The 144,179-nt window shown below is 39.7% G+C and overlaps 3 protein-coding genes across 3 annotated transcripts in view; all 3 read right to left on the bottom strand.

The window, feature by feature from the left end:
• Nucleotides 1-29,909: 29,909 nt before the first annotated feature.
• LOC145655893 (homeodomain-interacting protein kinase 1-like) lies at nt 29,910-37,106 on the bottom strand. Its single transcript, XM_081709356.1, has 10 exons — nt 36,989-37,106; nt 33,598-34,070; nt 32,894-33,267; nt 32,112-32,235; nt 31,559-31,678; nt 31,353-31,439; nt 30,915-31,096; nt 30,519-30,749; nt 30,136-30,262; nt 29,910-30,008 (listed from the first exon to the last, which is right to left on the bottom strand). Exons 1-10 carry the CDS (start codon nt 37,104-37,106, stop codon nt 29,910-29,912), a joined length of 1,935 nt encoding a protein of 644 aa, XP_081565482.1.
• A 24,824-nt stretch (nt 37,107-61,930) lies between these two features.
• On the bottom strand, nt 61,931-140,838 carry LOC145655892 (homeodomain-interacting protein kinase 1-like). The gene is made up of 10 exons (XM_081709355.1): nt 140,798-140,838; nt 68,318-68,669; nt 67,384-67,751; nt 66,707-66,830; nt 66,307-66,411; nt 66,104-66,190; nt 65,621-65,802; nt 65,322-65,401; nt 62,611-62,739; nt 61,931-61,965 (listed from the first exon to the last, which is right to left on the bottom strand). The coding sequence occupies exons 1-10, from the start codon at nt 140,836-140,838 to the stop codon at nt 61,931-61,933; spliced, it is 1,503 nt and encodes a 500-aa protein (XP_081565481.1).
• A 903-nt stretch (nt 140,839-141,741) lies between these two features.
• LOC145655910 (protein NDRG1-like) overlaps nt 141,742-144,179 on the bottom strand; it is a 4,059-nt gene continuing 1,621 nt past the window's right edge. Inside the window, exons 6-11 of the mRNA XM_081709373.1 lie at nt 143,791-143,877; nt 142,832-142,867; nt 142,659-142,706; nt 142,447-142,482; nt 142,307-142,358; nt 141,742-142,019 (exon numbers count right to left, since the gene is read on the bottom strand). Of these exons, the coding sequence (XP_081565499.1) occupies nt 141,862-142,019; nt 142,307-142,358; nt 142,447-142,482; nt 142,659-142,706; nt 142,832-142,867; nt 143,791-143,877 (417 nt within the window). The 3' untranslated portion in view covers nt 141,742-141,861. The remainder of the gene's footprint in view (nt 142,020-142,306; nt 142,359-142,446; nt 142,483-142,658; nt 142,707-142,831; nt 142,868-143,790; nt 143,878-144,179) is intronic.

The raw sequence follows: 144,179 nt of genomic DNA, 5'->3' as shown, positions 1-144,179 counted from the left end.
CACACATTATCACACATTTATTCAGCAAATAGCACTACGATGTCTTCATGTGGATCACCGGCACCGCCCATCTTGGGGAGCGGAATGTCTTCACAGAGCTGGGGTTGGTCATTGGCATGACTGCTGAGCGCTGGCATGGTGAACACACTAGAAAGACGTCTGACACGCAATGACAAAAAAGGAGGTAAACACAGAAGAAGAAGAAGAATGGGTAGCAGAATGGGCAACGCTACAGCTGCTAGGTTCGCTGCCCAACTGCCCAACCAGGCCGTCAGCCAGTCCCAGAATCCACCTGGAACTGTAGGCTGCGGAGTGAAGGCAGATAACACATGATTCATATAATCAGCAATATTAGCGCTGAGATCTGGAATGTAAAAACAGCAGGAAGTGTTAATCATTTTGCACACTCCTCCTTCCTTCATGGTTAGGAGATCTAATACCAATCTATGTTGAAGCACTGCTGCCCTTATCACTTGTTGTTCTATCTTTAAGGCACCTATTGCTGCTAAGGTGTCATTAACTACTTGCAGTAACTGATAAGCTAAGCCATTGATCTTTTGCAGGGCTGCTACTGTGCCACCGCCCAGGAAAAGGGACCAACCAATGGTTTCACCCGGAGTGGTCCATGGGTCCCTCAGAATTCTACCACAATAGTCTGTGCTGGTTATGTCTCTCCTCACCCTGTGCTGCTTGGCATGGGGAAGTGTATACACCTGTGTCCTTGGGCGCACTACAGCTGGATAACAACAACCAATCCGGTTCTGTGGCAATTCACCATAGGCCACCGAACCACAGACCCACATTACATTCCAATACCCCTGCAGGGTTGTCATGGAACAATTCCAGAGGGAACTGCTATTGGAGTCACTGCAAGTGCCGTTGCTGTGCACCTGCACATAGTCGACGCATCTGGACCAGGCTTCCGGCACCTGCTGCTTCATCTGCTATACAAATATCTCACCCTTACTAGCTGCCACATGCAGCATCATTTTCGGTGGTGCAGGGTTAGTGGGACTGGGACAGTTTGAGGTCTGGTTAATAACCTGGCACATAGAGATTGTCATATTCACTTCTCCTACGTCTGCGTTTTTCAGAGGGATTACAGTCCATGGAACACTGGTATGCTGGCACACCAGGCACTCTTGCTCGATATGTTGGGCATGCACAATGACTGACATACACGCTGTATTTTGCTGGCATTTAGCTGCTAATCGTTCTGCCTCAGTGGCGTTGGGACCCTGAAATGGTAACAAGTCTTCTGATAAGTGGTGGGATTCTTCATCCATGTTAATATGCAGTCTATGTTCTGACTGTGTTAGCTGTGTCTGATTTTCTCTATGTGTCAGTGCTACATGTGTCAGTGGCACACAAATGTCAGCCCCCACCCTTTCTATACAGCACAGATAGCTACCATTGGGATTGTTCCAGTTTCCTCGTAACTTTACCTGAATGGCATTTCCATCCCCGGGCGCACTGGCAATAGTAAGATTGACTGTTTAACTTCACTATCAGTTCTGATGTCCCATACATATTTTCTGTTTGCAGAATAATCATAAGAACCAGACGGAACCCTAATGATTTGACTCTGCTTTGTGGTGTTTTCTCTTAGGTGACCTGTAATTGTCTGCTGCACTGGCTTATTGAAGGCTTGATACCATGGGATTTGTTCCTTGTTAGAGGTGCTAAAATAGCCGTTGTTTAACCTGGTCCAATAAGCGGAGGAGGAGGTATCCCAGGTTATACGTTCGGATGTACTCAAGTGGACACTATGCCAGACCCCAAGTATCACAAGCACCAACACACCCATCTTATGGGTTTCTTGACGGTTCCGAGTGTCGAAAGGGTAGGCCTTGCCTTTAACACCCTACTCAACACAGTTCCAACTCAACCAGTACTTTAATATGCTGTCCACGATTCCCCCTTTGCTCACATGGCTACGCCCATGAGCAATTCTGATTAGGCCCTGCACGTATGATTTGGGTAGGCAAGGTTTGCCCGTAGGTGTGTGTGTCCAAGCACCATTGTACACTGTGCAGTCTAGTTATCTCCACCTGGTGCGCTCGGTGGCGGTAGCCCCTGACTGAATCTCCCGTAATGTGGCCTGCGGGGTAGCAGCGGTTTCCTGTATTGCTTGCACAGCGGTTTTAGTTGCAGCTGCCTTTGCTACTCTATCTGCAAAATTATTCCCCTTGCTGATTTGGTCTTCTGTAGTCTTGTGAGCTGCACACTTAACAACTGCAATTGTCTTTGGCAGCAAAATGGCTTCTAGCAAGATGGCGATGTCTAATATATTTACCCGAGCTTGTCAGGAATTGCCTATGTTTCCATATGGCTCCAAAATCATTAACAGTTTTGTCTGCAGCTAGTTTGCATGCTTCCGTCAGTGCTATTAGTTCAGCAGCCTGCGCTGAATAGGAGGATGGTAATACTTCTGTTTTAAGTATTTCATGATCTGTTACTACCGCGTATGCTTCCCTATTGACCCCTGTGTCGTCCCTGCTGGCTGACCCATCCACATAGAGGCATAGGTCTGGGTTACTTATGGCTTCTTCAAAGAGATCAACCCGCGGTATATATACTTCAGCTAAGATTGCTGTGCAGTCTTGTGGATCTCCATCCTCCTCCGTAGGAAGGAGTGTAGCTGGGTTCAGTGTTATACACCTTTTGACAGTTATATTAGGCATATCTAAGAGGGTGGTGTGGTATCTCAGCTACCACTGGGCTGAGAAGTGTGACAATCTTTGGTCCTGCAGTATTCGGTGTACTGCGTGTGGGACTAAAACCTAATGGTTTAGGTAGCGAAATTATGGCTTGTGGTCGGTTTTGAGACAGCTTGTGTGTATTTCCCTTAATGATATGCCCCAAGAACGTCACTTCCTCCTTAAAATTCTGTAATTTTGCTCTACTAGGTCAGTTACATGTATGTTACATCTGAAATATTTCCATGAGCTTTTACGCAACATACTAAACAAAGGTTAGGAACAGGCTAAATCAAATCAGGCTAACTCTCAGCAGGTCAAAAGTACTTCAGACTGCAAACTATGATCTTGTATTTTATCAAATTTTATCATAATTGTAACGCAGGGAGGATTGGCAGGATACAAAAGAGGAGCCATGATGCATACAACGATGTTTATTTAGAGACATGGAAGACAACGTAGCAATAAGGCTATCGTGGGATCAAACACTGACAACGTTAACGTTTACACAAAGGACTTATATACGCAAACAATAACAACATAACGAAGGGCAGGCGTGAAACACAAGGGAGCGTGGCCACACGGATGAACACACACACACACACACACAAGCAAACGCACACGGGGAGACTTTTGGGGGGAGGGGCCGTACCGTGACAAGAATATGTTCACACATGCTCTCTCTCTCTCTCTCTCTCTCTCTCTCTCTCTCTCTCTCTCTCTCTCTCTCTCTCTCTCTCTCTCTCTCTCTCTCTCTCTCTCTCTCTCTCTCTCTCTCTCTCTCTCTCTCTCTCTCTCTCTCTCCCCATCCTTTCAGCCTTTGGGTTTCAATAATACCCCCAGGGCAGACAGAGCCACTATTCAAGCAATGTAATATTCTGCTCTGGCTCCTCCTACCTCTGCAATGACATCCTCAGCTTTTATTTCAGTGGGTGTTGCATAGCCACTCATAAATATAAGTATGCCCCTGCCTGAGCTCCTGAAATTACTACAGCCTATTAAAAAAAAAACCTAATGAGTAAGCTTTTACGTAACATACTAAACAAAGGTTAAGAACAAGCTAAATCAAATCAGGCTAACTCTCAGCAGGTCAGAAGTGCTTCAGACTGCAAACCATGACCTAGTATTTTGTCAAACATGTTTGTTATTACATTATCAGTGACTTAGCCTTGTTAAAGTAGATGAGGGCTTGTGGTCGTGAGAGAGTGACAATAAGCAGCAGCATAACCTTGTAGAGCAGCACCTGCTCCGAGTTACGCATACGCACCAACGGGTCCGTGCATCTCTGACTACAGGTGAACAAACCGGTACAGTGCGCTGGCGTAAGTGCCATTAACCACTCTAAACTGGAGTTTTCAGTGTATATACGTGGAGGAAGGACAAGTAGTTAAAGAGCATTTCGTCTCCACATGTGTTGTGGTTGCTGGCGGTACTGGTCAGCGCAGGGCGCGTGTGTCAAAGCTGGACATACTCCTGTCCATTGATCTGGCAATGCAAAACAGAGAGACTGAGCTGCAACAGAGTTCCAGAGTTTTAACAAGAATTTTGACTTATTGACAACTCGCATATAAGAACAAAGTGAAAGATTTAAGATCATGCTTTTATGCTTTCAGAAGATTAACTCACCTGCCTTTCAGAGACGTGCAGAGCGGAACTTTCAAAAAGCTTATCAACGTGACGAGAATGCGAGGTTTAGGTTCATCTATAGTGTTACAGTAACAATGTGAAATATGGATATTGAGGTCAGCATCACTTAAGAGTGTATGTGTGAAACATCCTTGTCACCATAAATGTTGTGTTGTTACAAAATTAAGCAGTCCATCCAGTTTCATTTACCTGATTTATTAGCAGCCTGTGCCCACGGTCTGACTCAAGTATTTTTATTTTAATTTCCTCCATGTTGTTTATAATAGGCCTACAGTAAGAAATCCTTTTAAAGGTGATCGCCATTTCTCCCATTGTATACTGTTGAAGCATACGAGTTTTTATTCACTGAGAGATATGTCATTTATGGGGATTAGGTACAGCGCGTTTTATTCAGGACATTCACGACGATATATGGGCTAAATGGGATTGTAAAATAACTAGCTAGCTAGCCATGTATTTAAACAGAACCTGAATTGTGTTACATGGGGATTTTTATCCCATGTTTTTAAGGCTGCGTTATGTACAGCCTAGCATAAATAAATATGCAAGAATGCAGAGCACAAATAGTCCATAGTTTATTTTCCCTTCTATATAAGCCCGCAGGTTCATAGGTGACTAGCTTTTATAATTTCATTTGTAATTTGAGCATAATGGTGGAAACTTCAAAGAACAATATGGAAAAAAAGGAGGGTTGTTTACATAATTGCCCTTGAAAAAGTTTATAAGAATTAAACTCTTGTGTACCCCTCCGACATTCTCCGGAGGGTCCCTCAAAAGCATGTTTATATTTAAGTTGCAATAAAGGACGGGACCAGAAATTCTCTTCAACTAATTCTGATATCAAGTGGAAACAAGTTGTCAGGTTCTGGTCCGCACCGAACCAGGAACGCAGACACAGACACGTACACACATATCCGCACAAATCACCCACGACGACCACTGCTCGGTTCACAATCACACACTTATCAACCATCACGATCACCTGCTTCTAATTAACTCTCTCCCTATTTAAACCCCTCATGTACCATCCTCCAGTGTTTCCCATTTAGCATACTGTGGACTAAAGCTGAGCCTGTCTTCATGAGCTTCCACACATCTGTTTTTAAAACTTTTTGGCAGTGCTTTGTGTGACTAATATCCTGCCTTTTTATCCCTCACTCATGTCTTGCTCAGGTGTCAATATGTCACATAACTAAATTAGTGTTCTATTATTTTCTTAGTTTGTACAAGAAGTACAAATATGTAGCTATCTAACATTTATAATGTGTATTGTTTCTTATTTTGTTAACATTAAAATGTAAAACCAAGTGAAAACATTTAAATGTAAAAACAGGTTTGACACTGCTTTGGATCTAGTGAAAATACTAGAAGCTGTCAACACCATGACCTGAGCAGTCTGCATTTAACACAGAGAGAGCCAGAGACGATGTACGACAACAACCAAAGGTATTCAGATCTTAAGGGAATCCTTTTACTTAGTCTTCAATTATGCACTCCATAGATGTCATGAGGGACAGCCTCACAAGAAAGGAGGCCTGGTGCATGGCATGCAGTGGTGCCTATCATGCGAACACAGAGAGAGACAGAGACAAGGTAGCAGACAACAACCAATGGTGTTCAACTGCTGTCAGGTCTTTCTCAGTAAACTTCAGAGAATGAAGTACAGGGCAAGCACTTGAACATGCACATGTTCTTCCCTGGATACAGACACTTTGCCTCAAAGACAGTTGCCTCACAGGTTTGTTCCAAAATGACTTCCCTTGTCACTTATTCCCTTATGCAACAGGAATCGAAAAGAAAGGTGTGAGCAAGTACACCCTCCACTGACAAGCTCCTGTTGTTTAAGTGTAAATGGATTTTGTGACTTGAACAAGTCTGCTCCTTCTCTCATCCAATATAGAAATTGCTCACCGAACTACAATGAGTGAACAAGGTCTAATGAACTTGCTGTGAGAATGATCTCAGTAATTAACTCAAAAAGGATAGGCTCAGAAGTGATGACTTTTTTTTAAAGTAGGAAGGATTTTGATATTTCAAGCTTGCCAGCAGAACTAGCTAGCCTAACCTGGGATGACAGCCAATGCACAGCATCACAGCTGGGGGAAACGGATGTGAAATGTCAGTTTAATCGGCAAGGCTCAAGGCAACAGGGTCCTGTCCCTTGACTTAGGTTGATCTAGAGGTATTTCAAGAAACTTCTCAAGCGCACTTTAGTGGCAAAGAACAATATTTTCACTTGAACAGGGACCACAGATTAAAAGTCTGATGCTGTACTGACTGAGCTATTCAGGAGAGAAGCAATATCAGAAACATTACAAGTGCAATGTACATGTATGCAAAGAAAATTGAGTTCATGTGTATCGCATTAAGATGTCAATCTGCCTATGGAACATAACACCTCTTACGAGGCTCGATTTTTGCTCTCAAGCTGCTATGGTTTTGTCATGTTGTCTAAGAGAAGAGGCTTTGGTTGGTGGAGTGAGTCTTTGATAACTAAGATTGTAACTAAGATTGAAACTGCTCACCGCACTACATCGAGTACACAAGGTGTAATGAACTTGCTATGAGAATGATCTCAGTAAATAACTCCAAAAGGATAGGCTCATCATGATGCATTAGCTAACAGTCGGCACTCATACACAAGTGTGAATGTTCAACATTCATTCAAGCATCTCGAGGTCACAGTCTGTAGTGTGTACAAAAGGAATCTAAAGAAAAGGCTCATATTATTTTGCCCCCACTTACGCAGAACTTGATTGTTGGAAGAATAGAACAGGGGAACTTTCAGTTGTACTTCACATGACTGACACTGTGTAGACTTTAACTAATGTACAGTTGTGTAGCTTTAGAGTTGTGTACAATTAGAGCAAGTGACCTAAGCAACATGTATTGCATACACAGTTTGCCTTAACAAATCTATCACTTCATCATGGTCAGAATATTTGTTATAGATACATGTAATGCTTCAGCATTGCTACTAGTTCTAATACACTCAAACTAGTGCACCAGAGTGGGTGATGGTAATGGTACTGTTAGAAGCAAACCTATATGACTGCGGTTGGGCTTCCACACACTGTCCCTTTCTCCCAATTCACAGAGCGGAAACGACTCGTTTTCAGCCTGTCATTTTTTTTTTTTACAGAACCAATTTCCAACCTCTGTATATATATATCGCTTGGAATTCAACAGGCACCTGTTGCTACTGCACCTTTAAGACGGATGTAAGATAAATGAGCTCCTTTATGATTGGCTGCCCTGTATTGTGCTTCATTCAAAAGGTACTCAGAGCTGAAATGCCTGAGAAAGGCAATTTAAGTGGGTGTGCTAAACCTCTATAGGCTGAATAGGCAGAGATAGGTAAATAAAGTGTTCTTGTGAAATTAGAAATACAAATTTCAAAAGGGGCATTTTTGGCAGCTTAACTGACATAGTTAAGAATTTTAACATTTAAAATATATATATTAAAAGGAGAATGTTACTTATTTCACTCTGACTGTAAAACAGTGCATATTGTGTTAAATGGGATTTCCATCCCATGTTTTTAAGGCTGCCTTATGTATAAATAAATATGCAAGAATGCAGAGCATGAATAGGTCGGTCTTCCATTCTGTATCACATACCTACCCTTGATAACACCGTGGTAACTGGAAAAAAAACCAACCCTTTTTACTCAGTTGTCACTACTTCCAATAGACTTCACGCTAATCTCATAGAAGTCCACCCCTTTCCGTGTCCTCCGGAAACAGCACTTCCGTTGTGTTGTGACAGGATTTGTTCCTGAAGTTGTATGCGTTTTCTAAATTTGCACCGCATTTCTAAAGTGTGTTACCACTTTGATGAATATGCTTTGTGTATTTGCAGCACGATGGGTTTTCCAGGACACCGTAATTTATGCATGTTTAATTCCATCTTTTATTCACGTACTAAGCCCAACTCTATAGGCTAATATTTATAAAACCGAGATAACCATAGAAACGTCTTCATCTGTGCTTGATACTTTCACGGAAAAACGGAACTGCTGCTTGTCAAGCTTGTTTCATCAGGTTTTATATCATCGTCATGACGTGTTTGAATTGATCCCAGGCATATGCAGTCCTCATCAAAATCCATTCAAGTCCTAGGCTGTGAGTAAGGTAGCTAGCTATGTTCTCTCTCTGGTCACAGTTGGCAAATAAATTGTGCATATAGATTGTGGGGAAAACACTTTAGCACGTGTTCTCCAAAGAAGTGTCTTAATATGAGCTATCTAGGTAGTTCCAATGTCAACTGTAATCATAACACTGGGTTTCTCTCTGTGCTCAGGTGTCTTATTCGCAGTAACATGTTAGCGATATTGCAGTAGTGTGAATTTATATGTTGCCCGTGATGAAAGGTGACAGCGAATAAATATCCAAACATTTTTTTTGTTCAGGTCTTTTTAACGGTCATAACCGACACATATTTATCTAACAAAAAAATCAGGTTCCTCTAAATGTGTGGAAGAACTACTGTGTATATTTTTGTTTCCAGTGGCCTGAGTACCTAAAATATGTCACCATTTTAGGAAGCAGGAAAGCAGGGCTGCTTACAAACATGACATTAGTAAATTATTTTTGGGATATTTTCATTTATGATTTTCCCCTTTTTGTTGTTTGTTTGCTTTTTTACTTTCATTTTTTGTAGGGACTGTGATATATATTTTGTTATTTGAATGCATAATATAGCTTTGGGGCTCCCACAGACACTTGTGTATATAAACATATTAGGGGAGATTTTTTCATTGATTTGTATATGTTTGTGAAGGAATGCACATAGTTCTCATGTTTGACCCACTTTAAAGATATTTTTTGACTTGTATCAGAAAGGAATACAAGCATTTATTCATATCAACATTTTCCTTGCAGAGTCATTTCAAAGATGATGCAACAGAATAGTTTTGCTTATCTATTCTGTACTTTGTTTATTGACAGGTAATTCCACCCTCAACTTTTTAGGGTGCCTCCCTATAATTGCTCAGCTCTTCTGTGTAATAAAAGCAGGATTGGTTTGTATATCACATTGGTGTAGGTTGTTTTCACCTGTTATATAAAGAACATTCTAATGGCTTTGGGCGAGACGAACCAAATGAGTCCTTTATAATTGTAATTATATATTACTTTGCTTCATTAGAAGTTTGTGATTATTCCTGTTATTCATCAAGTTAGGTACCGTGATTTACTGGGGTAGGTCAAATTAAAAGATAATTGCCTGCTTATATTAGGTAAGCAAAGTTTTTTATGTCATAGTTTTCACTTACTATGATTGGCACAATACATATTTTACATGAGGATGGATTTTATCAAAGCTTATATGGATCTGTATGCCATGCATAGGACGCTTATGCTTTATTTAGTTCACTAAATACAAGCAGTTCATTTTTGTTTTAAATGTTGATGTTCCACTTGCTCCATCAGACCCTCTGCTTTGACACTATGTCCACCTGGTGTACATCAGTAAGCACAGCCTATAACAAGGTATGTCTTAGCCACTTGTAATCTTCTAAGCATTAACTTTCACAACATTTTTATGACAATGTTAGTCTTTATAGTTTCCATAACTAGGTGCTTAACTGAAATCAGCTCCAGTGTTTCATGTTGATGTCTTTCATTTTTCATACATATTTATGTATATATTTGTGACATGCTACATTTGTTACTGTTTTCACTTGAACAAGGAAAATCATACTCAAAACAGATATATAAGTGGACAGTCAGGGTGAAATAAGTAACATTCTCCTTTTAATGTTACATTTTAAAAAAATATTAAAGGTCTTAAGTATGTCAGTGTTTTAGTTAGTCTTTTGGCCAATGTTTTTTTTTAAAAGAGATAAGGAGATACCAGAACAAAATAGAAAAGCAAATAATAGAGGAAGATGGAGGGATGGAGGGATGATAAAAGACAGGGGTAGTAACAGATAATTTATTCTATTCTCTCAGCTATTCTCTTTAACTAATTCTGAAGTCTGTATCTTTATTTTCTATTTGAATGTTAACTTTACGACTAGCTGATTGGGGATTTAGGAACGACACTAGCGTTGATTTTGATTCTAGCCACAGTTCTAGTAATAAGCAGTGTTACAACTCTACATGCAAAGTCACTGAACAGTTGACTGTTAATTCTGTAGTAAGCATAATGCAAAAAATACAACAACATATTTTGTTGTGATTGAAAAAATTACGTCCTAAATACATGCGTTGTAAATACATTGACATTAGTATTTTTAATTAATTTCTAACATTCAGAGACATTCAGAGGTGTTTCTATTAGGCCCAGAGTCAGCTAGGTCTCCACTCTCTAATTACTCAATGAACCTCAATGGTTTCCCAATCACATCTTCTCTAACAGTTAAAGATCTTGGAGTTATGGATCCCAGTCTCTCGTTCGAAGCTCATGTAAATAAATAATGTTTCTAGGACCCCCTTTCTCCACCTTAGAAACGTTTCAAAGATTAGGAACATGCTCTCCACACATAATGCAGAAAAGGTAGTCCATGCATTTATTACTTCAATATTGGACTACTGTAATCCCTTACTATCTAGCTGTGCTATTAAGTGCCTAAAGTGCCTAGCGAGTTCAAAATGCAGCAGCCATAGTTCTTAATAGAGCTAGAAAATTTGATCACATCAATCATATCTTAGCTACTTTACTTTGGCTCCCAGTAAAATTTCGTATTGATTATAAACTACTTTTAATAATTCCAAATGTGCATTAGACTTTACAGTAACCTAAGACAACCCTTTTGCATGAAGGGAACTGGTAACTATGCTCACACTCCATAATGTGCAAAAGATATTTAAAGTGTAGGACAGTCGAAGCATTATGTGTGCGTGATGTTATTAACGTGACAGTAAAAGCTTACCATTTTTAAATGGGGGCTGATCGACTTTCCACTTATACAAGACTTATGTCAAGAGTACATGTCAAAAATTAGAGACGAAATGAGGTGCTAAATGCCGCAATTAGGCATACAGCAGTCAAAGGCAATTTGGAAACACACTTAGAAAACAAAGATCATGATCTTTGATCATGATCAAACTTTCAAAAAGCTTCTCAACGTGACGAGAATGTGAGGTTTAGGTTCATCTATAGTGTTACAGTATCAATGTGAAATATGGATATCGAGGTCAGCATCACGTAAGAATGTATATGTCTGAAACATCTTCGTCGCCATAAATGTTGTGTTGTTACATAATTAAGCAGTCCATCCAGTTTCATTTACTTGATTTATTAGCAACCTGTGTCCACTGTCTAACTCAAGTATTTTTATTTTTATTTCCTCCATGTTGTTTATAATAGGCCTACTGTTTTCACTTGAACAAGGAAAATCATACTCAAAACAGATATATAAGTGGACAGTCAGGGTGAAATAAGTAACATTCTCCTTTTAATGTTATATTTAAAAAAAATATTAAAGGTCTTAAGTATGTCAGTGTTTTAGTTAGTCTTTTGGCCAATGTTTTTTTTTAAAAAGAGATAAGCAGATACCAGAACAAAATAGAAAAGCAAATAATAGAGGGAGATGGCATGGGATGGAGGGATGATAAAAGACAGGGGTAGTAACGGATAATTTATTCTATTCTCTCAGCTATTCTCTTTAACTAATTCTGAAGTCTGCATCTTTATTTTCTATTTGAATGTTAACTTTACGACTAGCTGATTGGGGTTTAGGAACGACACTAGCGTTGATTTTGATTCTCGCCACAGTTCTAGTAATAAGCAGTGTTACAACTCTACATGCAAAGTCACTGAACAGTTGACTGTTAATTCTGTAGTAAGCATAATGCAAAAAATACAACAACATATTTTGTTGTGATTGAAAAAATTACGTCCTAAATACATGCGTTGTAAATACATTGACATTAGTATTTTTAATTAATTTCTAACATTCAGAGACATTCAGAGGTGTTTCTATTAGGCCCAGAGTCAGCTAGGTCTCCACTCTCTAATTACTCAATGAACCTCAATGGTTTCCCAATCACATCTTCTCTAACAGTTAAAGATCTTGGAGTTATGGATCCCAGTCTCTCGTTCGAAGCTCACGTAAATAAATAATGTTTCTAGGACCCCCTTTCTCCACCTTAGAAACATTTCAAAGATTAGGAACATGCTCTCCACACATAATGCAGAAAAGGTAGTCCATGCATTTATTACTTCAATATTGGACTACTGTAATCCCTTACTATCTAGCTGTGCTATTAAGTGCCTAAAGTGCCTAGCGAGTTCAAAATGCAGCAGCCATAGTTCTTAATAGAGCTAGAAAATTTGATCACATCAATCATATCTTAGCTACTTTACTTTGGCTCCCAGTAAAATTTCGTATTGATTATAAACTACTTTTAATAATTCCAAATGTGCATTAGACTTTACAGTAACCTAAGACAACCCTTTTGCATGAAGGGAACTGGTAACTATGCTCACACTCCATAATGTGCAAAAGATATTTAAAGTGTAGGACAGTCGAAGCATTATGTGTGCGTGATGTTATTAACGTGACAGTAAAAGCTTACCATTTTTAAATGGGGGCTGATCGACTTTCCACTTATACAAGACTTATGTCAAGAGTACATGTCAAAAATTAGAGACGAAATGAGGTGCTAAATGCCGCAATTAGGCATACAGCAGTCAAAGGCAATTTGGAAACACACTTAGAAAACAAAGATCATGATCTTTGATCATGATCAAACTTTCAAAAAGCTTCTCAACGTGACGAGAATGTGAGGTTTAGGTTCATCTATAGTGTTACAGTATCAATGTGAAATATGGATATCGAGGTCAGCATCACGTAAGAATGTATATGTCTGAAACATCTTCGTCGCCATAAATGTTGTGTTGTTACATAATTAAGCAGTCCATCCAGTTTCATTTACTTGATTTATTAGCAACCTGTGTCCACTGTCTAACTCAAGTATTTTTATTTTTATTTCCTCCATGTTGTTTATAATAGGCCTACTGTTTTCACTTGAACAAGGAAAATCATACTCAAAACAAATATATAAGTGGACAGTCAGGGTGAAATAAGTAACATTCTCCTTTTAATGTTATATTTAAAAAAAATATTAAAGGTCTTAAGTATGTCAGTGTTTTAGTTAGTCTTTTGGCCAATGTTTTTTTTAAAAAGAGATAAGGAGATACCAGAACAAAATAGAAAAGCAAATAATAGAGGGAGATGGCATGGGATGGAGGGATGATAAAAGACAGGGGTAGTAACGGATAATTTATTCTATTCTCTCAGCTATTCTCTTTAACTAATTCTGAAGTCTGCATCTTTATTTTCTATTTGAATGTTAACTTTACGACTAGCTGATTGGGGTTTAGGAACGACACTAGCGTTGATTTTGATTCTCGCCACAGTTCTAGTAATAAGCAGTGTTACAACTCTACATGCAAAGTCACTGAACAGTTGACTGTTAATTCTGTAGTAAGCATAATGCAAAAAATACAACAACATATTTTGTTGTGATTGAAAAAATTACGTCCTAAATACATGCGTTGTAAATACATTGACATTAGTATTTTTAATTAATTTCTAACATTCAGAGACATTCAGAGGTGTTTCTATTAGGCCCAGAGTCAGCTAGGTCTCCACTCTCTAATTACTCAATGAACCTCAATGGTTTCCCAATCACATCTTCTCTAACAGTTAAAGATCTTGGAGTTATGGATCCCAGTCTCTCGTTCGAAGCTCACGTAAATAAATAATGTTTCTAGGACCCCCTTTCTCCACCTTAGAAACATTTCAAAGATTAGGAACATGCTCTCCACACATAATGCAGAAAAGGTAGTCCATGCATTTATTACTTCAATATTGGACTACTGTAATCCCTTACTATCTAGCTGTGCTATTAAGTGCCTAAAGTGCCTAGCGAGTTCAAAATGCAGCAGCCATAGTTCTTAATAGAGCTAGAAAATTTGATCACATCAATCATATCTTAGCTACTTTACTTTGGCTCCCAGTAAAATTTCGTATTGATTATAAACTACTTTTAATAATTCCAAATGTGCATTAGACTTTACAGTAACCTAAGACAACCCTTTTGCATGAAGGGAACTGGTAACTATGCTCACACTCCATAATGTGCAAAAGATATTTAAAGTGTAGGACAGTCGAAGCATTATGTGTGCGTGTGCGTGATGTTATTAACGTGACAGTAAAAGCTTACCATTTTTAAATGGGGGCTGATCGACTTTCCACTTATGCAAGACTTATGTCAAGAGTACATGTCAAAAATTAGAGACGAAATGAGGTGCTAAATGCCGCAATTAGGCATACAGCAGTCAAAGGCAATTTGGAAACACACTTAGAAAACAAAGATCATGATCTTTGATCATGATCAAACTTTCAAAAAGCTTCTCAACGTGACGAGAATGTGAGGTTTAGGTTCATCTATAGTGTTACAGTATCAATGTGAAATATGGATATCGAGGTCAGCATCACGTAAGAATGTATATGTCTGAAACATCTTCGTCGCCATAAATGTTGTGTTGTTACATAATTAAGCAGTCCATCCAGTTTCATTTACTTGATTTATTAGCAACCTGTGTCCACTGTCTAACTCAAGTATTTTTATTTTTATTTCCTCCATGTTGTTTATAATAGGCCTACTGTTTTCACTTGAACAAGGAAAATCATACTCAAAACAGATATATAAGTGGACAGTCAGGGTGAAATAAGTAACATTCTCCTTTTAATGTTATATTTAAAAAAAATATTAAAGGTCTTAAGTATGTCAGTGTTTTAGTTAGTCTTTTGGCCAATGTTTTTTTTTAAAAAGAGATAAGCAGATACCAGAACAAAATAGAAAAGCAAATAATAGAGGGAGATGGCATGGGATGGAGGGATGATAAAAGACAGGGGTAGTAACGGATAATTTATTCTATTCTCTCAGCTATTCTCTTTAACTAATTCTGAAGTCTGCATCTTTATTTTCTATTTGAATGTTAACTTTACGACTAGCTGATTGGGGTTTAGGAACGACACTAGCGTTGATTTTGATTCTCGCCACAGTTCTAGTAATAAGCAGTGTTACAACTCTACATGCAAAGTCACTGAACAGTTGACTGTTAATTCTGTAGTAAGCATAATGCAAAAAATACAACAACATATTTTGTTGTGATTGAAAAAATTACGTCCTAAATACATGCGTTGTAAATACATTGACATTAGTATTTTTAATTAATTTCTAACATTCAGAGACATTCAGAGGTGTTTCTATTAGGCCCAGAGTCAGCTAGGTCTCCACTCTCTAATTACTCAATGAACCTCAATGGTTTCCCAATCACATCTTCTCTAACAGTTAAAGATCTTGGAGTTATGGATCCCAGTCTCTCGTTCGAAGCTCACGTAAATAAATAATGTTTCTAGGACCCCCTTTCTCCACCTTAGAAACATTTCAAAGATTAGGAACATGCTCTCCACACATAATGCAGAAAAGGTAGTCCATGCATTTATTACTTCAATATTGGACTACTGTAATCCCTTACTATCTAGCTGTGCTATTAAGTGCCTAAAGTGCCTAGCGAGTTCAAAATGCAGCAGCCATAGTTCTTAATAGAGCTAGAAAATTTGATCACATCAATCATATCTTAGCTACTTTACTTTGGCTCCCAGTAAAATTTCGTATTGATTATAAACTACTTTTAATAATTCCAAATGTGCATTAGACTTTACAGTAACCTAAGACAACCCTTTTGCATGAAGGGAACTGGTAACTATGCTCACACTCCATAATGTGCAAAAGATATTTAAAGTGTAGGACAGTCGAAGCATTATGTGTGCGTGTGCGTGATGTTATTAACGTGACAGTAAAAGCTTACCATTTTTAAATGGGGGCTGATCGACTTTCCACTTATGCAAGACTTATGTCAAGAGTACATGTCAAAAATTAGAGACGAAATGAGGTGCTAAATGCCGCAATTAGGCATACAGCAGTCAAAGGCAATTTGGAAACACACTTAGAAAACAAAGATCATGATCTTTGATCATGATCAAACTTTCAAAAAGCTTCTCAACGTGACGAGAATGTGAGGTTTAGGTTCATCTATAGTGTTACAGTATCAATGTGAAATATGGATATCGAGGTCAGCATCACGTAAGAATGTATATGTCTGAAACATCTTCGTCGCCATAAATGTTGTGTTGTTACATAATTAAGCAGTCCATCCAGTTTCATTTACTTGATTTATTAGCAACCTGTGTCCACTGTCTAACTCAAGTATTTTTATTTTTATTTCCTCCATGTTGTTTATAATAGGCCTACTGTTTTCACTTGAACAAGGAAAATCATACTCAAAACAGATATATAAGTGGACAGTCAGGGTGAAATAAGTAACATTCTCCTTTTAATGTTATATTTAAAAAAAATATTAAAGGTCTTAAGTATGTCAGTGTTTTAGTTAGTCTTTTGGCCAATGTTTTTTTTTAAAAAGAGATAAGCAGATACCAGAACAAAATAGAAAAGCAAATAATAGAGGGAGATGGCATGGGATGGAGGGATGATAAAAGACAGGGGTAGTAACGGATAATTTATTCTATTCTCTCAGCTATTCTCTTTAACTAATTCTGAAGTCTGCATCTTTATTTTCTATTTGAATGTTAACTTTACGACTAGCTGATTGGGGTTTAGGAACGACACTAGCGTTGATTTTGATTCTCGCCACAGTTCTAGTAATAAGCAGTGTTACAACTCTACATGCAAAGTCACTGAACAGTTGACTGTTAATTCTGTAGTAAGCATAATGCAAAAAATACAACAACATATTTTGTTGTGATTGAAAAAATTACGTCCTAAATACATGCGTTGTAAATACATTGACATTAGTATTTTTAATTAATTTCTAACATTCAGAGACATTCAGAGGTGTTTCTATTAGGCCCAGAGTCAGCTAGGTCTCCACTCTCTAATTACTCAATGAACCTCAATGGTTTCCCAATCACATCTTCTCTAACAGTTAAAGATCTTGGAGTTATGGATCCCAGTCTCTCGTTCGAAGCTCACGTAAATAAATAATGTTTCTAGGACCCCCTTTCTCCACCTTAGAAACATTTCAAAGATTAGGAACATGCTCTCCACACATAATGCAGAAAAGGTAGTCCATGCATTTATTACTTCAATATTGGACTACTGTAATCCCTTACTATCTAGCTGTGCTATTAAGTGCCTAAAGTGCCTAGCGAGTTCAAAATGCAGCAGCCATAGTTCTTAATAGAGCTAGAAAATTTGATCACATCAATCATATCTTAGCTACTTTACTTTGGCTCCCAGTAAAATTTCGTATTGATTATAAACTACTTTTAATAATTCCAAATGTGCATTAGACTTTACAGTAACCTAAGACAACCCTTTTGCATGAAGGGAACTGGTAACTATGCTCACACTCCATAATGTGCAAAAGATATTTAAAGTGTAGGACAGTCGAAGCATTATGTGTGCGTGTGCGTGATGTTATTAACGTGACAGTAAAAGCTTACCATTTTTAAATGGGGGCTGATCGACTTTCCACTTATGCAAGACTTATGTCAAGAGTACATGTCAAAAATTAGAGACGAAATGAGGTGCTAAATGCCGCAATTAGGCATACAGCAGTCAAAGGCAATTTGGAAACACACTTAGAAAACAAAGATCATGATCTTTGATCATGATCAAACTTTCAAAAAGCTTATCAACGTGACGAGAATGTGAGGTTTAGGTTCATCTATAGTGTTACAGTATCAATGTGAAATATGGATATCGAGGTCAGCATCACGTAAGAATGTATATGTCTGAAACATCTTCGTCGCCATAAATGTTGTGTTGTTACATAATTAAGCAGTCCATCCAGTTTCATTTACTTGATTTATTAGCAACCTGTGTCCACTGTCTAACTCAAGTATTTTTATTTTTATTTCCTCCATGTTGTTTATAATAGGCCTACTGTTTTCACTTGAACAAGGAAAATCATACTCAAAACAGATATATAAGTGGACAGTCAGGGTGAAATAAGTAACATTCTCCTTTTAATGTTATATTTAAAAAAAATATTAAAGGTCTTAAGTATGTCAGTGTTTTAGTTAGTCTTTTGGCCAATGTTTTTTTTAAAAAGAGATAAGAAGATACCAGAACAAAATAGAAAAGCAAATAATAGAGGGAGATGGCATGGGATAGAGGGATGGAGGGATGATAAAAGACAGGGGTAGTAACGGATAATTTATTCTATTCTCTCAGCTATTCTCTTTAACTAATTCTGAAGTCTGCATCTTTATTTTCTATTTGAATGTTAACTTTACGACTAGCTGATTGGGGTTTAGGAACGACACTAGCGTTGATTTTGATTCTCGCCACAGTTCTAGTAATAAGCAGTGTTACAACTCTACATGCAAAGTCACTGAACAGTTGACTGTTAATTCTGTAGTAAGCATAATGCAAAAAATACCTAGCATAAATAAATACGCAAGAATGCAGAGCACGAATAGTCGTTGCTTACAATCACTAGACAATCACTAGCAACTACATTTGCTAATCATTTTCTCTTTAAGGTTGGTATAAATTGAAAACTATTGCAGAGGTGACGTGTGATGTCATAATGCAGCCGCATCAATTATGCAATTATGATGTAGTCAAAGAACAGATTTTTCAAATGAACAATTTCTGTGAACCATTTTTAGTCTACAGATCACAGATAACGGTTACACTTGGATTTTCAAAACTAAATTTATTATGGGTCAGTCCGGTAGTTACGACTGCAATCCAAGACGCAAGGAACCTGTTCTTTCTGACAAGTATGAAAAGGAAAAGCACGGGATATTTGGTAAATATAGGAAAAAGAAGAACGAAAAGACACGAGCCCAGATCCCTGCCAGAATATTCACGCAGCTTGTGCTATTGTTCACTTGCTGTTGTCGGAAGGGTGTTAAGAGAAGGAACACTACCTCAGTGGATGACTTCTTTAAGGGTAAGTTCTGACCACAGCCACCACTTGGATGAACTGTGTGTGTGTGTGTGTGTGTGTGTCTGAGAGAGAGAGATCTACGTAGAAGTGTTCTAAGTATCTATACAACGCTAATAAGACATTTTCTGTTACTTTTTAAACAGATACTAGACCAAAGTATTTATTGAAGAATGACTTGCCTACTGAGAGAACTGAATCAGCCATGGTAAGTAAAGTAGAACCAAGACAAATGATTTAAAGCCATACTGAGGCAAGGGATAAAAGCCACAAAAAATGGAAAAATAGCTATGGTGAAGAAGTGATGCTAATTTAATGCTTGTACTTAAGTACACTGAAATGTATTTGAATATAAATTACAAATGCATTTCAACAAATGTTGGAGAAATTAATTAAAAACACTAATGTCAATTTATTTAGATGATATTTAGGACACATACATTTAGCATATGCAATCTTTGTCAATTACAGGAAAAAAAAAATTGTTGGTGGGTTTTTTGTTTGTTTGTTTTACATTCTCCTTAATATAGAATTAACAGTCGACTGTTCGGTGACTTTGCATGCTGAGTTGTAACACTGATTATTAGTATAATTGTCGCTAGAATCAAAATCAACACTAGCTAAAATGACTGAATGCATTGGAATTTATTATTCCAATAGCACAATTTGAATGGGTCTACGGTACCTTAGTGTGTCAGGTCCTGTTATTTCTGTTGAACATTTGATATTTGGGGGCACATTTTTACATCATTAGGCCTGCAGGCTATGTGATAACGGCTATGCGATAAAAATTGTATTTGTTTCCTTTCCAGTCCAATACAAACTATAAATTCCAAATGCATCAAAATGTAATTAAAGTCATATTTCAATTCAATGTATTTAAATACTGTTCAACAATATTTCTACTTATATCTACAGGTGGAACTGAAGTCTTTCAAAAAGATAGAACCTCCAGATATGAATTTCAAGATGATGCTTCCTGAAAAGACTCCTTTGAATCAGATTTACGATCACAATGACTGGGATGAATGTATTGAGGACCCGGAAGCCATGTTTGCTAGAGTGAGAAAGTCTGCAGTGGAGCAGAGCAATCCTAACACTTGTTTTCCATAAATTCTCACAATGCTATGAACTATACATTTCAAGTAGATGTAATTAAATATTGCTTAACACTGTTTCTCTTCATAGCTGGAACTGAAACTGAATTCTTTCATAAAGATGCAATATGATTTCTGTGAACATGATATGGACCAACTGATTGAGGAGATGGAATCCACAGTTGTTAGAGTGAGAAAGTTTGCAATGCAGCAGAGCAATCCTAACACTTGTTTTCCATGAATACTAACAATGCAATTAAATATGCATTTCAAGTAGATGTAATTAAATATTGCTCAACACGGTTTTTGTGTCTGCAGGTATTAGACGCCGTACTTGCTAGGGAGGATATGGCTGCATAACCTCTGACGACAGCAATAAACAGCATTAAAAATACTCTGACATTTTTCAGTCTAATCTCTGCCTATGTTGTCTGCAACACAGTCAATTAAACCATGGATAGTAATTATATCTTTTTTTTTTTTGTCTCACAAACATTCTGAATGTAACATTTCCTAGAGCTTTTAAGATACAATCACCATACTTGGCACCCACACTATTTTTTCCCTTGATGTCCACTTACATCTATGTGGCTTAATAATCACAATTCATTTTTACACAACCAATTTCCAACCTCTATAGATATCGCTGGGAATTCAACAGACACCTGTTGCTACTGCACCTTTAAGACGGATGTAAGATAAATGAGCTCCTTTATGATTGGCTGCCCTGTATTGTGCTTCATTCAAAAGGTACTCAGAGCTGAAATGCCTGAGAAAGGCAATTTAAGTGGGTGTGCTAAACCTCTATAGGCTGACTAGGCAGAGATAGGTCAATAAAGTGTTCTTGTGACATTAGAAATACAAATTTCAATATGGGGGCATTTTTGCAGCTAACTAAAACACTGACCTAGTTAAGAATTTTAACATTTAAAATAAATAAATATATAATATATATTAAAAGGTGAATGTTACTTATTTCACTCTGAATGTAAAACAGTCCATATTGTGTTAAATGGGATTTCCATCCCATGTTTTTAAGGCTGCCTTATGTATAAATAAATAAGCAAGAATGCAGAGCATGAATAGGTCAGTCTTCCATTCTGTATCACATACCTACCTTTGATAACACCGTGGTAACTGGAAAAAAAACAACCCTTTTTACTCAGTTGTCACTACTTCCAATAGACTTCACGCTAATCTCATAGAAGTCCACCCCTTTCCGTGTCCTCCGGAAACAGCAATTCCGTTGTGTTGTGACAGGATTTGTTCCTGAAGTTGTATGCGTTTTCTAAATTTGCACCGCATTTCTAAAGTGTGTTACCACTTTGATGAATATGCTTTGTGTATTTGCAGCACGATGGGTTTTCCAGGACACCGTAATTTATGCATGTTTAATTCCATCTTTTATTCACGTACTAAGCCCAACTCTATAGGCTAATATTTATAAAACCGAGATAACCATAGAAACGTCTTCATCTGTGCTTGATACTTTCACGGAAAAACGGAACTGCTGCTTGTCAAGCTTGTTTCATCAGGTTTTATATCATCGTCATGACGTGTTTGAATTGATCCCAGACATATGCAGTCCTCATCAAAATCCATTCATGTCCTAGGCTGTGAGTAAGCTATGTTCTCTCTCTGGTCACAGTTGGCAAATAAATTGTGCATATAGATTGTGGGGAAAACACTTTAGCACGTGTTCTCCAAAGAAGTGTCTTAATATGAGCTATCTAGCTAGTTCCAATGTCAACTGTAATCATAACACTGGGTTTCTCTCTGTGCTCAGGTGTCTTATTCGCATGCCAGTAACATGTTAGCGATATTGCAGTAGTGTGAATTTTTATGTTGCCCGTGATGAAAGGTGACAGCGAATAAAAATCCAAACATTTTTTTTGTTCAGGTCTTTTTAACGGTCATAACCCACACATATTTATCTAACAAAAAAATCAGGTTCCCTAAACTATCCCACATGTCATACTGAAGAAAAAAAAAATCACTTGTTGCTAAGAGATAGTAGAAGCACAGTAATCCGCTACCTGTAAAAATAATTGAACGTTACAACTCTGGCTTTGAATACATTCTTATGGATTCTATTTACAGTGTGGTTATACAATAAAATAAGTTGTACATTAAAATAATTGTAATTATTTACAGGTGCACACGTTTGCCAGAGCGCAAGACTAATTGCGTTTTAAAGTAACAATGCTTATAGATGTATGTCTAGAGAAATTAGGGCGCAAATGTAACTTTGTAGCCAGTTATCTATGATAAAACGTAACCTGTCATATTTGGAACATTTCTCCTTACCACAGGGCGAGACAGTGAGGATTTTAGGAAAAACATTACGCTACCTGAATTTACCAAACTATACTGCGGAAGTTAAAGAATCTTAACGTTTGAAACGCATACACACACACACACACACACACACACACACACGTAAATAATATTTATTTTCAAGAGGGTGACAACGTATGAGAACTGAGAACTTGCATCAGTAATGACGAAATAATACATATTCAGAACATCTAAGAGTCAAAACTCCGTTTTAAAACAAAACAATGAGGTGCGCTGTATCGCGAATATCAGTTAAAGGACCTGTAAAAACCATATTTGATATTTTACTTAATTCTCTAATCGAGTAGATCACAGATTCGAACAGGATGGGCTGTGTTTGCTCGTGTATGAAGGTATGTATGTTTTTTCCTACACTTTGGGAACGATTTTAAATACGATAATCTGAAAAGGATTAAGATTTATTGTGCATGTCACGGAACGCTTCCACTGGTCACGTGGTATGGCCCGCCGCGTGCACTGGGAGTTCTTCGTTGACTGTCTCGTGCGTAACCTTGCCTATGTTGTTCAGCACACACCTGCATCGGTTTACTCTTGTCATGTTTGTATGTATTTAAACCCTTGTTAGTGTGTGCCTTATTGTCAGTCGTTGATCATGTTCACGGTCACAGTTTGTGTTATACGTGAGTGCCGGTGTCTGTATCGTATGTTAATAATCGTTAATAAACGTCTCCGTGGAGCGAGTCTGTACGTCCTGTTCCTTGAGCAGCGGCACTCGGGCCGTTACAGTGCGTAACTAATTAGCATTTTCCTGTAAAAAAAATAGCGCAAATGCAGATGATTAAAAAGTTTTGTTTTGTTTTTTTTTAAATCAAAATGAGATTCTTGTAAGAATACCGAGATATCGCTAAGTCGCGATAATACTGCATATACAAATCAATACGTTTCTACAATGCTTTTCTACAGAAAAAGAAGAAGGAGAAAACGAATAGAAGTTGGTGGAGACCCATAATCTCATCCTCCAAAGTGTCTGACTCCTGCGTGGCATTAGACGGTCACGCCGCGAATGTGACCACCTCCACTTCTTGCCCCTCTTCCTCTGAGGGGTCCCTGATCTTCAGTACTGCTTCTTCCTTTTCACCTGTGGACATATCCCACAATGCCTCTTCTACCCAGTCGTGCCTTCCTGGTCAAGCCTCCTCCTCCTCCTCATATGAGTCGCTCAGGACTACAGCAGTGATTGTTCCTGGTTAGAGCTCAGCAGATTTGATCATGTTGTTCAAATGCATAGTCTGTTTTTGGTTAAGGACATTTACTCCAAGTTTCTGTTCTCTATACAGAGGCTGCAGATAAAGATGTGGACTCCGTGCGCATTGAGAGGTGGGTACATTATCAAAATTCATCTTCGTGGCAGAGAAAAGTGTGGCATGGTGGTTACCCAATGGCACTGCCATTGTAACTTCCTTGGGGCATAAAACGAGAAAAAACATCATTGTCTTTTTCATTCTTCACACCTTTATCTGTCTAAGGGTTGTTATGTGAACATTTTGTGCATAACTGGCCACTGTGTATTCATCTCTCCCTTCTTTTCTGTCTCTCAGGTTTCCGGCTGTTCTGATGCAAGCAGACACTCGTGTTCAGCCGCAGAATTTATTGCGACAGCTGCTGCACGTCCTCAGGAGTAAAAGGAGGCGTCAGATTGGTCAGGGTGAGGGCCAAGGCCACACCCCCATCCATTCCGCTGTCGAACACCTCAACATTCGGCAGCTCGGGTAAAGACGAGAATACACACCGCGTTTTACTACACAGCCTATTAAGAGTAGATGATTTTACAGTTTACACAGGTGAAGCTCAGTCTTTTTCTCCTATACAAATACAAACATATTGTAATTAAATGAGCAGTAAGTCATTTAGCAGTTCTTCTTCACATTATGAAACAGCCATTATACTGACATGTAGTGGCCTGGATGTTTCAGAGCTTGTGCACTAAATCTATTTTTAACATGGATGACCTGTTAGGTTTCCCAACATTGGGAACAGCTGCTATATGAACGCCACTCTGCAGTGCCTACTGAGTATCTCCTGCTTCTGGAGACCCATCAGAGCTCAGTCATCCTGCTTGATGGATCTTTCTAGTTGCCAGATGCTCAGGTACCCGTTCAGAACCAGAGGCTTCACTTGGGTCTAAATGAACTGTTTAATCATGAGTGCTTAAGGAGGTGCTGTGATGCTCAGAGATATAAACCACTTGGTCTCCCTGTTGCTGTGTGTAGATGTTTTTCAGATCTGCAGCAGGCCCGGCTCACCACTCGCAGCACAAAGCAGAAGGTGCAGCTCCTGGGAGCCCTGCTTGAGTGTGTTTCAGCCCACTGCCCTGCATTCGAAGAGGACTATGAACAGGTCCAGCTAAATGGCCCCCTCAGCCATTCAGAACACATCAGAACCTCACGCAGTACCCTGCAGGAACTGCACACGGCCACCTTTGTTTTCTCACCGTGCTGCTGTTGAAGTCCAGGAGCAAATCCTCCTCTGATGTTCTCCTGTGCTGTCCTCCACAGGATGCTCATGAGTTCCTGATGCTCTGCTTACTGCAGCTGAAAGAGGAGGGAGAGAGACTCAGGGCCTCTTTCTTCTCTTACATCTGCCCTGTGGCAAACTTTGAGTTTCATATCAAGTCTGTGCTCACATGTACCAGGTAATTAGGTATCACTGTTGCATATCTCCTTTGTGTTAATGGACTGGTCTTAACCAGTCTTAACGTGTTTGTTTAAAGTACATTTTCTCACCGAGAGTAGGCGCTTTCTCCGGACATCTCTGTTTAAAGTATTCATGAAAGTTTCATAACATACATAACTTAAATATGAACATGTAAAATGCTCACAAGTTCAGCTTGTATTCATCACATAGCTTTCAAATCTCAGAGAGTGTGTGAGTTTGGGAAAACATAACAGACATGGACTGAGCATTCTAAATGTTTTCTGCTCTGATGCTTCACATTAGATAAGATGTTATCTACTTGTAAAACTGAGCAAATTAGCATGTGATAACTCACACACTGTATAAGGGATGCAGGAGATTATTTCTGTGCAAATGTTGTAACATTTCTGTTCTCCATTTTGTGAAAGCTGTGGAAAGCAGAGCTGCAGAGTGGATGTCTACAACCACCTCTCTGTAAATCTGAGCCCTGCTACGACCGACAGCCTACACACTTACTTTAAGGTTGGTCACCTCACACACCCTCTTTGGATAAGGCTTCATTACTGTGTTGTAAAGGAGAGAATACAGATATGACATGCTACCATTTTGATTTTATCACTCTCAATGAAAGGGTCTCTTTCTTTTTTCAGCCAACACTACTGGAGCGTTTTTGTGAGTGTGAAGCAGGCTGCGAGGCAACTGAAGAGGTGGAGTTTTTCACACTGCCACGGTGAGTCTCGTCTGACGTAGATGACCTTAAAGAATGAGTTTTAAACCAGTCCAACACACACACCCTCCTCCACTCACACACACTTCCAGTCCTTAAGTCACTTTTCCTCTTGGAACAGTATTTTCGTCCTCCACCTTAAGCGGTTTGACATGCTGGGCCAAAAGCTCTCAGACGTGATGGACGTCCCGTCCGAGCTGGATCTCTCTGCCCTTCCTGGGGTGGCTTCTCTCAGGCAGCAGTCGAGGTGAGCTCGTACCATCAACCCGTGCCCACATACTTCTCTGTCCACCCATTCCCATTTAGCTACAAAATGCCGACTGAATGGCTTTGTGGTTTGTCCTCAGTGGAGCAGCGGGAACCCAGGACAAACCGCAAGAAATGCAAAATGATAAACTGGGGGAAAACTCCAGTCCCCAGCCAGGTAGAGTTGTGCCATTTTCTTACAGTGGAGTGATAATACGGCTGTGTATAAGTATCTGCCATAATGACTAAGTTCTTTTAACCCATCAGTAGTAAATGAGAGAGGAGAAGGACAGGGAGCTAGAGGACAGCAAGTAAGCCTACCGGTGAGGAGAGAGAGAGACCAAAAAGAAGAGAGATACAGGCTGAGAGAGACACAGAGACAGAATGAGAGAGAATGAAAGAGGCCTGTTAATACAGAGATGGCGTTCGATCCGTGATGCGTTTTCAGTTAATCGTATGAAAAAAAAGATGTATTTGTTTGTTGCAGGAATGTGCACCCACTGGCACCTACAGACTCCAGGCGGTGGTTTCTCATTTAGGTGACAGCATGGACCATGGTGAGTAATCTGACATTATTTATACACGTGCAGTAGAAACTATTAAATGACTAAGGACCACCGACTACTCCGACAGGCCACTATATCAGTGACACAGCTGAGGGAGAAGGACAGAGCTGGTTGTCATTCAGTGACTTAAAAGTATCAAGAAGCACTGAGCCAGCCATCCTGAAGAGCAGGACAAAAACAGCCTACCTGATTTTCTACGTGCACAGGTAGAATCTCACCTTTCAGACTTGGGAATGTAGGTACCTCAGTCTAGGAGCACTCTAACAGAAACAAGTTTTACAAGCTTATATATGTAGGGAGTAAATTAGCCTTTACTGTGCCCTGGGACTGCAGGTCTCTTGTGCATGACAGGTGAGTGAGGCCTACTCCCAGCACCGGTTGGCAGGTGCTAACCTTCTTTCTCAGTCCTTTCACCCTTCCCTCTCTGCAAAAGAATTTAAAAAATTTTAACACATTAAAATGAGCCATTTTTTATTCTCCACAAAATAGTAAATGCCCCCTCTGGCGTTCTTGTTAAAACACTTTTTCCATATTTTTAACCCATAGATGTATAACATGAATAATACTATACTTGTCAAGTCAACATATTTAGATGAGGTGTCCTAGTGTCAGTTATTGTCTTCTAATCGCTATTGGAGATGTACAAGTCCCCTTTCTTTATCCCCAACATTGTTCATACTAAAAGATTAATTTCTTTTCCAAGTAGCACATGGCAGGGATTAAACACCTATTTACATGGACGTCACTTCCATCGCCACATATGAGAACACTACCAGGGTGCTTCACTGACGGAGGAAGAGCTTCAGTCCTTTTTGAGGAATAACCAACTTGTATTTTAATTTGCAGATGTTAGGAGTGAACCAGCATCTGTCTATAGTTCTTTTAATTGTGAGCACACATATTTAAACCCTTGTTTTGTTGTTGTTTGTCAGTGTTTGACCCCATGTATGCTGCTTTGTTGTGTTTTAAGACTGCCTGTTATGTTCTAAGTAGTGTTAATGCTTAATGTTCTTCGTGTTTGGTTTTGTCTTGTTCTGTATGATAATAAACGTCTGTGGCATCTGAACCGCAGCTCATCTTTGCATCCGGCTTCACGTCACAGGAACACCGACCGTTGAAGGTTGCCTCGAGCCAAGGGAAAGAAGAAAAAGGGGAAGAAGCAGTGTAGCTGCTTCTACCCAACCCATGCAGGAGAATCCTCCATACTTGTGGGAACACTCCCTGTCATCACATCGGGGGAGAGTATCTCTGGAGGATTTTGGGGGGGCCCTGGTGGTGGTCCAGGATCAGATGCTGCAGAGTCCTGCCTACCTTCACTGGATTACCGGGACCCGTACGATTACGACTACCAATATCCAGGGTCAGACTCTGCAGGGTCCTACTATCCCCCCACGGACTACCAGGAGGATTACAGCAGGAGTGAGGAGTATGTTGACGTCGGCCTCAGGTCAGACACCGAATCCGACCGCTCTGAGGATCCATCAGTGGAGGTGGAGGAGGCCCGCCATGAGGATCCTTCCTGTGGTTTATAGACCGGGTCAGAGGACTCTGAAAGCGACAAGCCTCCGATGTTAGTGCTTAATGTTCTTCGTGTTTGGTTTCATTTTGTTTTGTGTGTTAATAAACATCTGTCTCATGTGAACCACGGCTCGTCTTTGCATCCTGCCTTGTCTCCCACGTCACAGAACAGCAATTCATCTACACTTCTCACAGATAAAACTATCGCTAACGGCGAAGAATAAACATGTTGCAAAAAAGCAGTAAGAGCTAGTATGCAGAAACAGTGGTGTTAGCGCGAAACAGTTTCAAAAACAGGAGTCTCCTTATGAAGGAAGGAGGTCCTTATGAACCTCTGTATTTTGACAGCAAGTATTGACCATGTGCCATTAAAACCATGCCAGGTATGGTATTAATCCACAAAATAGCACATCAAATCTAATTATTTGGCTAGTACAGGGTTATGCAATATTCCCTCAACTCAGCAAAATGCAACAGCTTGAATTACTTAACTGATTAATAATAATAAAAAATCTTTCCGGACTATAAAAACATAGCTGACCCATTCGAAAGCTTAAACATCCAGTGAGTGTGTATCCTGGCATGTTAATGTAAAAGGCATCTCCGACTGGAATACATTTAAGCGGTTTCGGGCGCCATCTGGTGGCGACTTGGAGTCCTTATCACGCTCTCATTTCTTTTGTATGGCGGGACAAATGTTTTGTTATCCTACCTATCGAGCAGTCCTACCTAGATTTAATGCACTTATGTACATTAGCATTAGTCCAGGCTTCTGGTGTTTATTTTGGATGCATATATTATAATTAGGCTACTGTGGACATTTGTATTTTGTATAGCTACAGCACCTGTACTTCACACACGTGTAGTAATCGGATCTAGAAAGTTGCCAGCCCTATTAAAATATTAGGTTTATAGTATAATAGTTTCATTAAACAGACAAAGCATTAATCACAATAATTTGCATGATGATTAATCTTGAACCAAAAATCTCGCCGGGAGCTGTAGTTCTCTTTCCAGACACACACCCAATAAAACTGTGCTTGATCATTTCTTATTGATAGCCACTGACTATAGGATCAATAGAATAGTACAACCAAATAACCTTTAATGTTTTGCTTTACTGTAATACAATTTAGAATTGCGATGTTACCCTTTTAAGAAGAACTGAACACATTATGACAAGAGCAACTGGATGAAGCTTTATTGACATGCTGGTCAAGGACTCACATCCAATATGTTTAAAATACATTAATTGAGGCCAAGTGCAGCATAAAAAAATATTTTAACTTCACACAGAACCAAAACCATCAACATCAAAATATAAAAGTATAAAAATATGGGTATTGTTAAAAAAAATGTTAAAAATGGGGCCTCCCACAGAAAGGCATGGCACAGTCAGCGACTTCAATTCAAAGTTTTTTATTCAAAGTAAAAAACAAAAAAAAACAAAAAAACACTTGGGCAGGTTGGTGGCGCTCTACACGAACTTGGGCAGACACTTGGGGCTGAGCGGGATGTATGTGGACATGTCGGAGTGCTGCGCCGTCACGCAGCTCATGACGTTCGCCCGCCGCAGCTGGGAGTTGGGGCCAAGGAAGGGAAGGAAGGGTTAAACAACAAGATGAGTGACAGCAAGGAAAGTGTTAGGAAGGATTTCATAATGGCTTTAAAAAGACGAGGCGAGGGCACCTGGTGGGCTGGACTTTGGTGTCATCTTCGTCCTCCGAGTCGCTGGAGATGATGATGACGCTCATAGCTGGGCTGGGCGTGTCAGAGATGATAATGGGCTCCGTTGCGTCGCCCATGCCATGCACGGGGGAGGACACAGGTCTGGCACAGGGTCAGAGGAGCACGTCAACACTCTCAACACACACTGCACACTCGAGTGAACACACACAACCTATCACCAAAGTGTGATGGCACAGAGCCATCCAGCACTTGTTACAACAGTTGTACCCACTATGCAGACCCACACACTAGACCAGTAGGTCTCGAGTCCTGTTCTAGGGTTCCCTTGCACTGAATTAGTGTGGAGTTTTAGCGCTAATGCCAACCATTAAAAAGTGCAATAAGAAGCAGGGAGTACCTAGCCCGGCTCTCTGCTTGGCGATCTTTTGACCTCTTGAACCCGCCCTGCTGTGCCGGTTGTCCCACCTGGCTGTGCTGGGCGAGCCAGCTGCTGAAGGTGTCATTGAGGTTGGCAGCTGTGCTGGCCCCGCCCCCCGCCCCACCCCCACTGCCAAACAGGCTCTTGCTGCCATCACACCCTGTGCACTGCCGATTGCAGATCTCCATTTTCTGGAAGCAAGATTTCACACTGCAGCGAGAGAGAGAGAGAGAGAGAGAGAGAGAGAGAGAGAGAGAGAGACACGGGCGGGGGGCAAGTTACAGTACTACCATTTGGATTTGTAAATTAAGATGGTGTTCCTTAATTTTTTTTAAAAACTGTGACATGTAGATTGGAAGGCCTGGAACAACTCACTGGGCACTTTGAGGGAACTGGAGGAGGTGGCTCATGGTGACAAACGGGTGCTTCAGGGCCTTCATCGGCGTGATCCGTTTGTCAGCGTCCAGCGTGAGCATCTTGTTCAGCAGGTCGATGAACTCCCGCCGGTCTGCCTTCTCCGCCGAGACGTCTGCGCCTTCCAGACTGGTCGTATTGACCTGCGCGAGAGACCCAGGGGTGAGTCATATTAAACACCAGCAGAGGGCACCGATCCCCCTAAGACGCAGCAAGTTCTGCAGCAAGTTACTATGCATTGCTCTGCCTTTCATAGACGCCGTTCTCCAGAGCGATTCATGTGCGTTCCTCATTATAACGGCACGAACGCTCGACCTTTGAGCTAGCACCTTGCTCAACCTGCTCTACAACGTGAGCCGTGGAAGCTGTTTCTCACGTTCTCACAAAAGCCAAAATAACCTGCATCATGTCGTCAAGACAGGTGAAAATGTACTTCCGTGTCTCTTTGGACTTGATGCCATGCTCTGCCTCATGCTCTGAAGGCGTCTAGAAAAAGGAAAGAAAAAAATCAACCATTCAGCTCCACCATAAAGTTACATGACATCATTAAGTTACATCCCTTATGAAACAAACACATGGTATTTGGCATTTAAAGACTGGCAAACCTTGAGTCTCCACAGGGGGCTGCTGGAGTCAGGGCTCCTGTGGAAATAATAGTTGCTCTTGGTCCCTGCGCTCAGCAGGTACTCTGCTGGTAGGCCCTGCGTCTGGGAGATGTAACGGATCTGCAGAGACACCACACAGCAAGAGGATTACGACTTTATTTTGTGTTCATCCTTCCATTTTCAAAATGCATGTATGAAAAAAAGAAAAAGAAAAGAAAAACAGGCCATAGAAACTCTTATTATTTATATTATTCCTAAAAATAAGCTAGCCAAAGCAGTAGCTAAAAGCTCAAACCATACATTCACTCTCTTCCTTGCTAGCCATTATGGACTCCCTAACAAACTGCATAGTTAGAAGAACGGCCATTTCCATTAGCAACACTACGCCACTCTTTTCACAAACAAGATTTACGTCTTCATCACACAGTGAGAAAAGTGTGAAAAGAAAGTGAAAGAACCGACCCCAAATCAGCGAAATTCTACAGAGCTCCGTGAATCCAAGCCCAAGATGCGTGAAAAAGACTAGGCACAGCTCAAAGGCCCGTGTGCTTACCTGATCATATTCAGAGGCTCCCGGATACAGGGGGGAGCCCAGAAACAGCTCGGCGATGACACAGCCCAGCGACCACATATCCACGGCCTCGCAGAAAGGGAGACCCAGGATGATCTCAGGTGACCTAGACCAAAAACACAGATATCGCCATCATGAAATCAGTCTCGGCTGATTCCGTAGTTTGTGGTGATTCGGCGGCAATTGCTTTAACACAAACGGTGCTGAATTCATTCATGAAAATGTAAAAGGTTTAAATAGTATTTTGTTGATGAGTCCAGGTTTTTTTTCCCCCCTACACACCACTTTACATTACACACCCACTATTCTAACATGGAACTATATGCAAAAATGCACTGACACTACAATGATGTTCTGTTTTCCATTAAGTAAATACAGAGTATCAGTGCAGTTAAACACTGTTACTCAGTAAACAACACGGTTAATTAACGGTATAGCTACAATGCAACAGCAGTTTTGTACAGACACGACCAATACTAATATTACCAAAGCCTGCAACTCGGAGCATCCTAACTAATCTCAGACATTGAAGAGGGTTCATCAGGTATTTTGCTAAATAACAGCACTCACATGAATCACTAAAATTAAACCACTTATAAATCAAATATGAATCAGTCGTGCTCCAGTTAACTGTAATGCTTATCACGATTTTAATGTGTAGCAGGGTCATCGCAACTGCCAAAATGTGCAGCTCTACTCTAAAGCACACTCGAGTGCAACAAGTGCACACTTATTTCTAACACGCCTCAGCACGTGTCCCTCACCGGTAGTATCTGGTCTGCAGGTAGCTGGAGCACACGGCCTCGGAGACGTGGCTAGCCGAGCCGAAGTCGATGACTTTGACCCTGTACGGCTGCCTGACGGGGTCCACCAGCATGATGTTTTCGGGCTTGAGGTCGGTGTGGATCAGGCCCAGGCTCTTCAGCTTCATGAGCGCCGTGGCGACCTGCTGCAGCACGGGCCGGACGCACTTCAACAGAAGCGGGCTGAACATGCTGCCCTTCAGGAAGTCGTAGAGGCTCTGCCCCAGCATCTCGAACACCAGGCACATGTGCTTCTTGTGCTGGAAGCACTCATACGCACGCACGAAGTTGAACTCGTCTGCGTTCTCCCTGCTCAGCCGTCTCAGGATGCTCACCTGAGGAGGAGCAAATGAGGAAAGACAGATTTTATTTTTCTGCACTTTTTTTTTTAATACACATCCAAACAGGTATGGCTTATGCAATTGTAGCTAAGCCTTCTTTTTATAGTAAGCTTCAAGCTGTCCATGTGTTATCTGAACTAGTTCCTACTGATGCTTTGAAAATTAGAACTAGTGTGCTGATACCAAACACAAGTGTTTTTGTGCTACCCTGGCTGTATACAGATTCCACAGTGTGAGTTAGCACATCTGATACCAACAAACAGAATCGGGGCTACAGCTGATTCCATATCAAAAGCTCCAAAAAAGCAGGCAAAACTTTCCCACCTCGATCTGACCCTGTCGAACAAAGAATGGATGGTTTTTCAGTATCTTGATGGCAACCATTTCATTGGTGTCCTTCTTGGAGCATTTGGCCACCTGGCCAAAACTTCCACAACCAAGGTAGTGCAGAACCTCGTAGCTGTTGGAGGCAGAGCAGAGGATTTCATTCTGCACCAGCTGGTATTCGCAATCACTTATCGATTTGCTGCTATCTGCGGTACAACCGGAGTACGCAATGGACTGGGTGGAAGAGGTGGTTGTTCCGCTCCTGGCCACGCGCTTGGACAACGAAGGGGTGTAGAGATCCTCCAGGATCTGTACGCTGTCGCTGCTGTGTTCCCCTTCTCTCTTCCTCTTCAGGCTGCACCGCTTCTGACAGGCGTCTTCTCCCCGCTGGCTGGACGACGACGCAGCCTTGTCTGAGGCTCCAGAGGGGGAAAAGACAAGGGCAGGTAAGCCATCGGTTGAACTGAACCCTGGATCCGAGGGCCAGGGCGTCCCCGGCCGAATCCGAGGACCAGGACTCCGCAGGTAGTAATTGCTCTCGAATTTTACTTTCTTGGCGATCCCACTGGAGGAATCTGAAGGGGAAGAGAATATACCTTTAGGGAAAGATGAAAACAGGGCCACTAACCAAAGGAATGCTATGCAGATCAAGTTAGGGGCTATATTCAAAATTAAAACTAAAACAGCAGATTAAAAAACAACAGCAATAACAAAACCACGATCTATGATTTAGCTAACGCTAGCTAGCTAACGCTAACCGCTAGTTAACTTCATAACTTACCCTCAGTGTTGATTATTTTCCCACCTTTAACCTTACGGAAAGAAGGCTCAAGAAAACCGAACGGATATAATTCATGATCATCCATGTTGTTCTGTGGTTCTTAATTTAAAGAATTGAAATTATTAGCATGCTATATCGACCGGAGTGAGAAGATTTCCACCAAATATCAATTCGCTACTCTACGGACTCTTCGTTCCATGGCAACAAGGTGACATGGACAGGTGTAACGTCATAAAATGGAATTTCAAGTGCACTATTGAACCTCGCCAGTAGACAAGATAAAAGCTCACATTTATTTTACTCTTTGTCCAGACATAATCAAAACTAGTGTCTGCTTGTCTGCCTGCTGCACCTACAGGCCCAAACTGGCAGACTCATATAAATCACTTGATAGCATCGAATATTAAATACTACATTTATCAACATAACATTTCTTAGGACTAATACATGTACCTGCTTACCGATTTCAGCCGTCTACATGCATCCGTTCTCCAGAATCCCACGCTAAATATTTTGTGCTTTTCTGGTAAATTTCCACAACAATCGTGCCTGTCATTTTAAATGGCATTTTAAAACATGCTTCCAGTATAAGATAACTTCAGATTTTGTCAAAGAAAATTCAATTACATAAAAAGTGGGGTGGGTGACTATTATTTACTTCATATGTTTCCTGGGCAAGTGGCGTGATTGGCAGGTGTTTCAACAAATGGAGGAGGTTTAGATGAAAACGTAGACCCTTCACTTGTCTTATTTAGTTCTCCTTTTAACCGTTTAAAGGTCCGCGTGCTGTCAATCAGCTTCCCATTTATTTGACGCTGTTTGGCGAAACTCATGCAGCCATAAGAATGATTTGAACGCCAATACTTTTGGACATCATGGAAAGGAAGAGGCTTATTTGAGCTGAAGTTTATGTGGAGTTGTTTGGGAGCTTCTAGCATGGACTAGCTACAATGTATAAAGTATACTATTTCTTTACAGTATTATGGTATAGATTCTGTGGATTCCATATATACATTAAATGTAAAATGTTGCCCAGTTATGTCAAAAATAGCAAACAAAAACCACAGGCTCCAAGTTACTGAAAGAGAAGTATTAAATGAGGTCCTGGTAGAGCATACGTGCAGGTTTGTCAGACATGTTCATGAGGAGTTTAACTGAAGCAAAATCCTCATCACACACCCAAGGAGTCAAAGCCTGCAAAATCCCCAAATAGCAAGACTGCATCCAGGTAGCACTTGCTGATGGAAAGCAAAAAATAGTGCTGTATCCTGCTCTGTGCCTCATCCACTGTACCAGTCTCTTAGTATTGGACTTAGTGTGGTTAATCAATCTTTGACTGTGCTGATTACATTTATGTCATTTAGCTGACACTTTTATTCAAAGCGACAATTATGACTGAGTACGATTTGAGCAATTGAGGGTTAAGGGTTTTGCGCGGGGGCCCAACAGTGGCAACGTGGCAGTGAACCAGCAATCTTCCGAGAACAAGTCAAGTACCTTAACCGTTGAACTACCACTGCCTGTGTTTATATATTGTACTATTTAAAGATTTTGCAGTTACTTGGATTTTGTCAATATAGCAACATGCCCTCAGTCCAGCAGAACAGGAAATCTGAAACCTGATAAATTACCTGTTTCAATTTTTGTTTTCTATTTTAAACACACACAATCCCAAAAAGATTTCTCTGTAGTAATACAGTTCACTACTATAGTTATAGAATTAGCTCCAATTACCCCACAATATCCCTTTAAATTAAGCCAAAATTCAAAGTCTGAGGTGAAGATCCTATAAAGGTTACATAAGAGCTTGATGTTACATGTGTTTTGAACAAATACTGCCACTAAGTGCCAAAGAACTATTTTTTATAGTTACACCTCCCATGGAATTCAAAATACAACAATCAACTTGTTAAACACATTAATCACACATTGCATTTGAGATACATTTAATACAGTTTGTTAGTCTGTTTGTAAAAAACACTATTTTTTTTAAAAAATGAAGGCATTAAAACAAACAATAAGCCCAGAAACTACAATAATCAAGTTCAATAATCGAGCTGATGTTCAATGTCCGAATCCCTCATGTCTCTCCGTGTTCCTCTTCCTCTCACAGGTAAGGATACAGGCTTTCCTCTGGCCGAGCGAGTAGGCCACGGGCCAATGGTAGGGCTGGTCAGGGAGCTGGTGACGAAGGGAGCTGCTTCCTGATCTATCGTGGGATGACATCACAGACTGCTGGACCTGTAGGAGGAGCCAAAAAAAAAAAAGGGCACCAAGATATCGATAGGTATGTCAATATTCCCAGGCCCCAGCTAAACTACTGCCCAACATTGGAAACCTATTATAGCGTGTAATTATTATGAACCTATTATAGCGTCTAGATTCCACTATTACTGCCTCGTAGTAGCAGGGCTCTGCTGTACTATAAATGTGTTTCTGTCTTCTACTAAAAGTCTCTTTTGGCAGTGTAATTTATTTTGGTCAAATGGCTGCATGACCGTTTTCAAAACAAATTTATAGAGGTGTTGGTGAGGTGATCCTTCCTGAGTTCCCCGGCCAGCAGAGCATGAATGACCTGAGTGGGCGAGCAGCTCTGCACCATGGCACCGAGCGCAAGGTCCTTGTCCTCCCTGATGAAGAGGTTGCTTTCGCCCGCCTTGTGCGGCAGCATGCAGGCAACCAACTCCGCCTTGGCGTCCATGGCCCTCCACAGGTCGGTGGACATGTGCGCCAGTGTTGTCATGGAAGCACGCGACACCATGGAGCTCAGATTCTTCAACTGAGACAGTGGACATGGGGCTCAGGTGTTCAGGCACTCCATGGGGATGTGCCTGTTTAAACACGCCGATCGGACTCATCCGATATGTGGCAGATTTACTTGGTGTGTCAGAGAAGGAAAAGCATCAGTTTGTACTACCTACCATGTTTAAGGACAAGATATTCCTCGCTAGAACATTCCAAATTGACTCTTCATCAGGTTAGAACCATTTTGGTCACAAAACAGAGCAATTCCAGCTCGGACAGCAAAATGCGAAGATCCTTTTTGGGCCATTGTTTATATGATTTGATTAGAGAATCTTTTGTCCCTGAGAGGGCCCCTCTGGACCACAGTCAGGCACACATCGTGGAGCTTGGGAAGCAGGATGTCGGTGTGGTTCTGGGCCAGAGACTGCACCAGAGTCAAGCTCCCCTTCTTCTTCTCCCTAAAACAGCGTTAGAACACGGTGTACATACCTGGTGTTATGATATCGGTAATGCTAAACAGGTTTCATTAATAAAATCAACTTTTAAAAACACAGAAACAAATGTATTCGCTGTCAGGGTGACCCTCACTAATTTTTATATTTATTTTTCCAAAGCATGCCATTTGTGTATTTTTAGGTATGCTCTGTAATTATAGCTCTTTGCCACCTGCCTGAAGTGGGGCCGCTCTTCTCTGACAGCAGCCTGTGGGCCGCGGATCCTTCACTCTCTCTGGGGCTCATCCAGTGGTGGGAAATGGCTCACAGAGGAAGCATCTGCCTCAGAGTGGGAGCTACTCTGGCTTTTCCTCAGGGGATCAAATCAAAAATCAAAATCAAAAGTTATTTATATAGCGCTTTTTAGAACAGATGTCACAAAGCACCTTTACAAATGTCCAAGTCCAAGCCACCAGTGAGCAAGCCAAGGCTGACATTGGCAAGAAAAAACCCCACTAGAGCATGAGGAAGAAACCTTGAGAGGAACTAAAACTAAACGGTGGGCCCATCCTCCTCTGGCCGACAACAGTCACCACAATAATAACAATTACCGAGAAAAATATAATTCTAAAATGAAAAAACAAGTAAAGTGTCTTGGTACAGGTAAAGAACCTGCACCTTTCGATCTAAGCAGACATGGTGGTTTATAATGAACTAAGAGTTCTCTAAGGAACTGTGGGGCAAGACCATTCAATGCTTTGTAGGTAATTAGAAGTATTTTATAATCAATATGAAATTTTATTGGGAGCCAATGTAAAGTATCTTAGATAGCCGTGATGGATTCAGATTTTGTCGTTCTAGTGAGCACTCTGCCTGCTGCATTTTGAACTAGCTGGAGCTTGTTTAACCACTTAGTAGTACAGCCTAATAGTAGGGCATTACAATAGTCCAATCTTGAAGTAATAAATGCATGGACTATCTTTTCTGCATCATGTGAGGAGAGCATGTTTCTAATCTTAGAAATGTTCCTAAGGTGGAGAAAGGCCTTCCTAGAAATATTATTTACATGAGCTTCGAACGAGAGACTAGGATCCATGATACCTCCAAGATCTTTATCTGTTAGGGAAGATGTGACTGTGATTTCACTGAGGTTCATTGAGTAATTAGAGGATCTAGCTGTCTCTGTGTCTAATAGAAGCACCTCTGTTTTGTCAGGATTAAGTGAGAGAAAGTTTCTCAACATCCTTTATGCATTCGGTTCTGATTCAGATATGCGCTTAGCTGCTGAACTACAGCTTTTTCTAGGATCTTGGAAATAAATGGTAGGTTTGAGATCGGTCTGTAGTTTGACAGCTGACATGGGTTGAGGTTAGATTTTTTGAGAAGTGGTCTGATTACTTCAAATTTGAATGATTTAGTAACGTAGCCAATATTTAAGGATTAGTTTATTAAATTTAGTAAAGGTTCAATTACTTCAGGTAGAATTTCTTTAAGAAAGTGTGTGGGCAGTGAATCTAGTAAACACTGGAGGACTTTGAGCATGACATCAGATATGCAATTTCTGGCTCTTGGATAGGTGTAAAGGATTCAAAAGTCATTTTTGGCTTGGTTGTTCTTGGTTGTACCTAAGTAGTTGCCCGATGTCATATTAATGCTCTTAACGTTATCTCTAATGTGCTTTATTTTCTCATTGTAGAAATTCATGAACTCCTTACTACTATGGTGGTGATGTAATCTGAGCATTGGTGTCAATCTTATTCTTAGTTAGATGGGCAATTGTACTAAAAAGAAATCTAGGATTATTTTTTTCTTTTTCTATTAGGTTTGAGAGATAAGCTGTTCGAGCGGTAATAAGTGCTTTTCTAAACTTGAGAAGGTTCTCCTTCCATGCAAGCCGGAAGACTACAAGCTGTGTGGCGCCATTTACGTTCAATTTTTTATTTAAAATGTGAAAGTGTTTTGATTTAAATTGCAAATGTGGTCATTATACCAAGGTACCAATTTTTTGTCCCTAATTTTTTTATTCTTAAGTGGGGCAACATCATTAAGTGTGCAGCAGAATACTGATTCTAAGCATTCAGTTATTTGATGAAGTTCTGTGGCGTTTGAGGGCATCCTAGTTACAAATAATATGTCTGGGAGACTGCCAATGTCATGTTATGGCCCCACCCCCTCCTCAAACGTCTTGGTTTGTGTGTGTTCATCCGTGTTGCCATGTCCTCTCGTGTTGTCCACCTGTTCTGCATTATGTGTAATCGTCTTTAATGTATATACATCTCCTGTGTCGTAGTGTGTTTGTTGATGTTTAAGGTGTACAGAGCATGTGGGTTGTTTTATGTATCATTCGTGTGTGTAATAAACGTCTGGTTAATCGTGCCTCTTCCCCGCATCCTGTTTACCTCGAGACGTTACAGAAACACCAACCGAAGAAGGATGCCTGGGAAGGGTAGGAAGAAGGGGAGGAAGGGGAGTAGACACACTTCCCCAGCTCGTGCATGCAATTCCCCCGTGTTCTTGGCTACCCTGCTGACTCCCACAATACGGGAATGTGGTCCTGGGACGGAAGTGGAGGAGTCACAAGGGACTGCGTCCGACTACCATGACTGGTATAATGATTTCCAGTCCTCGGAGTTGTGTGCAGCAGAATACTGATTCTAAGCATTCAGTTATTTGACCAAGTTCTGTAGGGTCTGAGGGCATCCTAGTCGCAAATGATATGTCTGGTAGATTGCCAATAAAACCAGGTGCAGTGGCTGATGTGATTGTGCGTACATAGTTCAAATGAAATTAAGGAATGGTCTGAGATGGAGTAGTATAACTACATCTACACCATACCTCAGTACTAAGTCAGGCATATGTCCACCAGAGTGTATGGGTTCTGTTATACATTGGGTAAAACGAACTGATTCTAATATAGAACTAAAGGCCCATCAGAGGGTCTTGGCCACTATCAAAGTGAATATTGTTGAAATCACCAACAAAAGTGTAAAGGGAAATCTGCAAATTCCTTAATAAATTCTGAGTAGCGTCCTGGTGGCCTGTAGATGCCAATTACTGGAAGAGGCTGGGTGGGCTTTTTATCACTGGCTACATGATTTATGCTAGTAAAAATCATTTCAAAGGCTTTCTGGTTTATGCTTAATGTATCAATAGAAATAACTGCAATGTCACCTCCACGGCTAGTTAGACGAGGGTGGTGTACATAGCTGTAGCCAGAAGGACACGCTGCATTTAAAGCTATGTACTCGTTTGGCTTGATCCAGGTTTCTGTTAGGAAAAGTACATTACATCTATGATCTGTTAGTATTTCAGTTATCATGAGCATTTTAGACGCTGATGATCTAACATTTAGTAAACCCAGCTTTAGATAAAAGGAGTTTTCTGTGAATCAGTTACTTTAATACTAATTATGTTATTAAGCGCATACTACAGCATCGGACATCGCCTTCGCTAATTGACACACCTCTTCAATATTATTTTCAGTAATCTCTGACTGACGAAGGCGTATATCGTTAGCTCCTACGTGAATAACTATCTTAGAAAACCCATGCTTGCCTAAAACCTTAACACTACCTGCAACATCCGGCGCCCTGGCACCTGCTATACAGCTAACTGTTGCTGCTGGTCTCCCTAAAGGCCTGCTAATTTCACGTGTCGCAAAATAAAGTCCCCTATAACCAGAGCACTTCTAGCGCTTGAGTCTTCTCCGTCAGACTAGCAATTCAACTACACTTCTCACAGATAAAACAATCGCTAAAGACGAAGAATAAACATGTTGCAAAAAGCAAAATGTTAACGTTACTTACGTTTCTGGTAGTTCCTTAGATGTAGTTTGTGATGATAAAGTAGTTTTCGATGGAAGTTGCCACCATACCTGGTATGGTATTAATCCACAAAATAGCACATCAAATCTAATTATTTGGCCAGTACAGGGTTATGCAATATTCCCTCACCTCAGAAAAATGCAACAGCTTGAATTCCTTAACTGATTAATAGTTTAAAAAAAAATCTTTCCTAACTATAAAAATATAGCTTACCCATTAGAAAGATTAAACATCCAGTGTGTGTACCCTGGCAGTTTAATGTAAAAGGCAGCTCCGACTGGAATACGTTTAAGCGGTCTCGGGCGCCATCTGGTGGCGACTTGGAGTCCTTATCACGCTCTCATTTCTTTTATATGGTGGGACAAGTGTTTTGTTATCCTACCTATCGAGCAGTCCTACCTAGATTTAATGCACTTATGTACATTAGTATTCGTCCAGGCTTCTGGTGTTTATTTTGGATGTATATATTATAATTAGGCTACTGTGGACATTTTCTATTTTGTAAAGCTACAGCACCTGTACTTCACACACGTGTAATAATCAGATCTAGAACGTTGCCAGCCCTATTAAAATATTAGGTTTATAGTATAATAGTTTAATTAAACAGACAAAGCGTTAATCACAATAATTTGCATGATGATTAATCTTGAACCAAAAATCTCACCGGGAGCTGTAGTTCTCTTTACAGACACACACCCAATAAAACTATGCTTTATCATTTCTTGTTGATAGCCACTGACTATAGGATCAATAGAATAGTACAACCAAATAATCTTTAATGTTTTGCTTTACTGTAATACAATTTAGAATTGCGATGTTACCCTTTTAAGAAGAACTGAACACACTGTGATAAGAGCAACTGGATGTAGCTTTATTGACATGCTGGTCAAGGACTCACATCTAATATGTTTAAAATACATTAATTGAGGCCAAATGCAGCATAAAAACTTTTTTAATTTATACAGAACCAAAACAATCAACATTAAAATATATAAAATATATAATGAATAAAAATATGTGTATTGTTAAAAAAAAATTGAAAAAAAAAAAAAAAACTAATCCTAACCCTAAACCAGTAGCACAGACGTGTGTCCCAATTTGTCTGGGACAGCAAGAGAGAGAGAGAGATAGATAGATAGATAGATAGATAGATAGATAGATAGATAGATAGATAGATAGATAGATAGATAGATAGATAGATAGATAGATAGATAGATAGATAGATAGATAGATAGATAGATAGAGAGAGAGAGAGAGAGAGAGAGAGAGAGAGAGAGAGAGAGAGCTACTTGAAAAGAAATGTGAGCTATGTCCTATTTTCTTTTCTTTACTGCAACACTGTCATGGGACCCAATGTTAATGCCTTTCTTTTGTTCCACTTTCCCACTGTTCACTTTACTATGTTATGAGATGCTATGAAAGGAAAAATAAAACATGCCACAACTACTGTACGCATAATAAAGCACAAATAGAACATGAAAGTCCAAGCTATTGTGATCTTTGATCTTTGGCGTCCAAGAGCTCGTCTGCGACTGCCTCTTGCCGTAGTTGTGACAAGTCACCACAAGAGGTCTCTGTTAAAGCAAACATACAAAAAAGACAGGTCTTCTGTGACCTACGGCATTAATTCTGCTTACTCCAGATACAAAAACAAGTATACAATTTTGCAAAAGGTGCAGTCTTGTATGTGAGATTTGTTTATAGATCTGGGAAATGTCAAAGTATATGTATCCATACCCTGCCTGTTCAGACACAGAACAAATGTGTAAATATAATAGATAAATGCATTTATTATAATAATTTTAACAGAATTCAATACATATATTTTGCATAATTGATGAGAGAAACATTATCAAATAAAACCAAGACAAACAGCTGGAAAAGAATCGCGAGGATCCCTTTTTTAAGTGCACACTGTTCAAGTTCAAGTTTGGTTTATTCGTCACATACATAGTCATACACAGTATAACTGTTTGCACAGACAGCAGTGCAAGCCACTGCTAACCAGACTGGATCTGCTTCTCCAGAAAGTTGGTTATTTCAGTGATCAGTAACATATAATTTTCTAATTTAAGGCATATGTTTTGAACAGTTTGCATACTTTTAGGGCACGCACACTGGCTTTGAAAATTACGTGAACTGACTTTGATGTGGTATGAATGAACAAACAGAAATAAAATGGATCATTAACAATGCATTGGTCAAGGAATGTGCAGTCATGCAACCCGCAGTCCCTCGCTCGCCCTTGGCCAAAACTAGTCGAGGAATAGCAAACCCATTCCTGGTTCGGTAGGCTTGGACAAAACTCCAGTTGTTTCTGCACAGTCCGAGTTCGCTACGTCTCAGCGCCACCGAACCAGAGACAGTAAATCCCCTGGCACTGCAGGTACACGGGCATCTCGTTGTTCACGGAAAAAGCAGGATGTGGTTACTTTACAAGTTTTATCACACTAGGTTCTTGTCCGTTATCACACTTTGGGCCCTTAACACTTTTCAGTGCATTCCACATCTGAGAGTGGTGTTGGGGAGGGGTGGATTGTAATTTACAGCTTTTATCTGAAAACCATTTCCTTTTTTCCCACCTACACTTCTTTCTTAAAGCCGTGTTTTACGGTACTTCACTCCTTTAGTTCACAGTCGTAATTGTAAGCGATACATCTAAAAACTTTTGTCAGGACCTCTGAACGAACATGGACATGGCTCATCCGTTTTGAACAGGTAAGCAATTCAGTAATGCTTAACTAATTCATGCTATACTTTATATTAGTATAAGTTACTAAAAAGGCTGACGTGTATCTAGCTATTTATTTATTTAGCTAATGGTTGAAATACTTTATCATGCGTTATATGATTTAACTCGGTAGAGCTTAGCGTCATAATTAATTTTTAGGTCTAGATAAAACATACATCTTAACAAACGATAATTACATATTATGTACATTATGTACGTATCTATTCTTTTTGCGAGCTAGGAAAGGATATTATCTTTATTCTGATTATTTTTGATCAATATCAAATATGACCATTGTGTTTTAGAGTACGTGAAACATTTTGATTGACTGAAACTCGATGGCTATTCTTATTCTCATGGCTAGCTATACAGAAAAACTTGAACTTCGAAGTAGGTAATTCTATTTACTTAAATGAATCATTAAATGATGTGACATCTATTTGTTCTGGTAAAGAAGATACCATCATGATGATCTTTTTATGCTCACGGTTTATAATTCTATTTTATGTATCTCCGTAGGTTCACACAATCACGAGTTCCTTGTTCCTGATAACATTGTATGGTGTTATACATGTTGGCAACCTCTGTATGATGAGCTGATGAACAAAATAAACCCGAGTTACAATTTTTTTCAGTTTTAAAGGCCACTAAAGTCTTTTGCAGCTCCTCTTCATAAAAGATCTCATCTATATTTTCCCCATCAAAATCCCGTAATTTGTATACAGGAGGGTCTCTCCTTAGACATTCAGAAACGGTAAAATATTCATCCATAAAGTGATTCATCCTGCTCGTACCCTTTCTCAAAATGTCTTTTTAATCGTGACATTCTGATGGTATCACCGACTCTAAACTTCAATCTTAGTTTTTCCACCTTTTTCGGTTGAAACAACCCATACAAGGTTTTAAACACTGTGAAGGAATTTCCTTCGTTCACTTCAACGGGTTTCATTTGAATGCTTCTGTGAAAGCTGTTGTTATAAGCATGAACCAAGTCTTGTACCACATCGATGTATTTTCTCGTATTGATGGCTGTGAAGTATCTCCACATTCTGGTTTTCAACATCCTGTTGAACCGTTCACACACTGATGCTTTTTGTCCCGTCCCAGTAGCAAATTGATTGACGTTGTTTTTTTCATTAATGTTTTGAAACTTTTATTAAAAAATTCTTTCCCTTCATCAGTCTGAAGTTTTTTAGGAACTCTGCCTTCTTTTAGAATTGAAACAAAGGCTTTGGTAACCTCAGCACCTGTCTTGTTTTTCATCATGCATACCCAAGCATACTTGGAAAGTATATCTATACACGTTAGCATAAATTTCATGGTCCCATTATGTTGGTCTTGTCCACCAAATCGGCCTGCCATTGTTCATCTGTGTTTTTTTACAATGACTCTGTTTCTTTTAAATTTCACAGAGATTGGTTTATGTAGCATGTATGCATCCTGAGCTGCTAACCAGTTTTTGATTTCCTTATCATCAACCCGTTTACCGATTTCATCCACCACGGACCTTTGCAGACTCTTGACCCCTCCATAGGATCCTGGGTTTGAAGGAGTGTAGTAAATATTTTTCAGCAGACGTTCAGTCATGGCGAAATGATTGAAACACAATGAAAAGAGTGCTAGATTGGATTATGGTTTTATTAGCATCTTTTCAGCAAAAGAGGTTATGTTTATGTTACATTCAATTAAAAATGAAAGCATGCAATCAAAGGTTTTATATACATCAACCTTTTCATCGTTACTTAGTTTCAAAACACATACATCTATTACATATGTGAATATATATATAATATATGCCCGTTTTTACATTCATCGGGTTTTCAAACATATGTGAAATAACATGACATATATATATATATATATATATATATACATATACATATGTGTAAAGGATAACATGTATTATTGGCTGGGTGGACTACATTATGCTAGTAAAAATAATTTCAAAGGACTCGAAAATCATAACCAGCTTTCTGGTTTTCCTTAGTCACTTAATGGTTTCTACTGCACATGTATGAATAATATCAGATTACTCTCCATGGTCAAGGCTGTCACCTAAATGAGAAACCACAGCCAGGAGTCTGTGGGTGCCGGTGGGTGCACATTCCTGCAACCAACAACTACATCTGTTTTTTTCATACGATTAACTGAAAATGCATCATGGATCGTTGAAACCCCATCTCTGTATTAACAGGCCTCTTTCATTGTCTCTCATTCTGTCTCTGTGTCTCTCTCAGCCTGTATCTCTCTTCTTTTTGGTCTCTCTCTCTCCTCACCGGTGGGCTTACGTGCTGTCCTCTAGCTCCCTGTCCTTCTCCTCTCTCATTTACTACTGATGGGTTAAAAGAACTTAGTCATTATGGCAGATACTTATACACAGCTGTATTATCACTCCACTGAAAGAAAATGGCACAACTCTACCTGGCTGGGGACTGGAGTTTTCCCCCAGTTTATCGTTTTGCTTTTCTTTTCATTCAGTCAGCATTTTGTAGCTAAAGGGGAATGGGTGGACAGAGAAGTATGTGGGCACGGGTTGATGGTACGAGCTCACCTCGACTGCTGCCTGAGAGAAGCCACCCCAGGAAGGGCAGAGAGATCCAGCTCGGACGGGACGTCCATCACGTCTGAGAGCTTTTGGCCCAGCATGTCAAACCGCTTAATGTGGAGGATGAGAATACTGTTCCAAGAGGAAAAGTGACTTAAGGACTGGAAGTGTGTGTGAGTGGAGGAGGGTGTGTGTGTTGGACTGGTTTAAAACTCATTCTTTAAGGTCATCTACGTCAGCCGAGACTCACCGTGGCAGTGTGAAAAACTTCACCTCTTCAGTTGCCTTGCAGCCTACTTCACACTCACAAAAACGCTCCAGTAGTGTTGGCTGAAAAAAGAAAGAGACCCTTTCATTGAGAGTGATAAAATCAAAATGGCAGCATGTCATAACTGTATTCTCTCCTTTACAACACAGTAATGAAGCGTTATCCAAAGAGGGTGTGTGACGTGACAGACCTTAAAGTAAGTGTGTAGACTGTCGGTCATAGTAGGGCTCAGATTAACAGAGAGGTAGTTGTAGACATCCACTCTGCAGCTCTGCTGTCCACAGCTTTCACAAAATGGAGAACAGAAATATTAAAACATTTGCACAGAAATAACTTGCTGCATCCCTTATACAGTGTGTGAGTTATCACATGCTAATATGCTTGTGTATGTTTTACTAGTAGATAACAGCTTATCTAATGTGGAGCATCAAAACAGTAAACATGTACACTAATGCAAAGCCAGCAGAGCACGTAGAATGCTCAGTCCATGTCAGTTATGTTTTCCCAAACTCACACACTCTGGGATTTGAAAGTTATGTGATGAATAGAAGCTGAACTGGTGAGCATTTTAAATGTTCACATTTAAGTTATGTATGTTATGAAACTTTCATGAACACTTTAAACAGATGTCCGGAGAAAGCGCCTGCTCTCGGTGAGAAAATGTACACTTTAAACAAACACGTTAAGACTGGTTAAGACCAGTCCATTAACACAAATGAGATATGGAACAGTGATACATAATTACCTGGTGCATATGAGCACAGACTTGATATGAAACTCAAAAGTTTTCCACAGGGCAGATGTAAGAGAAGAAAGAGGCCCCAAGCCTCTCTTCCTCCTCTTTCAGCTGCAGTAACTCAGGAACTCATGGGCATCCTTTGGAGGACAGCACAGGAGAACATCAGAGGGGGCGTTGCTCCTGGACTTCAACAGCAGTGAAAAAACAAAGGTGCCTGTGTTCAGTTCCTGCAGGGTACTGCGTGGGGTTCTGAGGTGTTCTGAATGGCTGAGGGGGCCGTTTAACTGAACCTGATCATAGTCTTCTTCAAATGCAGGGCAGCGGGCTGAAACACACTCAAGCAGGGCTCCCAGGAGCTGAACCTTCTGCTTTGTGCTCCGACTGGTGAGGCGGGCCTGCTGCAGATCTGCAAAACATCTACAGCCAGCAACAGGGAGACCAAGTGGTTTATATCTCTGAGCTTCACAGCACCTCCTTAAGCACTCATGATTAAACTGTTCATTTAGACCCATGTGAAGCCTCTGGTTCTGAACGGACATGTCTGCTGGTGTGTGTAGACATGCCTGGAAGAGCAGGATGTTCAAATATATGGCACAGAAATCCAACCGGAGGGAAGAATGTGGTTGGACCAAATCCATATAAGAGTCTGAAAGTGTGTGAGTAAAGCGCACTCTTGCGGCAATGAAAGTGTGTAAGGCTCACTCTAGCAATGATGAAAGTGTGTAAAGTGCACTCTAGTGACGATGGTGCGCATAGCTTTAGCAGGCCCGTCCAGAGCGCTCTGTATTTGTCCATGACGTCTGCAGTGTGGATCAGTGCTCAAGGAGCAGCTCATATCACATCTAACCTCAGCAGAAAACACCAGACTCCACATGCTGATTGCCTTGCGAAAGCACAGACTGCCTGCATGATCCCAGCAATGTTCCTCTTTAGGACTTTGGGAGCAAGTCCCTCCTTTCACACAGTAAGTCCAGTGCTCCCAAATTATATAATCATTTCTGCATTAACCTTTGAGTTTTAATTGGGTTTTTCAGCAAAACATATTTACTGAGCTTTTGCTGAAATTTAGGATATTCTATTAGTCATATAATGCTAATGTTCTTGTTGCTGTCCTGGTTGCCGTGCTGGTTGCCATGCTGGTTGCTATTCTTCTTGCTGTTCCTGTTGCCGTGCTGGTTGCCGTTGTTGTTGCTGTCCTGGTTGGAGTGCTGGTTGCCGTGCTGGTACCATAGAAACAATCCACCAGCCATGAGGATCAAGCCATACGTCTACATTTTCTCTTTCATGAGCATCATTTCTTTCTCTGTTTATAAACAGTATAATTACAGGAGGTAAAAGCAGATACAGTACTCCATTTACATGTACACCAGGTTTGCAGGAGCAATGAAATTCCATTTCAAAGATGCTCTGGAGGATGTAGAAACTATGAAGATGAGAAAAGCGTTGGCAGCCGTTGAGAGGAGGCTGAATAGTTTCTGTGGTACATGAGGTTACTTCACTCAATTCACTCAGTTCAACTTCAGATGAAGAAAAATTGTGAGAAAAAGTTGATGTCCAGCTGCCCAAAAGCCCTGCATCCCGTCTTTAACTTGTGTGATCGCTTTAGAGGTGTCAGCAGTCCAAACAGAGTCTGATTCCAAAGGCGAATCCCTCGGAATGCTTCAATTATGGTTATGGTATGTATCATGAGGAGGACATTGGGTATCCACAGGTTCCTCTTGGAAATATTTCCAACCACATCAGCAAGTTTCAGTATAAGTAACTTATGTTAAGAGACTTATTGTTAATTTCATATTGATGTGTAAAATTTCTTTTTGTTTTCAGTACCTATGAAAGATTTTGTCTGTTTTCTTGCTTTTTTTTTACCAAGTTTATTTTTCTGTATGTGATGTTGTTATTAATTCCATTCTTTTCTAGGCTTATTTACATTTCCATTCACGATATTTAGCAGATGTTTTTATCCAGAGTGACTTACAAAAGTGCTTTATCATTTACTCAAGGAATGAATACATCCTAGCCAGTGCAGTAAGTTAGAGTCCAAGATACCATTGAACTAGAATACTGTTGAAATACAGGGATCAGTGCTGATGCCTAGAAGTGCAAAATACTCTATAACAGATATCGATAAGATCGGAAAACAATACTCTATAATAAGTACCAAAGGTTCAGTTACTCAACATAGGTGTAGGATCAGTGCTCATTTAAATATTCCACAAATAGATGGGTCTTCAGTCTGCGTTTGAAGACCATAAGGGACTCTGCTGTCCAGACAGTAAGCAGACATTTGTTCCACCATCTAGGATCCAAGATAGAGAATACGCTCGATACTTGTCTTCCATGAGACTTCAAGCATGGTGTTTCAAGCCAAGCCATACTTGAGGTTTGACGTACTCAAGGTACAGATCGGGCTTTTACCATTGACATCAAATATTGAGGGACATTTTTGGCTTTGTAGGCAAACATTCAGGTTTTAATCTGATGTGTGCAGCTATTGGAAGCCAATAAAGGGAGACCAGTCGAGACCAGTCTTGCTGATGTGTTTTGGACAAATTGTAGAGGTCTGACGTCTCGGAGGAAGACCAGCAAGTAGCGAGTTGCATTAGTCTAGCCTTGAGATTACAAGAGACTGCACAAGCACCTGGGTAGCTTCCTGTGAGAGAACGGGCCGAATCCTTCGTATGTTACAAAGGAGAAATCTGCAAGACCGTGTTAGATTAGAGAAGAATGTCAAAGGCTGCTGAAAGGACTAGAAGAATCAAAACACATGACAGTTTGGCAGCTTTAGCAGCAAGTTTTTGCGTCACATGCTATGAGGGCCGTTTCTCTAGAATGTGCCGGTTTGTAGCCAGACCGATTGATCACTTTATGCAAGTGCATGTACAACCAATGTTTCAGGAACTGCTTAAATATTAGGTTTCATACCTCAAATGTTAATCAAAATGAAGATTTTGAGGAAAATAAGTTTAATATGTAACTTTTCTCTGAAATATACCACCACTTTACTGGATAATATTGTTACTGACTTGTTCACAAACAGTAAATGTCATTCTTTGCAGTACAAATCTTTGTAAACTTTGCAGATAATTAATTTATAATGATTATTCTTTATGTCTTTGGTTTGGCCTCTTTTGGGGCAAATATTGTTTGAAACTGGATGTTTGACAAATCACATTATTTTTTGTTACACACAAAAGGGTCTCTATACGAAAAAAAAGTTGAAAGTCATATAAGGGTTCTTTTGAAGAAAGATGTACCCATCTACCAGTACCCATCTATCAGCTACTTACTCGGCTGCTGCTAAAAATAGGGATTTCAAATATTTTTTGAACTATTGACTTATTTTCCCAATAACCAAAATGTCAGTGCAGCATTCTAGAAATGTCACAATGCATATGACATCACAACAGCTTTGACGTCACTACAAGTATATAAAGGTGAGCGCAAGCATTTATATGTCATTTCACTTGACAGATTTCAGCAGTTATAAAGTTGGAAGACAATAGAGTGAATTAAACCTAATCGTAGGTCAACTTTCCAGAACAAGGTACGGTTGAATAAGTCAATTTTGTAATTACAGAAGGCTATTTTCCATCTAATTGTATGTGTATGTATCTGTCTGTCTGTCTAAATGTCCGCTTAGCTACTATAGCTAGAGCTTTTCTAATTTTATGATGAACGGTCTGTCTGCTGTAGTTTTATATAGTTATGGAATGCATTGACGTTCCACCTGTTTTCTCACACAAGGCTTTATGTCAAGCATAAGCGACTGCTTTTTATACTATTTAGATTTTGCTGTTTTAAAGGTACAAGACAAGTAATATAAGTGATTAAACCAAATTTCATCACCATACCCGCCCTTTCTCGTCTGCCCACAATTGGTGACGTATTTCGATGTGGTACGTCCACGCTGCAGGTGCGTATAACGTTCCTAAGTGCGGGCAGTTTGAGACGAACAGCTCTACTTAGCAGAGAAGAGTCGATCCACAGTAGCGCCCCTCTCTCTGCGTCTACCTCTGTTCACTCACTAGAGAGAATGTGCTAAATATAAACAATTTAATTTGATAATTTTGACCATTAACACTTTGTGCGCTGTGTGAGCAAAAACAATGTATGTATTCGGTGCTTTCTAACTTTCACAGCAGTTGTCGGTTATGTGTTGATTCTGTCAGATGCCCTCATGGTTATAAAATCATTTTAGCGGTGCCGAGCCACAGGTTGAATATTTGGAAGTGACTGTTGGTTAACACGTAAGTTAGTGTTAATGGGTGCGTTTCAGTCGCTGTCATACTCGTCCCGTTGTCTGAAACGGAAAAAAAAATATATGCAATAGAATTATCAAAAAAAAAAGGACTTATTGCTTGAATCAGTGAAGCGAAAACGGGTTTTATGTTATGAGCAAACATAAATGGAGAGTTCCATTTGAGAGTTCCAAAGTCTAGAGTTTAAAAGTACCTTGTTAATGGCTATAAATGAACAGTTTAAATGCGTAAAAAGAGCAGCTGACCTGTTGCTTGCCATATGGGCTAGTTAGCTCACCTTCATATGTACTGCTAACCTGACTGGTTACTTATCTTAGTTTGCCTTCTCCAACAGTCACCATTACGTGGGGTCAGATATTTGTTAGCTAATAAGTTACTTCCATATACCCACCAACGCATTCTACAGGTCAACACATTCCTGCTGCCCCCATGACTGTTTACTTAATGATGTTTAAGTTGTTTGTGACCTAATTATTAACCACTAATAAAATCAGTTTAAACCATTCATAAACTTTTTGTATTCAATGCAGTAAGATTTAGCCTTTGGAACTAATGGTTTAGGGATATGCATACCCAGCTGCTTGCCTGTTGAAATTTGCCTGTAAAGGTGTGCTGCCATTCTGATTGCTTTCTTGCCTGTTTTCTGTCCTCCATGAGTGTTGGTCTGCATACTGACAGTCTTTCTGAACTGACTGCCATTCACATGTATAACTGTCTGCCTTCTGATCCTCAAGCCTGCCTGCTTACATGTTAGATTGCTGTCTGTCCACCAAACTGTAAAAATGATTTATGCTTTTGACTTCATATCGCCTTTTCAGAACAAAGTATTCCAGGAGAGTCCTAAGAAAACTTGGACCAGGACAAATGGAGAAACAGAAGCGTCTTTTTGGCAGGAAGATGTAAGGCCTTTGCACTACAATGTTAAAAAATCTTAGAATAACAATATTAATTTTAAATGATTCTTATTTATACAGCATATTCCTTATAGAACCCAAAATCTCAAGGTGCTTTACACTGCAATGAACGAACAGTATTCAGTAATAAAACATTGATCAAATAAAACAGTTAATAGTCACAAAATATAAATGTAGAAAATGAAATTAATTGAAACAGAATTTAAATTAAACTGGCTAAACAAGCTGAACAATTAGACCAAGCTAAACAAGCCACTCTTTAATCTGTATTAAACACCAATAGAGCTTGCACTCTAAATACTTTCTGGACTATTCCAAAGTATCGGAACGATGAAACATGAAACAGATGAAACATGTTTCATCAGCCTTGTTATTTTAAAAGATTAGGAAGTAATGTTAAAGGAATTAGTCTTATTTTCCTTATAATGTGCTAAAGTAGAATAAAATAATTTTGATTGTATTGTGCAATTAACAAAATACAATATGGACCTGAGCTCTATGAGTGATTCATCCATTAAATAGAGAATAAGAATAACAATCTATAAACTTAGACACAAGCTCTCTCAAAATAATTTGATCATGGATTTTAGTTCAGGCTGTTGATGTTTGAAGAATGACAAACGAACAACATTTCCTTATATATTTTTGTTGTTTCCATAGTAAAATTCCTTCACCTCCAAAAGTGGCATGGGCTTCTTCAGTATTTAAAAAGGTGAGTTTAAAATGGCCAAATTTGTTATTCATCAGAAAATCGAATTGTTGCTAATAAGTGAGATGTCAGCACAGTTGTTATGTTATCCTGATATTTAATTTCTTTTTATTCAACCTCTTCTATGGTTCTCAAAACAAGAGCAAGTCAAAAAGCATAAGACAAGACGAGAATAAACCTGTGAGGAATGACAGCAAAATGCTCCTTGATAGAGCCAAAAAAATCATCCCAGACTTGGAGAAGCTCGATATTGCACCAATCTTGACCCATTTTGTGATGGATCTGACTCATGAGTATGCCATTTTTAAAACTTTTCTTCTTCTTTTTCTTCTTCTTCTTCTTCTTCTTCTTCTTCTTCTTCTTCTGCTTTTTCAATTTATCATTTTAATTTTTGGTATACTTTTGAATGTATGATATTTTTAGAATAAATATTAATTATAGTTCTAAAGAATGCTTTTATTCACATTCTTTTAGGCAGTGGACATCTATCCGGAAAGCAATCCCTAGTCCAGTAAGTCATACTACATTGCTTACACATCAACATATTTTAAATGGGATTCATATTAATTCTAAACCAAACAACCAAAACCATTTTGGAGCAATTTTCAATGTTCGCCTTTCTATGTTATCTCTTCTTTCTTTCACAGGAGACAAAGGTCATGATCTCTCATATGGGTTCATTCATTGCCGACATTGTCAGTGAAGTAACTGTGATGGGTCTTCTTTCATCTCTGGAAGAAATGTTAGATGTTGATCTAAGATCAGTGTTGCTTTCAAATTCCAAGAAGGAAACTGCAGATTTGCTGAATGCTTTCCGTACCAGATCTTGTGAGATAAATCATTCAGCTTCAGTCCACGTGAAGGAGGGGACAGCTCATATAGACTCTCTAAGCAGAGATGTTAGGACTGCAGTTATTGATACACATCGCAGTTGCCTGGATGACCATGAGAGAGACCAAATTGTGATGAAATTCCACTCGACTATGGAAGATACAAATTCAGAAGCAATGAGTGAGCTTCTGATAGGAGATACTGAGAGTTTGACATCGTTATCCTCAGATGTCCATGACGATGGTACATCTAGACCTATAAGTACCATTCCTATAGCTGGCTCTCCGGTTTCGGATATGCTTCAGCGCTTTGATGATGAGATGGAGGAATTTGCTGAACTGTCGCAAGACATCAATCCCCACATAAAAGGAAGGACACATTTTTTGTCCCGTCATTTAATAAATCCTGACCTTGAAGGGGTCTCATCTTGTGAGCTCTGTGGTATGGTCATGCCAATCTACCTAGAGCAGGATGACTTGAAATCATCACAGGCATCATCAGAGCTATGCACAGATAGTATGAACACCTCCTCCGACGTCATGGCAAGCCAAGTTATGGAGTTGGTTGTCCCACCCTCTGTGAAGAAGGCTCAAGAGTCCCCCAGTGTACACAATGACTGGTCTTCCCTGTTCAGCATCGATATACATAGCTCTCCATCACTACAGTCTGAGATGTCTGCTAGGTCACCATGTACTGAGCCTGTTCTGGACAATCAGAGCAAAACCATGAAAGCCCAGAAGGGGAGATTGCATTTCCTATTCCCCTTCAGTAAGGTCTCAAAGGACTTAAAGGTAAAACATTTGACTTATTTCTTATTTAGATTTTGTTACATTATTAATTTTTAAAGTAGTGCATATTTGAATTTCATTTCACACTGAATGTGTATATATCACTTTGCATAAATGACATAATTTGTTCTAAATTATATTCTGTTGCATTATTACTGGTTTGTATCTGTACTTTTAGTTATAAATTTACTTATGCTCTGATATTTTTCTACTAAATCATTGTTTTGTTTTTGTTAGAAACTCAAAAAGAAAAGCAAGGAGCACCCTAACACTGTAGCTGCTGCTGCAACTACAGGTAAGAACATATTGCTAGAAACACATATGACAATTTAGTTGTTAGACAGAATATCACAGTTATATCCATTTTTTAAAAATCAATAACTTTTTTGTCTTATGATAGGTAGTGAAGATGTTTCCCCCATCTCGTCACGTTTCACGAGGATGTTATCGTTCTTTACAAGGCAACGCTCAAATCATCAATAAAGCCTGAAACATCAATTTGCTGAAAATGTGCAAAAATGGCTGGTTTTTGATTACATTTACATTTACATTTACAGCATTTAGCAGATGCTCTTATCCAGAGCGTCTTACAAAAGTGCTTTGTCCTTTACTCATAGAATATATCCTAGTACAGTACAGTAGGTTAGAGTCCAACATACCAGTGAACTAGAATACTGTAGAATACAGGGATCAATGCTGATACCTAGAAGTACAAAACACATAAGGTCTGTCTTAAACAATGATAAGTGCAATAAACAATAAGTGATAGAGATGTAATGTGGCCATAATTATCATATTTTTACATTTGATATTGTTTTGCAATACAGCAGAAGTTCAAATTTGGTTATGCTGCTGTGTTGGTTACAGATCATCACAGACTGGTCCCAAACAACAAACAACAAATTAGGGCATAGTTCACAACATAATCTACAAATAGTTTTAACGAAAATAAAGCATCTGCAAGTCCTAAAATGTGTTTTATATTTCTGTTGAAACATGAATCATTAATTGCCAGCCCTTTTAAAGTTTCATATATTTTTTTTCCTATTTTAAACACACAGAATCCCAAAACGATTTCTCTGTAGTAATACAGTTCACTACTGTAGTTGTAGATTTAGCTCCATTTAGCCCACAGTATCCCTTTAAATGAAACAAAGATTCAAAGTCAGAAGTTAAAAATCTATAGGAGTTAAATAAGAGCTTGATGTTGGATGTGAGATGTGTTCTGAACACATACTGCCAGTAAGTGCCAAAGAACCATTTTTAAATACAGTTACACCTCCCATTGAATTCAAAATACGACAGCCATCTTGTTAAACCCAACACTCACACATTGTATTTCAGATACATTTAATAGAGTTTCTCTGCCCAGAAACTACAATAATCAACTTCAATAATCCATCTGATGTTCAATGCAGGAATCCCTCCTGTCTGTCGCTGTTCCTCTTCCTCTCACAGGTAAGGGTACCAGTTGACTTTCCTCCGGCCGAGCGAGTAGGCTGCGGGCCGGTGGTGAAGAACGGAGCCGCTTCCTGACCTATCGTAGGATGACATCACAGACTGCTGGAACTGTGGCAGGAGCCAAGGCAAAAAAAAAATGGCAACAAGATATCGATAGGCATGTCAATATTCCCAGCACCCAGGTGAACTACTGCCTACCATGGGACTGTTGGAAACCTATTAAGATAGTATTGAGATTTTTATTTTAATTTTTTTACAAATCTATAAACTAAAAACAACATTATCTACTGACATACAACAATGTACAAAACAAGACACAACATATAAGAATTTGAATTTTAAAACATGTAATACATATCGATCTTCTTTCAGCCCTACAAAAGGCTTCTTGATGAATCAGAAAAGAAGATCGACGGCCGTGGCCCGACGACGGAGGTGGTCGTAGCAGTGGTGTTGGTTCGGGCGGGCTGAGGACTCACACAGTGGCATGCCCTTGAGGTAATAAGGAGTGTTTACAGGCAAAAGAGACCGAACAATGCATTAGACATATTAATAACATAAAACATAAGGGAGTATAAAGATTCTGTGTCCTTTCAGATTGATTTGCGTACAGGGCAGAGGCATCTGCAGGCTTAAGCAAAGGATCCTAGGTAGGCTTTGGTGGACCTCAGGGTAAGATATATGACCTCTCCACCAGGCTCAAGACCATATAGAAAAACAATCTTCTTTAGGATAAGGTCAAGAGAAGCCTTCTCTTGGAATGTGTTGGAACATATTGATTAATGTATGGTTTGTATATAATAGTGCCGAATGCAAATAACAATATGTAAAAGTAGATTTGGTGAATACATTGTAACATTGGTAGTGGGATGGACAATTCTTTGTGCAAGAATGATGTTATTGGTTCATTTTTCTGCGGTTGCATTTAATATCACTATCCTTATGTATTTATATATCGCTTTTTACTGCAGATGTTGTCACAAAGCAGTTTTACAAATGTCCAAGTCCAAGCCCCCAGTGAGCAAGCCAAGGGCGACAATGGCGAGGAAGAACTCCCTAGAGCATGAGGAAGAAACCTTGAGAGCAACCAAGACCCAAAGGGGAAGCCCATCCTCCTTTGCCTGGCAACGCTCACCACAATAATATCAATTTTAAGAGAGAAATAAATAAAAAAATGAAAAAATAAGCAGTTAATGTCCAGTCCAATTTGCTAGAGGCCCTAGTCTTGACGCGATGGTTTGCATGTGTCCAAAGCCCATCCCACAAGAGAGCATCCATTAAGGGCAAGGGAGAAGCAGTTGGCTAGGGTGGAGCTGTGGTGGCCTACAGCAGGGCACATCAGGGGGTGGTGGGAAGAGCCATGGCAGCTGAGACGGGTTGAGGCTCAGTAACATCATGACATCAGGAGTAGGTGTACCTCGGCAGAAAGAGAGACTAGATTATTAGGCATGTCCAGGTACAAGGGTGTGTAAATTAGGGAACTATAATGTGCAAAGATGGGCTCCGGCAGAACTAGCTATGGCAGCACAGCTAAAAGGAAAGAGCCAGAAGGAAACACAGGCACGAGGGCACCCTGGAACATCAGCACTCCGCCGCTCTCAGTCAACACACTCGAGTGACAAAAGAGAGGTGAAGTGACAGCATCATAACATCCCAGTTTATCATAACTCTCAAAACCCATGGACCCCCAAGATGGGAAGTAGTTAATAAAATACCTGACTGTACAGATACTAAAAAGAAATCTAGGATTATTTTTGTTATTTTCTATTGGGCTCAAGAGATAAGATGTTCGAGCAGTAATAAGTGTTTTTCTATAGGTGAGTAGGCTCTCCTTCCATGCAAGCTGGAAGACTACGGGCTTAGTGCGGTGCCATTTATGTTCTATTCTTTGAGTGTTTTGTTTTAAATTGCGAATGAGATCATTATACCAAGGTACTACATTTTTGTAGCTAATTTTTTTATTCTTAAATGGAGCAACATCATTAGGTGCACAGCAGAATACTGATTCTAAGCATTCAGTAATTTGATCAAGTTCCGTTGGGTTTGAGGGAATCCTAGGCGCAAATTATTAGTCTGGGAGATTCCCAATAAATCCAGGTGCAGTGGACGATGTGATCGTGTGTCTGGTATGATAGCGAGGCGAGGTTACTATAGTGTGGCTCATGCATAGTTTAAATGAAATTAGGGAATGGCCTGAGATGGCACCTGACTGGGGTAGTATAACTACCTTCTCCATGTCTACACCGTATGGCAGTACTAAGTCAAGCGTATGTTTACATTTACATTTACAGCATTTAGCAGTACGCTGTTATCCAGAGCGACTTACAAAAGTGCTTTGTCATTTACTCATAGAATATATCCTAGTACAGTACAGTAGGTTAGAGTCCAACATACCAGTGAACTAGAATACTGTAGAATACTGGGATCAATGCTGATACCTAGAAGTACAAAACACATAAGGTCTATCTTAAACAATGATAAGTGCAATAAACAATAAGTGATAGAGTTTGTTAATCAACATCATTGTAATAAACAATACCCTACAATAAGTACTAATTTAGTCAGTCAATATGAGAGCAGGGTAAGTATGTCCACCAGAGTGTGTGGGTTCTCTTTGTACATTGAAACCAATTGATTCTAATATAGAACTAAAGGCCAAGTTCAGAGGGTGTTGGGCACTATCAAAGTGAATATTGAAATCACCAACAATAATGGCACTTTCTACTAGAGCAGATCCCTCTCAGTATCTACAGCTAGACAAAACGCACCTGCCACCTTGTGGTCAGTTGAAGTATTTGCTAGTGATTCTAGACAGGTTTTCCAAGTGGACTGAGGCGTTTCCTTGTTCTAAGGAAGATGCCCGCGCTGTGGTTAAAATCCTAGCCAAGGAGATAATACCGAGGTACGGTGCGCCTCGGGTAATAGATTCAGATCAGGGACCCTGTTTCATTTCTATGGTAACTCAGAAACTATGCACCTACCTAACTATTGACTGGAAGTTTCACATCCCTTACCATCCTCAGTCATCTGGCATTGTTGACAAAATGAATTATACATTGAAACAAAGGCCATGATGGAAAACAGGAAATAAATGGATAGATCTTGTCCTTCCTAGGTCTTCCTAAGTTCAAGACTGTTAACTCAATACACACTTTAAAACACTCAATACACAATTTAATTTTTTAATAATACTTGTTCAGGTTCCACTATTGTTCTCCAAACCATACATTATTCAATGTATGCATATTAATATTCAATACTTACACCAACCGGTTCTTGGTACCATTATGTTCAACCTGAGCTACTTGCATTTTATTTAAAAGGCGATCCTCTTCCATATCACCGGATGCCCATATTGCTTTTATTACCTCAATCTACTGCCAGCAGTGTTGTGTGAGATCAGAATGATGCCCAGTGCCACCACCAAATTGTCACTATTTGAGGTCGTTTTTGGTAGACCATTTACCACCCCATGGGTCAGAGGTAACCCAGGTGTTTCTCAGTCAGGTGACACAGCCATAGCTGATGACTGACAGACAAATCCTCTAAGACTTGGCTTGCGTTGCTTTGGTGTTACAGGAAAGGTTTGAAGCCCTTGTTTTTGTCTGTCTGGCATTCAGATTTCCTAAGCAGCCATGTTGTGGTTCCTAATTAGGAACATGTTCCAGCCTACTCCATGCAAGCTGGAGCACTGGATCCACTCTTTAAATGTGCCTTTTTAAGGTGACGGCTTATAAAAGTCATCTCTGATTATTTTTTTTGTTGTTAGCTTTTTAATCTGTCAAGTCTGTAATTTTCCAGATTTATATCCATTAAAAAAACAGATGCTCTAAAGGGAGGGGGTGGACTCCTTCAGTGGTACAGCAGAAGTTGATAACTTCAAAATCATTTACAGCAGCTTCAACCTTGTACTAACAGAACAAATACGGACACAGCATTAACTAAACTATGGCCTGAGTGATTTAAGTAATTAGTGAAACTGGCACAGCACCACCAACCGTTTATTAAAGAAAACGTGTATGACACATGATTATCTTAATTCTTTTAATTAAAATAGTCCCTTGCAAGGCATATTATTCAATTATGTTCAAAGAGGTACATAGAGCATGCTGGCAAAACTGAACCGTTGAAGATACTACAGGAAATAAGAAATTTCCATAATGTGAATGAAACATTTATTTAAATGTATTGAATGTTGCACATCTCAGAGCCTCCAGAGGTGGAAAAGACCAGGCCAGGTGAGCCATAGGTTGAATTGGACCCCGAATCCGAGGGCCAGGGTGTCCCCACCCGAATCCGAGGGCCAGGGCTCCCGCCAGACGCATGACGCTCGAATTTGATCTTCTTGAAGCAATTAACTAGAGTTAATTGAAAGCGGAAGAGGATGCCTGGAGCTGCGATGCCATACCTTTAGGGAAAGATGAAAAAAGGAACACGAATCAAATAAATGAGACTGTTTGTTCTTCGAGGCTGAATGGGATGTGCCATAATAACCTTCAATTACTATATTGGTGTCCAAGCTGAAATTCAACTTGATTACAACAGCCGCAAGCCATGCAGATCTAGTTATGGGCTTTATTCAAAATTAAAACTAAAACAGAAGTAGATTTTAAAAAACACAACCACAATTCTGTGATTTATCTAATGCCAGCTAGTTAACTTCATAACTTATTCTCTGTTGATTTTCCCACCCTTAATCTTGCAGAAAGAAGGCTCAAGAAAATCAAGCGGATGTAAATCACAATCATCCATGTTGTTTTGCCTCCACATCACCCTGAAAGCGCTTTATTTAAATAATCTAGCTGTGCTGTATCGACAGGTATGAGAAGATTCCCACAGAATATCAATTTACTACTCTATGGATTCTTCATGACTTGGCAGTAAGGTAATAATAACAGGCAGGTGTAGCATCTAAAAGTGGAAAGTCCAAGTGCACGTGTTATTAGCTAGCCAGTAGACAAGATCAAATACAAGGTCACAAATTTTAACCTGCCCTTTATATGGAAAATCTGCAATATTTTATATTTGCCACATCGTTAGTGGATAGGTAGCTAGCTATAGTAATTAACCTGCAAAATGTGTTCTTAATCTGTTGATTGCAACTGTCAAACATTTTTTAAAAATGTGTTGAATATTACCCACTCACAGCCTACAGAGGTGGAAAAGACCAGGCCAGGTGAACCATAGAACAAGTTGAACCCTGAATCCGAGGGCCAGGGCGACCCCGCCCGAACCCGAGGGCCAGGGCTCCTGCCAGACGCATGACGCTCGAATTTCACCCTCTTGAAGCAGACGAGCCCACTAGAGGTAACTGAAGCGGAAGAGGATGCCTGGAGCTGCGATGCCATACCTTTCGGGAAAGATGAAAAAAGGAACACGAATCAAATAAATGAGACTGTTTGTTTTTCGAGGCTGAATGGGATGTGCCATAATAACCTTCAATTACTATACTGGTGTCCAAGCTGAAATTCAACTTGATTACAACAGCCCCAAGCCATGCAGATCTAGTTATGGGCTTTATTCAAAATTAAAACTAAAACAGAAGTAGATTTTAAAAAACACAACCACAATTCTGTGATTTATCTAATGCCAGCTAGTTAAATTCATCACTTACTCTCTGTTGATTTTCCCACCCTTAATCTTGCAGAAAGAAGGCTCAAGAAAATCAAGCGGATGTAAATCACAATCTTCCATGTTGTTTTGCTTCCACATCACCCTGAAAGCGCTTTATTTAAATAATTTAGCTCTGCTCAATTTCAGCTTGATTACAATAGCCGCAAGCCATGCAGATCTAGTTATGGGCTTTATTCAAAATTAAAGCTAAAATAGAAGTAGATTTTAAAAAACACAACCACTATAGTAATTAACCTGCAAAATGTGTTCTTAATCTGTTGATTGCAACTGTCAAACATTTTTAAAAATGTGTTGAATATTACCCAAGTCACAGCCTACAGAGGTGGAAAAGACCAGGCTAGGTGAACCATAGAACAAGTTGAACCCTGAATCCGAGGGCCAGGGTGACCCCGCCCGAACCCGAGGGCCAGGGCTCCCGCCGGACGCGTGATTCTCAAATTTGACCTTCTTGGAGAGGGAGATCCCACTGGAAGAAACTGAAGGGGAAGAGAATATAACTTTAGCAAAAGATGAAAACTGACCACTAACCAAACGAATGAGAGAGATTGTTCTTTGAGGCTGAATGTGATGTGTCATAATAACCATCAATTACTATAAAGGTGTCCAAGCTGAAATTCAACTTAATTACAATAGCTAGCCAGCAGCCAAGATAAAAGGTCACATGTCACACAATTTTAAGCTTCCCTTTATACGAAAGAACTGCAGTATTTTAAATTTGCCACATCGTTGGCGGACAGGTACCTAGCCATAGTAGCTAATTATCCTAGCTAGTTCACACTTCATTCTCCCCCAAATGATCCCATTATCGACAGGTATCCGTGCTTAGACATGAAGACAGTTCAGCGACCGAGGACTGACATGCAGCTGTCACAGCTCTTTTAGAGCAATCCGACGGTTAGCGAGCCAATGCTAGATAATAACGTTAATTGCAGCTACAGCAAATAGTTGGCAGTTAATCTGCAAGTTAACTAACGTGCTCCATCGCCATGAAAATTAGAATCTGTTGCCGCAAGAGATGTGCATAAGTAATGTGTGAACTAGCTAAGTTAACCATCTCAAATAGACAGCTTGTCTGTTAGCTAACCTAGCTAGAGAGCCCAATGTTACCTGAGTCGTTGAATTCAAGTCCGACTTGACACTTTAGCCTTTCCCGTTAGGCCTCATCGTCTTTTTAAACAAAATTAACATACTATTCATAAAATCCATATAGAGCAAGTTTTATGGATGATCTGCTCAGTGAAGCTGCATTATTTCTGTTATAATACGGACACGGCAGCATTTTCACGGCATGTTTTCTTAATCTGTTTATTGCAACTGTCAACACATACGAATGATTAATAATTAATGTAAACTGTTATGCAGCGAATTAAAGATACTATATTTTCCTGTTTCCCTAGAAATAATCCAAACTGCAGTGTCTGCTTATTTATGCTGAAGCACACTTAAGTGGGTATATTTTTTGTGGATTCCACATATACATTAAAAGGAAAATGTTGCCCAATCATGTCAGAAATAGCAAAACAAAAAAACACAGGCTCCGAGTTACTGAAAGAGAAGTACGCGATGAGGTCCTGGTAGAGCATAGGCACAGGTTGGTCATACGTGTTTATGAGGAGTTTAATTTAAGCAAAATCCTCATCACACACCCAAGAAGTCAAAGCCTGCAAAATCCCCAAGCAGCAAGACTGCATCAAGTTAGCACTGGCTGAAGCAAAAATAGTGCTGTGTCCTGCTGTGTGGCTCATCCACTCTACCAGTCTCTTAGTATTGGGCTTAGTGTGCTTAATTCATCTTGATGTCCTAACTGACATTCAAAAAGAAATGGATGTGAGAAGACAGTGTAGGAGTTCAAATTTGAATTGGCTTGAAATGTAGGCTGAAGTGCTCTTCTGCAGCTGAGCAGCTCATTTTCTGCTGAGCATCTTCACAGCCCTTACAAGGAGAGCATGAAAATGATGGAGGGGACAAGAAAAATCAGAATAATGCTTTAAGGACTGGACACATTTACAGCTTCTCACACTAAACAAAGTACTCCAAGGTAAAAAGTTCATCAAAGTAAAACATGTTTCATCCATCTTTCTGTGAACTGATATTTTAATGACTGACAGACAAATCCTCCAAGACTTGGCTTGGGATGCTTTGGTGTACAGGAGAGGTTTGAACCCCTTTCATTAAAGAAAACGTGTATGACTCAGGTGCTAGGGTATTATCAGAATGTAATTTATTCCAAATGTAAACACATGATTCTCTTAATTAGAGATTCCCTTATAAGGCATATTATTCAATAATGTTCATAGAGGTACAAAAAACAAAACAAAACAACAAAACCCTACTGAGTCTGGAAAAGAACATCTTTATCAATAAAAAGTATCAAATGACCTGAACACAGTTGTACCACCATTACAAACTCCTTGCTTGAGTCTGCATGTATACATGTATGATAGTAACATATCAGCCAATGAATGATGGACTCGAGTTTGTACTCGAGGAAAGAAAGAAATTTTCATAATGTCATAAAGAATCAAGTGTTTGGAAAACGTCTAGGAAAAGAAAGAAACATTTATTTAAATGTGCTGAATATTGCACAAGTCGCAACCCTTGAAAAACCAAGAAGAGTTCTCGGTCTGCTTAAGTACTGTGTACTGCAAAAACACAAGTAGAATTGAATTTTCCACAAATACACATACAAGAACCATAGAAGAAAGCATAGTGTTGGTCTTATAGAACGAGAGACACAAAAACCTCAGCTACAATGATCAACAATTACACAATGAAGTTTGGATTCAACGGAATTTCGTTTTGAACTACGGTAGAGGGGCCTCTTTATCGGCTACTCGAATACTAGGCAACAACCTGATTCACCATTTGTGGATCACATTTGAGCAGTAACATGATTTGGTAGAACACTTGCATTTGAAACCATTTTTGTCTTCTTTTATAGGTGGAATCGGAGGCCAGTTTGGTGATGTTTTAAATCTACTTGAAGAATAACAAACAAACAAAAAGCCAACCCTAATGTAACATTTAAAAGAAGCACCAAAGTGGGCATCAGATTTACCATCAAACAGGGTCTTGCTGCTGTCGAAGCCTGTGCACTGCCGCTTGCAGATCTCCATGTTCTGCAAGCAAGATTTCACACTGCAGCGAGAGACACACACACACACACACACACACACACACACACACACACACACACACACACACACACACACACACACACACACACAGGTGGGGGGGGGGGGGTTACAGTACTAGCAGAGAAACTCTGATGCTATTTGGATTTCTAAATTAACACGGTGTTCCTTAAAATGTTTTTGAAACACTGACATGTAGATTGGAAGGCCTGGAGCAACTCACTGTGCACTCTGAGGGAAGTGGAGGAGGTGGGTCATGGTCAGAAACAGGTGGTTCACGGTCTTCACTGGCGTGATCCTTTTGTGAGCGTCTAGCGTGAGCATCTTCTTTAGTAGGTCGATGAACTCCCGCCGGTCGGCCTTCTCCGCCAAGACGTCGGTGCCTTTCAGACTGGTCATATTGACCTGCGAGAGAGACCCATGGGTGAGTCATATTATTCACCAGCAGAGGGCGGCAATGCACCCAATACGAACGAAGTTCTGCAGCAAATTTCTACGCACTGCTCTGCCCTTCGCAGATGCCGTTCTCCAGAGCGACTTACATGCGCTACTCATTATGACAGCAGAAACGCTCGACCTTTCAGCTAGCACCTTGTTCTACCTGCTCTATAATGTGAGCTGCGGGAGCCCTTTGTCACGTTCTTCAATTTCACATCGCAACACTAAAAGAAATGCGTATAGTTACGCGCACAAAAGCCCAAATAACCTGCATCATGTCGTCAAGGCAGTTTAAAATGTACTTCCGAGTCTCTTTGGACTTGATGCCACGCTCCGCCTCATGCTCCGAAGGTGTCTGGAGAAAGGAAAGAAAAAACAAACCATTCAGCTCCACCATTAAGTTACATGAAGTCATTAAGTTACGTCCCTTATAAAAAACACATGGCATTTGGCATTTGAAGACAGGCAAACCTTGAGTCTCCACAGGGGGTAGCAGTAGAAATAGTAGTGCGTCTTGGTCGCTGCGCTCAACATGCACTCTGCTGGTAGGCCCTGCGTCTCGGAGATGTAACGGATCTGCAGAGACACCATACGGCAAAAGGATTATGACTTTATTTTGAGTTAATCCTTTCATTTTCAAAGTGCATGTCTAAAAAAACAGGCCATAGAAACTCATTTATATTAATCCTAAAAATGAGCGGGCCGACAAAGCAGCTAAAAGGTCAAACTACACACACACAAACACACACACACACACACACACACACACACACACACACACACATATCACTACAGCCACAAAACCACTACAGGTCTGCACCACTGATGCTGTACGGGCGTTAAGGCACAGCTCAAAGGACCATGTGCTTACCTGATCATATTCGGAGGCTCCGGGATACAGGGGCCAGCCCAGGAACAGCTCAGCAATGACACAGCCCAGGGACCACATATCGATGGCCTCACAGAATGGGAGACCCAGGATGAGCTCAGGCGATCTGGACCAAAAACACAGAGATCGCCATCATGAAATCAGCCTCGGCTGATAATTCCGTGGGGGGGTGTTTGTGTTCCTAGACATTACACACCCACTATTCTAGTGTAACATGGAACCAACACTACAATGCACCAACACTACAATAATGTTCTGTTTTGCATTAAGTAAATACAGAGTACCAATGCAGTTAAACACCCGTTACTCAGTATATTACACTGTTAATTAACAGTGTAGCTACAATGTAATAGCGGTTTTGTACAGACTCGCTAAATACTGATATTACCAAAGCCTGCAGTTCAGCGCATCCTAACTAATCTCAGACACCGAAGACGGTTCATTAGGTGTTTTTGCTAAATAACAGCACTCACATGACCCAATAAAAATAAACCACTTATAAATCAATCGTGCTCCAGTTAACTGTAATGCTCATCATAGGCTTTTAATGTGTAGCAGGGTTATTACAACTGTCCACAACATGCAGCTCTACTCTAAAGCACACTCGAGTGCAACAAGTGCACACTTATTTCTAACACGCCTCAGCACGTGTCCCTCACCGGTAGTATCTGGACTGCAGGTAGCTGGGGGCCTTGGAGAAGTGGCTAGCTGAGCCGAAGTCGATGACCTTGACGCGGTACGGCTGCCTGATGGGGTCCACCAGCATGATGTTGTCGGGCTTGAGGTCGGTGTGGATCAAGCCCAGGCTCTTCAGTTTCATGAGCGCTTTGGCGACCTGCTGCAGCACGGGCCGGATGCATTTCAGCAGCAGTGGGCTGAACTTGCTGCGCTTGAGGAAGTCGTAGAGGCTCTGCCCCAGCATCTCGAACACCAGGCATATGTGCTTCTTGTGCTGGAAGCACTCGTACGCGCGCACGAAGTTGAACTCGTCGGCGTTCTCCCTGCTCAGCCGGCTCAGGATGCTCACCTGAGGAGGAGCAAAGGAGGGAAGACGGAATACGCGTTAAGCCGAAGCTACGTGGTCACAGCTTCAAAGTTTGATACTGCTGACAAATAGCCTACTTATTTTCAATAGCATCAAGCACTTTGTGTACTTCCCTTCAACCATTTACTTCTACAGGATTTGGGAGATGCAATTATGGAAGTGGTCCCTTGGAAATGAACCCATGAACTTGCTTTTGGTACTCAAACAATGCAGATTAATGCTCTTTCATAACAATAACATTTTTAATGCACATCCAAACAGGTATGGCTTACACAACTGAAGCTAAATCTTCTTTTTAGAGTAAGCTTCAAGCTGTCCGTGTGTTATCCGAACTAGTTCCTACTGAACTAGTGAAAATTAGAACTAGTGTGCCAAACAAGTATTTCTGTGCTACCCTGGCTGTATACAAATTCCACAGTGTGCGTTAGCACATCTGACACCAACAGAACATATGTTGTAAAAACTGAAACAAACAATAACAGAATCAGGGCTACAGCTGATTCTAGGCCATATCAATAGCTCATTTAAAGCAGGCACAACTTTCCCACCTCGTTCTGGCCCTGTCGAGCATAGGACGGATGACTTTTCAGGATCTTGATTGCGACTACTTCACTGGTGCCCCGCTTCCAGCACTTGGCGACCTGGCCAAAGGTTCCACGGCCCAGGGACTCCAAAACCTCGTAGCTGTTGGAGACGGAGCGGAGGATCTCGTTCTGCACCAGTTGGTACTCGCAATCGCTGCCCCTGGCCACACGCTTGGACAACCCAGGGGAGGAGAGCTCCTCCAGGATCTGTACACTGTTGCTGCTGTGTGCCTCCTCTCTCTTCCTCTTGAGGCTGCCCCGCTTCTGATAGCCGTCAGCACGCCGCGAGGTCAATGCCTCGTCTCCGCCCTGCCAGCTGGAAGAGGAGGAAGACGACGACGAAGCCTCGTCCGAGGCTCCAGAGGGGGAAAAGACCATGGCAGGTAAGCCATCGATTGAATTGAACCCCGGATCCGAGGGCCAGGGTGTCCCCGCCCGAATCCGAGGGCCAGGGCTCCCGCCCCGCGCAGGATTCTCAAATTTAACCTTCTTGGAGTGGGAGATCCCACTGAAGGAATCTGAAGGGCAAGAGAATATACCATTATGGAAAGATGAAAACAGGACTACTAACCAAATGAACAAGAGAGATTGTTTGTTCTTTGAGGCTGAATGTGATGTGCCATAATAACCATCAATTAGCTAAATTAGCTAAATCACAGAGCTTTGATTTTTTTTAAAACATCTACTGCTGTTTTAGTTTTAATTTTGAATATTTCTGTCTGAAGCAGAGCAGAGCCCTGATCGATGCCATTGTTTTTTGGGCAGGCTTTAGCAAGTGATTGCTTTCTCTTTACACGCTTCTCAGAAAAGACAAGTTCTTTGTCTTGCGTTACTCAAAGGTGGTTCTGTGTGCTAAAACAACATCTTGACCTTTCAGCGATGCTGCCACACTGAAAAACAGAAGGCCAAGAAAAAAACAGCTTCTATTCTTAGACTCTCTGGCACTCTAAGTGCTTGCTGATACCTTGCTGACTGCAGTATTTCCTACACCTTTCCAACTGAGAGGCTCCTGAACTTGCAGCACCTCTGTCAATTAATCAATTGCATAACAAGAGTTCATCCGCTCTATAATTGAGGGAGATACCCCCTCTAATCATTAATGCTCATCATTACAAAGACCATTAGTGTAAGCTGATGAAAAATGTTTCAATGTATTTAAAAGGTAAAGAACAGAGTAGCAATGTAAAGATACCATTTATAATGCATTACATTTTAGTCTTTGACACAATCTCTTGCCCTGAAACAGTGTTTAGGGCGATTACAATGCTGTTTCAATATGTTTAAAAGGTAAAGAACAGAGTAGCAATGTAAAGATTCCATTTATAATGCATTACATTTTAGTCTAAAACACAAACTCTTGCCTTGAAACAGTGTTTAGGGCGATTGCAATGCTGTTTCAATGTGTTTAAAAGGTAAAGAACAAAGTAGCAATGTAAAGATACCATTTATAATGCATTACATTTTAGTCTAAAACAAAATCTCTTACCCTGAAACAGTGTTGTTGGGCGATTACAATGCTGTTTCAATGTGTTTAAAAGGTAAAGAACAGAGTAGCAATGTAAAGATACCATTTATAATGCATTACATTTTAGTCTTTAACACAATCTCTTGCCCTGAAACAGTGTTTAGGGCGATTACAATGCTGTTTCAATATGTTTAAAAGGTAAAGAACAGAGTAGCAATGTAAAGATACCATTTATAATGCTTTACATTTTAGTCTAAAACACAATCTCTTGCCGTAAAACAGTGTTTAGGGCGATTAAAATGCTGTTTCAATGTTTAAAAGGTAAAGAACAGAGTAGCAATGTAAAGATTCCATTTATAATGCATTACATTTTAGTCTAAAACACAATCTCTTGCCGTAAAACAGTGTTTAGGGCGATTAAAATGCTGTTTCAATGTTTAAAAGGTAAAGAACAGAGTAGCAATGTAAAGATTCCATTTATAATGCATTACATTTTAGTCTAAAACACAATCTCTTGCCCTGAAACAGTGTTTAGCGCGATTACAATGCTTTGAAACGCTGTTTCAATGTGTTTAAAGGTAAAGAAGAGAGTTGCAATGTAAAGATTCTACTTATCATGAATTACATTTTAGTCTAAAACACAATCTGGGTTTGTGTGTATATAAATGATGTAATCTTACTGTTGTGGAACAAATTACTTCCATTTCCATTTTTTAAGGCAAAAATATTAAATGTTGGAATTTATCATTACATATTCATATGAATATGACTTTAATTTGTATACATATTTGTTGACATTAGCTATTTTGATCAGTCATTTTTGTGTCTGGTTGTTCTAGCTCATATTTAGCACGTTGTCCTTGACCATGTCCCTCTGTCCACAGGGTGGTGGTGTTGGACCGTGTTACAGACACGCTGCTGTTTTCCTGCAAGGTGCTAGTGGTCGGATTTGTAGGTGAGAAATATAGAGTGAAGTCATGTGTATATTACCCATACTACACTTCATCACATTCTGACCATGATAGCACATGGCAACACACTTTAATAGGTAACTCTGAGGGTTTTTCTACATTCCCTGTAAGGTCTGCTGGCTTTCTTCTTCTTCTCTGGGAGAATCAGGCTGCCATCTGACAATTTCCAGCTTCAGCTGCTGCATTATTACTGGTTGCCCGTTATTGTACGTATTGTAACCTCAGAAAAGCTCAAGTGGTGACACTTGCTTCTGTGTGAGAACAAAACATCAGCATATTCAGTACACTGAAGAAATGGTTCTTTCTTTTTTAGATTCCAAAATGCTTATTGACAGTGATTGTAAAGTCACTTTGTTTGTAAATAACCATGATTTACACATTTATTCTGGACAGCAGTTCCTCTCATAATACTGAAGGCCCAGCATGTATATCTACTACTGCTGTTTTTTTAGACGGTGATTGTGGGAGCTTATTTCATCGCGCAGGGCTTATTTAGTGTACAGCATGTGTGTGGACACCCTTTTCCTATGCTTCTGTAAGCTACACACACACACACACACACACACACACACACACACACACACACACACACACACACACACACACTCTCTCTCTCTCTCTCTCTCTCTCTCTTCATTCCAGCAGTTCATAATGACATTGGGCACACACAGTCGAAAGCTTGTATGGTCTCGTCCCTTTACTTCAGGGAGAATAGAATTATAAAAAACATTATTAGCTCACATTTCACTCTCAAGCTACTACACATATGCCAATCATGAGGACTATATTGGTTTTATTTCCACTATGATGTTTCTGTCTCCTCTAGTGGAGGATCTGGAGCGTAACGACGGCACCGTGCAGAGACCATACCTCCGATTTACTCCTCCACATCAGCTGACTTTAAAAAAACATTTAAAGCTCTACACATCATGGATCACAGAATGTCTGTTATTAACGCTATACAAGAACTATACTAAAGCCATAGATCTAGACTAAGACTATAAAGTCATTTCACTTAGCTAAATAACTTTAATACATAATTTAAATCATGCAATGTGTAATAATATTTCTTGTTTTTGTTCAGGAGATGTGCAGACATTATCTGCTGTATTATTTTTGTGGCTGCCATTGTCACCTATATTCTTATTCGCTCCCTGGGTAAGAAACATTTCCAACTACACTTTCATGGGGAAAAAAAATCATTATAATTGTGGGCTCAAGCGGAAGGTCTTTTACCCATGTATGGCTTGTGAGATATCCTTCTAACGGAGGTTCTAACACAGCGTGGCTGCTTGGAGACTCTCGTCATGTCGTGTTGCCCCAGAACTCCACTGGGATGTTTTGTGGAGCTGGAGTCAATGTGTAAGTCCCTCACATACTGGATTAGTATTTATATCTTCACAGGAATACCAAAACAGCACACCCAGTATGTAAGGAACACCGTCAGTATTCTTTCGAATGGACTTTAGTGAGTCGGACTAGGGTTACAATGGAGCTGTGCAGGTGCAAATTATGTGGAAACATAAAACATCAACAAGACAAGATGGGTTAGACTTTAGCTTTAAGATTTTCATGATTGGCACTGCACAGCAACAAGTGGAACCAATCAAATCACTTGTGTTTAATGATTGTCTCTAAACCAAGGGGTCCAAACTCAGGTCTAGGAGTGTCACAACACTGCAGAGTTTATTGGTTACCCCAGTCAAATTCACCCTCGAAGAAAGAACACTTAGCTGGGTAGTGGTGTGACTCTCCAGCACTGAATCCTGATACACATACTCAAAAAATTGAATAAAAATTGTTTATTTAATTGGTTAATATTCATGTGTCAAGCTGCATTTGTTTCCTGCATCCTCTCGTGTTTCAGTGACAAACCAAACGTCCTCTACTTTGACCTTCTGAAGTGTGCCAGAGCAACGACAGAAATGGACGCCACTCTAGAGGGTCTCCAGTGTCCAACCACTCAAGTGAGATTTCCACACAAATGTCCTGTTGACATTGTACAGAAACCAAACACGTATGTCAGTAGCCTTTTAGAAATATGCACATGAGACTCATTTATTACAAAACAGTTTAGCATGTAGTATGTGAATGCCAGTTTGTAATTCTGGGGGCTTGGGTCTCTTTTCGCTGCTTGGTTTGGGAGCCTTTTGCTGTATCATGCAATGAACAATGTGTAAATAGTGTAGATAGAAATATAAAAAGCAACACTGTGTTTAGCTACTCAAATAAGATCTCCTTCACTCTGTGTGTTTGTGCGTTGGTTTGCAGGTCTGTGTTAAAAAATGCCCTTCAGAGTTCTGGAAGTTGCCCCCAGAGGCGTATGCCCCAAATGCCCTGCCTAAAGACTTCTATCAGCAGCAGTATTGTGACCCTAGACTTGACCTCGCCCAAACCACATTGGTAAAACCTCACACTGCAAATAAGCAATGTAACCAGCTTCATCTCTGAGAAATAAACCCTCACCTCACTCTTGACAGAACAGAATTTGTCGTATCAAAAGTCTTTGCAATATGCAACTCTTTGTACATGTAATTCATGCATTGGCTTAGCCACTCACGCATACATAGCATTTGTGCATACATAGCATTCTGCATGTTAATGACATTTTCACATGCATTTCCACTACAGAGTGTCCAAGACATCCTCAATCAAGAGCTTTGTCCATATTTCTACACCCCAAGTAAACCAGGTACAGACAGCAGGATTACACAACTACCTGTCTATTTGTCCATTCTGTTTTGTAACAGTTTGACTATGCTATGTACCAAAACATAACCAAACCACCAGGAAAGTACTTACACCTGCAGTGATAAGTCAGCAGGTTTAATTGTTAGTCATATTATTTTCTGTCTCTCCCTCCACCCAGAACTAGGGAGATGTCTGCCTAGCTTTGACTGGCAGGACGTTCCTCCAGACTTCTCTCTCCCTGGATTCGCTTCCGTTTATGAAACAGTCGAGCACATAAAGGGATATATTGAGTAATCCTTCACACACACTCACACACACATTTCACTCTCAAGCTACTACACATATGCCAATCATCAGGACTATATTGTTTTTATTTCCACTGTGATGTTTCTGTCTCCTCTAGTGGAGGGTCTGGAGCGTAACGACGGCACCGTGCAGAGACCATACCACATGCCCAGGTCTCTGTGGCAAATCCTCCACAAGAGAGACAGCTTTCTCCCTTAATGAATAAACCATCCAGCATATATTTGAGTCTTTTTTCTGTTGTTGTAACTGTAAAACTGTTCTCAACAGCATTTCGACCACTGTTTTGTTCAAAAGACATCTGACGGGGCAGCCTCTGGACTGATCCAGTTTTGACCGAACGGCAGACACACACTGGATGTTCTGGCAAACATTTACATATCTGGCTGGACCTTAACCATGTTGCTCTGTTTATTTGATACGCCTCTCTTTCCATATACCGCACTGCTTATTGTGTAGGAGTAGGCTTGTTCCTAAATGTGGAGTATATGAGAGGCTTAAGGGGAAGTTGATATATTTAATTGAGTTTTAGTTCTTTGCCAACTGCTCTCATTATGTGTGAAAGATCACATTTCATGGGATGCTACAATATATTTTTTTAATTCATGAGTGTAATAATGTCACGATTGGCCACCCTCCTGGACTCCCTGTTTCCGTGGTTTCACGTCTTGCGCTGCAGGCCGCTCCCCCCTGCAGCGTTGGTCAAGACGGGTAGACGCTTACCTGGGATCTCGTCATTATCAAAATAAACGTGAGCCTGCTTCTTCCGGGAACGATGAGATGCCCGTGTACAGGCAGCCACGACCAAGGCACACAGCAGGGTTTAAATACATGACCTAGAAACGAGGGACAGGTGTACGCAATCAGTGTGAGGACAAAATGAAACCGTGGAACGGAACTAAACACAAGACATGGAAAACACGGAACATGGAAGGGACTGATCGTGACAATCAGCATAGATTATTTAACACAAAGATTCAGAACTGCTGGTGCTGTGTATTTAATCATCTAATATAGACACCAGTACCTCCACTAAAGCCTGCCATAATGATATCAACATCAAATGCAAAAAAAGTAATTTTGTTTCCAATAGTAAAACCAAAAAAAAAAAGCCAAACAAATAAAACGTGATGATGGACATGCGCCTCTTTAAAGGATTTTCTCAATAAATATATGTAGAATTTATGACTATAACAGAATACAGCAAAGAGAAAAATGCAAGAATGCATATGGCGAAGGACGTATGGCAAGTATGGCAAATTCCTCCTAAATGTCTATATGGTTCCATCAATGCAATATTTGAAGCTCTATGAAATAAACAAACCAAATTGTTATCAGAACACTCCACTATATTCATGAAAAACACTTTCTCATGTACTCATGGTATAACTCATTTTTACTGTAGGAATTTGGAATAATAGGATGGCAAAATCCTGTTCATGCCTATTCTGTTCCATATATGCAATAGTTGAAGCACTATAAAATACACAATTCATATTGTTATCAAATCCTTCCAATATATTCTTGAAATACACTTTCTTGTGTATCCATACTATTACGTTCCAATGTTTTTACTTTAATTTGGAGTAAAAGGATGGCAAAATCCTCATAAACATGTATTCGTTCCACTATATAATCAGTTTTTGAAACTCTAGAAAACAAACTAGTCAAATTGTTATCAGATCCCTCCACAATATTCATGAAATCCACTTTCTCATGTACCCATGGTATGACTTTCAAGTGTTTTACTGTAGGAAGCTTGAGTAATAGGATGGCAAAATCCTCTTAAACATCTGTTCAGTTCAACATATATCACTACTCGAAGATCTATAAAATACACAATTCAAATTGTTATAAAATCACTCCACTACGTACTTGAAATAAACTTCCTCCTGTACCCATGATATGACTTTCAGTCATTTTTACTGCAGGAATTTGGAATAATGGAGTAGCAAAATTCTGTCGAATGTCTATTCAGTTCCATATATGTAATAATTGAAGCTCTATAAATAAATCAAATCAAATTGTTATCAGATCACTCCACTAAATTCTTGATATACACTATCTTATGTACCTGTGGTATGACTTTCAGTCATTTTTACAGTAGGAATTTAGAGTAATAGGATGGCAATATCCTGTGAAATGTCTATTCAGTTCACTATATATCACTACATGAAGCTGAGTGAAATGCACAAATCAAATTGTTATCAAATCACTTCATTAAATTCTTGAAATACAGTTTCTCTTGTACTCATGAATGACTTTCAGTCATTTTTACTGTAGGAATTTGGAGTAATAGGATGGCAAAAGCCTGTTAAATATCTATTTGGTTCACTACATATCACTTTTCCTTGTACCCATAATATAATGTTGAATATATTTACTGTAAAAATTTAAAGTATTGGGATGGCAAACTCATGTAAATTGCCTGTTTGGTTATATACATGCAACTTTAGAAAGTCTTTAAAATAAACAAATCAAATTGTTATCACATATCACTACTATACTCTTGAACTACTATACTATACTACTATTCTCATAGTCAGTGTAGACGTAGTTTAGGTAGGGGACGGGAGACGTTGTCACTTAGCCTCACAGGTTACATCTTGGCGATAAGCCTAAGGTTACATTATTATGTAAAGATTATTTTATTATTTGTGTAGCTTTTTTTGTACGTTAAAAGCACAGTAACCACGGACAGTTTAATCGTATAGGCCTAAATATTCGATACAGGACATGGAAAATTGAGCGCGAGCATCCCATAGCATGGAAAGCAGGTGCTCGTGACCAAGCTGCCTTTGTTGAAGAGCTAAGAACGAGAACGTGCTGTGACTTCCAACGTCACAATGTGTCAATAACCTGGAATGATGCGTCATAAGAATAGATTATCGAATGCAAGATTATTTTTTACTGAAACATTACACATTGCGGACTCTGTGTGATGGCGCTTATCGAAAGTGCAAGGGAGTGTACTGTAGTCAGCATGCCAGATTATTGCGGTGAGTTTTGTTGTTGTTGTTTTTTCCAGATATAGCCATATGCCAAAGATTTTATGAGAACCCATACGTCAAATACAATGGTTAAAAAAGAAAAAAAATGTACAAAACTAGCTTGTACATTTCATGTTAAAATAATAAATGTTCTTACGTACTTGGTAGGTCTACCTTATATTAAAAACATTTATATAGTGTACGATCTGTAACTGTGTATCAGATCGAAAGCGTATGTGTGCAGAAGGTGTCATAAAAAAAAAAGAAAAGTGTTGTAACGGCCCTAGTGTCGCTGGACAAGGAGCAGGACGGACAGACGTGTATTAACACACGATAAAGACACCGGCGCTCATATGCAACATAAACAGTGAACATAAAACACGAATACAGATAACGAACTATGTGAACACGAACATGGGCATTGACCGACTAAGATGCACACTCCCACAGCGGTTTAAACACACAGACGTTACAAGACTAAACCATGTGCAGTTGCGCGTTAATTACTCAGGCGTGGTTACAAACAAGACTATGAACTCCCACTGCACGCGGCGGGCCGTACCACATGGCTAGTGTGAAGGGGAGCGTTCCATGACAACTGTATATAAAATGTGTTAGACAAAATATAGCGTACCGGTCAAAGGTTCAGACACGCGTGACTGAATATATGTTTTTCATAGGTTTAAATTCATTCTAATGTAATGGTATATACTTAGAATTTATAGAATATATATATTCTTCATTTCTATCTTCTCAGGGGAACCTCCTCCGTATGAGCCCATTTTCAGGCGACCAGTTAACAAGAGGCGAGTCCGGCAATCTCTCAGTGCTTCTCCGATTTACTCCTCCACATCAGCTGACTTTAAAAAACCATTTAAAGCTCTACACATCATGGATCACAGAATGTCTGTTATTAACGCTATACAAGAACTATACTAAGGCCATAGATCTAGACTAAGACTATAAAGTTATTTCACTTAGCTAAATAACTTTAATACATAATTTAAATCATGCAATGTGTAATAATATTTCTTGTTTTTGTTCAGGAGATGTGCAGACATTATCTGCTGTATTATTTTTGTGGCTGCCATTGTCACCTATATTCTTATTCGCTCCCTGGGTAAGAAACATTTCCAACTACACTTTCATGGGGGAAAAAAAATCATTATTATTGTGGGCTCAAGCGGAAGGTCTTTTACCCATGTATGGCTTGTGAGATATCCTTCTAACGGAGGTTCTAACACAGCGTGGCTGCTTGGAGACTCTCGTCATGTCGTGTTGCCCCAGAACTCCACTGGGATGTTTTGTGGAGCTGGAGTCAATGTGTAAGTCCCTCACATATTGGATAAGTATTTATATCTTCACAGGAATACCAAAACAGCACACCCAGTATGTAAGGAACACCGTCAGTATTCTTTCGAATGGACTTTAGTGAGTCGGACTAGGGTTACAATGGAGCTGTGCAGGTGCAAATCATGTGGAAACATGAAACATCAACAAGACAAGATGGGTTAGACTTTAGCTTTAAGATTTTCATGATTGGCACTGCACAGCAACAAGTGGAACCAATCAAATCACTTGTGTTTAATGATTGTCTCTAAACCAAGGGGTCCAAACTCAGGTCTAGGAGTGTCACAACACTGCAGAGTTTATTGGTTACCCCAGTTCAATTCACCCTCGAAGAAAGAACACTTAGCTGGGTAGTGGTGTGACTCTCCAGCACTGAATCCTGATACACATACTCAAAAAATTGAATAAAAATTGTTTATTTAATTGGCTAATATTCATGTGTCAAGCTGCATTTGTTTCCTGCATCCTCTCGTGTTTCAGTGACAAACCAAACGTCCTCTACTTTGACCTTCTGAAGTGTGCCAGAGCAACGACAGAAATGGACGCCATTCTAGAGGGTCTCCAGTGTCCAACCACTCAAGTGAGATTTCCACACAAATGTCCTGTTGACATTGTACAGAAACCAAACACGTATGTCAGTAGCCTTTTAGAAATATGCACATGAGACTCATTTATTACAAAACAGTTTAGCATGTAGTATGTGAATGCCAGTTTGTAAGTCTGGGGGCTTGGGTCTCCTTTTGCTGCTTGGTTTGGGAGCCTTTTGCTCTATCATGCAATGAACAATGTGTAAATAGTGTAGATAGAAATATAAAAAGCAACACTGTGTTTAGCTACTCAAATAAGATCTCCTTCACTCTGTGTGTTTGTGCGTTGGTTTGCAGGTCTGTGTTAAAAAATGCCCTTCAGAGTTCTGGAAGTTGCCCCCAGAGGCGTATGCCCCAAATGCCCTGCCTAAAGACTTCTTTCAGCAGCAGTATTGTGACCCTAGACTTGACCTCGCCCAAACCACATTGGTAAAACCTCACACTGCAAATAAGCAATGTAACCAGCTTCATCTCTGAGAAATAAACCCTCACCTCACTCTTGACAGAACAGAATTTGTCGTATCAAAAGTCTTTGCAATATGCAACTCTTTGTACATGTAATTCATGCATTGGCTTAGCCACTCACGCATACATAGCATTTGTGCATACATAGCATTCTGCATGTTAATGAGATTTTCACATGCATTTCCACTACAGAGTGTCCAAGACATCCTCAATCAAGAGCTTTGTCCATATTTCTACACGCCAAGTAAACCAGGTAAAGACAGCAGGATTACACAACTACCTGTTAATTTGTCCATTCTGTTTTGTAACAGTTTGACTATGCTATGTACCAAAACATAACCAAACCACCAGGAAAGTACTTATACCTGCAGTGATAAGTCAGCAGGTTTAATTGTTAGTCATATTATTTTCTGTCTCTCCCTCCACCCAGAACTAGGGAGATGTCTGCCTAGCTTTGACTGGCAGGACGTTCCTCCAGACTTCTCTCTCCCTGGATTCGCTTCCGTTAATGAAACAGTCGAGCACATAAAGGGATATATGGAGTAATCCTTCACACACACTCACACACACATTTCACTCTCAAGCTACTACACATATGCCAATCATCAGGACTATATTGTTTTTATTTCCACTGTGATGTTTCTGTCTCCTCTAGTGGAGGGTCTGGAGCGTAATGACGGCACCGTGCAGAGACCATACCACATGCCCAGGTCTCTGTGGCAAATCCTCCACAAGAGAGACAGCTTTCTCCCTTAATGAATAAACCATCCAGCATATATTTGAGTCTTTTTTCTGTTGTTGTAACTGTAAAACTGTTCTCAACAGCATTTCGACCACTGTTTTGTTCAAAAGAGATCTGACGGGGCGGCCTCTGGACTGATCCAGTTTTGACCGAACGGCAGACACACACTGGATGTTCTGGCAAACATTTACATATCTGGCTGGACCTTAACCATGTTGCTCTGTTTATTTGATACGCCTACTCTTTTCATATACCGCACTGCTTATTGTGTAGGAGTAGGCTTGCTCCTAAATGTGGAGTATATGAGAGGCTTAAGGGGAAGTTGATATATTTAATTGAGTTTTAGTTCTTTGCCAACCTCTCTCATTATGTGTGAAAGATCACATTTCATGGGATGCTACAATATATATTTTTTAATTCCTGAGTGTAATAATGTCAAGATTGGCCACCCTCCTGGACTCCCTCTTTCCGTGGTTTCACGTCTTGCGCTGCAGGCCGCTCCCCCCTGCAGCGTTGGTCAAGACGGGTAGACGCTTACCTGGGATCTCGTCGTTATCAAAATAAACGTGAGCCTGCTTCTTCCGGGAACGACGAGATGCCCGTGTACAGGCGGCCACGACCAAGGCACACAGCAGGGTTTAAATACATGAACTAGAAACGAGGGACAGGTGTACGCAATCAGTGAGGACAAAATGAAACCGTGGAACGGAACAAAACACAAGACATGGAAAACACGGAACATGGAAGGGACTGATCGTGACAATCAGCATAGATTATTTAACACAAAGATTCAGAACTGCTGGTGCTGTGTATTTAATCATCTAATATAGACACCAGTACCTCCACTAAAGCCTGCCATAATGATATCAACATCAAATGCAAAAAAAGTAATTTTGTTTCCAATAGTAAAACCAAAAAAAAAAGCCAAACAAATAAAACGTGATGATGGACATGCGCCTCTTTAAAGGATTTTCTCAAATATATGTAGAATTTATGACTATAACAGAAAACAGCAAAGAGAAAAATGCAAGAATGCATATGGCGAAGGACGTATGGCAAGTATGGCAAATTCCTCCTAAATGTCTATATGGTTCCATCAATGCAATATTTGAAGCTCTATGAAATAAACAAACCAAATTGTTATCAGAACACTCCACTATATTCATGAAAAACACTTTCTCATGTACTCATGGTATAACTCATTTTTACTGTAGGAATTTGGAATAATAGGATGGCAAAATCCTGTTCATGCCTATTCTGTTCCATATATGCAATAGTTGAAGCACTATAAAATACACAATTCATATTGTTATCAAATCCTTCCAATATATTCTTGAAATACACTTTCTTGTGTATCCATACTATTACGTTCCAATGTTTTTACTTTAATTTGGAGTAAAAGGATGGCAAAATCCTCATAAACATGTATTCGTTCCACTATATAATCAGTTTTTGAAACTCTAGAAAACAAACTAGTCAAATTGTTATCAGATCCCTCCACAATATTCATGAAATCCACTTTCTCATGTACCCATGGTATGACTTTCAAGTGTTTTACTGTAGGAAGCTTGAGTAATAGGATGGCAAAATCCTCTTAAACATCTGTTCAGTTCAACATATATCACTACTCGAAGATCTATAAAATACACAATTCAAATTGTTATAAAATCACTCCACTACGTACTTGAAATAAACTTCCTCCTGTACCCATGATATGACTTTCAGTCATTTTTACTGCAGGAATTTGGAATAATGGAGTAGCAAAATTCTGTCGAATGTCTATTCAGTTCCATATATGTAATAATTGAAGCTCTATAAATAAATCAAATCAAATTGTTATCAGATCACTCCACTAAATTCTTGATATACACTATCTTATGTACCTGTGGTATGACTTTCAGTCATTTTTACAGTAGGAATTTAGAGTAATAGGATGGCAATATCCTGTGAAATGTCTATTCAGTTCACTATATATCACTACATGAAGCTGAGTGAAATGCACAAATCAAATTGTTATCAAATCACTTCATTAAATTCTTGAAATACAGTTTCTCTTGTACTCATGAATGACTTTCAGTCATTTTTACTGTAGGAATTTGGAGTAATAGGATGGCAAAAGCCTGTTAAATATCTATTTGGTTCACTACATATCACTTTTCCTTGTACCCATAATATAATGTTGAATATATTTACTGTAAAAATTTAAAGTATTGGGATGGCAAACTCATGTAAATTGCCTGTTTGGTTATATACATGCAACTTTAGAAAGTCTTTAAAATAAACAAATCAAATTGTTATCACATATCACTACTATACTCTTGAACTACTATACTATACTACTATTCTCATAGTCAGTGTAGACGTAGTTTAGGTAGGGGACGGGAGACGTTGTCACTTAGCCTCACAGGTTACATCTTGGCGATAAGCCTAAGGTTACATTATTATGTAAAGATTATTTTATTATTTGTGTAGCTTTTTTTGTACGTTAAAAGCACAGTAACCACGGACAGTTTAATCGTATAGGCCTAAATATTCGATACAGGACATGGAAAATTGAGCGCGAGCATCCCATAGCATGGAAAGCAGGTGCTCGTGACCAAGCTGCCTTTGTTGATGAGCTAAGAACCAGAACGTGCTGTGACTTCCAACGTCACAATGTGTCAATAACCTGGAATGATGCGTCATAAGAATAGATTATCGAATGCAAGATTATTTTTTACTGAAACATTACACATTGCGGACTCTGTGTGATGGCGCTTATCGAAAGTGCAAGGGAGTGTACTGTAGTCAGCATGCCAGATTATTGCGGTGAGTTTTGTTGTTGTTGTTTTTTCCAGATATAGCCATATGCCAAAGATTTTATGAGAACCCATACGTCAAATACAATGGTTAAAAAAGAAAAAAAATGTACAAAACTAGCTTGTACATTTCATGTTAAAATAATAAATGTTCTTACGTACTTGGTAGGTCTACCTTATATTAAAAACATTTATATAGTGTACGATCTGTAACTGTGTATCAGATCGAAAGCGTATGTGTGCAGAAGGTGTCATAAAAAAAAAAGAAAAGTGTTGTAACGGCCCTAGTGTCGCTGGACAAGGAGCAGGACGGACAGACGTGTATTAACACACGATAAAGACACCGGCGCTCATATGCAACATAAACAGTGAACATAAAACACGAATACAGATAACGAACTATGTGAACACGAACATGGGCATTGACCGACTAAGATGCACACTCCCACAGCGGTTTAAACACACAGACGTTACAAGACTAAACCATGTGCAGTTGCGCGTTAATTACACAGGCGTGGTTACAAACAAGACTATGAACTCCCACTGCACGCGGCGGGCCGTACCACATGGCTAGTGTGAAGGGGAGCGTTCCATGACAACTGTATATAAAATGTGTTAGACAAAATATAGCGTACCGGTCAAAGGTTCAGACACGCGTGACTGAATATATGTTTTTCAAAGGTTTAAATTCATTCTAATGTAATGGTATATACTTAGAATTTATAGAATATATATATTCTTCAATTCTATCTTCTCAGGGGAACCTCCTCCGTATGAGCCCATTTTCAGGCGACCAGTTAACAAGAGGCGAGTCCGGCAATCTCTCAGTGCTTCTCCGATTTACTCCTCCACATCAGCTGACTTTAAAAAACCATTTAAAGCTCTACACATCATGGATCACAGAATGTCTGTTATTAACGCTATACAAGAACTATACTAAGGCCATAGATCTAGACTAAGACTATAAAGTTATTTCACTTAGCTAAATAACTTTAATACATAATTTAAATCATGCAATGTGTAATAATATTTCTTGTTTTTGTTCAGGAGATGTGCAGACATTATCTGCTGTATTATTTTTGTGGCTGCCATTGTCACCTATATTCTTATTCGCTCCCTGGGTAAGAAACATTTCCAACTACACTTTCATGGGGGAAAAAAAATCATTATTATTGTGGGCTCAAGCGGAAGGTCTTTTACCCATGTATGGCTTGTGAGATATCCTTCTAACGGAGGTTCTAACACAGCGTGGCTGCTTGGAGACTCTCGTCATGTCGTGTTGCCCCAGAACTCCACTGGGATGTTTTGTGGAGCTGGAGTCAATGTGTAAGTCCCTCACATACTGGATAAGTATTTATATCTTCACAGGAATACCAAAACAGCACACCCAGTATGTAAGGAACACCGTCAGTATTCTTTCGAATGGACTTTAGTGAGTCGGACTAGGGTTACAATGGAGCTGTGCAGGTGCAAATCATGTGGAAACATGAAACATCAACAAGACAAGATGGGTTAGACTTTAGCTTTAAGATTTTCATGATTGGCACTGCACAGCAACAAGTGGAACCAATCAAATCACTTGTGTTTAATGATTGTCTCTAAACCAAGGGGTCCAAACTCAGGTCTAGGAGTGTCACAACACTGCAGAGTTTATTGGTTACCCCAGTCCAATTCACCCTCGAAGAAAGAACACTTAGCTGGGTAGTGGTGTGACTCTCCAGCACTGAATCCTGATACACATACTCAAAAAATTGAATAAAAATTGTTTATTTAATTGGCTAATATTCATGTGTCAAGCTGCATTTGTTTCCTGCATCCTCTCGTGTTTCAGTGACAAACCAAACGTCCTCTACTTTGACCTTCTGAAGTGTGCCAGAGCAACGACAGAAATGGACGCCATTCTAGAGGGTCTCCAGTGTCCAACCACTCAAGTGAGATTTCCACACAAATGTCCTGTTGACATTGTACAGAAACCAAACACGTATGTCAGTAGCCTTTTAGAAATATGCACATGAGACTCATTTATTACAAAACAGTTTAGCATGTAGTATGTGAATGCCAGTTTGTAAGTCTGGGGGCTTGGGTCTCCTTTTGCTGCTTGGTTTGGGAGCCTTTTGCTCTATCATGCAATGAACAATGTGTAAATAGTGTAGATAGAAATATAAAAAGCAACACTGTGTTTAGCTACTCAAATAAGATCTCCTTCACTCTGTGTGTTTGTGCGTTGGTTTGCAGGTCTGTGTTAAAAAATGCCCTTCAGAGTTCTGGAAGTTGCCCCCAGAGGCGTATGCCCCAAATGCCCTGCCTAAAGACTTCTTTCAGCAGCAGTATTGTGACCCTAGACTTGACCTCGCCCAAACCACATTGGTAAAACCTCACACTGCAAATAAGCAATGTAACCAGCTTCATCTCTGAGAAATAAACCCTCACCTCACTCTTGACAGAACAGAATTTGTCGTATCAAAAGTCTTTGCAATATGCAACTCTTTGTACATGTAATTCATGCATTGGCTTAGCCACTCACGCATACATAGCATTTGTGCATACATAGCATTCTGCATGTTAATGAGATTTTCACATGCATTTCCACTACAGAGTGTCCAAGACATCCTCAATCAAGAGCTTTGTCCATATTTCTACACGCCAAGTAAACCAGGTAAAGACAGCAGGATTACACAACTACCTGTTAATTTGTCCATTCTGTTTTGTAACAGTTTGACTATGCTATGTACCAAAACATAACCAAACCACCAGGAAAGTACTTATACCTGCAGTGATAAGTCAGCAGGTTTAATTGTTAGTCATATTATTTTCTGTCTCTCCCTCCACCCAGAACTAGGGAGATGTCTGCCTAGCTTTGACTGGCAGGACGTTCCTCCAGACTTCTCTCTCCCTGGATTCGCTTCCGTTAATGAAACAGTCGAGCACATAAAGGGATATATGGAGTAATCCTTCACACACACTCACACACACATTTCACTCTCAAGCTACTACACATATGCCAATCATCAGGACTATATTGTTTTTATTTCCACTGTGATGTTTCTGTCTCCTCTAGTGGAGGGTCTGGAGCGTAATGACGGCACCGTGCAGAGACCATACCACATGCCCAGGTCTCTGTGGCAAATCCTCCACAAGAGAGACAGCTTTCTCCCTTAATGAATAAACCATCCAGCATATATTTGAGTCTTTTTTCTGTTGTTGTAACTGTAAAACTGTTCTCAACAGCATTTCGACCACTGTTTTGTTCAAAAGAGATCTGACGGGGCGGCCTCTGGACTGATCCAGTTTTGACCGAACGGCAGACACACACTGGATGTTCTGGCAAACATTTACATATCTGGCTGGACCTTAACCATGTTGCTCTGTTTATTTGATACGCCTACTCTTTTCATATACCGCACTGCTTATTGTGTAGGAGTAGGCTTGCTCCTAAATGTGGAGTATATGAGAGGCTTAAGGGGAAGTTGATATATTTAATTGAGTTTTAGTTCTTTGCCAACCTCTCTCATTATGTGTGAAAGATCACATTTCATGGGATGCTACAAAATATATAGTTTTTAATTCCTGAGTGTAATAATGTCAAGATTGGCCACCCTCCTGGACTCCCTCTTTCCGTGGTTTCACGTCTTGCGCTGCAGGCCGCTCCCCCCTGCAGCGTTGGTCAAGACGGGTAGACGCTTACCTGGGATCTCGTCGTTATCAAAATAAACGTGAGCCTGCTTCTTCCGGGAACGACGAGATGCCCGTGTACAGGCAGCCACGACCAAGGCACACAGCAGGGTTTAAATACATGAACTAGAAACGAGGGACAGGTGTACGCAATCAGTGTGAGGACAAAATGAAACCGTGGAACGGAACAAAACACAAGACATGGAAAACACGGAACATGGAAGGGACTGATCGTGACAATCAGCATAGATTATTTAACACAAAGATTCAGAACTGCTGGTGCTGTGTATTTAATCATCTAATATAGACACCAGTACCTCCACTAAAGCCTGCCATAATGATATCAACATCAAATGCAAAAAAAGTAATTTTGTTTCCAATAGTAAAACCAAAAAAAAAAGCCAAACAAATAAAACGTGATGATGGACATGCGCCTCTTTAAAGGATTTTCTCAATAAATATATGTAGAATTTATGACTATAACAGAAAACAGCAAAGAGAAAAATGCAAGAATGCATATGGCGAAGGACGTATGGCAAGTATGGCAAATTCCTCCTAAATGTCTATATGGTTCCATCAATGCAATATTTGAAGCTCTATGAAATAAACAAACCAAATTGTTATCAGAACACTCCACTATATTCATGAAAAACACTTTCTCATGTACTCATGGTATAACTCATTTTTACTGTAGGAATTTGGAATAATAGGATGGCAAAATCCTGTTCATGCCTATTCTGTTCCATATATGCAATAGTTGAAGCACTATAAAATACACAATTCATATTGTTATCAAATCCTTCCAATATATTCTTGAAATACACTTTCTTGTGTATCCATACTATTACGTTCCAATGTTTTTACTTTAATTTGGAGTAAAAGGATGGCAAAATCCTCATAAACATGTATTCGTTCCACTATATAATCAGTTTTTGAAACTCTAGAAAACAAACTAGTCAAATTGTTATCAGATCCCTCCACAATATTCATGAAATCCACTTTCTCATGTACCCATGGTATGACTTTCAAGTGTTTTACTGTAGGAAGCTTGAGTAATAGGATGGCAAAATCCTCTTAAACATCTGTTCAGTTCAACATATATCACTACTCGAAGATCTATAAAATACACAATTCAAATTGTTATAAAATCACTCCACTACGTACTTGAAATAAACTTCCTCCTGTACCCATGATATGACTTTCAGTCATTTTTACTGCAGGAATTTGGAATAATGGAGTAGCAAAATTCTGTCGAATGTCTATTCAGTTCCATATATGTAATAATTGAAGCTCTATAAATAAATCAAATCAAATTGTTATCAGATCACTCCACTAAATTCTTGATATACACTATCTTATGTACCTGTGGTATGACTTTCAGTCATTTTTACAGTAGGAATTTAGAGTAATAGGATGGCAATATCCTGTGAAATGTCTATTCAGTTCACTATATATCACTACATGAAGCTGAGTGAAATGCACAAATCAAATTATTATCAAATCACTTCATTAAATTCTTGAAATACAGTTTCTCTTGTACTCATGAATGACTTTCAGTCATTTTTACTGTAGGAATTTGGAGTAATAGGATGGCAAAAGCCTGTTAAATATCTATTTGGTTCACTACATATCACTTTTCCTTGTACCCATAATATAATGTTGAATATATTTACTGTAAAAATTTAAAGTATTGGGATGGCAAACTCATGTAAATTGCCTGTTTGGTTATATACATGCAACTTTAGAAAGTCTTTAAAATAAACAAATCAAATTGTTATCACATATCACTACTATACTCCTGAACTACTATACTATACTACTATTCTCATAGTCAGTGTAGACGTAGTTTAGGTAGGGGACGGGAGACGTTGTCACTTAGCCTCACAGGTTACATCTTGGCGATAAGCCTAAGGTTACATTATTATGTAAAGATTATTTTATTATTTGTGTAGCTTTTTTTGTACGTTAAAAGCACAGTAACCACGGACAGTTTAATCGTATAGGCCTAAATATTCGATACAGGACATGGAAAATTGAGCGCGAGCATCCCACAGCATGGAAAGCAGGTGCTCGTGACCAAGCTGCCTTTGTTGATGAGCTAAGAACGAGAACGTGCTGTGACTTCCAACGTCACAATGTGTCAATAACCTGGAATGATGCGTCATAAGAATAGATTATCGAATGCAAGATTATTTTTTACTGAAACATTACACATTGCGGACTCTGTGTGATGGCGCTTATCGAAAGTGCAAGGGAGTGTACTGTAGTCAGCATGCCAGATTATTGCGGTGAGTTTTGTTGTTGTTGTTTTTTCCAGATATAGCCATATGCCAAAGATTTTATGAGAACCCATACGTCAAATACAATGGTTAAAAAAGAAAAAAAATGTACAAAACTAGCTTGTACATTTCATGTTAAAATAATAAATGTTCTTACGTACTTGGTAGGTCTACCTTATATTAAAAACATTTATATAGTGTACGATCTGTAACTGTGTATCAGATCGAAAGCGTATGTGTGCAGAAGGTGTCATAAAAAAAAAAGAAAAGTGTTGTAACGGCCCTAGTGTCGCTGGACAAGGAGCAGGACGGACAGACGTGTATTAACACACGATAAAGACACCGGCGCTCATATGCAACATAAACAGTGAACATAAAACACGAATACAGATAACGAACTATGTGAACACGAACATGGGCATTGACCGACTAAGATGCACACTCCCACAGCGGTTTAAACACACAGACGTTACAAGACTAAACCATGTGCAGTTGCGCGTTAATTACACAGGCGTGGTTACAAACAAGACTATGAACTCCCACTGCACGCGGCGGGCCGTACCACATGGCTAGTGTGAAGGGGAGCGTTCCATGACAACTGTATATAAAATGTGTTAGACAAAATATAGCGTACCGGTCAAAGGTTCAGACACGCGTGACTGAATATATGTTTTTCAAAGGTTTAAATTCATTCTAATGTAATGGTATATACTTAGAATTTATAGAATATATATATTCTTCAATTCTATCTTCTCAGGGGAACCTCCTCCGTATGAGCCCATTTTCAGGCGACCAGTTAACAAGAGGCGAGTCCGGCAATCTCTCAGTGCTTCTCCGATTTACTCCTCCACATCAGCTGACTTTAAAAAACCATTTAAAGCTCTACACATCATGGATCACAGAATGTCTGTTATTAACGCTATACAAGAACTATACTAAGGCCATAGATCTAGACTAAGACTATAAAGTTATTTCACTTAGCTAAATAACTTTAATACATAATTTAAATCATGCAATGTGTAATAATATTTCTTGTTTTTGTTCAGGAGATGTGCAGACATTATCTGCTGTATTATTTTTGTGGCTGCCATTGTCACCTATATTCTTATTCGCTCCCTGGGTAAGAAACATTTCCAACTACACTTTCATGGGGGAAAAAAAATCATTATTATTGTGGGCTCAAGCGGAAGGTCTTTTACCCATGTATGGCTTGTGAGATATCCTTCTAACGGAGGTTCTAACACAGCGTGGCTGCTTGGAGACTCTCGTCATGTCGTGTTGCCCCAGAACTCCACTGGGATGTTTTGTGGAGCTGGAGTCAATGTGTAAGTCCCTCACATACTGGATAAGTATTTATATCTTCACAGGAATACCAAAACAGCACACCCAGTATGTAAGGAACACCGTCAGTATTCTTTCGAATGGACTTTAGTGAGTCGGACTAGGGTTACAATGGAGCTGTGCAGGTGCAAATCATGTGGAAACATGAAACATCAACAAGACAAGATGGGTTAGACTTTAGCTTTAAGATTTTCATGATTGGCACTGCACAGCAACAAGTGGAACCAATCAAATCACTTGTGTTTAATGATTGTCTCTAAACCAAGGGGTCCAAACTCAGGTCTAGGAGTGTCACAACACTGCAGAGTTTATTGGTTACCCCAGTCCAATTCACCCTCGAAGAAAGAACACTTAGCTGGGTAGTGGTGTGACTCTCCAGCACTGAATCCTGATACACATACTCAAAAAATTGAATAAAAATTGTTTATTTAATTGGCTAATATTCATGTGTCAAGCTGCATTTGTTTCCTGCATCCTCTCGTGTTTCAGTGACAAACCAAACGTCCTCTACTTTGACCTTCTGAAGTGTGCCAGAGCAACGACAGAAATGGACGCCATTCTAGAGGGTCTCCAGTGTCCAACCACTCAAGTGAGATTTCCACACAAATGTCCTGTTGACATTGTACAGAAACCAAACACGTATGTCAGTAGCCTTTTAGAAATATGCACATGAGACTCATTTATTACAAAACAGTTTAGCATGTAGTATGTGAATGCCAGTTTGTAAGTCTGGGGGCTTGGGTCTCCTTTTGCTGCTTGGTTTGGGAGCCTTTTGCTCTATCATGCAATGAACAATGTGTAAATAGTGTAGATAGAAATATAAAAAGCAACACTGTGTTTAGCTACTCAAATAAGATCTCCTTCACTCTGTGTGTTTGTGCGTTGGTTTGCAGGTCTGTGTTAAAAAATGCCCTTCAGAGTTCTGGAAGTTGCCCCCAGAGGCGTATGCCCCAAATGCCCTGCCTAAAGACTTCTTTCAGCAGCAGTATTGTGACCCTAGACTTGACCTCGCCCAAACCACATTGGTAAAACCTCACACTGCAAATAAGCAATGTAACCAGCTTCATCTCTGAGAAATAAACCCTCACCTCACTCTTGACAGAACAGAATTTGTCGTATCAAAAGTCTTTGCAATATGCAACTCTTTGTACATGTAATTCATGCATTGGCTTAGCCACTCACGCATACATAGCATTTGTGCATACATAGCATTCTGCATGTTAATGAGATTTTCACATGCATTTCCACTACAGAGTGTCCAAGACATCCTCAATCAAGAGCTTTGTCCATATTTCTACACGCCAAGTAAACCAGGTAAAGACAGCAGGATTACACAACTACCTGTTAATTTGTCCATTCTGTTTTGTAACAGTTTGACTATGCTATGTACCAAAACATAACCAAACCACCAGGAAAGTACTTATACCTGCAGTGATAAGTCAGCAGGTTTAATTGTTAGTCATATTATTTTCTGTCTCTCCCTCCACCCAGAACTAGGGAGATGTCTGCCTAGCTTTGACTGGCAGGACGTTCCTCCAGACTTCTCTCTCCCTGGATTCGCTTCCGTTAATGAAACAGTCGAGCACATAAAGGGATATATGGAGTAATCCTTCACACACACTCACACACACATTTCACTCTCAAGCTACTACACATATGCCAATCATCAGGACTATATTGTTTTTATTTCCACTGTGATGTTTCTGTCTCCTCTAGTGGAGGGTCTGGAGCGTAATGACGGCACCGTGCAGAGACCATACCACATGCCCAGGTCTCTGTGGCAAATCCTCCACAAGAGAGACAGCTTTCTCCCTTAATGAATAAACCATCCAGCATATATTTGAGTCTTTTTTCTGTTGTTGTAACTGTAAAACTGTTCTCAACAGCATTTCGACCACTGTTTTGTTCAAAAGAGATCTGACGGGGCGGCCTCTGGACTGATCCAGTTTTGACCGAACGGCAGACACACACTGGATGTTCTGGCAAACATTTACATATCTGGCTGGACCTTAACCATGTTGCTCTGTTTATTTGATACGCCTACTCTTTTCATATACCGCACTGCTTATTGTGTAGGAGTAGGCTTGCTCCTAAATGTGGAGTATATGAGAGGCTTAAGGGGAAGTTGATATATTTAATTGAGTTTTAGTTCTTTGCCAACCTCTCTCATTATGTGTGAAAGATCACATTTCATGGGATGCTACAAAATATATAGTTTTTAATTCCTGAGTGTAATAATGTCAAGATTGGCCACCCTCCTGGACTCCCTCTTTCCGTGGTTTCACGTCTTGCGCTGCAGGCCGCTCCCCCCTGCAGCGTTGGTCAAGACGGGTAGACGCTTACCTGGGATCTCGTCGTTATCAAAATAAACGTGAGCCTGCTTCTTCCGGGAACGACGAGATGCCCGTGTACAGGCAGCCACGACCAAGGCACACAGCAGGGTTTAAATACATGAACTAGAAACGAGGGACAGGTGTACGCAATCAGTGTGAGGACAAAATGAAACCGTGGAACGGAACAAAACACAAGACATGGAAAACACGGAACATGGAAGGGACTGATCGTGACAATCAGCATAGATTATTTAACACAAAGATTCAGAACTGCTGGTGCTGTGTATTTAATCATCTAATATAGACACCAGTACCTCCACTAAAGCCTGCCATAATGATATCAACATCAAATGCAAAAAAAGTAATTTTGTTTCCAATAGTAAAACCAAAAAAAAAAGCCAAACAAATAAAACGTGATGATGGACATGCGCCTCTTTAAAGGATTTTCTCAATAAATATATGTAGAATTTATGACTATAACAGAAAACAGCAAAGAGAAAAATGCAAGAATGCATATGGCGAAGGACGTATGGCAAGTATGGCAAATTCCTCCTAAATGTCTATATGGTTCCATCAATGCAATATTTGAAGCTCTATGAAATAAACAAACCAAATTGTTATCAGAACACTCCACTATATTCATGAAAAACACTTTCTCATGTACTCATGGTATAACTCATTTTTACTGTAGGAATTTGGAATAATAGGATGGCAAAATCCTGTTCATGCCTATTCTGTTCCATATATGCAATAGTTGAAGCACTATAAAATACACAATTCATATTGTTATCAAATCCTTCCAATATATTCTTGAAATACACTTTCTTGTGTATCCATACTATTACGTTCCAATGTTTTTACTTTAATTTGGAGTAAAAGGATGGCAAAATCCTCATAAACATGTATTCGTTCCACTATATAATCAGTTTTTGAAACTCTAGAAAACAAACTAGTCAAATTGTTATCAGATCCCTCCACAATATTCATGAAATCCACTTTCTCATGTACCCATGGTATGACTTTCAAGTGTTTTACTGTAGGAAGCTTGAGTAATAGGATGGCAAAATCCTCTTAAACATCTGTTCAGTTCAACATATATCACTACTCGAAGATCTATAAAATACACAATTCAAATTGTTATAAAATCACTCCACTACGTACTTGAAATAAACTTCCTCCTGTACCCATGATATGACTTTCAGTCATTTTTACTGCAGGAATTTGGAATAATGGAGTAGCAAAATTCTGTCGAATGTCTATTCAGTTCCATATATGTAATAATTGAAGCTCTATAAATAAATCAAATCAAATTGTTATCAGATCACTCCACTAAATTCTTGATATACACTATCTTATGTACCTGTGGTATGACTTTCAGTCATTTTTACAGTAGGAATTTAGAGTAATAGGATGGCAATATCCTGTGAAATGTCTATTCAGTTCACTATATATCACTACATGAAGCTGAGTGAAATGCACAAATCAAATTGTTATCAAATCACTTCATTAAATTCTTGAAATACAGTTTCTCTTGTACTCATGAATGACTTTCAGTCATTTTTACTGTAGGAATTTGGAGTAATAGGATGGCAAAAGCCTGTTAAATATCTATTTGGTTCACTACATATCACTTTTCCTTGTACCCATAATATAATGTTGAATATATTTACTGTAAAAATTTAAAGTATTGGGATGGCAAACTCATGTAAATTGCCTGTTTGGTTATATACATGCAACTTTAGAAAGTCTTTAAAATAAACAAATCAAATTGTTATCACATATCACTACTATACTCTTGAACTACTATACTATACTACTATTCTCATAGTCAGTGTAGACGTAGTTTAGGTAGGGGACGGGAGACGTTGTCACTTAGCCTCACAGGTTACATCTTGGCGATAAGCCTAAGGTTACATTATTATGTAAAGATTATTTTATTATTTGTGTAGCTTTTTTTGTACGTTAAAAGCACAGTAACCACGGACAGTTTAATCGTATAGGCCTAAATATTCGATACAGGACATGGAAAATTGAGCGCGAGCATCCCATAGCATGGAAAGCAGGTGCTCGTGACCAAGCTGCCTTTGTTGATGAGCTAAGAACCAGAACGTGCTGTGACTTCCAACGTCACAATGTGTCAATAACCTGGAATGATGCGTCATAAGAATAGATTATCGAATGCAAGATTATTTTTTACTGAAACATTACACATTGCGGACTCTGTGTGATGGCGCTTATCGAAAGTGCAAGGGAGTGTACTGTAGTCAGCATGCCAGATTATTGCGGTGAGTTTTGTTGTTGTTGTTTTTTCCAGATATAGCCATATGCCAAAGATTTTATGAGAACCCATACGTCAAATACAATGGTTAAAAAAGAAAAAAAATGTACAAAACTAGCTTGTACATTTCATGTTAAAATAATAAATGTTCTTACGTACTTGGTAGGTCTACCTTATATTAAAAACATTTATATAGTGTACGATCTGTAACTGTGTATCAGATCGAAAGCATATGTGTGCAGAAGGTGTCATAAAAAAAAAGAAAAGTGTTGTAACGGCCCTAGTGTCGCTGGACAAGGAGCAGGACGGACAGACGTGTATTAACACACGATAAAGACACCGGCGCTCATATGCAACATAAACAGTGAACATAAAACACGAATACAGATAACGAACTATGTGAACACGAACATGGGCATTGACCGACTAAGATGCACACTCCCACAGCGGTTTAAACACACAGACGTTACAAGACTAAACCATGTGCAGTTGCGCGTTAATTACACAGGCGTGGTTACAAACAAGACTATGAACTCCCACTGCACGCGGCGGGCCGTACCACATGGCTAGTGTGAAGGGGAGCGTTCCATGACAACTGTATATAAAATGTGTTAGACAAAATATAGCGTACCGGTCAAAGGTTCAGACACGCGTGACTGAATATATGTTTTTCAAAGGTTTAAATTCATTCTAATGTAATGGTATATACTTAGAATTTATAGAATATATATATTCTTCAATTCTATCTTCTCAGGGGAACCTCCTCCGTATGAGCCCATTTTCAGGCGACCAGTTAACAAGAGGCGAGTCCGGCAATCTCTCAGTGCTTCTCCGATTTACTCCTCCACATCAGCTGACTTTAAAAAAACATTTAAAGCTCTACACATCATGGATCACAGAATGTCTGTTATTAACGCTATACAAGAACTATACTAAGGCCATAGATCTAGACTAAGACTATAAAGTTATTTCACTTAGCTAAATAACTTTAATACATAATTTAAATCATGCAATGTGTAATAATATTTCTTGTTTTTGTTCAGGAGATGTGCAGACATTATCTGCTGTATTATTTTTGTGGCTGCCATTGTCACCTATATTCTTATTCGCTCCCTGGGTAAGAAACATTTCCAACTACACTTTCATGGGGGAAAAAAAATCATTATTATTGTGGGCTCAAGCGGAAGGTCTTTTACCCATGTATGGCTTGTGAGATATCCTTCTAACGGAGGTTCTAACACAGCGTGGCTGCTTGGAGACTCTCGTCATGTCGTGTTGCCCCAGAACTCCACTGGGATGTTTTGTGGAGCTGGAGTCAATGTGTAAGTCCCTCACATACTGGATAAGTATTTATATCTTCACAGGAATACCAAAACAGCACACCCAGTATGTAAGGAACACCGTCAGTATTCTTTCGAATGGACTTTAGTGAGTCGGACTAGGGTTACAATGGAGCTGTGCAGGTGCAAATCATGTGGAAACATGAAACATCAACAAGACAAGATGGGTTAGACTTTAGCTTTAAGATTTTCATGATTGGCACTGCACAGCAACAAGTGGAACCAATCAAATCACTTGTGTTTAATGATTGTCTCTAAACCAAGGGGTCCAAACTCAGGTCTAGGAGTGTCACAACACTGCAGAGTTTATTGGTTACCCCAGTCCAATTCACCCTCGAAGAAAGAACACTTAGCTGGGTAGTGGTGTGACTCTCCAGCACTGAATCCTGATACACATACTCAAAAAATTGAATAAAAATTGTTTATTTAATTGGCTAATATTCATGTGTCAAGCTGCATTTGTTTCCTGCATCCTCTCGTGTTTCAGTGACAAACCAAACGTCCTCTACTTTGACCTTCTGAAGTGTGCCAGAGCAACGACAGAAATGGACGCCATTCTAGAGGGTCTCCAGTGTCCAACCACTCAAGTGAGATTTCCACACAAATGTCCTGTTGACATTGTACAGAAACCAAACACGTATGTCAGTAGCCTTTTAGAAATATGCACATGAGACTCATTTATTACAAAACAGTTTAGCATGTAGTATGTGAATGCCAGTTTGTAAGTCTGGGGGCTTGGGTCTCCTTTTGCTGCTTGGTTTGGGAGCCTTTTGCTCTATCATGCAATGAACAATGTGTAAATAGTGTAGATAGAAATATAAAAAGCAACACTGTGTTTAGCTACTCAAATAAGATCTCCTTCACTCTGTGTGTTTGTGCGTTGGTTTGCAGGTCTGTGTTAAAAAATGCCCTTCAGAGTTCTGGAAGTTGCCCCCAGAGGCGTATGCCCCAAATGCCCTGCCTAAAGACTTCTTTCAGCAGCAGTATTGTGACCCTAGACTTGACCTCGCCCAAACCACATTGGTAAAACCTCACACTGCAAATAAGCAATGTAACCAGCTTCATCTCTGAGAAATAAACCCTCACCTCACTCTTGACAGAACAGAATTTGTCGTATCAAAAGTCTTTGCAATATGCAACTCTTTGTACATGTAATTCATGCATTGGCTTAGCCACTCACGCATACATAGCATTTGTGCATACATAGCATTCTGCATGTTAATGAGATTTTCACATGCATTTCCACTACAGAGTGTCCAAGACATCCTCAATCAAGAGCTTTGTCCATATTTCTACACGCCAAGTAAACCAGGTAAAGACAGCAGGATTACACAACTACCTGTTAATTTGTCCATTCTGTTTTGTAACAGTTTGACTATGCTATGTACCAAAACATAACCAAACCACCAGGAAAGTACTTATACCTGCAGTGATAAGTCAGCAGGTTTAATTGTTAGTCATATTATTTTCTGTCTCTCCCTCCACCCAGAACTAGGGAGATGTCTGCCTAGCTTTGACTGGCAGGACGTTCCTCCAGACTTCTCTCTCCCTGGATTCGCTTCCGTTAATGAAACAGTCGAGCACATAAAGGGATATATGGAGTAATCCTTCACACACACTCACACACACATTTCACTCTCAAGCTACTACACATATGCCAATCATCAGGACTATATTGTTTTTATTTCCACTGTGATGTTTCTGTCTCCTCTAGTGGAGGGTCTGGAGCGTAATGACGGCACCGTGCAGAGACCATACCACATGCCCAGGTCTCTGTGGCAAATCCTCCACAAGAGAGACAGCTTTCTCCCTTAATGAATAAACCATCCAGCATATATTTGAGTCTTTTTTCTGTTGTTGTAACTGTAAAACTGTTCTCAACAGCATTTCGACCACTGTTTTGTTCAAAAGAGATCTGACGGGGCGGCCTCTGGACTGATCCAGTTTTGACCGAACGGCAGACACACACTGGATGTTCTGGCAAACATTTACATATCTGGCTGGACCTTAACCATGTTGCTCTGTTTATTTGATACGCCTACTCTTTTCATATACCGCACTGCTTATTGTGTAGGAGTAGGCTTGCTCCTAAATGTGGAGTATATGAGAGGCTTAAGGGGAAGTTGATATATTTAATTGAGTTTTAGTTCTTTGCCAACCTCTCTCATTATGTGTGAAAGATCACATTTCATGGGATGCTACAAAATATATAGTTTTTAATTCCTGAGTGTAATAATGTCAAGATTGGCCACCCTCCTGGACTCCCTCTTTCCGTGGTTTCACGTCTTGCGCTGCAGGCCGCTCCCCCCTGCAGCGTTGGTCAAGACGGGTAGACGCTTACCTGGGATCTCGTCGTTATCAAAATAAACGTGAGCCTGCTTCTTCCGGGAACGACGAGATGCCCGTGTACAGGCAGCCACGACCAAGGCACACAGCAGGGTTTAAATACATGAACTAGAAACGAGGGACAGGTGTACGCAATCAGTGTGAGGACAAAATGAAACCGTGGAACGGAACAAAACACAAGACATGGAAAACACGGAACATGGAAGGGACTGATCGTGACAATCAGCATAGATTATTTAACACAAAGATTCAGAACTGCTGGTGCTGTGTATTTAATCATCTAATATAGACACCAGTACCTCCACTAAAGCCTGCCATAATGATATCAACATCAAATGCAAAAAAAGTAATTTTGTTTCCAATAGTAAAACCAAAAAAAAAAGCCAAACAAATAAAACGTGATGATGGACATGCGCCTCTTTAAAGGATTTTCTCAATAAATATATGTAGAATTTATGACTATAACAGAATACAGCAAAGAGAAAAATGCAAGAATGCATATGGCGAAGGACGTATGGCAAGTATGGCAAATTCCTCCTAAATGTCTATATGGTTCCATCAATGCAATATTTGAAGCTCTATGAAATAAACAAACCAAATTGTTATCAGAACACTCCACTATATTCATGAAAAACACTTTCTCATGTACTCATGGTATAACTCATTTTTACTGTAGGAATTTGGAATAATAGGATGGCAAAATCCTGTTCATGCCTATTCTGTTCCATATATGCAATAGTTGAAGCACTATAAAATACACAATTCATATTGTTATCAAATCCTTCCAATATATTCTTGAAATACACTTTCTTGTGTATCCATACTATTACGTTCCAATGTTTTTACTTTAATTTGGAGTAAAAGGATGGCAAAATCCTCATAAACATGTATTCGTTCCACTATATAATCAGTTTTTGAAACTCTAGAAAACAAACTAGTCAAATTGTTATCAGATCCCTCCACAATATTCATGAAATCCACTTTCTCATGTACCCATGGTATGACTTTCAAGTGTTTTACTGTAGGAAGCTTGAGTAATAGGATGGCAAAATCCTCTTAAACATCTGTTCAGTTCAACATATATCACTACTCGAAGATCTATAAAATACACAATTCAAATTGTTATAAAATCACTCCACTACGTACTTGAAATAAACTTCCTCCTGTACCCATGATATGACTTTCAGTCATTTTTACTGCAGGAATTTGGAATAATGGAGTAGCAAAATTCTGTCGAATGTCTATTCAGTTCCATATATGTAATAATTGAAGCTCTATAAATAAATCAAATCAAATTGTTATCAGATCACTCCACTAAATTCTTGATATACACTATCTTATGTACCTGTGGTATGACTTTCAGTCATTTTTACAGTAGGAATTTAGAGTAATAGGATGGCAATATCCTGTGAAATGTCTATTCAGTTCACTATATATCACTACATGAAGCTGAGTGAAATGCACAAATCAAATTGTTATCAAATCACTTCATTAAATTCTTGAAATACAGTTTCTCTTGTACTCATGAATGACTTTCAGTCATTTTTACTGTAGGAATTTGGAGTAATAGGATGGCAAAAGCCTGTTAAATATCTATTTGGTTCACTACATATCACTTTTCCTTGTACCCATAATATAATGTTGAATATATTTACTGTAAAAATTTAAAGTATTGGGATGGCAAACTCATGTAAATTGCCTGTTTGGTTATATACATGCAACTTTAGAAAGTCTTTAAAATAAACAAATCAAATTGTTATCACATATCACTACTATACTCCTGAACTACTATACTATACTACTATTCTCATAGTCAGTGTAGACGTAGTTTAGGTAGGGGACGGGAGACGTTGTCACTTAGCCTCACAGGTTACATCTTGGCGATAAGCCTAAGGTTACATTATTATGTAAAGATTATTTTATTATTTGTGTAGCTTTTTTTGTACGTTAAAAGCACAGTAACCACGGACAGTTTAATCGTATAGGCCTAAATATTCGATACAGGACATGGAAAATTGAGCGCGAGCATCCCACAGCATGGAAAGCAGGTGCTCGTGACCAAGCTGCCTTTGTTGATGAGCTAAGAACGAGAACGTGCTGTGACTTCCAACGTCACAATGTGTCAATAACCTGGAATGATGCGTCATAAGAATAGATTATCGAATGCAAGATTATTTTTTACTGAAACATTACACATTGCGGACTCTGTGTGATGGCGCTTATCGAAAGTGCAAGGGAGTGTACTGTAGTCAGCATGCCAGATTATTGCGGTGAGTTTTGTTGTTGTTGTTTTTTCCAGATATAGCCATATGCCAAAGATTTTATGAGAACCCATACGTCAAATACAATGGTTAAAAAAGAAAAAAAATGTACAAAACTAGCTTGTACATTTCATGTTAAAATAATAAATGTTCTTACGTACTTGGTAGGTCTACCTTATATTAAAAACATTTATATAGTGTACGATCTGTAACTGTGTATCAGATCGAAAGCGTATGTGTGCAGAAGGTGTCATAAAAAAAAAAGAAAAGTGTTGTAACGGCCCTAGTGTCGCTGGACAAGGAGCAGGACGGACAGACGTGTATTAACACACGATAAAGACACCGGCGCTCATATGCAACATAAACAGTGAACATAAAACACGAATACAGATAACGAACTATGTGAACACGAACATGGGCATTGACCGACTAAGATGCACACTCCCACAGCGGTTTAAACACACAGACGTTACAAGACTAAACCATGTGCAGTTGCGCGTTAATTACACAGGCGTGGTTACAAACAAGACTATGAACTCCCACTGCACGCGGCGGGCCGTACCACATGGCTAGTGTGAAGGGGAGCGTTCCATGACAACTGTATATAAAATGTGTTAGACAAAATATAGCGTACCGGTCAAAGGTTCAGACACGCGTGACTGAATATATGTTTTTCAAAGGTTTAAATTCATTCTAATGTAATGGTATATACTTAGAATTTATAGAATATATATATTCTTCAATTCTATCTTCTCAGGGGAACCTCCTCCGTATGAGCCCATTTTCAGGCGACCAGTTAACAAGAGGCGAGTCCGGCAATCTCTCAGTGCTTCTCCGATTTACTCCTCCACATCAGCTGACTTTAAAAAACCATTTAAAGCTCTACACATCATGGATCACAGAATGTCTGTTATTAACGCTATACAAGAACTATACTAAGGCCATAGATCTAGACTAAGACTATAAAGTTATTTCACTTAGCTAAATAACTTTAATACATAATTTAAATCATGCAATGTGTAATAATATTTCTTGTTTTTGTTCAGGAGATGTGCAGACATTATCTGCTGTATTATTTTTGTGGCTGCCATTGTCACCTATATTCTTATTCGCTCCCTGGGTAAGAAACATTTCCAACTACACTTTCATGGGGGAAAAAAAATCATTATTATTGTGGGCTCAAGCGGAAGGTCTTTTACCCATGTATGGCTTGTGAGATATCCTTCTAACGGAGGTTCTAACACAGCGTGGCTGCTTGGAGACTCTCGTCATGTCGTGTTGCCCCAGAACTCCACTGGGATGTTTTGTGGAGCTGGAGTCAATGTGTAAGTCCCTCACATACTGGATAAGTATTTATATCTTCACAGGAATACCAAAACAGCACACCCAGTATGTAAGGAACACCGTCAGTATTCTTTCGAATGGACTTTAGTGAGTCGGACTAGGGTTACAATGGAGCTGTGCAGGTGCAAATCATGTGGAAACATGAAACATCAACAAGACAAGATGGGTTAGACTTTAGCTTTAAGATTTTCATGATTGGCACTGCACAGCAACAAGTGGAACCAATCAAATCACTTGTGTTTAATGATTGTCTCTAAACCAAGGGGTCCAAACTCAGGTCTAGGAGTGTCACAACACTGCAGAGTTTATTGGTTACCCCAGTCCAATTCACCCTCGAAGAAAGAACACTTAGCTGGGTAGTGGTGTGACTCTCCAGCACTGAATCCTGATACACATACTCAAAAAATTGAATAAAAATTGTTTATTTAATTGGCTAATATTCATGTGTCAAGCTGCATTTGTTTCCTGCATCCTCTCGTGTTTCAGTGACAAACCAAACGTCCTCTACTTTGACCTTCTGAAGTGTGCCAGAGCAACGACAGAAATGGACGCCATTCTAGAGGGTCTCCAGTGTCCAACCACTCAAGTGAGATTTCCACACAAATGTCCTGTTGACATTGTACAGAAACCAAACACGTATGTCAGTAGCCTTTTAGAAATATGCACATGAGACTCATTTATTACAAAACAGTTTAGCATGTAGTATGTGAATGCCAGTTTGTAAGTCTGGGGGCTTGGGTCTCCTTTTGATGCTTGGTTTGGGAGCCTTTTGCTCTATCATGCAATGAACAATGTGTAAATAGTGTAGATAGAAATATAAAAAGCAACACTGTGTTTAGCTACTCAAATAAGATCTCCTTCACTCTGTGTGTTTGTGCGTTGGTTTGCAGGTCTGTGTTAAAAAATGCCCTTCAGAGTTCTGGAAGTTGCCCCCAGAGGCGTATGCCCCAAATGCCCTGCCTAAAGACTTCTTTCAGCAGCAGTATTGTGACCCTAGACTTGACCTCGCCCAAACCACATTGGTAAAACCTCACACTGCAAATAAGCAATGTAACCAGCTTCATCTCTGAGAAATAAACCCTCACCTCACTCTTGACAGAACAGAATTTGTCGTATCAAAAGTCTTTGCAATATGCAACTCTTTGTACATGTAATTCATGCATTGGCTTAGCCACTCACGCATACATAGCATTTGTGCATACATAGCATTCTGCATGTTAATGAGATTTTCACATGCATTTCCACTACAGAGTGTCCAAGACATCCTCAATCAAGAGCTTTGTCCATATTTCTACACGCCAAGTAAACCAGGTAAAGACAGCAGGATTACACAACTACCTGTTAATTTGTCCATTCTGTTTTGTAACAGTTTGACTATGCTATGTACCAAAACATAACCAAACCACCAGGAAAGTACTTATACCTGCAGTGATAAGTCAGCAGGTTTAATTGTTAGTCATATTATTTTCTGTCTCTCCCTCCACCCAGAACTAGGGAGATGTCTGCCTAGCTTTGACTGGCAGGACGTTCCTCCAGACTTCTCTCTCCCTGGATTCGCTTCCGTTAATGAAACAGTCGAGCACATAAAGGGATATATGGAGTAATCCTTCACACACACTCACACACACATTTCACTCTCAAGCTACTACACATATGCCAATCATCAGGACTATATTGTTTTTATTTCCACTGTGATGTTTCTGTCTCCTCTAGTGGAGGGTCTGGAGCGTAATGACGGCACCGTGCAGAGACCATACCACATGCCCAGGTCTCTGTGGCAAATCCTCCACAAGAGAGACAGCTTTCTCCCTTAATGAATAAACCATCCAGCATATATTTGAGTCTTTTTTCTGTTGTTGTAACTGTAAAACTGTTCTCAACAGCATTTCGACCACTGTTTTGTTCAAAAGAGATCTGACGGGGCGGCCTCTGGACTGATCCAGTTTTGACCGAACGGCAGACACACACTGGATGTTCTGGCAAACATTTACATATCTGGCTGGACCTTAACCATGTTGCTCTGTTTATTTGATACGCCTACTCTTTTCATATACCGCACTGCTTATTGTGTAGGAGTAGGCTTGCTCCTAAATGTGGAGTATATGAGAGGCTTAAGGGGAAGTTGATATATTTAATTGAGTTTTAGTTCTTTGCCAACCTCTCTCATTATGTGTGAAAGATCACATTTCATGGGATGCTACAAAATATATAGTTTTTAATTCCTGAGTGTAATAATGTCAAGATTGGCCACCCTCCTGGACTCCCTCTTTCCGTGGTTTCACGTCTTGCGCTGCAGGCCGCTCCCCCCTGCAGCGTTGGTCAAGACGGGTAGACGCTTACCTGGGATCTCGTCGTTATCAAAATAAACGTGAGCCTGCTTCTTCCGGGAACGACGAGATGCCCGTGTACAGGCAGCCACGACCAAGGCACACAGCAGGGTTTAAATACATGAACTAGAAACGAGGGACAGGTGTACGCAATCAGTGTGAGGACAAAATGAAACCGTGGAACGGAACAAAACACAAGACATGGAAAACACGGAACATGGAAGGGACTGATCGTGACAATCAGCATAGATTATTTAACACAAAGATTCAGAACTGCTGGTGCTGTGTATTTAATCATCTAATATAGACACCAGTACCTCCACTAAAGCCTGCCATAATGATATCAACATCAAATGCAAAAAAAGTAATTTTGTTTCCAATAGTAAAACCAAAAAAAAAAGCCAAACAAATAAAACGTGATGATGGACATGCGCCTCTTTAAAGGATTTTCTCAATAAATATATGTAGAATTTATGACTATAACAGAAAACAGCAAAGAGAAAAATGCAAGAATGCATATGGCGAAGGACGTATGGCAAGTATGGCAAATTCCTCCTAAATGTCTATATGGTTCCATCAATGCAATATTTGAAGCTCTATGAAATAAACAAACCAAATTGTTATCAGAACACTCCACTATATTCATGAAAAACACTTTCTCATGTACTCATGGTATAACTCATTTTTACTGTAGGAATTTGGAATAATAGGATGGCAAAATCCTGTTCATGCCTATTCTGTTCCATATATGCAATAGTTGAAGCACTATAAAATACACAATTCATATTGTTATCAAATCCTTCCAATATATTCTTGAAATACACTTTCTTGTGTATCCATACTATTACGTTCCAATGTTTTTACTTTAATTTGGAGTAAAAGGATGGCAAAATCCTCATAAACATGTATTCGTTCCACTATATAATCAGTTTTTGAAACTCTAGAAAACAAACTAGTCAAATTGTTATCAGATCCCTCCACAATATTCATGAAATCCACTTTCTCATGTACCCATGGTATGACTTTCAAGTGTTTTACTGTAGGAAGCTTGAGTAATAGGATGGCAAAATCCTCTTAAACATCTGTTCAGTTCAACATATATCACTACTCGAAGATCTATAAAATACACAATTCAAATTGTTATAAAATCACTCCACTACGTACTTGAAATAAACTTCCTCCTGTACCCATGATATGACTTTCAGTCATTTTTACTGCAGGAATTTGGAATAATGGAGTAGCAAAATTCTGTCGAATGTCTATTCAGTTCCATATATGTAATAATTGAAGCTCTATAAATAAATCAAATCAAATTGTTATCAGATCACTCCACTAAATTCTTGATATACACTATCTTATGTACCTGTGGTATGACTTTCAGTCATTTTTACAGTAGGAATTTAGAGTAATAGGATGGCAATATCCTGTGAAATGTCTATTCAGTTCACTATATATCACTACATGAAGCTGAGTGAAATGCACAAATCAAATTGTTATCAAATCACTTCATTAAATTCTTGAAATACAGTTTCTCTTGTACTCATGAATGACTTTCAGTCATTTTTACTGTAGGAATTTGGAGTAATAGGATGGCAAAAGCCTGTTAAATATCTATTTGGTTCACTACATATCACTTTTCCTTGTACCCATAATATAATGTTGAATATATTTACTGTAAAAATTTAAAGTATTGGGATGGCAAACTCATGTAAATTGCCTGTTTGGTTATATACATGCAACTTTAGAAAGTCTTTAAAATAAACAAATCAAATTGTTATCACATATCACTACTATACTCTTGAACTACTATACTATACTACTATTCTCATAGTCAGTGTAGACGTAGTTTAGGTAGGGGACGGGAGACGTTGTCACTTAGCCTCACAGGTTACATCTTGGCGATAAGCCTAAGGTTACATTATTATGTAAAGATTATTTTATTATTTGTGTAGCTTTTTTTGTACGTTAAAAGCACAGTAACCACGGACAGTTTAATCGTATAGGCCTAAATATTCGATACAGGACATGGAAAATTGAGCGCGAGCATCCCATAGCATGGAAAGCAGGCGCTCGTGACCAAGCTGCCTTTGTTGATGAGCTAAGAACGAGAACGTGCTGTGACTTCCAACATCACAATGTGTTAATAACCTGGAATGATGCGTCATAAGAATAGATTATCGAATGCAAGATTATTTTTTACTGAAACATTACACATTGCGGACTCTGTGTGATGGCGCTTATCGAAAGTGCAAGGGAGTGTACTGTAGTCAGCATGCCAGATTATTGCGGTGAGTTTTGTTGTTGTTGTTTTTTCCAGATATAGCCATATGCCAAAGATTTTATGAGAACCCATACGTCAAATACAATGGTTAAAAAAGAAAAAAAAATGTACAAAACTAGCTTGTACATTTCATGTTAAAATAATAAATGTTCTTACGTACTTGGTAGGTCTACCTTATATTAAAAACATTTATATAGTGTACGATCTGTAACTGTGTATCAGATCGAAAGCGTATGTGTGCAGAAGGTGTCATAAAAAAAAAAGAAAAGTGTTGTAACGGCCCTAGTGTCGCTGGACAAGGAGCAGGACGGACAGACGTGTATTAACACACGATAAAGACACCGGCGCTCATATGCAACATAAACAGTGAACATAAAACACGAATACAGATAACGAACTATGTGAACACGAACATGGGCATTGACCGACTAAGATGCACACTCCCACAGCGGTTTAAACACACAGACGTTACAAGACTAAACCATGTGCAGTTGCGCGTTAATTACACAGGCGTGGTTACAAACAAGACTATGAACTCCCACTGCACGCGGCGGGCCGTACCACATGGCTAGTGTGAAGGGGAGCGTTCCATGACAACTGTATATAAAATGTGTTAGACAAAATATAGCGTACCGGTCAAAGGTTCAGACACGCGTGACTGAATATATGTTTTTCAAAGGTTTAAATTCATTCTAATGTAATGGTATATACTTAGAATTTATAGAATATATATATTCTTCAATTCTATCTTCTCAGGGGAACCTCCTCCGTATGAGCCCATTTTCAGGCGACCAGTTAACAAGAGGCGAGTCCGGCAATCTCTCAGTGCTTCTCCGATTTACTCCTCCACATCAGCTGACTTTAAAAAACCATTTAAAGCTCTACACATCATGGATCACAGAATGTCTGTTATTAACGCTATACAAGAACTATACTAAGGCCATAGATCTAGACTAAGACTATAAAGTTATTTCACTTAGCTAAATAACTTTAATACATAATTTAAATCATGCAATGTGTAATAATATTTCTTGTTTTTGTTCAGGAGATGTGCAGACATTATCTGCTGTATTATTTTTGTGGCTGCCATTGTCACCTATATTCTTATTCGCTCCCTGGGTAAGAAACATTTCCAACTACACTTTCATGGGGGAAAAAAAATCATTATTATTGTGGGCTCAAGCGGAAGGTCTTTTACCCATGTATGGCTTGTGAGATATCCTTCTAACGGAGGTTCTAACACAGCGTGGCTGCTTGGAGACTCTCGTCATGTCGTGTTGCCCCAGAACTCCACTGGGATGTTTTGTGGAGCTGGAGTCAATGTGTAAGTCCCTCACATACTGGATAAGTATTTATATCTTCACAGGAATACCAAAACAGCACACCCAGTATGTAAGGAACACCGTCAGTATTCTTTCGAATGGACTTTAGTGAGTCGGACTAGGGTTACAATGGAGCTGTGCAGGTGCAAATCATGTGGAAACATGAAACATCAACAAGACAAGATGGGTTAGACTTTAGCTTTAAGATTTTCATGATTGGCACTGCACAGCAACAAGTGGAACCAATCAAATCACTTGTGTTTAATGATTGTCTCTAAACCAAGGGGTCCAAACTCAGGTCTAGGAGTGTCACAACACTGCAGAGTTTATTGGTTACCCCAGTCCAATTCACCCTCGAAGAAAGAACACTTAGCTGGGTAGTGGTGTGACTCTCCAGCACTGAATCCTGATACACATACTCAAAAAATTGAATAAAAATTGTTTATTTAATTGGCTAATATTCATGTGTCAAGCTGCATTTGTTTCCTGCATCCTCTCGTGTTTCAGTGACAAACCAAACGTCCTCTACTTTGACCTTCTGAAGTGTGCCAGAGCAACGACAGAAATGGACGCCATTCTAGAGGGTCTCCAGTGTCCAACCACTCAAGTGAGATTTCCACACAAATGTCCTGTTGACATTGTACAGAAACCAAACACGTATGTCAGTAGCCTTTTAGAAATATGCACATGAGACTCATTTATTACAAAACAGTTTAGCATGTAGTATGTGAATGCCAGTTTGTAAGTCTGGGGGCTTGGGTCTCCTTTTGCTGCTTGGTTTGGGAGCCTTTTGCTCTATCATGCAATGAACAATGTGTAAATAGTGTAGATAGAAATATAAAAAGCAACACTGTGTTTAGCTACTCAAATAAGATCTCCTTCACTCTGTGTGTTTGTGCGTTGGTTTGCAGGTCTGTGTTAAAAAATGCCCTTCAGAGTTCTGGAAGTTGCCCCCAGAGGCGTATGCCCCAAATGCCCTGCCTAAAGACTTCTTTCAGCAGCAGTATTGTGACCCTAGACTTGACCTCGCCCAAACCACATTGGTAAAACCTCACACTGCAAATAAGCAATGTAACCAGCTTCATCTCTGAGAAATAAACCCTCACCTCACTCTTGACAGAACAGAATTTGTCGTATCAAAAGTCTTTGCAATATGCAACTCTTTGTACATGTAATTCATGCATTGGCTTAGCCACTCACGCATACATAGCATTTGTGCATACATAGCATTCTGCATGTTAATGAGATTTTCACATGCATTTCCACTACAGAGTGTCCAAGACATCCTCAATCAAGAGCTTTGTCCATATTTCTACACGCCAAGTAAACCAGGTAAAGACAGCAGGATTACACAACTACCTGTTAATTTGTCCATTCTGTTTTGTAACAGTTTGACTATGCTATGTACCAAAACATAACCAAACCACCAGGAAAGTACTTATACCTGCAGTGATAAGTCAGCAGGTTTAATTGTTAGTCATATTATTTTCTGTCTCTCCCTCCACCCAGAACTAGGGAGATGTCTGCCTAGCTTTGACTGGCAGGACGTTCCTCCAGACTTCTCTCTCCCTGGATTCGCTTCCGTTAATGAAACAGTCGAGCACATAAAGGGATATATGGAGTAATCCTTCACACACACTCACACACACATTTCACTCTCAAGCTACTACACATATGCCAATCATCAGGACTATATTGTTTTTATTTCCACTGTGATGTTTCTGTCTCCTCTAGTGGAGGGTCTGGAGCGTAATGACGGCACCGTGCAGAGACCATACCACATGCCCAGGTCTCTGTGGCAAATCCTCCACAAGAGAGACAGCTTTCTCCCTTAATGAATAAACCATCCAGCATATATTTGAGTCTTTTTTCTGTTGTTGTAACTGTAAAACTGTTCTCAACAGCATTTCGACCACTGTTTTGTTCAAAAGAGATCTGACGGGGCGGCCTCTGGACTGATCCAGTTTTGACCGAACGGCAGACACACACTGGATGTTCTGGCAAACATTTACATATCTGGCTGGACCTTAACCATGTTGCTCTGTTTATTTGATACGCCTACTCTTTTCATATACCGCACTGCTTATTGTGTAGGAGTAGGCTTGCTCCTAAATGTGGAGTATATGAGAGGCTTAAGGGGAAGTTGATATATTTAATTGAGTTTTAGTTCTTTGCCAACCTCTCTCATTATGTGTGAAAGATCACATTTCATGGGATGCTACAAAATATATAGTTTTTAATTCCTGAGTGTAATAATGTCAAGATTGGCCACCCTCCTGGACTCCCTCTTTCCGTGGTTTCACGTCTTGCGCTGCAGGCCGCTCCCCCCTGCAGCGTTGGTCAAGACGGGTAGACGCTTACCTGGGATCTCGTCGTTATCAAAATAAACGTGAGCCTGCTTCTTCCGGGAACGACGAGATGCCCGTGTACAGGCAGCCACGACCAAGGCACACAGCAGGGTTTAAATACATGAACTAGAAACGAGGGACAGGTGTACGCAATCAGTGTGAGGACAAAATGAAACCGTGGAACGGAACAAAACACAAGACATGGAAAACACGGAACATGGAAGGGACTGATCGTGACAATCAGCATAGATTATTTAACACAAAGATTCAGAACTGCTGGTGCTGTGTATTTAATCATCTAATATAGACACCAGTACCTCCACTAAAGCCTGCCATAATGATATCAACATCAAATGCAAAAAAAGTAATTTTGTTTCCAATAGTAAAACCAAAAAAAAAAAGCCAAACAAATAAAACGTGATGATGGACATGCGCCTCTTTAAAGGATTTTCTCAATAAATATATGTAGAATTTATGACTATAACAGAAAACAGCAAAGAGAAAAATGCAAGAATGCATATGGCGAAGGACCTATGGCAAGTATGGCTAATTCCTCCTAAATGTCTATATGGTTCCATCAATGCAATATTTGAAGCTCTATGAAATAAACAAACCAAATTGTTATCAGAACACTCCACTATATTCATGAAAAACACTTTCTCATGTACTCATGGTATAACTCATTTTTACTGTAGGAATTTGGAATAATAGGATGGCAAAATCCTGTTCATGCCTATTCTGTTCCATATATGCAATAGTTGAAGCACTATAAAATACACAATTCATATTGTTATCAAATCCTTCCAATATATTCTTGAAATACACTTTCTTGTGTATCCATACTATTACGTTCCAATGTTTTTACTTTAATTTGGAGTAAAAGGATGGCAAAATCCTCATAAACATGTATTCGTTCCACTATATAATCAGTTTTTGAAACTCTAGAAAACAAACTAGTCAAATTGTTATCAGATCCCTCCACAATATTCATGAAATCCACTTTCTCATGTACCCATGGTATGACTTTCAAGTGTTTTACTGTAGGAAGCTTGAGTAATAGGATGGCAAAATCCTCTTAAACATCTGTTCAGTTCAACATATATCACTACTCGAAGATCTATAAAATACACAATTCAAATTGTTATAAAATCACTCCACTACGTACTTGAAATAAACTTCCTCCTGTACCCATGATATGACTTTCAGTCATTTTTACTGCAGGAATTTGGAATAATGGAGTAGCAAAATTCTGTCGAATGTCTATTCAGTTCCATATATGTAATAATTGAAGCTCTATAAATAAATCAAATCAAATTGTTATCAGATCACTCCACTAAATTCTTGATATACACTATCTTATGTACCTGTGGTATGACTTTCAGTCATTTTTACAGTAGGAATTTAGAGTAATAGGATGGCAATATCCTGTGAAATGTCTATTCAGTTCACTATATATCACTACATGAAGCTGAGTGAAATGCACAAATCAAATTGTTATCAAATCACTTCATTAAATTCTTGAAATACAGTTTCTCTTGTACTCATGAATGACTTTCAGTCATTTTTACTGTAGGAATTTGGAGTAATAGGATGGCAAAAGCCTGTTAAATATCTATTTGGTTCACTACATATCACTTTTCCTTGTACCCATAATATAATGTTGAATATATTTACTGTAAAAATTTAAAGTATTGGGATGGCAAACTCATGTAAATTGCCTGTTTGGTTATATACATGCAACTTTAGAAAGTCTTTAAAATAAACAAATCAAATTGTTATCACATATCACTACTATACTCTTGAACTACTATACTATACTACTATTCTCATAGTCAGTGTAGACGTAGTTTAGGTAGGGGACGGGAGACGTTGTCACTTAGCCTCACAGGTTACATCTTGGCGATAAGCCTAAGGTTACATTATTATGTAAAGATTATTTTATTATTTGTGTAGCTTTTTTTGTACGTTAAAAGCACAGTAACCACGGACAGTTTAATCGTATAGGCCTAAATATTCGATACAGGACATGGAAAATTGAGCGCGAGCATCCCATAGCATGGAAAGCAGGTGCTCGTGACCAAGCTGCCTTTGTTGATGAGCTAAGAACGAGAACGTGCTGTGACTTCCAACATCACAATGTGTCAATAACCTGGAATGATGCGTCATAAGAATAGATTATCGAATGCAAGATTATTTTTTACTGAAACATTACACATTGCGGACTCTGTGTGATGGCGCTTATCGAAAGTGCAAGGGAGTGTACTGTAGTCAGCATGCCAGATTATTGCGGTGAGTTTTGTTGTTGTTGTTTTTTCCAGATATAGCCATATGCCAAAGATTTTATGAGAACCCATACGTCAAATACAATGGTTAAAAAAGAAAAAAAATGTACAAAACTAGCTTGTACATTTCATGTTAAAATAATAAATGTTCTTACGTACTTGGTAGGTCTACCTTATATTAAAAACATTTATATAGTGTACGATCTGTAACTGTGTATCAGATCGAAAGCGTATGTGTGCAGAAGGTGTCATAAAAAAAAAAGAAAAGTGTTGTAACGGCCCTAGTGTCGCTGGACAAGGAGCAGGACGGACAGACGTGTATTAACACACGATAAAGACACCGGCGCTCATATGCAACATAAACAGTGAACATAAAACACGAATACAGATAACGAACTATGTGAACACGAACATGGGCATTGACCGACTAAGATGCACACTCCCACAGCGGTTTAAACACACAGACGTTACAATACTAAACCATGTGCAGTTGCGCGTTAATTACACAGGCGTGGTTACAAACAAGACTATGAACTCCCACTGCACGCGGCGGGCCGTACCACATGGCTAGTGTGAAGGGGAGCGTTCCTTGACAACTGTATATAAAATGTGTTAGACAAAATATAGCGTACCGGTCAAAGGTTCAGACACGCGTGACTGAATATATGTTTTTCAAAGGTTTAAATTCATTCTAATGTAATGGTATATACTTAGAATTTATAGAATATATATATTCTTCAATTCTATCTTCTCAGGGGAACCTCCTCCGTATGAGCCCATTTTCAGGCGACCAGTTAACAAGAGGCGAGTCCGGCAATCTCTCAGTGCTTCTCCGATTTACTCCTCCACATCAGCTGACTTTAAAAAACCATTTAAAGCTCTACACATCATGGATCACAGAATGTCTGTTATTAACGCTATACAAGAACTATACTAAGGCCATAGATCTAGACTAAGACTATAAAGTTATTTCACTTAGCTAAATAACTTTAATACATAATTTAAATCATGCAATGTGTAATAATATTTCTTGTTTTTGTTCAGGAGATGTGCAGACATTATCTGCTGTATTATTTTTGTGGCTGCCATTGTCACCTATATTCTTATTCGCTCCCTGGGTAAGAAACATTTCCAACTACACTTTCATGGGGGGAAAAAAAATCATTATTATTGTGGGCTCAAGCGGAAGGTCTTTTACCCATGTATGGCTTGTGAGATATCCTTCTAACGGAGGTTCTAACACAGCGTGGCTGCTTGGAGACTCTCGTCATGTCGTGTTGCCCCAGAACTCCACTGGGATGTTTTGTGGAGCTGGAGTCAATGTGTAAGTCCCTCACATACTGGATAAGTATTTATATCTTCACAGGAATACCAAAACAGCACACCCAGTATGTAAGGAACACCGTCAGTATTCTTTCGAATGGACTTTAGTGAGTCGGACTAGGGTTACAATGGAGCTGTGCAGGTGCAAATCATGTGGAAACATGAAACATCAACAAGACAAGATGGGTTAGACTTTAGCTTTAAGATTTTCATGATTGGCACTGCACAGCAACAAGTGGAACCAATCAAATCACTTGTGTTTAATGATTGTCTCTAAACCAAGGGGTCCAAACTCAGGTCTAGGAGTGTCACAACACTGCAGAGTTTATTGGTTACCCCAGTCCAATTCACCCTCGAAGAAAGAACACTTAGCTGGGTAGTGGTGTGACTCTCCAGCACTGAATCCTGATACACATACTCAAAAAATTGAATAAAAATTGTTTATTTAATTGGCTAATATTCATGTGTCAAGCTGCATTTGTTTCCTGCATCCTCTCGTGTTTCAGTGACAAACCAAACGTCCTCTACTTTGACCTTCTGAAGTGTGCCAGAGCAACGACAGAAATGGACGCCATTCTAGAGGGTCTCCAGTGTCCAACCACTCAAGTGAGATTTCCACACAAATGTCCTGTTGACATTGTACAGAAACCAAACACGTATGTCAGTAGCCTTTTAGAAATATGCACATGAGACTCATTTATTACAAAACAGTTTAGCATGTAGTATGTGAATGCCAGTTTGTAAGTCTGGGGGCTTGGGTCTCCTTTTGCTGCTTGGTTTGGGAGCCTTTTGCTCTATCATGCAATGAACAATGTGTAAATAGTGTAGATAGAAATATAAAAAGCAACACTGTGTTTAGCTACTCAAATAAGATCTCCTTCACTCTGTGTGTTTGTGCGTTGGTTTGCAGGTCTGTGTTAAAAAATGCCCTTCAGAGTTCTGGAAGTTGCCCCCAGAGGCGTATGCCCCAAATGCCCTGCCTAAAGACTTCTTTCAGCAGCAGTATTGTGACCCTAGACTTGACCTCGCCCAAACCACATTGGTAAAACCTCACACTGCAAATAAGCAATGTAACCAGCTTCATCTCTGAGAAATAAACCCTCACCTCACTCTTGACAGAACAGAATTTGTCGTATCAAAAGTCTTTGCAATATGCAACTCTTTGTACATGTAATTCATGCATTGGCTTAGCCACTCACGCATACATAGCATTTGTGCATACATAGCATTCTGCATGTTAATGAGATTTTCACATGCATTTCCACTACAGAGTGTCCAAGACATCCTCAATCAAGAGCTTTGTCCATATTTCTACACGCCAAGTAAACCAGGTAAAGACAGCAGGATTACACAACTACCTGTTAATTTGTCCATTCTGTTTTGTAACAGTTTGACTATGCTATGTACCAAAACATAACCAAACCACCAGGAAAGTACTTATACCTGCAGTGATAAGTCAGCAGGTTTAATTGTTAGTCATATTATTTTCTGTCTCTCCCTCCACCCAGAACTAGGGAGATGTCTGCCTAGCTTTGACTGGCAGGACGTTCCTCCAGACTTCTCTCTCCCTGGATTCGCTTCCGTTAATGAAACAGTCGAGCACATAAAGGGATATATGGAGTAATCCTTCACACACACTCACACACACATTTCACTCTCAAGCTACTACACATATGCCAATCATCAGGACTATATTGTTTTTATTTCCACTGTGATGTTTCTGTCTCCTCTAGTGGAGGGTCTGGAGCGTAATGACGGCACCGTGCAGAGACCATACCACATGCCCAGGTCTCTGTGGCAAATCCTCCACAAGAGAGACAGCTTTCTCCCTTAATGAATAAACCATCCAGCATATATTTGAGTCTTTTTTCTGTTGTTGTAACTGTAAAACTGTTCTCAACAGCATTTCGACCACTGTTTTGTTCAAAAGAGATCTGACGGGGCGGCCTCTGGACTGATCCAGTTTTGACCGAACGGCAGACACACACTGGATGTTCTGGCAAACATTTACATATCTGGCTGGACCTTAACCATGTTGCTCTGTTTATTTGATACGCCTACTCTTTTCATATACCGCACTGCTTATTGTGTAGGAGTAGGCTTGCTCCTAAATGTGGAGTATATGAGAGGCTTAAGGGGAAGTTGATATATTTAATTGAGTTTTAGTTCTTTGCCAACCTCTCTCATTATGTGTGAAAGATCACATTTCATGGGATGCTACAAAATATATAGTTTTTAATTCCTGAGTGTAATAATGTCAAGATTGGCCACCCTCCTGGACTCCCTCTTTCCGTGGTTTCACGTCTTGCGCTGCAGGCCGCTCCCCCCTGCAGCGTTGGTCAAGACGGGTAGACGCTTACCTGGGATCTCGTCGTTATCAAAATAAACGTGAGCCTGCTTCTTCCGGGAACGACGAGATGCCCGTGTACAGGCAGCCACGACCAAGGCACACAGCAGGGTTTAAATACATGAACTAGAAACGAGGGACAGGTGTACGCAATCAGTGTGAGGACAAAATGAAACCGTGGAACGGAACAAAACACAAGACATGGAAAACACGGAACATGGAAGGGACTGATCGTGACAATCAGCATAGATTATTTAACACAAAGATTCAGAACTGCTGGTGCTGTGTATTTAATCATCTAATATAGACACCAGTACCTCCACTAAAGCCTGCCATAATGATATCAACATCAAATGCAAAAAAAGTAATTTTGTTTCCAATAGTAAAACCAAAAAAAAAAGCCAAACAAATAAAACGTGATGATGGACATGCGCCTCTTTAAAGGATTTTCTCAATAAATATATGTAGAATTTATGACTATAACAGAAAACAGCAAAGAGAAAAATGCAAGAATGCATATGGCGAAGGACGTATGGCAAGTATGGCAAATTCCTCCTAAATGTCTATATGGTTCCATCAATGCAATATTTGAAGCTCTATGAAATAAACAAACCAAATTGTTATCAGAACACTCCACTATATTCATGAAAAACACTTTCTCATGTACTCTTGTTTTCTGTATGGCTTTAGCCACTCCTGCTGCATGTTGGGTGTCTTTTTTCCATGTTGTCTAGCTGTGTGCTCACATGCATGAGTACTTGTCTCTCTCCCCCTTTCTTAGCTCACAATCTGATTCCAGTTTTCGAGTGCAAAATACAATCCTTGCTGTCACGTAGGAACCCAAACCAGGCGAAACTCTCTCTCTTGGGGGCTACGTGTTGACATACAAGCTGACAGCAGGGCCCAAACTTCGGGAATTAAACCTTAACAAGCTTGCCTCTCTAGGTAACTCAATTAGCGAGTAGGCTTAGTTAAAATAACAGCTTTAGTGAGCAAGGCTCCGATGAATAACGCAAGTTATGATGGCCATTCACACTCCAGACACATTTTTTCGTAACTCAACAATGACTCCTAAGTTCTTTCAAACTTCTCAGTAAGGAATTCAAATCTGAAAAAGGACGTTCAAGAATAGTTTTGAGATGTCATTCACCTGGTTCTGAAAACTTGACTTGTAGAGTAACATACCATGCTGATGAGGTTACAGTGTCAAGCGTGAATGTGTGGAAGCTTGACTTGGAAAAAAGACAATGAATTGGCCATCAAGTCTACAACAAACGCATGCCAGCTAACATTGGTACTCACCCCAACCTGCCTTTGCACTGTGCAATTCCAGCAGTCTTAAACATTGTTTTGCATTTCAAACTGTACAAGACGATGCATCTGAAACCTTGACCAAACTCCATGGCACAGTGCTCCATCGATAGTTGTTCTCAATATTGGACTACAGATTTTCTGGAAACTATCATGCTAGATCATTAAGATATTGTGCTTTTGTCACAACAAATGTGAAATCAAAAAGGCATTCTATCTGCTGCCACAACTGCACAAAATATTTTTGTGTCCCACATACTTCATGCTCATTTCGCTATACCGCTGTTATTTGTAGTTGGCATGTGAGCTATGGCAGGCTGTTTCCTATTGGTTGTTTTTATACGCGTGTTGCGTATATGTGTACTGCGAGATTTTAGAGCAAAATTTCTGACACTGCATGAGGAGACATGAGATGCTCAGTCCAACATTTCAGTAAAAAAAAAAAAAAAAAAAAGTCAATCATTCATATTTTGAAGCACTATAGACTTTTTATGGTCTGAAGCTATAGTGGAATGGTTTTCCAGGCTGGACGAGGTATGAAGTGAAAACACGGACTCGATCATCTCCACGTGTGGACTCTGTGTCCAGCAGGGCCTCTCCAGGAGCCTGGATAGTGACCGATTTGTCCCCTCTGCTGTCCCTGCTCTTAGAGCGGTGCCTGTCTCTCCGATCCCTGAAACACCACCACACACGCACGCGCACACAGATGTATATAAACATTTATATACACAGTATACTCCAAGTTGGTACATAAAGCAACATAAAATGGATAATCGTTAAATAACGATACGGTGGTACCCTCAGTGTTTGCAGTAGTGTACATTCACATTTGTATGTTCTAGACAAAACATCAATGCCCGCCCACATTTAGGCAAAAGGGAAGAATGTCGGGAAATGGCATACGCACCTGTGCTTGCGAGAGCTACGGGAATGGGAGGACTTGTAGGAGTAGCCTGAGTACTGTGACTCGTTGTCCATGTCTGGGGCCAGTGCCTGGGGTTTGTGGACCTCAGCTCCGCCCCTGGAACGTTCTGTTGCTCTGCGCAGTTGAGTTTTGCGCTCTGAGATAGATTTAGAGGATAGAGCCAGCGGCAGCTGCAGCAGTTCAACCTTACTCCTGAGAGAATCTATTTTGAAGGCTGAAGAGGAGGAGGACTAACCTGAGGGAGGAAGAGAAATAAGTATACCTTTAAAGCAAATACCATAATCCAGAGCAACACATCTCAGAGTGAACACGCTCCCTGTTAATCAAACCAAAGACTGGTGGTGTCAGCACAAAGCTCTATCTGCTCTTAAAGGTGAGCTACAAGTGCCCACAATTTCATTACAATCTGTTCTCATTCAGAATGAACAAGTGCATATAAAATCAGAGCAACACCATAATATGTAGAGATCTATAAAGATCTCTTTTTATATATTTCAATGAATCCATTAATGTCCCGGAACAGTGATAGTATAAAATTAAGTCACATTTTGAAAATGAACATCTTGAATACACACTGAAAATTCAAACAAAGGTTGTAGTCTTCATCTATTAATTGAACTGTGCAAGAATAATGAACAAACCAGAAAATAGCATTACACACTACTTCACCTTCAAGGTATTAAATGTGTTTCACCCTAAGGAAGCAATTTACAAAAACAGGCCCATCATTCAACAACTTTGTGAATCAGTGCTTTCACAATTCTCACACTCACCACAAGGTCTCATCACACACACACACACACACACACACACACACACACACACACACACACACACACACACATTCCCCAGCCATCTCCCATCATCTCCAGGGTTACCAAGCTTGGCTCTTACCAAGGCAATGAATAAGGGGGTACAGGAGCAGTGAACAGTGTGGGGGCTACGTTTCTATGGTTACATGACCTTTAACCACACAACCCTATTTCTGGGGAGAGCAAAAATATGTCAGTGAGCTGTTTGTATGTTTACCTGGGTCTGTGTGTGTGTGGTCAGCTCTAAAATAACAGCAGCAACTGTCATTGAAGGAGCTGTTGTGTGTGCCTGAGTAGGTACTAAACACATTCTTAAGAATAGTGACTCTTAATCCAATTCCTTTAATGAAGAACCACAACTTTCCTCACTTTCTATTTCTAAATGTCTGTCCCCTTCTCTCTGATTGGCTGTATATGAAGGGAACGCAAACTTGATTAGGAAGCCAAAAACACAGACCTCCTCTTTCTGCTGTGTCTATGTGCATGCATTTCTCACTCACCCACTTGTCAGGGATTGTTTACAAAACTGATAATACAGTCAAGGATACTATTTGTCGAGGGCAGACTCCCAACACATGCCACTCATCAATCTCAAATAGGGGCTCTTGGATTCTCTCTCACACACACACACACACACACACACACACACACACACACACACACACACACACACACGCTTCTCACAGGAATTGTAAAAACAGTAGGCCTACATTTGAACAGAATAGAATGGGACCATAACCCCATACATTTTATGATAAAGTTTAAAATAAAAACTCATATATAAAAACATAACTCTCGAAGAAAATTAAGAGATCAGTCCAAATTAGTATCTCTGCGTTTGGCAATGATTTCAATTCCACAGTCTGTTGAATTCCACCACATGTACAGCTCTTTGTATTTAATGAGATTCTGATTAGGTAATCAAAGCTTATTTAACAAGCAATGTGAAAGACTGGTGGAGAACACCTCAAGATGCATGAACAAGCTGCAATCAAAATCTGAGATATTCCACCAAATACTGATTTCTTCACTAATCCTAAATTAAAACATTAGTACCATAATCCTTAGTCCTTAACACTGATCTTAGACTATTTCATTCTTTTTTGAACCATAACATTAGCCATTATACAACAAAGGCCAAACTGGAGTCAGTGTAAAGGAGCCACTTCTACCAACATCTTAACAGATCAAAGTATAAATCCTTTCATATGTCAAAAACCAACCCTGGCATCACTGAGCCATTTCAAGAGGTGAGGGACGAGCTTCACAGTATTTACACTACACAGAATGTGCCTCTTCATCGATAATGACATGATATCAGACAACAAATATGTTCCTTTTTGTCCCCTGCAATGTTGACAGGAGTCAGTCCAGAACAGGGCTGCACAAATAAGTATACAGTAATGAGCAGTGAAGATGATGTCTTGCCACAACACAATGGCAATCCCAGTAAGCCCTGCCTTATCCATTGTGCGTAAAGAGAGGCCAAACCTTTATTTTCTATTCTGTAGAACGCTTAAAGAAATAAAATAAACTCCTTCCACACTCTTTATTCTTTGCTCTCGCATAGTGTTAATTTATAAAATAAAGGATACAACATAGACATATGATGATATTAATGCAAAATACCCTCTTGGAGCCCATGTGTCTTGCAGGGGTCCCAGTGCAAAAGAACCTGAATTTGTTTAAGTCACCCATCCACACATTCCATAAGGCGAAGAGAGATGAAGACCACCATCTTGCCTCAAGTTGACATGGGCACATTATGGGTTCTCGAGCAAAATGGCACCTGTTGGATTGCCAGTTTGTCACTGATGGCGTGAGTGAGTATTAACATACATGTATTGGGCAAAGTGCTTGGGGGGGGGGGTCCCTTTAGTGGGCAGATTCATTTCCTCAGCCATACATTTTCAGTCTCATTTTAGTTCCATTTCTTCATCTTCACTGACTAATTTTTTTTTTAAACTGTCACCTCAGTTCCCTTGTTCCAACTTTAGCTTTACCTGATAAAAAAAAACACCTCACATATCTGGACTTTCATTTGAATGCTTTTTATTCCAACTCGGTGCATGTGCTGAAGGTTCGTCTGTCCTGTCTCTCTCTTCTCAGTTGCAGACAATACAATATTTGCAGGTTTCTCCCAGGAGAAAGGCATGCTGGGATTCTAGTAAAGAGCTACACCGGATGTATGAAATGGCAGGAATGCCACACCCTTATTGTGTGTGTTCATGTTTCAAATGTGTAAGTAAAACTCTTTACAATGTCTCGTGTAATAAATCAGAATCCTGTAGAATGGATCTCGGGCTGAGCTGGTTCTGTTGGCCCTTCTTTGTTACCTAAACAGGTTGGAAAGATGACCATACAATTGTCACAGTCTGCAGGGGTAGTACACCATAAGCAACATAATTACATCAACTCCAAAATCAATACTAAACATTATTCAAATACATACATAAAATTCTTAAAGTTGAAATTAGGAATTGCTACAGGTTTGAAGGCCAGTTTTCAGTCTGGCAATAGCAAAACCCAAGCTCTGCGGTGATGTTTTAATATTCAACTGTGTGCTCCATTTAAACTCAACCCCAAATTATCCCAGTGATTCCAGATTAGTTCTTTTTGTTTGGTACAATCAAAAAGAATTATGCTACAGCATTAAACAGGTTTAGCCCCAGTATTTATAAATTGCTTCTTTGACACACTTAGCATCGCTGGACCCAAGATAAATAGATGGTGTCCTGATAATGGAGGAAGACCCATGGATGGTGTCATCTGAACTGACTGACAGGTGACTTTTTTCTCACCATTGTGAGCAGTCTACACTGGTCTGCTTCAATCTCCTATGAAAATGAAAACAAGGAGTTAACCAGGATCTCACAAGTGCACAAAGCCATTCTTTTAAAACATAACATGAAAGTGCTAGCTAGCTGCAATGATAGTGTGTGTGTTTGTGTGTGTGTGTGTGTGTGTGTGTGTGTTTGAGAGAGAGTGAGTAATATATCCACTTTACCCTAAGCTGATGCAGGTTTTTCATCAGTCCCTCCATTCTTTGGAAGATTCCATCCACATTTTTTATCATGCGCTGCCGTATGCTTGCTCGTGATTGGCAGGGCCTCGTTTCATGCCTCAGCATCTCCAGGTGTGAACGGCCTTTTGGTGACTTGCAAGGCATCTCCTGCCCTTCTTGCTGTGAGGACAATGATGTCACTTTCTGCTTCTGACTGGCAGCCTCTAAAGGATCCAAGGATCCAAGGATCAACAGTCTTAGTGTCCTGACTGGCAGAACACAAAGGGTGCAAAAAAGTTGGTAAATATCTGAGCCTGCTAAAATTCTATTTATAAAAACACCACCACCACCAGAAATATACTGTTTAACGATCATAGTGCAACAATGACTGTGTAACGGAGTGTAACAAATTCTTACCATCTTGAAAAGCAGCATCAGCCACTTTAGCTTGTCCTCCCACATAACCCTGCCCACCAGTATGCATGTAGGCTTCTGATTGGTCAATTGGGATAGTAGGTGTGAGAACATTTTCATCATCACTCTGTGAATCTCTCTCTATAGAACCAGACTCTTCTGTTAGGGAGCCATCTAGGGACCAAAGGCATCAGCCATAAGTACCACAGAGAGCAAATCCTATGACATTGTATACAAACAAAAACAAACATGGGCTTACCTAGACGACCGACATGATTACCATGCAACCGTAGAACCGCAGACCTAGAGGAGATGTCAGGAGTCCAATCATTGTAAGTGCATCTTTGAAATTCTGCCTTCTCTTAACAGCATTACAGCAGCATTAGAAAACTTTCAAAATCCTGAGTACTTACGGAGCTGTTGATCCTTGCTCGGTGGCTTCAATGCCTCCAGAGGCCGAGGAGATGGTCTTTTCTAACAGGTTCTTCCATCTGTGGAAACATCGCTAAAGCCATCAGGTCCCAATTTCTACAACAGCACAATGTTGTTAAAATCATCTGAACATATGGGCATAGTATTCAAAGAAATACTTGCCATATTTCTGAGCTGATTTTGCGGAAAATTCAAATGGTTATCCATTCATGCACAATATCTACTTCACTTAAGGCTTGGTTTCTATACTTCTGGGTGCCTGGTTTGTCATTTAAACCATAAATGGCCCGACACCATAAATGTAATCACAATACAGACACAGCAGTGCTGACTGGTTGACCTTGATGACAAGATGGTGGGTCAGAGAGAGGAAAAAAAACAAACTCACGTGTTTTTCTCAGAGGAAGTCCCAGCCACCAGCTCGTATATCTGTCTCTCTGATGTACTGATCACATACAAGGCCTTGTTATCTGATAGAGAAGAGCAGGTTGTCAAACAATGTATTCAAAGTAACCCACATGCAATTTCTAACTGGCTTCTTAATTTTTTAAAAATAAAATAAAGACATAGTTATTCCAGACCCATTCATCTATTCTGGCTATTCATAGCTGTAAGAATAACTACAAATATACCTGTAGCCACAGATCTGACAAGAGATGAATCCAAGCGAACAACGGGGCAAAAGGTGGTTTTGAGGTGTGTGTTCCCACCCCAAACCCCACCCAGTGAGCGCGCTGGACATCGCAAGATCAAACGGTCACCTGGACCCCTTTGGAGTAGCACCAACAGGTCTGAGAGAAGCAGAGCATGAATGTCTGGAACACACACACACACACAGAGTGAGAATGGACCTGTCAAGTAATCATTTGCAAGAGGAAAAACAAAAATGTATGCAAGCTTGTACACAGATCACTGAAAGCATCCATTCACATTAAAAGTCCTTGAAACATGTGCATACACACGTATGAGCATACAGGCAGATGCAGGTGCACACACACACACACACACACACAGTTATTCAGACCATGTCATGTGTGAGGTAGCAGGGAACCAAATAACTCCAAGTCAGCATAGCACCATGCTCTCAATAGCTGCATTCCCCAGAGTGAACAGTGATTTGTTCAGCTGTGATGATCTCTTACCTATAGCTTTATCTTTACTAACTTTCCAAGTCAACGGTCCTTCGTGGATCATTTTCTTAGTGGTCAGGTCCAGATTCTACATAGAAAAAGAATATAGTTAATAATTCATACTCTGGATCAGGTGCTCCAAGACCAGAGAAGCTGTTTGGAAGGCAGATGGTGGATACATAGTAAGGCCGTACCTTGAACTGAGCAGCGACAGGACTGGCCTGCCTCTCCAGAGGGGACAAGTCTAGCCTGCGCTGATAACGGCTGAGCAGTCGCCGGTGCTCCGTCTCCCTGACGACCTCATTGACAGCTCGTAGTATCCCACGGCAGCACGCCTGTGCCCTCACCAATGTCTGCAGGTCTGGAGAACCAGCTGTTGTGGGGGCACATACTAGTGTTAATCCAGGAGAAAGGGTGTGTGTGCTTGCCTCCTTGGTAAACTGGTATGTGTGTGTATACTGAAGTGTTTTCATGGTTCAATACATTGTGTGTGAGTGTTTCTATACATGCCTTCTGTGTGTCTGATGATGTTATCCAGCAGCAAGGGGTATTTGGTGAGTCTCTGCATCTCAGACACTAGAAGGTCCTTTAATTGTAGTCGGCGGCAGTGAGGGCTGGCTTCACATTCCTAACACACACACACACACACACACGAATGAGCCAAGGACATCTAAGTCCAAATGTGGATTCTGTTGACTGCAACACCAATTTATACCTAAAACAGCATCACTAGAAGTTATGTGCTGCAATAAAAGTCAAATATAAAAGACTGGATAGTCTCCAATTCAAAGTATGGGTCAACCAATTCACAACCCAGCCCACTAACAAATATGGCAGAAGCTCTAGTGTTTGTAGGTTTGTCCAAAGGCTTTATACCTCTAAAAAGTGTTACCTGTATAAGGTGCGCGAAACGCGGGTCTTTGCATTTATTTTTAATGAGCTCCAGTGCCTGACTCTGCTGACTGCACAGGTGAGACACCTGCTCCTGGAACTCCTCTCCTGCAGCGTCTTCAAACTATCACGCACACACACAAACACATGAGCTACTGACATATCAAGTAAAGCAACAAGTATATCCCACACTACACAGAACAACCCCTTCATTTTAGACAGCACCAAAAGATGATGTGAACTAGAAAGGGAGTAACACTAGCCAGCTCTCACTCTAGACACCATGATGTCTCCGATGCCTTGAACTATAGAAGAGTCCCTCAGCCTCTTCATGGACTCACACAGATTCGCTGAAACACAAATGCAACACCACAAAACAGAATCTGTTTAAGCGAGCCAGTGTATATGTGGTTTGTTAGAAAGTTGTGTCAGTGGGCAACAGAACTCTACTTGTGTCATGAAGGCCACCGCAGAAACAACATGTACAGCCTCCAGTCCATACCTGCTCACAGTAATGGCATGGTGCCGATAGCTGATATTGTTCTGTCATTAAATTCTCAGTTTGGGTGGGTTTTACACTTCTTTAATCTTGATTATGATTTAGACACCAAGTAGGCTTCAGAAATTTAGGTTTGAAAACACACTAAGACAAATGGAGCGGATTTGCACGCACACACACACGCTCGCACACAGAGAGACTGACCATGAAGACTGTAGACCTGGGGCAGGTTGGGGAAGATACAGGAAAGTTCTTCGACGGTCAAAAGGTTCCTCATCTTCTGGAAGAACACCTGATCGAGAACCCTGAGAGTCCGCAAGTGAGATGCTTCCGTTGTGAACAGCTCTGAGGAAGAGGATATAGCAAAGTCACTACAATTTCTTACAAACGTTACACAATTCAGAATTCCACATTTTCATGAGTCAGGATAGAATTATCATATGTGCATAATAAATAGAATACTGTATGTTCAAAAGATTTAGTAGCTATTTAGTTTAAGTTAGATCAGTAAATAATTGTTTTCATTTTACATGTTAACTGTGTACTGGGAGTTGTCTTTTATAGTCAGTTGCTGTGCACCACATTTGCTGTTTTACCATATATGACAGCCTGCCGTTCGATCTCCCGGGAGCCGAGAGAGGCGAGTGTGTGCGGCTCCACTGTCTCCTGCCAGTTCTGACAGTGGACCGTGTCCTCTTCCAAAGGAGGTGCATCAGGCAACAACGCCAGTGGTGTATCCACACTCCTACAGGAAGGGAAGGAGGCATGGGGAAAGAGAGAAAGAGAGACAGAGCTTCAGCAGCAACTTACTAAGATAAATCAAGGTGATGGATATGGATGTTAAAGAACTGGACGGCAGGTGTGCATGTGTGCTCATTAGCATCAGACTAATGAGGTGTATATAGTTATAATTACATCTCAGTCATGCTCACGGATCTCTGCGTCCTGGTGCAAGGCGGTGACATACCTGTCCAGAGTAGATGCTGGAGGCCGGACATTCATGGCTCAGGAACCTCAGCAGCTCTTCCACTAGTGTGTCTACTGAAATATCTTGAATGTTGGATGATCTTTTTAGTGTTCGTTTCAGTATCTGTTCATTCAGCTGAAGAACACCTTTTCTGAACGGGTTATCAGACGCAACAATGGTCCTTAAAAATTCCACATTACCTATTATGATGTAATAAACCGAGGTGTGAGAGCTGCAGTAGTGATCTAAGCCAGTTAGCTAGCTAGCTATGTTCTTGTCCAGACACTTTAATGCCTCATGGCTGGTGCAATGACACAATATTCAACATTTCCCTCTGATTCTACTTTTAATTATGTGACATTAGCTAAGCAACTATAAAGCTACTCTTGTCCAAAAATGCTAGTGTCGTTAGACATATCAAAACGTATCAAACATAGCTTTAGCTAGGCTAGCTAATCAGACCTTCTATGAAACAATCACAACTTAGTAAATTCATAGTTGTTAATCACATTAAAGTGTTTTTTCTTTTTGTTGTTTAAAAAGAGTTACCTTGTTACCTTGCTAGCTAACAGTTAGCTAGTAACAATGCCTTCAAAAGTAGTTCTCCACTGATACAAGATACCTAAGAGAAGTTTGGCTCGGAATGTGACTGATTGAAAAACAAAAATACATCACAAATAGCGTTATGCAATAATACCTAAAGTGCATGCATCAAATACAAACAGTCCCCAATGCAAACCTCTTTTACAAGGCAGCTATTTAGCATCTGCTACTTCTGCAAAACAAACCCAGTCTTGCATGTTAGTGTTAGCTATCCAGCTAGCTAGGCATTGCTCCAGGACAGGTTTTAGTATAGCCAAAATAATTTGATTGCCTGTTAATTTTTTTAAAAAGTTGATGTAGAGATGTGACATTTTACTAAGCGTGCCCTGATAAAAAGCTAATAAAATAGCTAAGGGCCAGATTCTGTTATATCATTAGTTAGTGTCATGTCCGTTGATGCAGGAAAGAAGAGACAGGAAACAGTGTGTTACCCTGTGGCCTTTTATTAATGCAGAGCTCTGGAGATATCACTTCACAACACAGTGCGAGTGAGATCTAAAGCATAACTTTGCAACAGACAGACATATTTCTCTCGCCTTGTGCCACTTCTGCTTTTGTGTTTTTCCATCTCAGCCGTCACCTCTGTTTGACCGTCTCGTACACATGTCTTCTTGCATAATCACACATATGCACGTCTAGGGCATTTCCTGTTATGTCTGGACATACAGTAATTATTTTATTTATTCAAGCATTAGTCCTATTCCATTCTGCACATTATTCTCTACTAGTGTAAGCTTAGCATTCATTTAATTTCTGAAACTCCACAATTCCCCCTTTTGATCTCTACAAAGAGATCACCAATCACACTCCTTTATTCTGGCATCTCCTGTCTCTACGTCCCTTTCCCCCTGTATCAGTGGCATCATCGTGGTACCCTCATGCACATCTTTCCTTTCTATCATAGCTGAGATTAGTCTAACCATTAACGCCCTAATACATGGAATACAGCAGCACCCGCATGTCACAGCAATTCCCGTGAATGTGGCTAATGAAACCATCAATGACACAATTAAGTCTTTCCACTGACCGAACCGGCTCACCGTTCAGGATTCCAACTGGTTGTTTATGCCTGAATTCTCATGCATTTCCTCTGATAGGGTCTTCAAACCATCCAATGCTCTACTAACTGACCCATCCGGAGCGGTATTATTAGGAATGAATGTACAACACACATCCTCAAGCATAGCGCAGACACCCCCCTTTTCCGCCAACAACATGTCTAATGCCATACGATTTTGCACCGCCATCAGTGAGGTTGGTCCCAGCTGATCTCTAAGTCCTTCCACTGCATCCCTAGTCAGGTTGGCTAGCCTGAGGACATTATAATGTACATAGTTAATCCGATCCACATTTTTATTTGGAGTAATGGGGAATAATGCAGAAAGTATCGGAATATTCTCAAATCCCCCTGCTATCTGGTCTGCTAACTTATGTCTGTCCGGAACTCCGCGAGGTATTCCTATTGCATCTATGTATGTGGGGGTATTCCTTGTTAAATCAAAATGGTATGCCTCTCGCTACTGTCTTGCTGCATCAGTTACCGGGTCCCTGTGTAGTTTTTTGCCTATCAGTAATAAAGGAGCTGCTAACCTGACCATGGCGCATGTCGCCTCCGAATTCTCTGGCATGTTAACAACCAAAGTCATCCTTCCACAATAATCATACAATCCTGCTCGTGCCCATGAACCCACAGACTCGTTCCCAGTGACCGTGCGGTTACACCATTCCGCCGGGATGTGCAGCAAGCGTACTTGAGGTGTGCTTGAACTTCTAACGAAGCACGTGTAGTTCCCCTCCCCCTTTTCGGGTGAAAATAGTCCTGTCCTGGTTCTGTTACTGATGGGGGGGAAAATAACGCTCAAAGTGTCACAATTCTTAGGGTTTCTTTCCTTAGTCAGGCCAATCATGCACGCATAACCCTTGGGGTCTTTTTGTGGGAATAGGGGTGCCGGGGTGGTTATAAGTCTGGGTCTTGCGGCTGCACATGCTACACATCCACCAATCTCTACCCCCATTCTTCTTCACCGTCTTGTTGTTAATGTTTTAATCCTTTCCTACTGCCATGCTATTATTTAACCCAAGCGTGACCAAACTGTAAATGGAAACACACAACACAATACACCAACAAATAATCAAACAACACAATTGTCCAGAAGTCATCACTGGTGTTCTGTTCTTCTTACTTCGGGGTCTAAGGGTGGACTACCTTGACCCTTTTGCTCCCGGGGATTATTCTGCCCCTTCCGGGTCAGGTGAGTTAGGTGATGTTTCAGCAAGGTCCCTCGCTGTCTCTTGCAGACTCCTCTGCGGTGACTCTGCGGCGGCGCACTGGCTCAGATGAAACCACGTTTCCCCTTTACCCTTCAGGCGTACGGCGTGGCTGGTTCTTTCTGTCACCTGGAATGGACCTGTCCACCTCGGCTCACTCCATTTTCTCTTGATGACTCTCAGCAGCCCCGAGTCCGTAATGGGTATCGTCTGGGTTTGTCTGCTCCCCATCCGGTCCCCCTCCTGCGTGGAGAAAGCTGAAACGATACTTTGCAATTCATTAAAGTATGATGTGTGTGTGAGATGTTTTTCTTTTCTCATTTATTGTTAAGGGTCCCTGGGGTCCTGGAAATCCTCAACCTGTCTGCAATTCAAAAGGGGTAAAACCAGTTGTTGCATTCACTGAACATCTAATTTGCATTAATGCCAAAGGTAAGGCATCAACCCAATTTAATTTTGTCTGTGCACAGATTTTGGCCACTTTGTTTTTCGCATTTAGATTCATCCTTTCCACCTTACCTTGAGACTGAGGATGATACACTGCCCCAAATGAATGTTTCAGACCCAGCATTTTCTCTAACTCCTGCAAATTGCGCGCTGTAAAATGAGTGCCATTATCTGATCTCACCTTTCTCTGAAACCCATGGTGAGGAATGTACTGGTTCACCAGGAACTTTACCACTGAAGCACTGTCTTCCCGTTTTGTTGGCCACGCTTCCGGCCACCCTGTGTAGTTGTCTACGCACATCAATTCGTACCTGTCACTGTTAAAGCTGGAGACTATGTACTGGTGAAGGTGAGCTCTTACTTCAGTTTGCTACTCCTACATGTATATCTGTCTGTGTTGAGACTAAAACAGGAGCATGTTTTTACACACACACACACACACACACACACACACACACACACAGATATATATGAGCTGTATGTGTGGAATATTTATTCTGGTAAGCCTGTCTGTGATATGTAATATACATGGCTGTGAAATATACTGTACAGTTGTGGCTACATTTCCATAATTATTGGTGACTACTCTCTCCTTTAGAGATTACCTCAGCCAGCTCTCAGAGTCTGCAAGGCCACGCCTTCAGCCACGCCTCCCTGAGTGATGGACACCCCAGACGCCTATTGATGCACAAGCAGCTGCATATTAGCCTGTAGGTTCCACCTTCTTAGTATCAGGACTGGGTGGGAGTGTGTGTCACAGACCTATAGGTCTTCCCAGCTCCAGCTCTTGGAAGCCAGTATGCTCAGTGAGGAGTGTTCACTGCCTCAGTCACCCTGTCTCCTCATTATCAAGCTCATTATGAGGTGATTCAGGCATGGTGAGGCAGAAAACCCCTGAAAATATGCAGGGAAGTTTCCTCAGAACTTGAGCTCAGTGTTCCTGAAGTGCAGTTTGAAATGAAATAAGGCTTTTCATTTTTTCATTCATTCATTTATTCAGAATCATGTCTGACTCATGTATGACTCGGTGTTAAAGGAAAGTTTTAACACAGATTTTGTCTGGGTACACACTTTGCAAACTTCAAACTGCATGATTAGCAGACAGTATTGTAGCTATTCAAGTTTATGATCAATAATGTAAGGTAAGTGTGTGTCAACTCTGGGTGGGTCAGGGTGTGTTCTCCCCTAAACATACTTCTGACATAATGATTTGTTTAAACACTACAATTCTCTATATCCTAATAATTACTGCCACATTTTAATAACCTGTAATACACTGTAAATACAGCATTTGTAAGCTTTAAATTTACAAACATGAACAATCATACTATAGCAAATACATGATACTCATACCTGTGACATAGTGTTTTGAACAGACATTTGCTGCCACACCTGCTATTTTAGCAGGCTAAATAATCTACCTTCAGAAATGCTAATATGCTTAATTTCATGCAAGTGCTAGTGTTCCTATTTGCTTGCTGATGTGCATGGAAGCACCATATTATTATTATTATTACTATTATTATTATTACTATTATTGTTATTACTATTATTATTATTATTATTATTATTATTATTATTATTACTATTATTTTTATTATTTTTATTATTATTGAGTCAAACTGCTATCAAGTTAGCTGGTTGCTCTTAACTAGTAGTGCGAACAGGACAGGGGACTTGGGGAAGACCCAAAGGGTGAGGTTTGTGTGTGTACATTCACAAGTCCTGGTGCACAGCCACTGACATACATAAACACTGCTATCTGGATCTGGAATTTTTAACATTAATGTACAGACTATTCTTTCTCCTTAAAAAATTCATTATGGTAATAATTATGGCAGTATATGTTCCCCTGCAAACAAATGCTAGGCTGCAGGCTGCACGATGCTGCAATCAACCAGCTGATGGCAAATCCAGACAGTGTTGTTATTGTGGCAAGAGACTTATTGTAAATGCATTGCCATTAATTGAGAGTCATTTTAAAATATTTTTACTCTCCCACTGCGCATACTCCCGTTTTCATAAATTGGTAAATATACATGTTGCTGCTTGTCACACAAACTTTTGTTGTACACAAGTAATAATGAGAAAAGGACTCATCATATGTTTTATGATATAGCTAAAGCTATGCATTTATCAAGAGGATTTAACACATTACAGAACACATCTAGTTAATCCTTTCCATGATTGACCCAAGGGCAGATAGCAATTATTTAAGTGTTACTATGTTTTAATTTAATAATAAAAATGACCATATGAACCTTTTTGCTTTATATTTGTTTATATTCAGCTGCCTTTATAATGACAATTATTTATGACAATTTATGACAATGACAATTTACAATACATTTTCAGTGAGTGGTATAATTAAAGTAAAATCATTGTTAAATAAGTCTCATTCTTGTCTCAGATTCAAACACTACAAAATCTTGGTCTTTGCTTGAATGATTTTTTAATGGTCCTGACTACAACACTATCCTTTGATAAGCTTGGAAGTTGTACACTACTGTGAGAGGAAGTTACATTCAGCTAGGAAAGAACCAACAATCAAATAATATACACAGATTAAGATGGCCATTAAAGATCCCAAACTAAGATTAATGCACTAATTAATAAACTACAACTTGTTTGCAGGAGTTCATCAGTGTTTTATCATTGGCATAGGTAAAGGGGTTTTCAGGCACAAGTTAAAAAAGGCACAAGTTGTCAAAGCATAAGAATAATGACCATAATGATCATAAGAAAGCCTTTCTGAGCCAAAGATCTGAATTAACAGGGAATAACAGGAGCACTTGCAAAACTGTGCCTAAGTGTATCCAGAAAGCACTGTTGGGCTTTTGTAGGAAAAAAAGGTTACACAAAGGTTACACTGATAAAACAGTTTAATCTGAACGAAGAATCAAGACCCAGGAGCTGTAAAAGAATAAGTTAATCTCTGCATTGCTCTCTATATAGGGGGAGTTTTACAACATTGGAGTGCACAAGAAACCCGCTTTTGCCCCGACACCATTTTCACTGCCACCTGATGAAAGCAACATGCTGTATATGGGCATCTCTGCCTTCACTGTCAACTCAGCAGGCTTTGTGTAGAAAAATGCAGGAGCACTCACACTCAGAATCACAGACGACATGGTGAGTTTAAACCACTCCTTGCCATCACTGAGGGAAAGGTGTGGATGTGGTTACCTTACAAGACCAGGCTATTTAGTTAGAAGACTGATGAAGAAGACTGATAACTTTATACTGTTCTCCCAGTGCACATTAATAATCCCTTAATAGTGTAATAAATGAATGGACAAATAAATGATCAACAGTCCCTGAAAATGAAACAAACGTTTATCCTTCCAGATTCCCAGAGCCTCTCCATATCGTCTGAACACCAAGACATTTGAAGCCTTAATTCCGCAGGTATAAGAGATCACTTTCTGTATTCATCACACAAGCATGCAGAAACTGCGGATTTTATATTCTCACATAGGTTTCCTAACACAGTAGACTGAATCTTAAAGGAATAATAAGGTTTAAAGAGTAACAAATAATATGATCTCATTAGCAACACAACCATATTTAGATGAAGAATTTCCGAAAAGAACAACATTTCACATGATGATGCTTGGATGAAATGTGTTGAAAACACTGAGTTCTTTTGCTTTTGGTGCTAAAGGCACTTGCAAGTACACCTTACACAGATTGATGGTGGTAGTATGGTTGGCATTCAGTTAAATCAATTAAACTTTGGACAGGGGTAGATTTGTCCTTCATACTGTTATTCAGCACAGGTAATAGCCATTTTGGGACTTTGTATCACTTTTGGGAGGCTGCCGTGTTCTCCTTAAAGTACCCAGGTTGAAGAGTGCTGGGCCCAGGAGTATTATCACCTGCTCCTGCATTTCTGCCGATGAAATAGTGAGACGGATCCACATCCTGCCTGCTTATTGGGGACGTACTGTTCTAGCAGCTCTTCCTCATCTGTCCATGCTCATACCATGGGTTGCTGTACTGTTTCCATGCTTATGTGGTACTCTTTCCGCAGGATGCTATGGAACTTTTGGTGCTCCCTGCTCCTCTCTGGCATTTGTAGCTTGACCTTCCTGGTGATTTTTTTGCAGTCCACGTCACTTTGCCAGGAGCTTCCTTTTGCTGATTAGCAGAAGCAGGAATACCTCCTGTCCTGCCAGGCTTTTGCAGTCATATTAGGCACATTGACTGCTCCGCTCTTACCTGCTTTCTATATCTTATGTTTGGGCTACTTGTGGAAGTGACATGAAAGCAGTGTTATGTTTATGTTAGTGTGGAGTTTGATATCTTGTGGAATTTCCACCACGCTGTTAGTATCATGGCCACCCACAAATTGTTGATCATGAATGTTCTTTAATTGATTTGACTGATAAATGGTAAGTCTGACTTTTAGATCTTTGCATAATGTTTGCTCTATGTCTATCCATATTCTGTCTGATATACTAGGTTTTATCCATTTTATTCCATATTGTAGTTGATTTGCAATAATCAACTACAGTTCTGTAATGTTGTGAGTTTGATTTTATGTGATTTATTTTTCCAGTAGAATCAAGTTATGATGTTGTCCAAAGATTTTAGACAGGTTGGTGGCGCTGGAATAATTGAAAACAAACAATTTCGTTTAGGTTATATTCTCATTTTAATTATTGCAGTTTGTCCAAAGAGTATAAGGTGCAACTTTGTCCATCAATGAAGTTCGTCGCTTATTGTTTTAATAATTGGATGACTATTTATTCTGAATAACAGACAACTGGGAAGTGAATTTAATACCCAGATATGTAATATGATTGGTATTCAGGGGGATGGGGAATGTTTTTAATTGCATCATAAAGATATGCTGCTAATATATAGTATAATACACAAATATACTACTGGAGATACAATTTGACCAGTTATGTGTGATGTTCTGTGATGATCATATAGAACACCACAGACAACTGTGTGGCACATCACTGTTAAACCTCCTGATTGCAACCCGGGGCATCGTGAACTGTACAACATGACCCTCAGACAATGATCTCTGAGTGAAAACGATAAACATAATCATCTTCATATCATCACTTTCTCTTCAAGTTCAGTGGAAGAGAGGTCAGTGAAAGGGAGTTTTAATACCCTTTCCATTTTTAACTTTAATAAAAACACAGATGGAAAAATTCCAGAAAGTGAGACAGAGAAAGGAAACTAGACTTTAAAATGGTGCTGCCCTCTTGACTTACAACTGTAGATTATTGAAATTATTACAAATGTCTGACGCCAAAAGGGATTGTGTCAGTGTTTCACTACTCAGTATTGCATTTGGTAGACAGTATAAACAAGCAGACTATGGTTAAAAAAATCACAGAAATAAAGCAAACACCAATATAATCTTGAACCACCTAGTGCCAGGAAACATTAGATTACTGGAACAAAATCAGACAACTAGCAGAACAACTTTTTAACCAATGATGCAGATGCACTTTTAGTGGATTTATTTATCTGTATTTCAATCCACTAAAGTTTTTCACTTGATCTAACATTACATTTAAGACCGAAATCCTGTTACGTCTCACAGAAGATTCCACTGATCAAGCTGCTACTTACCCATCCTGGTCCTGGAGTACCTTTGCTCTGTACACTTTAGTGATGTCTTTGCTACCAACAAGCCTATTTTAATCCATCAGATAGTAACCAAACGCTCCTTTGCTGCAGAGCACAGAAATCATTCAAATTTGCAGTCAACAGATACATCTGGGCCAGATTTTGGATCAATGGACTAGGCTGGAACTGCACATATACTGTATATGCAAAATTCAAAATACGGGGAGTGGTTGGTCTCTTTTGCAATCAAATCTGAATACTATGGAATTCGTTTCACATTTGTTTAATTTGACAGATTTTAAATGGATAATGGACATCACTAGACAAAAAGGAATAAACAACTATATGAAAAGGAACAAAACCAAAAACAAAGGAAGACTTTAACACACTTGCCCAAACAAGCACTAAATCTGACAAAAATAGATCAACCAATGACATAGCTGTGAAGGAACATATTAGCCATTGTTTTCTTGTCATCAACAGTAATTTTAACTGATTGTTAACATACTGTTCAAGTCTTCAACTGATTTGCTCCCAACATACGAATGGGTACAAATATGGTTCATTACCCAGCTGCACAAATTGCTTCTGACATACTGGGCAGCTACAGGGTTCTTCTCCCGTGTGGATTCTGACATACTGGGCAGCTATGGGCTTCTTCAGTTGTGTGGATTGTCTTCTGCTCCTCCATGTGGCCTGTTTCACCAAAGCCCTTCCTGCAGTATTTGCAGCACTATGGCAAGCGGACACCCTTGTGTGAGCGTTTAGGTGCTTCTCAAGAGTCTGGGCAAGTTTGAAACACCTGCCCTAAACATCACTGACATTATTTCTTGTAGGTGATTAGCCACGTGTTTCTCTAGTCACAAGTACTTTTTGATTTATTTGGTTTTTTAAATAGGTAATTTTATATATAATGGCAACAAATGACATTTTAAGTTTTATGACAAAACGTGCAAACAAGCTGGCCTGAGAGGTGTGTAGCGGGATATGACTCAGTGCATCTCTGGTGCTGCTTTTGATGAGTACAGTGTCATGAGTGTGTCTGTCCAGCGGTGCAAAGAGGGGATACAGCAAGGCATGGCATGGTGTTTATTCATTCGTTTGCATAGAAAATGACGCCTTTTCACATTGTGGAACTACAAATATGGCGGTCTTTTTTGTGCGGCGTAGTAAAGACATATGTTGTGGAATTTTGAACAAACAGCAAGTCAGACGTGATTAAGAGAGTAATTTAATAAGAAAAAGAATAAAATAAATGTTTGGCTCTCCTCAGGTAGGGAGCCCCGAGTATACAAAACCGTGGCTAGTTATACTACTCCTGTGCTGTCTTTAACCAATCATCTTTTCTTAAGCAGCTCTTCTTTCCTTTGTTGCTGTGGCTATAAGCCAATCAGCTCTCAGCTTGTTTTTTTCCACAAACCAACCCAAACTGTCTCCAAACAGTGTGGGTTGTGTGTCAAGTTGACCTTGATGTTAACAGTTCCTGATACATGTTCAACTTAATCAGCAACAGGCGGATATAAATGTGCAAACAGCATTATTAATTTAAGAACACAAGGATCAGTGTGATTTTATATGAATCACATAATACATAGTTTCGTATCATTTTCCATCACACGTAAAAACAGAGTCTCACCGTATTGTCGGGCAGGAGGATCTGGACTCATTTATTACTTAATATCTTACCCCATCTAGCGGTCATTAGAGGTTAGTCTTGAATTGATTTCTGTCGTGCAATATTTTAGATATAAATGTTTACATTTTCTATTACAGAACACGGCAAAGTATAGTCAACCAGTTCTAACCTTTTGAGAAAAACTTTAACTTCAAAGTAGGTGAATCTATTTACTTAGATTGAACCAATCGGATCACAGTTTATTTACATAGCATCAATGCTTTGAGTGCTTTAGATATAAGGACATCATGGCGATCTTTCTGCTCACACCTCAGTCAGTCTAGAATTCTGTACTATGTGTTTCTATAGCTTCCAACTTTCACGAGTTTCTTGAATCTGTGGAGAAAAGTGCAGACTCAGGTACTTTCTTATTTGTGAACATTTATACATTTTATGTAATTTTTTTATCATCTATAATGTTTCATTACTTTTCATTTATAGATATAAGGACACAAAAACAGTTCATATACTCAATGAATTGTTACAAGATAATCTTTTCTAGAGAATGTTTACCATTTGTTAAAAGACTGATTTATTTCTAAAGGTTTATGCAGTTTGTTAATTTGTCACATGGAGGCAGAAGGGGTGAATCTGATATACCCCTCTTCCATCATCAACTATTCATCGAGTCCTCCAGTGGAGCTTGTACAACCAAAGAAACGCATACAGCGGTCACCGGCGGTTCTAAGTTACATCTAAAGAGGTCTAGGCCTATACACACTGTTCCACCTGAGGTAATAAAATGTTTTGGGGTAAAGGTATTTTCATGAGGCGATCTGTGATCTAATTATAATAGGCTTTGAAGCTCTCTGCAACAGGTGCAGAGTGGTGCAAGACTGTGTTTGAAAGCATAAAGAGGAATAATGTTTCTGGGGTATCTCAAGGCCTTTTTGGGTCTGTAAGTGCAGAGCAGAGGCTCTGATGCAGGTGGTTTCAAGGCCTCTGTGGAAGTCTACGGCAGATGACTCTGGACTGTTCCCGTGAGAAATAGCTTCCTAAGTATTGGGAAAGATCCCGGCTTTTAAAAGACGTGAAAGCCTCTTCGAGAGTTCTGTGGCTAAGCAAGGTTCATTATCTTACCATAAGAGCAGGGTGATACTGACCTGCAACATCATCTTGCAGGTGTTTGATGGTATGAGTTGAGATCATCTTTGTTAAAAACAAAAAAAACAACAACAAAAAAAAAAAACAGGAAAATCTTCCAATAGGATATACTGGGGTCAAGCTTCAATTTGTACAATGATAGATCTCAATTTGCATATATTGAATAATGTATGGTTGAACACAGTGGTGGAGATTTCAAACACCAGTATGTAGAGAAGGTGTGGCAATCACATAATCAGTTGTGAAAACTGGATAAAAATGTGTGTTCCTTGTGTGATTATTAGACATATTCTGGACTATGCCTCGTTTGTATGTAACGCTGAGCTCAAAATAAATAATGGACCTACTACTCTCTTCAATTAATTCTTGAGTCTGCATCTTTATTTTCTGTTTAAAGAGGACTTAATAAAATTACTGGAATGTGGGCAATATCTAGTAACACAGTGCCGAGTCTGCTAAACGTAGATCCCAGCCTTTTATATGGCCTCTTCCCTTTAATTCTACTGACTATAATTAATGTAAACCTTGTCGATTCTGGTGTTTGCTGTATAGAGGTAGCGAAAACTTTGCTAAAACAATGAAAAATATGCATCCTGTGAAAAGTTTATTGAACAATATAACATTGTTCCTTACCCAGAGCCATAACACGTCATTGATGGAAATCACACTGATGTGAGGGCGGTATGGGCCAACTCAACTGTATTTCCTGATTGTTTTATTCTGCAGGAGGATGTGGTCCAAATATTTAAAAAATCACAGGTTTGTTTAAGAGGACATAGTCGAACAGTTTGGGCTTACTGTTATTTTAATACTAGTGGTAACTATTAGTAAATACAACAATCTGACCATCCTCATACTGCATTGAGTGCTGTGCAGCTAACAAAGATGATAAAGGGTAGAAACCGAAAGGTATGAGAAGGGATGAAAAGTAGTAATGAAGTTTGGAAAGTAATGTCGTTCCTAAATACCCAGTCAGTTAGTTTTAAAGTTAAACATTCAAACATAACATGAAGAGTCAGCCTTCAGAATTAGTTAAAGAGAATAGCTGGTCCCATCCTTTATTGCCGGTTAACCTTAACAAACATTATTGAGGCACCCTTCGTGAAGGTCTAACTGTCAAACAGAGAACCCATATTTTTATACACTTTTCAGAAGTGGTTATGTATTCACCCCACCTTCCTTTACATATTAGTGTTTGCATTCACCACCATTACATCTGAACCACACAGTAGTCAATATATGCAAACTGCTATTCAATACCCACACCAGTTGGAAGCCATTACCACTACATTCCAAGAGAAGATTTGTATTAGCCTTGTCCTAAAGAAGATTGTTTTTCTATATGGTCCTGAGCCTGGTGGAGAGTTCATATATCTTACCCTGAGGTCCACCAAAAGCCTACGCAGGATCCTTTACTGAAGCCTGAAGCCCTGTATGTAAGTCATTCTGAAAGGACACAGAATCTCTAAACTCCCTTATGTTTTATGTTATTAATCTGTCCAATGCACTGTTAGGCCTCTTTTCCCTGTAAACACGCATGTTATTACCTCAGTAATAACAGGGACCACCTCTTGTAAAGAATTTATTGCATTTGAAAGTATGGAAATGTGGTCAAAGGTGATGCTAGAAACATCTCCCTTTAAAGGTTAGAAAAGGATATGGAAAGGTGGCTACATGCTTAAAAGCTAAAATGTTACATGTAACTAAACTGTGAGAGATGCCTTTATAAAGAACAGTGTGTGAATCTACAGGGGATGCAGTGGCTGATGTGATCGTGCGTCTGCTATGATAGCGAGGCGAGGTTATTATATTGTGGCTTGTATGTAGTTCAAATGAAATTAAGGAATGGTCTGAGATGGCATCCGACTGGGGTAGTCTGACTATGTTCTCCGTGTCCACCGTATGTCAATAGTAAGTCAAGCGCATGTCCATCAGAGTGTGTGGGTTCTCTTATACATTGGATGAAACCAATTGATTCTGATATACAGCTAAAGGCCAATCTCAAAGGGTCTTGGGCATTATCAAGGTGAATATTGAAATCACAAAAAATAATGGCTCTTTCTACAAAAGTGACTAGATTAGAAAGGAAATCTGAAAATTCCTTAATAAATTCTGAGTAGGGCCGTGGTGGCCTATAGATACCAAATAGTGAAACAGGCTGGGTGGGCTTCATATCGCTGGCTACATCATTCATTTTAGAAAAAAAAACAAAATTTCCCCTTTTTTCCTCAATTATCCTGTTATCTTCAATTCCCTGCTCTAAAGCGATTACTCACGTAATACTAGTCAGAGTTTTAGGGTGCCCCAAAAGGGTGCATTAGGTGCATTAAAGTTACTAATAAAGACATCAGAATATTCCCTGTCTTTCAAGTAGAAAATAAATCAGAATACCACAGAAATGTATTTGCTATTAAGTAACCTAGAGCCTTAAAGATTATTTTGGACTTCAGTGGACGTAAGAACAATAGCAGGTAAATAAACTTTATTTATTTATTTATTCCTTAATATGGCATTCTCTAAAATGATGTAAATACATTGAAAATATGCAGTACAAGTGCAGTAAAATAATTCAATGTTGTACTTCTTCTTCTTCAAAGCAGAGCATTGGGTACTTAATACCATTGAACTGTGTCAAATCAATGTGCCCTATTACCATTGAATTTTTACTATTACTATTACAACAGTAATGTAAATAATGTGATACAAATAGTTAATGAAGTACAAATTCATGAAACTCACATGCTGCTAGTATGTTAAAAGTTATAAATGTAAATGACAATTAATTATTCATACTGTTGTTGGTGGGGAATTCAGTAGATTGACTGATTTAAACAACTCCCAAAGTATTTGCATAACCTGAAACACACATTATGAAGACTTCCATTAAAATTACATTTATTTCAAGATTAGACTAGGAATGGAAAGAAGTACAATGTAAGAAAAAATCAAATAGGTCCTCTGAAAAAGCTGAAATTGTCAGTCATGTAAAGCTTTTACAAGATGAAGCATAATGTCATGGAATGTTAGCCTCCCTCGAGTCATGTGGTTTGGCCTGCCACGTTCAGTGGGAGGGCTGTGTTTGCAACCACACCTGCACCTTGTTCGTCTCAATGTATATAAACCCGTGTTAAAGTGTACAGGGTGTTGGTCATTGTCGGTGTAATGTCTGAATGTAACATGTTTATGTTAGATGTATTCTTGTGTATCATGTTTGTTTAACTTCATTTGTTTCAGGTCCATGTTTATTGTTTCTAATACGTGAGTGCCACTGTCATTTATGTTAATAAATGTTCGTCCCAGTCGGTGGAGTCTGTGCGTCCTGCCCCTCGCCCTATGGCACTCGGGCCGCCACACGTAATCACAGTGCATTATTTCTTTATTATATTAAACTTTTGTACTGGTGTTAAAGCAGGCCAAATATTATACATTGATTCATATACTAAGTACTAAAAGTGTTATACATTGATTGATGCGGAGAAAACTATACATCAACTTTTTTATGGCTACTAAATAAAGGTACAATACTGAGCCTGATAAGTATAAACATTTTAAACAGCTTTTTATCGTTTAGGGTTTTTTTTTCCTTTTGTGCAAGTCTAAATTAGTCCACTGGGACAATGACACACAAACACTAACACCAACACATCAATGGTCCCTCAATTTAGAGTATTTTTTATTTGAAATGGAGCCGAACTGAGCATGACAACACTGGGATGGAGCAGCGGGTAGGAGAGCCTCATCTTCAGCGTTGCTTGGAGGTGCTCTCCATGGAAGTGATGGCCCAGGGGTGGAAGAATGCCATTCTGGTGGAGAAGGTGGGGTGCCAATGAGACAGGTGTGTCATGCCTGCAGAAGACACTGTCAGAGGCAGATAAGCAGAAGGACAAGGTGAAGTAACATAGCTCAAGGTCCCTACTTAACTGCACCATTTAGAAAGCATGCATAACTTAAAGATAGTTGTGAAAGCCTGAAGGTCTACAACAGGCAGTAATGAACTTTTCTAAACTGGATTTATGGGTTTTACATTGCGCAGAGGCTGAACGATTTTTAATTTCGACCTTTTGTCAGTGTGTTTACAGTATTTACTTACTGTAGCCCAGTCCTTGAATGAAGTATTTCAAGGCTTCTGCCAGCTTGCCAGGCTATAAGGTAAGAACAGGACACAATAGATTACACAGTGCATCACTCAGTTTGAATGCAAGAGCATTATTTTAATGGGTAACGACAGACCTGATCAAGCTGTGGTAGACCTCCACAGTCAGCCATCTTCATGAGGGACAACATGAAGGACAATGTTATTCACCACAAGTTCATCACAAAGTTCTAGATTTATAAGCCCCCAGTGACATATAATGACTTCTGCATTTATAATGAGAGTCAAATAAAAAAAGCAAAACATAACATTTTAAGTATCGCTTTGCTGAGGTTTGAAGGTCACTAACTTTGAGGAGGGTTGTCTTTGAGGGATTCATTTTGGAATTGCAGTCAACCTACGACGGAAAACACAAACATTTGCACGCAGGCTCCCAGGTACATATAGAAGTTTGATTTGAATGCTGGGTTGGATTTTGAATGTTGTTTTTAAACTTCTGCATGTAAAACAAGCTGTACATACCACAGCATCCACCACAGGAGAGTCATCTCCTACCACCAGAAGAGTGTGACACCTACAGCAACAAAACCTTTCAGGCATGTGGTGGCACAGGGGCATTTTACATCAAAAAATAACATGGAATAAGGATAAAAGAGAAACAGTTTCTCACTTACTTTAGAGTCTTTCTACCCAGAGAAGTTCTCTTAATGTTCAGTTTACTTCGGCTGAAAATTGATCAGATCTAATAAGACTGGGAGCTGTTCATATGACAAACAAGTCTAGAAGCAGAGAGCTCAGAAGATTCCATAGAATGCAGATGTCAGTCATACCTGTTGTAGGACTTCATAAAATGCAGAAGGTTGGTCTGGTTAATCCTTTTGCTGATGTTGTGACGGAAGGTCTTTACAAATTCTGCCTTCTTCTTAATCTCCTCCTGCCACGGTGCCATAAAGGAGTCAGTCCAAGACACAATCAGTCACAAAACATTAAAACTTGATGTGAATATGAATTTAAATGTCTCTTCCTCTATATGCACAGTCTGCACAGGCACTCGAGACAGAAATGTATAATAAAAGGAATATGTAAAAAAAAAAAAAAACATTGTTGACCTTTTGATGGACAATAATGTAGGCATCTGGTTCTTTAGTTACGAAAAGGACACAGTCTAAATTCAGGACAGCTCATTTGGAACACTCATCTTTAGTAATAAGGCATTTAACTTTTAAATATTCTAGTTCAGTGTTTAGTGACCCAGTCCACAGTACACATGAAATGGCCCACATGTTTATTCTAACCCAGCCCAGTACAACTGTACCAGGTGTTCATTTTCCTAATGGCTTGGTTTAGGAGCTAGGATGATGTTGTCAGGAGCTGGGATAGAGGGAAAATGTGGGATGTCAGATGTATCACAAGGACTGGGTTGACAAGTACTGCTCAATAATACATACAATATACATTTCATTTTAGGCGTTATTTCGTACCTGACCGAACAGGTGGGAGATGACAACACTGGGGGGACCAAGGGCCCAGCTGGAAATCTGTGGAAAGTGTGGGTTGATCTTTAGTGGCTGGAGTACACATAAGCTTTGATCAAATACATTACTTTATTAAAAGAGGCTTGACACTGTTCTAAGGATCCTAAAAGAATAAAAATATAGGGTCGATTGTCACCATATGATTGGCATGAAAGGTTAACTGGAAACTGCAGAAAACTAAGAGTAATATGCTGAGAACTATTTGTTATCACATTGAAAGTTATATGGATTCAGTGAACAGCCAAGACACAGGGAACAAGACAGTTTAAATACATGAAGTAATAAGAGTTAAACAAGACAGGTGCAAATAATAAGGAGCGGAGAAAATGAAGCTA

Source organism: Electrophorus electricus, unplaced genomic scaffold (assembly GCF_041902795.1).
Source record: "Electrophorus electricus isolate QZ-2024a unplaced genomic scaffold, ASM4190279v1 Scaffold39, whole genome shotgun sequence".
Classification (NCBI taxonomy): Eukaryota; Metazoa; Chordata; class Actinopteri; order Gymnotiformes; family Gymnotidae; genus Electrophorus; species Electrophorus electricus.
This window is presented reverse-complemented; position numbering and strand designations above follow the sequence as displayed.

Excerpts from the sequence above, each read along its gene's own strand:
- LOC145655893 (XM_081709356.1), bottom strand. The coding sequence starts at position 37,106 with ATGTCCACCGACCTGTGGAGGGCCATGGACGCCAAGGCGGAGTTGGTT. Across the intron at positions 34,071-36,988 it reads GGACAAGGACCTTGCGCTCG|GGTTCAGTTCAACCGATGGC; the intron begins GTGCCATGGTGC and ends CCTCGGATCCAG. Across the intron at positions 30,263-30,518 it reads CAAGCAGAGAGCCGGGCTAG|ACCTGTGTCCTCCCCCGTGC; the intron begins GTACTCCCTGCT and ends ACCCTGTGCCAG.
- LOC145655892 (XM_081709355.1), bottom strand. The coding sequence starts at position 140,838 with ATGGTATTAAGTACCCAATGCTCTGCTTTGAAGAAGAAGAA. Across the intron at positions 66,412-66,706 it reads GAGCCTCCGAATATGATCAG|ATCCGTTACATCTCCGAGAC; the intron begins GTAAGCACATGG and ends GTGTCTCTGCAG. Across the intron at positions 62,740-65,321 it reads CAGCAAGACCCTGTTTGATG|TTTCTTCCAGTGGGATCTCC; the intron begins GTAAATCTGATG and ends CTTCCCCTTCAG.